General features: G+C 38.1%; 3 protein-coding genes and 2 long non-coding RNA genes across 8 annotated transcripts; all 5 read right to left on the bottom strand.

Moving 5' to 3' along the window:
- Positions 1-52,491: 52,491 nt before the first annotated feature.
- Positions 52,492-61,350, bottom strand: LOC107788507 (diacylglycerol kinase 1). 2 transcript variants are annotated; one of them, XM_075219879.1, is made up of 13 exons: positions 60,968-61,350; positions 59,207-59,423; positions 58,238-58,360; positions 58,032-58,160; positions 57,561-57,646; positions 56,415-56,538; positions 55,981-56,029; positions 55,572-55,654; positions 55,224-55,291; positions 54,564-54,638; positions 54,307-54,394; positions 54,075-54,191; positions 52,492-53,273 (listed from the first exon to the last, which is right to left on the bottom strand). In XM_075219879.1, exons 1-13 carry the CDS (start codon positions 61,015-61,017, stop codon positions 52,950-52,952), a joined length of 1,533 nt encoding a protein of 510 aa, XP_075075980.1. In that variant the 5' UTR covers positions 61,018-61,350; the 3' UTR covers positions 52,492-52,949. The 2 variants fall into 2 exon arrangements, with proteins under 2 accessions (XP_075075980.1, XP_016465668.1); XM_016610182.2 differs by lacking the exon at positions 54,564-54,638.
- A 7,032-nt stretch (positions 61,351-68,382) lies between these two features.
- LOC107812079 (ubiquitin carboxyl-terminal hydrolase 14) lies at positions 68,383-89,054 on the bottom strand. Of its 2 annotated transcripts, XM_075219877.1 has the most exons (21): positions 88,837-89,054; positions 87,829-88,000; positions 87,628-87,740; positions 87,185-87,521; positions 86,498-86,579; positions 85,296-85,395; positions 84,716-84,849; positions 84,589-84,645; positions 84,378-84,455; positions 81,379-81,433; positions 81,274-81,306; positions 80,604-80,684; positions 79,790-79,988; positions 79,658-79,715; positions 79,465-79,587; positions 72,341-72,429; positions 72,148-72,237; positions 70,149-70,319; positions 69,952-70,070; positions 69,717-69,843; positions 68,383-68,829 (listed from the first exon to the last, which is right to left on the bottom strand). In XM_075219877.1, the coding sequence occupies exons 1-21, from the start codon at positions 88,930-88,932 to the stop codon at positions 68,651-68,653; spliced, it is 2,493 nt and encodes an 830-aa protein (XP_075075978.1). In that variant the 5' UTR covers positions 88,933-89,054; the 3' UTR covers positions 68,383-68,650. The 2 variants fall into 2 exon arrangements, with proteins under 2 accessions (XP_075075978.1, XP_075075979.1); XM_075219878.1 differs by lacking the exon at positions 86,498-86,579 and having other exon boundaries at positions 85,296-85,390.
- Positions 89,055-92,191: 3,137 nt separating this feature from the next.
- Positions 92,192-102,487, bottom strand: LOC107812078 (uncharacterized). 2 transcript variants are annotated; one of them, XR_012694342.1, is made up of 2 exons: positions 101,564-102,487; positions 92,192-92,480 (listed from the first exon to the last, which is right to left on the bottom strand). It is a non-coding gene; the product is annotated as an uncharacterized LOC107812078 (long non-coding RNA). The 2 variants fall into 2 exon arrangements; XR_001654061.2 differs by lacking the exon at positions 92,192-92,480 and adding an exon at positions 99,818-100,102.
- A 5,760-nt stretch (positions 102,488-108,247) lies between these two features.
- Positions 108,248-111,414, bottom strand: LOC142163401 (uncharacterized). Its single transcript, XM_075220684.1, has 3 exons — positions 110,732-111,414; positions 109,040-110,431; positions 108,248-108,443 (listed from the first exon to the last, which is right to left on the bottom strand). Exons 1-3 carry the CDS (start codon positions 111,412-111,414, stop codon positions 108,248-108,250), a joined length of 2,271 nt encoding a protein of 756 aa, XP_075076785.1.
- A 1,023-nt stretch (positions 111,415-112,437) lies between these two features.
- LOC107812077 (uncharacterized) lies at positions 112,438-117,805 on the bottom strand. The gene is made up of 2 exons (XR_012694341.1): positions 117,125-117,805; positions 112,438-114,140 (listed from the first exon to the last, which is right to left on the bottom strand). It is a non-coding gene; the product is annotated as an uncharacterized LOC107812077 (long non-coding RNA).
- Between the last annotated feature and the right edge of the window lie 26,374 nt (positions 117,806-144,179).

Here is a 144,179-nt window from a genome sequence, read left to right as displayed (position 1 = left end):
GTATAGTAGCTTGATGATGAATGCAAGCCAATTAATTTGCTTTCCACTTTAAAGGCACTCCATCAGAACTAAGTCCATATAATTTGCAATATGCCTTCTCTCCTGCCTGGGCAGTAGGCACTTGTTGACAAACTCAAAAATGACTTTATGGTGTGGCTTCATTTCACTCTTGTGCACAAACTTGGCCTCATTCACCTCTGCAACATCACAAAATCTCCTAGTGATTGTAAGGGAAGATGGAAGGGAATCCAGACTTGGCCATCTCTGCCTGGTGTAATCATCATATCCCTCAGCAGGGATGTCTAGAATCTCTCCTAGTTTCTCCACATCGAATGTCACTTGAACTCCTTTGACTTTGCTTGTAACTCTGCCATCTTTGACTTCGGCATTTGCCATGAATTTAATGATTTCATTTCACGCCAATCTCCCATCCATCTGAAGGACCATGTCCTTCCAGCCCTTAGCAGCTAGTGTGTCAACCAAACGAACCATCCCTGGTTCCACCAAATCTTTCAGCAATCTTGCCTTCAAAATTTTTCTTTTGCCAAACATGGCCAGCTTATCTTGTTCACCATCAGACTCACTTTCTTCATCACCACTCCATTCCTCATCTTCAGAAACTCTAACTTGTTTGCTTTTTACTGCAGACTTGGTCCTCTTGGCCAATGAAAGTTCAGGAGCCTCAGACACAGAGGAAAACTTCTTGGAAGAAGTCTTTGGCCTTTTGGGCTTGGGGGTCTAAACCTCCACTGTTGTAACTTTCTCCTGATGGACCTGTTCCATCTCCTCAACATCAACAGCTTCTGAGGACTCTGCAACCTTACCTTTTCCTTTATCCATCTTTTTCTTTTTTACTTTCAGCTAAAGCCTTTTGTATATCACTCTCACTCTGTTTCACCCTGCTTCTAGTGGCTCTTCCCTTTGGCAAGGAAGTTTCAGTAGGTGTTGGGGAGGAAGCCTTTTGTTTCTTGGAAGGTTTAGGAGCACTAGGGGCTTTTGGTGTGGGAGTTCTCCTTTTCTTTGGATCGTAACTTGCACCTACCTTTTTCAAAAGGTCTGTTAGGGTCTCTTGAACTGATGAACCAGGTTCATCTCCCTGTGAACTTAGATTAACTAACCCTTCAGCAGCTTCACCAGAAATACTTCCCCCTGACTTCTTGCCACTTTTTTCAACAATTTCCTGTGTAACCCCACAAATAGCATGTACAGCAGTGGGTGAGTAATTAGCCACTCCTTTCCCTTTTCCACTCACATCACCATATTCACCCTCTCTCTCCTTTTATTTTTCAAATTTCTTTTTACCCCCACTCTTTCTTAACTCAGGTAATTCCACATCCCTGATGGGCCCAACCAAAACAAACCTATTTTCTAAATTCTCAGTCAAAGAAAAACTTACCTTAGAAGGGATTCTTGAGCCGTCTCAGAGTCAGAAGACCCAGGTCTTTCCTCCTCACTAGAAGATTTGTACAACTCAGAATCAGAATCTTGAGCCTGACTTTCCTTTAATTGCTCATTCAATTTCTTTGAGAGAGCACTAGATGCCACCATTTTGCAATCAAGCATTTTTACTCTTCTTAGCCTGGGGTTGGGAGTCATGCTAGGTGGAGGAAGGGTAGATGAATCAGAGGGAGTGGGTTGTGGAGGAGTTCCAGGGTTGTCTTATGGGTTAGTCATTATAGCTGATTTCTTGAGAGAATTGGTGAGTTAAAACTTTGGAGAAGAAAGCAATTGAGAGTGAAGAAGGTTTTTGATGGTTTTGAATTATGAGGGTAGCAGGAAGTAATAATGAGTATTTAAAGGGAAAGACTCATTTAATGGATAACGGTAGCTTTAGCGGTCAATTAAATGTCTAATCAACCTAAAATTACAGGTTGAACAAACGGTTAGGCTTCCCTAGATTTTAGGCAATTTTTGTGGTTAGAATTCTATGAGGGCGGAACTGGTTCAAAAACAAACGGATAGGATTTTCTAGGAAGTTGAACAATTGTAGGACTCTACTCATGATTTAAATATTTATATTTCTAAATGTGTAGAGTATAAAACACTTACCTTGGCATTCAGATGAAACAATACTGATGAATCAGGTTCTTCATTTAGAATTCTCTTGACCATGCCTCAATTTACCAAAATAGAGAAAATTTTGTAAGAGATCAGTGAATTATATTAACACATGTCACAGGAGTATACTATTTACAATATGAAGTTGAGTAAAAATTAATCTGGATATTTACACAAGTTCAGATTTCCTAGCCAAATTTTTTTATTTTTTTTCCAATTTTGTTTTCAATTTTTTTTTATTGTGCATTCTGAGTTGGTCCCATTAGGTAATCTTAATAATTCCTAATTCCAACCTGTTCCTTTCAAAGTTTTCTCTACTTAGTGTTTTAGTAAAGATGTCAGCAATTTGTTTATCAGTAGTACAAAATTTTATAGTAATCAATCCTTTCTCATAGTTATCTCTTAAGAAGTGATGTCTAACATATATGTGCTTAGTCCTCTTATGATGAACATGGTTCTTTGTCATACTTATAGCACTAGTGTTATCACAGAAGATAGGAATGCAACCAACTTCAATTCCAAAATCTATTAGATGCTATTTGATCCATAACAATTGAGCACAACAAGAGGCAGCAACAACATATTCAGCCTCAGCAGTGGATAAGGCCAATGAATTCTACTTTTTAGTGGCTTATGATACAAGACATGAACCAAGAAAATGAGCCATACCTGAGGTGCTCTTCCTATCCACAAGAAAACCTGCATAGTCAATATCAACATACCCTACTAGATTGAAATTACTGCCTTTAGGGTATCAAAGACACAGATCAGTAGTGCCTTTTAAATATCTCAATATCCTTTTGACAACAGTCAAGTGAGATTCCTTAGGATTTGCCTGAAAATGAGCACAAAGCCCTACACTAAAAACTATGTTAGGTTTTCTAGTAGTAAGATACAAAAGTGAACCAATCATACCCCTATACAACTTCTGATCAACAAATGAACCAGGTTGATCTATGTCTAATTTAGTAGTTGTTGCAACCGTCTATTTCTTTTGATTCATCCATTTTAAACTTTTTAATCAACTCTTTTGCATATTTTTGCTGATGGATCATAGTTCCATTTGGGTTTTGTTTGATCTGTAAGCCTAAGAAAAAGCTAAGCTCACCCATCATACTCATTTCAAGCTCACTCCCCATTAATTTGGCAAAATCATTACTTAGTGGTTGCCCCAAAAGTTATGTCATCAACATATATTTGTACCACAAGAAGATCCTTACCTTTTTCCCTCAGGAATAGAGTACTGTCAATTTTACCTCTTTTGTAGCCATGTTCAAGCAGGAATTTGGATAGTCGTTCATACCATGCTCTAGGAGCCTGCTTGAGTCCATAGAGAGCCTTGTCTAATTTGTACACATGTTCCGGACACTCCTTGCTCTCAAACCCTGGAGGTTGTCTGACAAACACTTCTTCTTTTAGGTAGCCATTCAGGAAGGTAGTTTTGACATCCATCTAATGAAGAGTGAATTCCATGTATGCTACAAAGGCTATGAGGAGTCTTATTTCCTCCAGTTTTGCAACTGGAGAAAAGGTCTCATCATAATCTATACCCTCCTTTTGGCTATAACCTTGGTCCACCAGTCTTGCCTTGTTCCTTGTAACTGTTCCATCTTTATCAAGCTTTTTTCTGAAGACCCATTTAGTGCTAATTACTGATCTGTCCTTGGGTCCTGGAACTAGATGCCTAACTTGACTTTTCTCAAACTGATTGAGTTCATCTTGCATTGCATTTACCTACTCTGCATCCTGCAAAGCCTCAACAACATTTTTAGATTCAATAAGAAATAGGAAAGCATCAAAAACACACAGATTCTTTAATTGTGATCTAGTTTTAACTCCAGAGGTTGGATCAGTGATTATGTTCTCAATGGGATAAGAACTTAGATACTTGTGAGGTTTCACAACCAACTGATTTCTCTTTGATGTTTCTCCCATATTTAGTTGCTGAGGAATAGGGTCATGAACAGGTTCCTTTAGGGAATTGGTTTCAGTTCCTCTTTGTTCAGTTCCCCCTGTCAGGTTGCCTTGGATGGAAGAACATGTTCCATCACCTGTTCCTTCTTTTGGTGCAACTTTAGCTTGAGCTGAGACTTCACTCAATTCTTTTACCAGCCCAATAGCTTTATCTTCATGTTCTTGTCTCTCAGAAAGAATGTTAGTTTCATAAAAAAACTACATGTACACTTTCTTCTACACACAAAGTTCTTTTATTTAACACTTTATAAGATTTGCTATGTGAAGAATATCCCAAGAATACTCCCTCATCACTTCTGGGATCAAACTTACCTAGGGAGTCCTTTCCATTATTGTACACAAAACACTTGCATCCAAATACGCTAAGATGGGATATATTTGGTTTTCTCCCTTTAAGTAACTCATAGGGAGTCTTCTCTACAAGAGGTCTAGTCATGCACTATTAATGATGTAACATGCAGTATTTATAGCCTTTGCCCAAAAGCTATGATGCAGTTTACTAGAAAAAAGCATAGTCTTAGCCATATCTTCAAGAGTCCTATTCTTTCTTTCAACTACTCCATTTTGTTGAGGATTCCTAGGGGCAGAAAAATGATGATCTATACCATACTCAACACAAAATTCAGCAAACTTAGCATTTTCAAATTCAGTTCCATGATCAGACCTGATTGATGCAAGTTGATTACCTAGTTGTTTCTGAGTTTTTCTAACAAAGGCAGTAAACATGTCAAATGCTTCATCATTAGATGTTAAAAACAGTACCCATGTAAACCTAGAATAATTATCAACAAGTACCATCACATATTTCTTACCACCTCTGCTCAATGTTCTCATTGGACCATAGAGATCCATATGAACCAGTTCCATCGTCCCGGTTGTGCTTACCATTTTCTTGCTTTTAAAGGATGATCTTACCTGCTTCCCCCTTGCACAGGCCTCACAAACTTTATCTTCCTTGAACTTGATGTTAGGTAACCCTATCACCAGGTCCTTGGAGACTAATTTGTTGAGTTGATTCAGACTTGCATGACCAAGTCTTTTGTGCCACAGGAGGGGATCATTGTCCAACACACTCAAGCAAGTGAGTTCATTTTCTGAAAGAGTGGACAAGTCTACAATATAAATATTGTTAACTTTTTTTCCCTGCAAAACAATCTTGTTAGTGGTAAGATTAATCACAAAGCATTTGGTAGAGGTTAATGCTACAAGGTTACCTCTGTCACACAATTGTGATACATTGATTAGGCTATATTTCAAGCCATCTATCAAGTAGACATTTTCAATGGAATGTGAGTCAGTCTTACCTACCTTTCCAACCCCAATAATCTCACATTTCTTCCCATTTCCAAATGAGACATTACCTCCTTTTAAGTCTTCAAGTGAAAGGAACTGGTTCTTGTTTCCAGTCATATGTTTTGAGCAGCCACTATCCATGTACCATATTTGGCTACTTCCTTCACTTGGACCTGCAAAAAGAAATCAGGGGTTAGTCTTAGGAACCCAAGCTAGTTTGGGTCCCTTTCTATAGGCAAAAGGGTAAATTAAATTCCTTTTGGCCCACCCAGGCAACCTATTTTTCTCTTGAACAAAGGTTTTGTCCTTTTGACTGGCCTTTTCTTTTGCATTACATTCATTTTTGTAATGACCAGTCTTGCCACAGTGTGTGCAAATTTTATTTTTAGCAAGAGTTATGTACTTGCTTTTGGGGTCCCACTTAGGTGCTTGGGTCCCATAGCCAAGTCCTCTCTTATTGCTACTGTGGTGTTCTTGTAGCCAGGAAAGTGCATCAGAAGCCTTATTCCATTTGCAAGTTCTATCTCGTTCATGTTTTACCTTCCCTAGGTCATCATTTAAGACTCTTATCTACTCATATTTCTTGTACAGCTCATCTTTCATCTTTCCTAGATTTTCTTCTAAGGTGAGATGTGTGTGATTCACTTTCTTCTTACCTGTTCCTAATTTCAGTTTTAAATTTTCAGACCTAAGTTCTAAGACACTGGTGTCAAGTTCAAGAACCTGGTTCTTCAACTCAACATTTTTAATATCACTTTCATTAGCCCTAGATTCTAGATTTTTGCACTTAGCTTTTAAGATCACACACTCCCTAGACAGCTGTTCCTTCTCATTGTTTATTATCTCAGACTCATCGATGAAGTCTAGCAATAGTTCAGATAACCTTTCTTTAGACAAAAATTTAATCTTGTCTTTGAGATGAATCACACTTACCTCTTATTCATCATCTAATTCTCTAATGGCCATAAGTTCTTGTTCATCTCCGGCTTCATCTTCTGAATCCTCATCTGATATTTCTCCCCAAGTAGCAACCATAGCCTTTGTTGATCCTTTGTTCCTTTTTGGGTTGAACCTGTTCTTTCTTCTTGTTCCTTCGTTCATCTGTTTCCTTCTTCCATTCAATTTCCCACCGAGGACAATTCTTGATCATATGGTCAGTCTTGCCACATTTGTAGTAGCCCTCATTGGTCTGTTTCTCAGGAGCCCTTGGTTTGTTGAAGGTTGTACCTCTTGAAGAACCCTTTCCTCTCATCAGGTACTTTTTGAAATCCCTTGTGATCATGGCCATTTCATTATCCTCAGATCTGCACCTTCAGCTATTCTGAGAGCCAGACTCTTTTCCTTCTTAGGTGCATCCATTTTCCTGGTTTGCCTTCTCAGTTCATAGGCAGTGAGATTTTCAATCAGTTCATCTAACTTGAGAGTAGCAATGTTCTTTAATTCCTGAATAGCAGTGATTTTGCTTTCCCAACTTACTGGTAAGACCCTTGTCAAGATTTTCTCAACCTTGTCTTCTTCAAGGATAATTCTCTCAAGAGATTTAAGTTCATTTGTTAGTGTTGTGAACCTTGTGTAAATCTCTTGGATAGTTTCTCCTTCCTTCATGGTGAAATTCTCATATTGAGAATATAATAGTATTCCTCTTGATCTCTTTACTTGAGGAGTTCCTTCATGAGCCACTTGTAAAGTGTCCCATATCTCCTTAGCAGTGGTACAACTTTGAATCTTGCTATACTCATCTGTACCTAGTCCACACACAAGCCATCTTGGCCTTGGCATTCTTTTCCTATTTCTTCAAATCTTCAACAGTGCAGTCAACTCTTGTTTTGGCACGTCCACTCCTTCAGCATTCTTCTTTGTAGTAGCTAGGGGACGATCTGTGACTATGTCCCAGAGTTCATAGTCTTCTCCTATGATGTGGTCTCTCATCCTGTTCTTCCACCAAGAATACTATGACCATTAAAAAGTGGGGGCCTAGTAGTGGATTGCCCTTCCCAGTTTCCAGGTGGTGCACTCATCTTGATCTATTCCTAAGGTGTTAGCCTCTTCAAGGATAACCTGCTCTGATACCAATTGATGTTTTATACATCAATACCACACAAGAGGGGAGGGGGGTGATTTGTGTGGTACCCAATTTTTGCTTAACTAGATTATAGAAGGACCTGGTTCTTCTATGTGTTCCAACTACTACTGTTTGCGGAATAATAAGTAAAGAAAATAACGAACACAGAGATGTTTACGTAGAAAATACCTAGCTCAAAAGGTGAAAAACCACGACCTACTACTCAGTAGGATTTTCCCAAACTTTCACTAAAATTACTGAGCCAAAAATTGAATTTATAAAAACTCTTTTGTAAACCTAGGATTAACTTTAATCCCGTTGAGGCACACAACCTCAACTGTTGCGACAACTTCAAGTTAACTCTAACTTGAACACTCTAGGTACCTAATACAATTGCTTCTATAAAAGATGAAAGGTACAATATAAAATCACCTACTACAATTGAACTAGAATAAAATATAGACACTTGGAACTGGTTCTTATATCTTGTTCAAGTAGCTTCAGGATTGCATGCTTGAATCATACATAAATTGCCTGCAAAATTGCCTTGCTCTTTTGCTCTCAATTTACGTTTAACTTCTGCTTATGTGTGTCGCACCTCCTATTTGCCGCGCCCGCAGGGCGCGTGGGGAGTTTTCTCCAATTAAAGGACAGTCGAAACGAGATTTATTTAGTTATTTCAGAGTCGCCACCTGGGAATTTTAAGGCGTCCCAAGTCACCAATTTCAATCCCTGAATCGAGGAGAATATGACTCTGTTTATTATTCTGCGAACTAGAAATCCTGAGTAAGGAATTCTGTTAATCCGGAAGAAGGTGTTAGGCATTTCCGAATTCCGTGGTTCTAGCACGGTCGCTTAACTGTTTTTATTATTGGCTTAATTATCTTGATTTTTATTAAATATATTGATGTTACATGATTTTTGCTACCGCTTATACTTATTGTGTTTGAGGACCCTTCTTTGAATCGAATTACGCGTACGTATATTCGTGTTTTAAAAATTGCGGACTTGTGTCACGCGTACGTGTACACAATAACTTTTGATAATATATTTATTAAGCAATCCCTTTTCAAAATTGTGTCGAATCAAGAATATCTGTTTTTCTTGAATAGTGAACCGTGCATCTCGGGTTTTTATGAAATTGATTTAACGCCTTTGGAAAAATCCTTTTATTAAATATTCGTTCGAAATTGCGCGTACGCATAATCCGAATTTTTATTTTTTTAAAAAATATAATCAGGGTACGCGAACGTATCCCTAATTGCGCAAAATATTTGTAATGGTTTAGGGATTTTCCACAAATTGTTTATTATATTCATGTATTTCTTTTATGTGAAAATCATGAGAAACTCCTATTTAGAGGCCTATAAGTTCTTTGAAAAGAGTTCGCAATCTATTAACGGTTGTTCGTCGATTATGATTTCCGAATATAAATTATATTCATTCCAACTATTCAAATTCAAAGAACAGAATAAAAATATGATTTTTTTTAAACAAATATGTCATATATATATATGCCCAAGAATAAATTGCATATGAAACTGAAAATAAATGATTCACAAAGGAAGGAAATATTTTCCGAGAATTTATATTATTTACTTAATGCAAATTCTATTTCTAATTATCATTGATGTAAAGTGTGGCAATTTATGCTTGTACATCTCTTTTCATTCTCATATACTCGCTTTTAATCTAATAGGCCTAATTATTTGGTCACTTTGTTTTATGAAGGCAAATAGGCATCGAGTTTATAGGAAAGGAGTTATTATACAAGTTACTTCAATAAAATTACCTTACATACAACCTAACTGTATTTCGTAAACATTCATAATGTTTTAATATCGTAACAAGCTATATCATATCACCTTTCACCAACGCTTATACACACATCTATTATCTTTATAAATATATACCATCAAGACCATCTAAACCTTATTTAACAATAAGAATTAGTAGTGTAGTTTTCTTGATATTTCTACATTACTCTTTACTTAACTAACAACACCATAAAATTTAAATAATGGCCCACTTTATGCCATTGTTTCCTATCTTGACAATCTTAATCACAACCATACTTTAATGAAAATTTAGAAAATTAACCTTGTTACAACACTTATGCAGTCTTCAATAAAAGATATTTAATTTACAGTCATTCTATCAACATATACTACTTATTTGATCCAGAAAATAAAACTGAGTTTTTAATTAAAGAACTCATATGAATAAAGATAGTATTACAATTCAATCTTCATTTTATCCGTCATACTGAATCTCTTTCCAACATAGAATTTAAAAGGATATGTACCTGGAAATGGAGGTAGAAGAAGTAAGTTTCAGCAGTTGCAGCAGTAACTAAATCAGCAAAATACCAGTATTCCCACAGATTTAAACAATAATAAGACCCAAAGAACCCAGATGCACAGTGACAGCACTCTTTAAGAATTTTCAGAATTTTTAACTGAACAATATTATTGAACAAATCCGAACAGACTTACTGAAAAGAAATAATATCAGATTTCAGTTTTCTTTCAGTTTCCTAAAATCTGCCTTAAGCTCTATCTCTCTGTCTGAAAACTGATCCTAAAAATCTGTTTGCTTCCCCAATTTCATACTCTCTTTTTCTCTTAAAACTCCTTTAAAGTCTAAAAAAACTGACTGCCCTCTATTATGAAAAGCTGATTTCTCTCTCTCTGGAAACTGATTTTTTCTCCCTTCCAAAATCTCTTCCAGTCTGCCTTAAGGTCTGTCCAGCCCCTGTATTTATACAGGGCTGGTTGCACCTTTTTCATGGTGGCTGGACCCTTTTTCCCTTTAAAAATTAAAAAGTTTCCATTAAAACTACTTTTTAATACTTTATGTGATCCTAACATGATTTTCAGCAGCCCCATTATCCCTTGTTCCCCTTTATTACTTAAATTATAGCCATTACATTCCACTTTCAGCCCACTACTATTATCACATTACCCTACTGTTTCTAACCCAGAAATACCTACTGTGATCACTATTATTACTGCCTTAAATGTAAAAATCATAACAGAATTTACAAAACAGATTTAAAAATCTGTTCAAACTTAATTATCAACCTGATTTAACACAGCTAATACCAATTCTCTTAGGTTCTGGACTGAATCCTAAGAATGTAAACATTCTATCACAATTACATCTAATCATCATTTGTAAACTTGAACTCAAACTTGACAATATTACACTGGGTTCAGCATAATAATGCAAACTGAACTTATAATTGAACTAAGATCAAACATACACAGGAGCATTGTCAATATACTGACAATGCCCTGTTCAGAAAACAACATATACAGCATACATTTGAATTCACTGATTCACAAACAAACATGATTTAATTGACGAGTATTAATCAGTTGACTATTTACAACATCTGTCAATAATTAGTCTAAAACAATAGAAGCAGACTATTTTTTATTAGCATTATCATAAGTGAGAATTCATAATATAATTAATCGACGAACTTAATCGAGTCGATTACTTACATTATGAACAATCATAACCAATTGAAACAGTTTCATATTTGACCATATAGACGAGCATGAGACAAAAGTGACAGAATTAATCAAATAAAATCGTGAAAAATTAACAAGCTATTAAGACAAACAACAACACACTTAGAATACACAAAATAATAGAAAAAATACCTTTGAATCTTCAATTTTAATCCGACTCGAACTCAGCTTGGATTTGGATTTTTGTTTGAAATCAAACAAACCTTAGTCGAAGTATTTTCTACTGAAAATACTTTGACTAAGGTCAATTGAACCTCAATCTTTGCTTAATCTGAACAGAATCCGAAAGTTTGGTATTTTTAGGGTTCTTAAAAAATTCGATTTGGGATTTAACCATTTCTGGTCAGATTCGAGAAGAATCAAACATGACACAAGGGTGAAGGTAGCCTAGGGGTCATTTGGTGTCAGCTTAAAACAAATCTGAGCTTGTTCTTGTTTGGTCCGAATCTTCAAAAGAAGATTCGAGAAGCTCGGAACTGATTCGAGCCAAACAAACGACAGATCCATACTCAGGATGACTAGGGGAAGCTATGGTGTTAACTAGGTGCTGATTGGTTTAGATTAGGTTTTCAGGCCAACCTTCGATTTAAGATTCGAAGGGTTGGGGCCTGATTCGAAGGAAACTAAGGTCGGATTCGTGTAGGGGATGTTCAGGAGGTCCTAGGGTGTTAAGTTGGTGACCGGCGGCGTTGATGCCGCCGGGTTTCAGGCGGTGGAATCCTAGGGCGGCTAGGGTTAGGAGTGGGGTTTTGGGGGACGATGATGAACAGTGTAGGAGGGGGGGTGTTTAGTTAGGGGCCGGGTAAAGGCTTGGGATTTATATAGGGGTGGGGTGGATTGGTATCGTCCGTTGGATCAAGTAGAATGGATGGCCAGGATTAATTCATTAAACCAAACGACGTCGTTTGGTTTAAAGTTGGGGTCGGACTGAATCGGGTCATTGGGTCGGGTTATGGGTTGCGGGTAAGGGCAGGGGATCTTGACCGTTGGTTGGATTTAATCCAACGGCCCTTGATGAGAGGTGACCATACGACGTCGTTTGGTCTTAGCTTGGGACTGGACCGGATAGGCTGTTTGGATTGGGCTGAGGAAGTGTAATTTGATTTGGGCCTGGATTTTAAATCCAGGTCCGATTTTTTTTTATTTCCTTTTCAATTATTTTCTAATTTTATTATTAATAAAAAAAAATCCTAATAAAATTATAAAACAATTTTTAACCTTACACAAAATATTAATTACTTCATAACAACTATTTAACTCATAGACAAAACATTAATCACACAGTAACACATTTAAAAATAGGACGAATGCATATATTTTGTGATTTTATTTTTTAATTAATTCTTAAAATGCATAATTAAATCCTATATGCATGCAATATGTATTTTATTTTATTTTTCATTTCATTATGACAAAGTAAACATTTACGGACATAACACAAGTATTTAACACCATGCAAAAATTCAAAAATTACACAGTACGAGAAATTTATTTTATTTTTTTGATTTATTTTTGGAGTAGTTTTCGTTAAGGCAAAAATCACGTGCTCACAATGTGCATTACTTGTAAAAGAGAACAACACTAATATTTAATGGGTTAGTAATTAGAGATTGACTGGGATACAAATCCTGCTCTTATATCGTAGAAGAGTTCTAGTTGATCTCATACTCTAACACTATCCTCTTCCCAAACTGTGTTCTCTTTGTGTAAGGAGTCTTTCTTTCCTTATCCAATATGCAACCTTTTCGATCAGATCAGGAGATATTACTTCTGATAAGTTAGATTCATCTCCTTCACGTGCATCTCACATATTTAGGTTGATCATGATTGTGCTTCACAAGATGGATCTGGTCCATGTCTGAGTTCTTTTTTCAGCCTTCAAAACTTCACCTTTACTTGGGCCAACACTTGTGTAACATTGTACTGATATAAATCACGTAATGATATCCACTCCCAAATATTTGGTGTCAAGAGTACATGAGCAACTAGAAGTTTACAAGCAAAGTCTGAAATAAATATAACTTGTTCAAAAGAAATGAAAAGTAAAAGTAGGGAAAGAAAGGGGACTTCAAGGTATGCGGACGCCAGCAAATCTATGTTGAGTCTCCGTATGTAATAATATGAGTTGACGCACCTCAGGTATGTAATAATATGACTGGACCAATACCAATATTTGTACAAGAATTGCAGAAGTGTAGTATAAGCACAACTGACCCAATGTACTCCGTAAGTGTCAAGCCTAACCTCGATGAGGCTATAACAAGACACCTACATAAATAAACATGTACAAGTGTATATAAAGCATCAATAATAATAAAAAATGATAATGTACAAACTGGGAGGGGACATACAAAAATGGGCAAATATAACTGCTGTGACAGGTATGAAATCACGAAATAGACAAGAAACTCATCAACCGATAAAATCAGATAAACCAATGATATGAAAATGGCCGACATCACCCTTCGTGCTTTTACTCTCGTCCTCACCATATTATAATGACATACTAAATGAAATGGCATAGAATCACCCTTCGTGCTTTTACTCTCTTCCTAACCATGTAATAAAGAATAAATGAGATGAGTGACACGACATCTCCCTTTGTGCTTTTACTCTCTTCCTCGCCATAAATAATGAATAAATGATATTAATGGCAAGGCATCACCCTTCGTGCTTTTATCTATTCCTCATCATATAATAATGAATAAATGGAAGATGAATGACACGACATCACCCTTTGTGCTTTTACTCTCGTCCTTATCATATAATAATAATAATAATAATAATAATAATAATAATAATGTAAAATGCAATGACATGGCATTACTCTTTGTGCTTTTACTCTCTTCATCACAATGTAACAATGACAATATGAATCCGACTAATAAATACTGCGAAGAATATATTTAATGTCAAATATGATGTCAAGATACCAATCTTCAACTTCCAGAAATATTTACTAATTATAAAAGAGGAAATAATTACGAAACAAATAATCAAGGAAATAATAATCCAACCTAAACATGGATATCATAATTACCAAAGCAATAAAATACAAGGAAACAAGTTCCACCCGTATGCTTTAACCTAATAACATTGCATAAGTACTCGTCACCTCATGTATATGTTGTTCCCACACATAAAACACGTAGCAAATAGACTAACAAGTCCTAATCCCTCAAGACAAAGTTAACCACGACATTTACCTTGCTCCGCAATCAAATCAAAGCTCAACTGAGGATTTGCCTCTAGAATTAGCCTCAAACCAATCAAATCTAACCGAATATAGTTCTAACAATTCAAAATAAGCTTTAGAAACTACCTCCTAGTGAAAAAGATTCAATATTTAATATTTTTTGAAAAATTCAACAAAAGCCGACTTCAGGATCGCTTGGTCAAAACTCAAGATTTGGACCAAAACTCGATTATTCATTCAACCGCGAGCTCGGTTATGTGATTAGTTTCGAAATCCAACCTCAATTTAAGGTCTAAATTTCAATTTATCAAAATCTCTAATTTCTACCTAAATTCCTAATTTCTACCATGAAAAGGTTTATATTAAAGGTTAAAATCAACAGTGTTTATAGAAATGGAAGGAAACAAGTTAAAATATACTAACCTATGAAGTTGGGATGAAAAACCTCATTAAAATAGCCTCTAGGCCGAGCTCAAACTTGGAAATGGTGAAAAATAGGCTAAATCCCGATTTTAGGATATTTAAGTCACTATGTGCCGACCTTCTTCACGTTCGCGAAGGGTCTGACGTGATCGTGAAGCAGCAGCAGCCAAAGGCCTTTGCTTTCGCGAGCCATTCTTTGCATTCACGAAGTCTTTATAACGCCTCGATCGGTCGTTTTGTATAATTTCGACCTCTTAACCTATTTTATGCTTCACACTTGTGTGTATATGATTTTATAACTTGCGGGGTTGGTTAGTTACATACTGGGAAGCTTACCAATTGATTCCCCTTGATTCTTAACTTAGAAGTTTAAATTTGAAATATTGACCAAACTTTGACTTTTGTGAAAATAACCCTGAAACTATATTTTAAAGGCTCTGATAGCTCGTACTGTAATTTCGGACTTGGGCGTACACCCAAAATTGATTTTGGAAGTTAGTAGGTTGATTTATATTGGTTTGCCGAAATTTGGCAATTTGAGGTTCAAAAATTTGACTATAGGATGACTTTTAGCTATCGAGCTCGGAATTTAATTTTGGAAATTAGAATAGGTCTGTTATGGTATTTGAAACTTGTATGCAAAATTTGGTGTTATTTGGAGTTGGTTTGATAAGATTCGGACGTTTAGTTATAATTCTAGAAATTTTGAACTTTACTTTGAAATTCATGCGTATTAGAGTTCAATTCGTAGTTTAGATGTTATTTTTGTGTTTTGATCATGAGAGCAAGCTCGTATGATATTTTTAGACTTGTGTGGGTGTTTGATTTGGATCCCTGAGCGCTCATATGAGTTTCGCGTTTTGACATGTATCAGAATGGTTTTGAACTGAAAGTGAATTGCTGGTGTGCTGGTGCTCAGTTATCGCAATTGCGAGCAGCAGCCTTGCAATTGTGAAGGAGACAGTAGGTGTAGATGTCGCAAGTGCAACTTCCCTTTCGCATTTGAGAAGTCTGCAGGATTTTGCTTGGTACACAATTGCGAACAAATGTTCGCTTTTGCGATGATGGCCAGTTCGCAATAGCGAAGCCTTTTCTCGCAATTGCGATGATGCATGAGGCTATAAGGGTTTGCAAATGCAAGCGCTAGTCAGCAATTGCGAGGGTTCACAAATGGGAACCCTATGTCGCAAATGCAACATCTGTAGCTGGTACGAGGGACTGGGAGATGAGATTTTGAAAATATTCTCTCATTTTTGAATCCTAGACTCGGTTGGAGACGATTTGGAGAGGGGATTTTCAGCTACAAACTTTGGGTAAGTGATTCTAATCTATTTTTAATCATATTCCATCAATATACCTTAGATCTTAACATCAAAATCATGTGAATGAAAGTGACAATTTGTGAAACTTTGTCAAGTTATTGAAAAATAAGAATTTGAGTTTTGAGGGTCGATTTGGACTCGAATTTTGAAACTAATCACATATATGAACTCGTGGGGTTATGAATTTTTATAATCTACCATCGAACCCGGGTTTTGACCTGGCGATCCTCGAGTTGACTTTTGTTGACTTTTTGAAAAATGTGTAAAAATCTTAGCATTATCTATTGTAAGTGATTTTTCTAGCATTGTTTGATGATATTGAGTCGATTTTGGTTAGATTTGAGCCGTGTGGATGAAAATTTTAAGGGAAAAGCTATTTTTGAGTGTTGAATTGGCCTAGTTGAGGTATGTATCTTGCCTAACTTTGTGGGGGGGGAACTACCCCTTAGGATTGGTGTTTGTTTGATTTGTTTGTGCTCTGTGAAAGTTGTGTACGCAAGGTGACAAGTGGGTACACGAGTTGTATGTAGTATTTAACTGGTTTAAGCTACTTAGACTATTTTCATGCTTTAACAAAAAGGCCATATCATGTTCTAAATTCTCATAGTCAATCTATTCTTGTTTGTGTTAGTCTATCCTCGCATGCCCTAATTGATTTGTTTAACACTTACATCCTACTTGATAAATTGCTCTCATTCTTTAGTTGAACTTGTTGACCATTTATTTGATACGTGTTATCTCCTTCATTGTTGATTATCATTACTTGAAGTCATTCAATGTGTTATCTCATTCATTGTTAATTATCCTTATTTGAAGTCATTGTTACTAGTTATCTCTTTCGTTGCTACTATTCTCATTTGAAGTCATGTTATTCCTTTCATTGTGAGTTAATTGTATTTGGTTCGTAGTTACACGTTATCTTTCTTATTGTTGAGTTATTGGTGTTGAAATTGTGGAAGCCGTATCATTTTGAAGCGTAGTTGATAATTGTTAAGATATTTTTTTTGTTTAGAATTTTACATTCATTGTTATTGTTATACACGTTGTGGTAGAGCCATGGGTTATTATTTCGGAAATATTGATATTGTTGATTATTGGTAAGTTGTGATATATGTGCACTTCTGGTGCGAGTTGTTATTGTGATGTGATATTGACACGCATGCGGCGGTATAAGTCTTGGGGTTAATATGCATGCGACGGTATAAGGTGAGACTTATGTACGTGTTGCTTGTTGAGGAACTACGTGAAGCCACGCGATATTATAAGGTGGGCTAAAGTGCGTGTAGCTTTTTCAAAAAAACTATTTTCAAAACCTATTTTAAATTTAAACCTCACGGGGCGACATAAGGAAGGATTGTAATTGAGATTGTGAATTATGAATACAAGGCGGTACTTTGGTTGTGATTCTTGATATATACATACACGAGGTTGTACCTCGGTGGAGATTCTTATTGTACGCGAGGCGGTACCTCCTTGTTGTTGATACTCAATTTTTTCTCATATATTGTTAATACATATATATACTTTCAAAATAGCACATATGCATTTATAAGCATGCATAAGCATTCCTATAATTTTCTATAATTTTTAAAAGTTCTAAACTGATTTATTCCTTCCCCTTTTTATTTATAAAATTCCAATAATTATCCTTCAAATTATTTTTTTTGTGGTGATTTAGTCATCTAAATTCTTTATTTATGCCAAAATATTGTTTAAATATTTTTAGTGTATTTTTTATAATTGTATTTACATTTTTAGGCTAAATTGCATATCTTTGCAAAAATAGCTCTACTAATGCATAACTACATTATTGATGCATAAAATGATCTTTTCTATTTTTAAAATGTCAAACAACTATTTTAAATCATTTTAGTACACGAAAATATTTTTTGGAAATCATTTATTATTTTTATAAATTATATAACTATTAAAAGTGGCTATTTAAAATCTAGCCTATTTTATTTTCAATTTCAGCCCCAACCTAAACCAATTACCAGCCCAATTTCAATTAAATTACCCATCCCAAACCCCAGCTATCCGATCTGCCCCCCAAAATCTCTTAATCTCGACCGTTGGTCATAAAGATCAACGGCCACAAACGACCATTCCTAAAATAAACCCAAAAGACCCCCCAAACCATATCATTCTATACTACCCGCCACCTTGAAACCCCTCTTTGCCCTCAAACGCTCTCAAAACCTAACCCTAATAACCTCACTGACCCTCGTCCATGGCCATCTCCGATGACTTCTCACCACCTCTCAGGCCTCCAATGGCCTCCCTCACATTAATCTTGCCATCTCTAGGGCCCTCAAGGGACCAGGGCTAGTTGGCTCACATCTATGGTTCCTCTCTCACCTATTTCAGGCCATTCCAGTGTGATTCTGAGTAAGATCGTCCTATATTGACTACGACCTATGATTTTCTAAGCAGGTTTCTTCACCTTTGTATGGTTCTCTTCGAAACCCTAATTTCTTTCCTAAACCTCTTAGATCTGTACAGATCTAAGATGATTCGGGTTTGTTTCATGTAAGTTTTACAATAACTTTAAGATTCTTTACGATAATCGTATGATTTTCAAGTGATTTTCATTTTTTTTCTAAACTAGGATTTTCGGAATTTCTTTTTACAAATTGTTTGATGACTTTTTGTGTTTAATCTTCTGCTTCTCATATATTTTGACTGATTTTGTAAGTGTGCTACAACCTTAGCCTGTTTGTACTGAAAGCCCTAATTGTTTTTTATATTCTTCATCTACTTTCTGAGTACTAGTATATCGACTGGTTCTTGCTTTGGGTTCTTGTGATTTCTCGTGACTTTCTTGCCCTAATATGCTTCTACTGAATTTCTTAGTTTGACCTTTCACTGATTGTATGTGCTTGTGTTCGTCCTGACCATTCATGTTAAGACCTGTAACATTCTCCTTGAATCAGTTCCGTTCTAACTATTTATTTTGTTAAAGTTATGTGGAATCCTGACTATTCATGTTCTACCTTATTTTATATGCTAAACATGCTGACTCTTTCATGACTTTCTCTTTAATTATTCTGAATTCCTTATTTCTTGGTTTGATTTGAACACTTTCCCTTAAACTTTCGATTCTTACCTCTATACTCGATTTGATTGAATTGCTTGCCTTAATTAATTTTCCTTTGCCTTGTTTGTATTTTGCTGATTCGTTTCCTTAATTAAAACTTCTGTTCATTTACCTCTAATTACCTACTCTATACTAAACATTACTTGATTCTTTTCCTTAAATACTTAGCATACTTTTACCGTTGATTTAAATTGTCCCTTGATTAAGGGAAAGACTTGTTGATTTACATGTGACTTCCCTGATTTGCTACTTAATTGATCTCTTACCTTATTTGTTAACCTTTTGATTACTATATAAACCCCCTATTATTTCAATTTCTGGACAACGAATACTAGTTCATCTATACTATTATACTCTCAAAAGCTCTCTACTATCTTCTGTTCCTTGCAATTCTTATCAGTCCAACCGGCTGTAAGCCAAGGCTGGCTACTTGCATCATCTCTACTCTGTACTCTGTATTCTCTCCTTAACTGGTATGTTCTGATTCAATTCACTTTCCAAACTATGTGTCTCCTTTGTTACTGTAGTTCATCAATTTGTGATTTCTAGTTCTATGTGCTATTCTACTTAATATGCAGTCAGCATACCTAGATTACTGCATCACAAAGCATTTTTAAGCTTATTCTATTAAAAGTTATAGCTATAATACTGTTTGGCAAGCCAACCCTGCTCTAAATAATTGGTTCACTAGCATGTCCGAAGCTGCATTGTGTGTTTATGACTTCACCCAGCATGACCAAATCCTGCATGTTCTGTATATGATTAATATTTCCAAAACCTTGATATTTCATGAAGTGTTTGTCTAGTTTGTTCATCTAAGTCCAGCTTGTTCCATTTCACTAATGAGATCATATTTGTGTCTAAAATTTGTGTGATCTCAACTTAAACTCTGCAACTACAATTTGTGTATTTGAGTGTCATCAGTAAGATGCATTCTAGGTGTCCCCCTACCCCTTTCCCATGTGTGAGATCTGTTCTAAAACTATGTATTCTTTGACTTGCTTTCTGATTGTTTTAAAAAAATGTTCTTCATGTTTTCTCAAACTATTCCTACTCTAACTATGTTCTGATTTTCATAAAATTCTTTCTATTACTAAGACCTTCTTTCTACTGTTTACCAAAATCTTTTAAAGTCATTATGCACTCTCACATTACTCTTAGAATACTAGGTTCTACCCCTCTGATATGTGTACTGCCTTGAGACCCTTTGAGGTCTCTCTAAACTCTAGCATGTCAGAGCTGGCCTTTCCACACTGCACCTAAATCAGTTATTGTTTGAGATAAGGTCTAGGTGTGAGTACTTCCCGGGATCCTTGAGGTCCTTAGGGAAATCTAACACACCTAGACATGATATTGTCTATGGAACTTTGGCATTTGATACTATTGGATGCTTGGAAGTCATTTGGGCCTACTGCAGGCTCCCTATATATTAACTTTTGTTCATTTATGTATTTTAATTCATTCTTCTGTAATAATTATTGTAAATAACATTGGGGTGATTAGTGAAAAAGGGGTGGGTAGTTATATATATGTTAGGTAAATCAGGTAGATACCTATAGTGTTGTGTTAATTCAAATGTACTTGCTATGTTTGCTTTACTTCCACAATATTAGAAACCATGCATATAGGATCTAAATGATTTTAATAATAGAAATCATGTCTATAGGGTTAAAATCAGCCTTATAATTAGATATCATGCATATAGAGTGTAAAGTAATTGAAGTTCGATTTTTGTTACAGCATGTATTCACTTTCGTCTTCTTAGATATCATGCCTACAAGTTCAAGAGTCAACTTTAATAACTAGATACCATGCTTATATGGATTAAAATCAGCTCTAATAGAAATTATGCCTGTAGAACTTAAAATCACTTTAGTTAAACAAATCAGTTTAGTTAAACAAATCAGTTTAATTCATGTTTAAATTGGTTTAATTAACTGTTTGTTTCTTTAAATATGTTTTCAAACACTGCCTTAAATTAATGCCGCTAGAAAGCATATCTATAGGATCTCAAGTTGTCCGCTTTAAAAATTGTTCACTGTTTTACTGTATTCCTAATCAATATAGATACCATGCTTTTAGGATGTCCCTGTTATGCGTTTAGGCAAGCCTCTAGGGCAATTCAAATTCTGCAACTATAAAAATATGTTTTGCTATTTGAGACTGCAGATTTAACAGGTCTAAAATCAGTAGGCAAGCTAATAGGTCTTTGACACTTGGTCCTAATTCATGTTGTATACTTCCTGATCACCTAGATATCATGTTCTAAGTTTTGTTAAATACCTGAAACAATTGTCTGATATGTGCATTTATTTGTTCTGCTCGTGGAGGTAAAAAAATGTGAGCCATTACTTGTTCCTTCTTTATATGCAATCCTAACTGTTTTGATTGGCGCTTAGACTTTTCTCCTTTAAATAACTTGGGAGGGTCTAGAACTATCCAAATGTAGAGGTCCTAAAATACCTCCAGGGCCACAAGGAAGGGACAGGTAATGCACGCATAGGACATTTTCAAGGTTGCTAGAGCGCTTTAGGCTATGACCAAGGGGAGGGAATTGGGTAGTAAGGATATGATTACTACGCGCTAATGTCACGTGTAGCCTCTCATTGAGGTGTATTTACCGAGTATTGTGTGGGGTGATCTTGTAGGCTAACCAACCTAGGACCCCTCTTTCCCAATTCCCGATGTTTAAACTTTACTTTTTCTCTATATATGTGCAACTTGTTCAAAGTCTTTTCTTTTTGTCTCATTACTTGAGTCATACGATGTCCAGAACATGCCTCTATTTTCAAGTATATGTTTAAATTATTTATTTAAAAGGACTAATTCATAAGTATAAGTTCGGCCGAGACCCATCGTTGTGGACCGCGAGGGGTGCCTAACACCTTTCCCTCAAGGTTATTTCGAGCCCTTATCCTAAATCTCTGGTAATGCAAACTAGTCTAAAAGTTAATCACTCTAGGTGCCCTAACACACCATAATCTGTTAGGTGGCGACTCTTCAAATACCCAAATTCCCAAAAGGAAATGAGTTATCACCCCCCATGAATGTCGGAACCCAAACTTCTCTCCCCGCGAAGGGAAAAAAGGGGGCTCGACACTTGTGATTCTTGTTATTTTGTTCTTCCTTGTTATTGTTAGTTATTGTCCGTATATGATCATTGTGGTTCTAATTAACTGATTTCTTTATGTTATTTTTGTGCTTATAATTTCCGTATTAGTTCATGTTGTTAACTGTTTCACATCAATTATTTCTCCGCTTTCCATTATTTATCCTTATTATGTTTTCATACTGTTTATTTATATCCTAGTAGGTGTCTTGACATGGCCTCGTGACTACTCTACCGAGGTTAGGCTTGATCCTTACTGGGTACCATTGTGGTGTACTCATACTACGCTTCTGCATATTTTTGTATAGATCCAGTTACGTTTGCTCATGTTGGTCGTTACAGATCATCTGTTAGCTGAATTACAAAAACTTCAAGGTATGCATGTTCGGCGTCTATAGACCTCGGAGTCACCTTCCCTTATTCTTATTTACTGTTTATTTCTTTCAGACAGAGATGTAGTGGTTATTCTAGTTTTACTCTGTAGAGCTTATGATTCAGTTCCACCAGTCTTGGGGGAGTGTATTTTTTAATTCTGTTTTCAGAAGTTTATATTAGTTATTCAACCTTGTTTTAGTATTCTGTTAATCATTTCTATCAAGTCTTTATTAACTGTTAGGCTTACTTTGTCGTAGAGACTAGGTGCCATCACGACATCCTATGGAGAGAAACTGGGGTCGTGACAAGTTAGTATCAGAGCTCTAGGTTCATAGGTGTTACGAGTCATAAGAAGTTTTAGTAAAGTCTTGCGGATTAGTATGGAGACGTCTATACTTATCTTCAAGAGAATATGAAACTGTTAGGAAACTTCACCTCCTTAATTCCTTATCGTGCAAATTGTTGACTTCGAAACTCTGAATCTTTGTCTTTCTATTCTCTCACAAATGATGAGGACACACACTGCTGGATTTGATGATCAGACACTCAAGTCCCTTGTTAGAGCTGTGAGAGGTCGGGGTGGGGCAGAGGCCAAGAAGGGCACATGGTGCATACAGAGCACCTGCCCGAGCTACGACAAAGAGCCACCAATTGCTCTAGTTGGGGGGACAGGCACCCGAGGTGCCTGTTGCCACCCCCAACACTTCTAGAGAGCGCATAGTTCTTGAGCATGTTTGGTACCTTAGCTTAGGCGGGATTGATTCCACTTGCACCAGCCATATGGGGAGGAGCTTAAACTTCCATGGCCCATATTCCAAAGCAGCGGATCCAGTTGATCAGGTTCTAGAGGTTATACTGGTATAGCCTATTGCTCCGGTTCAGCCCGTGGTTAGGGCAGAAGCATCTGAGGAGGAGCAACTTAGACTTGAGAGGTTCAAGAAGTATCACCCTCCAACTTTCAGTGGTTTGGATTCAGAGGATGCACATGGTTTTCTAAAGGAGTGCCATCGTATTCTCTGTACCATGGATATTGTGGATATGAGTGGGGTTGCTTCTACTACATTCTAGTTGTGAGGAGCATCGTATCAGTGGTGTAGTGTGTACGAGGAGGGTAGCCCAGCTGATGCAGCTTCAGTTATATGGACTCGGTTTTCAGAGTTGTTCTTGAGAGAGTTTGTTCCTCAGACCCTTCGGGATGCATGGCGCGCAGAGTTTGAGCAGCTACGCTAGGGTACTATGACTGTGTCAGAGTATGCTATCCAATTCAGTGATTTGTTTAGACATGCACCTGCCTTGGTTTCTACAGTCAAATAGCGAGTCCGTTGATTTATTGTAGGGCTCAACTATGGTATTAGATTCAGCATGGCTCAAGATTTAGAGATAGATACCACATATCAATAGGTGGTAGAGATTGCACGAATATTGGAGGGTATACGGAGCCGTGAGAGAGATGACAAGGAGGCCAAGAGGATTTAGTGGTGGATACACTGCAGCTACAACCCGTCATGGTAGAGGCTATATGAGTCATCTAGTTCACTCAGCACTTCCAGCTTCTAGTGGTGCTCTGATTGTTCCGAGGTCTCAGATTGCACATTTTTCTCAGCCATTTTCTAGTGCACCTCCTGCACAAGGTACCTTCAGCGGTCAATCCAGCCGACCAGGCCCAAGTCAGTCCCAGTAGCCACACCCAGCGAGAGCTTGCTTTGAGTGTGGTGATACCCACCATATGGTTAGAGAATACCCTAGACTCATGAGGATTGCACCTCCACAAACTACTCAGGCTCTACGGATTCAGTCAGGTCCGCAGTCTTCTTAGACCATAGTTGTTGGCCCATTTGCTGCTCCACCCGCACAATCAGCTAGGGGAGGGGGATGGGCGGGTAGAGGCCACCCTAGAGAGGGAGGTTGGGCCAGATTCTATGCTTTTTCGGTTAGAACGGAGGTAGTTATTTCAGACTCAGTCATTACATGTATGGTTCCGGTTTGCCATAGAGATGCATCAGCCTTATTTGATCCGGGATCCACTTATTCATAAGTGTCATATTCCTTTGCTCTGTATTTGGATATATCACGTGATTCTTTGAATTCTTCTATTTATGTGTCCACGCCTGTAGGATATTCCGTTGTTGTGGGCCGTGTGTATCGGTCAAGTTTAGTTGTTATTGGTGGTTTTGAGACTATAGTTAATCTATTATTACTTTTTGTGGTAGACATTGATGTAATTTTGGGCAAGGACTGGTTTTCGCCCTATCATTGCTATTCTAGATTGACATGCCAAGATTGTGACGTTGGTTATGCTAGGTTTACCATGGTTAGAGCGGAGGGGTGAATTGGATTATGTTCCTAGTAGGCTTGTATCATTTCTAAAGGCTCAATGGATGGTTGAGAAGGGGTGGGATGTTTATCTAGCCTTTGTGAGAGATGTTAGTGCTGGTACTCCTACCGTTGAGTCAGATTCTATAGTGAGAGACTTTCCATATATATTTCCATCCAATCTTCCGAACATGCCGCCCGATAGGAATATCGATTTTGGTATTGACTTATTGCCGAGCACTTAGCCCATTTCTATTCCATCATATTATGTGTCCTTAGTGGATCTAACGGATTTAAAGGAGCATTTACAAGCGTTGCTTGATAAAGGTTTCATTCTTCCTAGTGTATCACCGTGGGTTGCTCCGGTCTAGTTTGTGAAGAAGAAGGATGATTCTATGCACATGTGTATTGATTATGCAGTTGAGCAAAGTTACGGTGAAGAACATGTATCTATTGCCACGCATTGTTGACTTATTTGATCAGCTACAGAGTGCTAGAGTGTTCTCAAACATTGATTTTTGTTCAGGTTATCATCAACTGAAGATTCGGGATTCGGATATTCTGAAAACTACCTTCAAGACTTCGTATCGTCACTACGAGTTCCTTATGATGTCATTTGGGCTGACCAATGCCCCAGTAGCATTTATGCACCTGATGAACAATGTATTCTAGCCTTATCTTGATTCGTTCATCATTGTGTTTATTGACAACATCTTGGTGTACTTCCGCAGTCTGGAAGATCATGAGCAGCACCTGAGGATCGTGCTCCAAACCTTGAGAGAGAAGAAGTTGTATGCAGAATTTTCAAAGTGTGAATTCTGGTTGGTTTCGATGGCATTTTTGTGTCATGTGGTGTCAAGTGAGGGGATCAAGGTAGATCTGAAGAAGATTGAGGCAGTGCATAATTGGCCCAGACCGTCATCAGCAACTGAGATCTAGAGTTTCCTTAGTTTGGTCGGGTATTATCATCGTTTCGTAGAGGGTTTCTCGTCTATTATTGCACCTATGACCAGATTGACCCAGAAGGGTTCTCCTTTTAGATGGTCCGAGGAGTGTGAGGTGATCTTTCAAAAGCTCAAGATTACTTTGAGTACAGCCCCAATGTGGATGTTGCGTACAGGATCGGAGTCTTATACTGTGTATTATAGTGAGTCACGTGTTGTCCTTGACTCGGTGTTGATGCAAGATGGTAGGGTGATTGCCTACGTGTCTCGGTAGTTCAAGACTCGTGAGAAGAATTATCTAGTCCACAACTTAGAATTAGAAGCTATTGTTCATGCATTGAAGATATGGCAGCATTATTTGTACAGTGTCCTTTGTGAGGTCTTTACTGACCACTGAAGTCTACAATATCTATTCAAATAGAAAGATCATAACTTGTGGCAGCGTAGGTGTTTAGAGTTGCTTAAGGACTATGATATCACCATTCTATATTATCCCTAGAAGGCCAATGTGGCAGTTGATGCCTTGAGACGAAAGGCGGAGAGTTTGGATAGTTTAGCATATCCATCGGCAGCAAAGAGGCGGCCTGGGAGACCGAGAACGACATGCAGAATCGTTATCCTCATCTATTTGCTACTTTAGGTATGTCCTTATGCATGTTCGAGGATGAACGTTTATTTTAAGAGGGGGAGAATGTAACGAACCAATTGGTCATTTTGTGTAATCTCGCCCTATTACCCTTTTTATGTTTCACACTTGTGTGTTTATGATTTTATGACTTGCGGAGTTGGTTAGTTCTGTTCCAGAAAGCTTTCGGGTTGATTCAGACCCCTTGATTCTTGACTTAGAAATTTAAATTTGAAATGTTAACAAAACTTCAACTATTATGAAAATGACCCCATAACTATGTTTTGATGGCTCTGATAGCTTCAATTGTGTATTCGAACTTGGGCTTATGCCTGGATTGATTTTGGAAGCCTATAGGTTAATTTATGTTGATTTGCCGAAATTTGACAATTTGAGGTTAAAAAGTTTGACCGTAGGTTGACTTTTAGCTATCGAACTCAAAATTTGATTTTGGGAATTGGAATAGGTCTGTTATGGTATTTGAATCTTATTTGCAAAATTTGGTGTCATTTGGAGTTGGTTTGATAAGATTCAGACATTTAGTAGTAATTCTAGAATATTTGATCTTTATTTTGAAATTCATGCGTTTTAGAGTTTAACTCATAGATTTAGACGTTATTTTTTTGTTTTGATCGTGCGAGTGAGTTCAAATGATATTTTTAGACGTGTGTGAGTGTTTGGTTTGGAGTCTCGAGGTCTCGGATGAGTTTCGGACATGTATCAGAATGGTTTTGAAATAAAAGTGAATTGTTGGTGTGTTGGTGCTCAGTTATCGCAACTGCGAGCACCAGTCTTGCAATTGCAAAGGTGAAAGTAAGGGGAATATGTCGCAATTACGACTACCCCTTCACATTTGCGAATTCAGCAAAAAATTTCTTGGTTCGCAATCGCAAACAAATGTTCGCTTTTGCGATGATGGTCAGTTTGCAATTACGAAGCCTTTTCTCGTAATTGCGATGAAGCATGAGGCTATTAGGATTTGCAAATACGAGTGCTGGTTCGCAATTGTGAGGCTTTGCAAGTGGGAACCCTGTGTCGCAAATGCGTCATCTGTAGTTGGTACAAGGGGCTGGGAGATTGGATTTTTGAAAATATTCTCTCATTTTTTAACCAAAGACTCGGTAGGAGACGATTTGGAGAGGTACTTTTCAACTACAAACTTTGGGTAAGTGATTATAATCTATTTCTAATCATATTTCATCAATATATTTTAGATTTTAACATAAACATCATGTGAATCAAAGTGATATTTGTGAAACTTTATAAAGTTTTTGAAAAATAAGAATTTGTGTTTTGAGAGTTGATTTGGACTCGGGTTTTGAAACTAATCACATATATGAACTCGTGGGGTCATGGGTAGTAGGAGTCTACCATTGAACCCGGGTTTTGACCGGGCGAGCCCTAGGTTGACTTTTTGAAAAAAGTGTAAAGATTTTAGCTTTATCTATTGTAATTGATTTCTCTAGCATTGTTTGATAATATTAAGTCGATTTGGTTAGATTTGAGCCGTGTGAAGGCATATTTTAAGGGAAAAGCTATTTTTGAGTGTTGAATTGGCCTAGTTGAGGTATGTATCTTGCCTAACTTTGCGTGGGGGAACTACTTCTTAGGATTGGTATTGATTGATTCATTTGTGCTCTGTGAAAGTCGTGTACGCAAGGTGACGAGTGGGTACACAGGTTGTACATAGTTTTTGATCGGATTAGGCTACTTAGACTATTTCCATGCTTTAACTAAAAGGCCACATCATATTCTAAATTCTCATAGTCAATATAACGACTCGGCCGGTTGTTTCATGAGTTACTGCTCCATTTACCCCATTTCTGCTTCTTATTGCCTTGTTCAGTTGTATTTTGTGTTACCGAGTTGGTTGGTTCGAGTTCGGAGAGGTTTTGGTAAGGTTTGAGACACTTAGTCTCTTTTGAGGAAGCTTAAGTTGGAAAAATCAACCGGATGTTGACTTATGTGTTAAAGGGCTCGAATGTGAGTTCCTATGGTTCGGATAGCTTCGGGAGGTGATTTGGGACTTAGGAGCATGATCGGAATGTGTTTTGGAGGTCTGGAGTGGATTTAGGCTTAAATTGGCAAAATTGGAATTTTGACATTTTCCGGTTGATAGGTGAGATTTTGATATAGGTGTCGGAATAGAATCCCGGAAGTTGCAGTAGGTCCGTTGGGTCATTTGGGATGTGTGTGCAAAATTTCAGGTCATTCGGACGTGGTTTGATAGACTTTTTGATCGAAAGCAAAATTTAGAAGATTTTGAAATTCTTAGGCTTGAATCCGATGTGAATTTGGTGTTTTGGTGTTGTTTTGAGCGTTGCGAAGGTGGGAACAAGTTTGAATGAGGTTATAGGATATGTCGGCATGTTTGGTCGAGATCCCGGGGGCCTCGGATGAGTTTCGGGTGGTCAAACGGACTATTTCATGTTGTAGGAAGTAGTAGAAAAATCTGCTGAAGTGTTGCAGGCCGCAGTACTTCGTGTTCGCGAGTGGACTCTTGCATTCGCGAAGAGGCTGAAGATTTAGCCTTCGCGTTTGCGAAAGAGGTCTCGCGTTTGCGAAGGGCTGGGGTCTTTAAGCATTGCGTTTGCGAGGTATCAGACGTGCTCGTGATGGTTTGAGCTGTGGATCATTGCGTTCGCGAGGGAGTGGTCGCGTTCACGTAAGAGGAAAATGTGGTCAACGTCAGGTTGTGCTTCGCGAACGCGAGGCTTTGACCGCGTTCGTGAAGAAGGTTTTGAATGCTTGGGCAGAATGTTTAAATAGCAATTGTCCGCGATTTTGGGGCTAACTTTCACCATTTTTGGGTGATTTTGAAGCTTTTTTAAGAGGATTGAAGAGGGATTCAAGGGGGAACACTTGGAGGTAAGATTTATGGACTTAATACTCAATCTTAATGTGAATTCTACCTAATTAATCATGGAAATTAAGCCTAATATTGCAAAACTAGAGCTTGAAATTGGAGACCTAAAATTAGGGATTTGAGGTTGGATTTTGATGATTTTGATATGAATGAACTCGGGGAGTGATAAGGAATCTATTGATGTAATTTTTATCAAAATCTGAGACGTGGGCCCGAGGGTCGATTTGGCAAATTTTGGGATTTGTGTTATAATTTAATTTCTTTCGAGTGGGCTTTGTTCTCTTAGCATACTTTGATGGTTTTGCACTGATTTTGGTTAGATTTGGAGCATCCAGAGGCCGATTCGAGAGGCAAAGGCATCGCGGGCTAGATATTTGGAGCGGATAAAGGTGAGTAATGATTGTAAATGTTGTCCTGAGGGTATAAAACCTCGGATTTCACATCGTTGTGTTATATTGAGGTGACACACATGCTAGATGACAAGCGTGAGGTCATGCACCATTGGGGATTGTGACTTAGTCCATCCCGAATGACTGTTTTATCGCGTATTTGACTGAAAACTGTTTGTTATCATCATATTTTGGTTTGAATGCTATATTTGGGCCTCGTGCCAACTATTTGGACCCTTAGGGGATTTTTATTGTTAATTCCTCATTGTTTTGATTTTAATATCTGTACTCAGTCATGCTATATTATACCGTTTTCAAAACTCAGCCATGTTTACTCTGTTTTAACACATTAATTGTTATTTTGGGCTGAGCATCATGTTTTACTATTTCCCGAGTGGCTTATGAGATTCTGACTGAGTAAGTTCGAGGGCTTGTGTTGTGAGGAAACTTTTGGTCGGGTTGCATGGCACAACAGTGATACATTGATTATGATTATGGGGCCGGGGGCCTAAGATTGTACACCACGAGGTGGCTTGTTGATATGAGGTGGAGAGCCTATTGACTATGCCACGAGATGGCTTGATATTGTGCTTGAGACGTAAGGCGCCCCTCCCAAAGTTTGTACACCACCAGTGAGTGCTGGTACCTATTGTGATATGAGATATAGCCCGAGGGGCTGGTGTTGTTCGATGTTGTTTCTCGAGGGGCCGATTCTGTTAGTATTGTACCTGAGGGGCAGTTTTTATGTGTTTATCTTTTTCTAGCTGCCTGTCATTTACTTGTTTAACTGTTAAAAAGGTATTTTAAAGAAGCTTAAGCTGAGCTAAGATGTTTTTAAGAGATTTCAATGTTTTACTGCACTTACTAGTTTTACTTTGCCTCTGTATGACATGTTGTTGTGTTTTTACGTGATTTCTTATCGCTCAGTCTTCATTTACTATTATTACTCACCGAGTTGGAGTACTCACTTTACTCCCTGCACCCTGTGTGCATATTCAGGCGCTTCAGGTCCCGCTAGCGAGTGTTGATTCCTTCCAGCTCACGCGGTTCGGAGAATTACTAGGTAGCTGCTCGGCGTTCGCAACCCAATGCTTCTCCCCCTATCTTATTTTCTCTTGTTTTAGTTCTGTAATAGACTATGTAGACTCTTTCTGTTTTAATCGGTTAGTAGATGCTCATGACTGGTGACACCTCGATGTCGAGCTATGTCTATTCCACAAATTGTATTATTCACCTTTATTTTGGGATTATTATTATCGTGTTAAAGACTTAAATTGTGTATTTTAATTGATTAAAAATGAATTGGGTGTGTATCCGCTGGCCTTGTTTTCAAGAGAGGCGCCATCACAACCGGGTCTGGGTTTAGGGTCCTAACAAATTGGTATTAGAGCCTAGGTTACATAGGTGTCACGAGTCATGAACAGGTTTAGTAGGGTCTCGCGGATCGGTACGGAGACGTCTGTATTTATCCTCGAGAGGCTACAGAAACTTTAGGAAAAACTTCATATTCTTGAAATTCTCGTCGTACAAATCTGTTGATCCGAGTACTAACCTTCTGTTATTCTATTCTCGTACAGATGGTGAGGATACGAACTACCGGTCAGGATGGACAACCATCAATACCACCAGCTGTGGCCACTAGAGGTCGAGGATGCAGTCGTGGTCGTGGTCGCGGTAGGGGCAGGGGTGTGGCCCGCACGATAGCTAGGGCAGCACCTTCAGATCCACCAGCCGCCCCAGTCCAGGATCAGGTCCCAGATGTGGATGCTCAAGAAGCACCATCTCAAGCACCAGCTGTGCCCATTGTGATTCCGGGGTCTTCAGGAGGCTTGGCTCAGATTCTATCAGTATGCACTGTCCTAGCTCAGGCACTGTAGATCTCCGGGGGAGACACTCAGACTCCCGCTGCTCGCACACCTGAGTAGGTCGTGTAGGGACTTCAGACACCGGGGGCACATCCAGCTCAGCCGGTTGCAGCTGCTCAGGACTATGTAGCTCCTGCCATGCCAGAGGACGAGCAGCGTAGGTTAGAGAAGTTTCGTAGACTTCAAACTCCGACTTTCAGTGGTGCAGAGGGCGAGGATGCCCAGGGTTTCTTGGACAAGTGCCAGCGGATTCTTCACACAGCGGGTATTCTGGAGACCAACGAGGTCGCTTTCACTACTTTTCAGTTTTCTGAAGCTTCCTTCACTTGGTGGGAGGCTTATGAAAGGCGTAGGCCTGTTGGTATAGCACCCCTTACCTAGCAGCAGTTTTCTGTTCTCTTTCTAGAGAAGTATATGTCGCAGTCTCGCAGAGAGGAGCTGCGTAGGCAGTTTGAGTGGTTGCATCAGGGAGAGATGTCTGTGACGTAGTATGAGATGAGGTTCTCTGAGTTAGCTCATCATACTATTTGGTTGGTTCCGACAGATAGAGAGAGGATTAGGAGGTTTGTGGATGTCCTCACTTATCAGCTTCGTATTCTCATGACCAAGGAGAGGGTGTCTGGTGCTACTTTTGAGGAGGTTGTAGACATTGCTCGTGAGATTGAGTCAGTTCGTCACCAGGAGCGAGATGAGAGGGAGGCCAAGAGGCCTTGGGGATCTGGTAGTTATGGTGGCGCTCCTTTGAGAGGTCAGTTTTAGCATAGCAGAGGCCATCCATTCAGGCATGCTCAGCCATCTCTCCTAGGTTATCGTAGGGCATCATCGGGTCATGGTTCTCATAGTTCTCATCAAGGCCAATCATCACTTAGTGCCCTTCCAGCTTAGAGTTCGTTCCATGCTCCATCAGTTCAGGGCTCTTCTATGCCAGGTGTATCTGCTAGTCATTTCGGTGCTAGGGGTTCCCTTTAGTCCCCGTCTCCAGCACATGGGAGTTGCTATGAGTGTGGACAGATAGGTTATATGTGGAGGCAGTGTCCTCATCGTCTTGCGGGTTCATCTCAGCAGAAGAGTCAGCCATTGGCTTCACCACCACCCACCTAGTCAACTAGGGGTGGAGGACAGTCAGCTAGAGGTCATCCCAAAAGGGGAGGTCGATCAGGCGGCGATCAGGCCCGTTTCTACGCACTTCCATCTAGACCCGATGTTATTGCTTTCGATGTTGTTATTATAGGTATTGTCTCAGTCTGCCAAAGAGATGCTTTTGTATTATTTGATCCAGTTTCCACTTATTCTTATGTGTCATCATACTTTGCTCGTTATTTGGATACGCCCTGTGAGTTTCTTGTTTCGCTTGTTCATGTATCTACTCCGGTGGGTGATACTATTGTTGTAGACCATGTGTACCGGTCATGTGTGGTGACTATTGGGGGTCTGGAGATGCGAGTGGATCTATTGTTGTTATGTGTGGTAGACTTTGATGTTATATTGGGCATGGATTGGCTATCTCTGTGTCGTGCTATTTTAGACTGTCATGCTAAGACAGTGACATTGGCTATGCCGGGTGTGCCACGGATTGAGTGGAGAGGTTTGACTGATTATGTTCCCAGTAGGGTAATTTCATTCTTGAAGGCCTAGTGTATGGTTGGGAAGGGTTGTCTTTCATATTTAGCCTTTGTGAGGGATGTCGGTGCAGAGACTCCTAGTATTTATTCTGTTCCAGTTGTGAGGGATTTTCCCGATGTGTTTCCTGTAAACCTTCCAGGCATGCCACCGGACAGAGATATTGATTTTGGTATTGACCTAGTGCCGGGCACTCAGCCCATGTCTATTCCATCATATCGTATGGCACCAGCGGATTTGAAAGAGTTAAAGGAACAACTTCAGGAACTCCTTGATAAGGGGTTCATTCGGCCTAGTGTGTCACCCTAGGGTGCGCCGATTCTATTTGTGAAGAAGAAGGATGGCACGATGAGGATGTGCATTGATTATAGGCAGTTGAACAAAGTAACAGTTAAAAATAAGTATCCTTTGCCTCATATTGATGATTTGTTTGACCAGCTTCAAGAAGCGAGAGTGTTCTCCAAGATTGATCTCTGTTTGGGTTATCACCAGTTGAAGATCATGGATTCAGATATTTTTAAGACGGCTTTCAGGACCCGATATGGTCATAACGAGTTCTTGGTGATATCTTTTGGGATGACCAATTCCCCAGCAACGTTCATGCTTTTGATGAACAGTGTGTTTCGGCCTTATCTTGACTCGTTTGTCATAGTTTTCATTGATGATATTCTGGTGTATTCGCATAGTCAGGAGGAGCACATGGATCATTTTAGGGTTGTGTTGCAAAGATTGAGGGAGGAGAAGCTTTACGCAAAATTCTCCAAGTGTGAGTTTTGGCCCAGTTCAGTGGCTTTCTTGGGGCACGTGGTGTCCAGTGAGGGTATTCAGGTTGATCCGAAGAAGATAGAGGCGGTTCAGAGTTGGCTCAGACTGTCCTCAGCCATAAAGATTCGCAACTTTTTTGGTTTGGCGGGTTATTACCGCCGGTTTGTTAAGTAATTCTCATCCATCGCATCTCCCTTGACCAAGTTGACTCAGAAGGGTGCTTCATTTGTATGGTTGGATGAGTGTGAGGAGAGCTTTCAAAAGCTCAAGACTGCCTTGACCACATCTCCAGTGTTAGTTTTGTCATCAGCTTCAGGTTCATATACTGTGTATTGCGATGCTTCAAGAGTTGGTATTGGGTGTGTATTGATGCAGGAGGGTAGAGTTATTGCTTATGCTTCCCGTCAGTTGAAGCCCCACAAGAAGAACTACCCCGTTCATGATTTGGAGTTGGCTGCCATAGTTCACGCGTTGAAGATTTGGAGGCATTACTTGTATGGTGTGTCTTGTGAGGTGTTTACTGATCATCATAGCCTCCAACACTTGTTCAAGCAGAAGGATCTCAATTTGAGGCAGTGGAGGTGGCTGGAGTTGCTAAAGGATTATGATATTACTATATTGTACCATCCGGGGAAGGCCAATATGGTGGCCGATGCTTTGAGCCGAAAGGTAGTGAGTATGGGGAGTTTGGCATATATTCCAGTTGGGGATAGAACTTTTGCAGTTGATGTTCAGGCCTTGGACAATCAGTTCGTGAGGTTAGATATTTCAGAGCCCAGTCGGGTTCTGGCTTGTGTGATTTCTCGGTCTTCCTTATATGATCGCATCAGAGAGTGCCAATATGATGATCCTCATTTGCTTGTCCTTAAGGACAGAGTTCATATGATGATGCCAAAGATGTGACTATTGGTGATGATGGGGTGTTGAGGATGTAGGGCCGGATATGTGTGCCCAATGTAGATGGGCTTCGGGCGTTGATTCTGTAGGAGGCCCATAGCTCGTGATATTCCATTCATCCGGGTGTTGTGAAGATGTATCAGGATTTGAGACAGCATTATTGGTGGAGGATAATGAAGAAGGACATTGTGGAATTTGTGGCTCGGTGTCTCAATTGTCAGCATGTGAAATACGAGCATCAGAGACCGGGTGGCTTGCTTCAGCAGATGGATATTCCAGAGTGGAAGTGGGAGCGGATCACCATGGACTTTGTAGTTGGTCTCCCACGGACATTGAAGAAGTTCGATGCTATTTGGGTGATTGTGGATCGACTGACCAAGTCCGCGCACTTTATTCCTATGTGTAGTACCTATTCTTCAGAGCGGTTGGTAGAGATCTATTTTGGGACATTGTTCGTTTGCATGGTGTCCCAGTTTCCATCATTTCAGATAGGGGCACTTAATTGCTTCGCAGTTTTGGAGGTCTGTCCAGCGAGAGTTGGGTACTCAAGTTGAGTTGAGCACAACTTTTCACCCTCAGACGAACGGACAGTCCGAGCACACTATTCAGATATTGGAGGACATATTGTGTGCTTGTGTCATTGATTTCGGAGGGTTATGGGATCAGTTTCTACCGCTTGCAAAGTTTGCTTATAACAACATCTATCGGTCGATTATTCAGATGGCTCCATATGAGGCTTTGTATGGGAGGCGGTGTAGATCTCCAGTTGGTTGGTTTGAGCCGGGGGAGTCTAGGCTATTGGAGATAGTCTTGGTGCAGGATGCTTTAGAAAAAGTGAAGGTAATTCAGGAGAGGCTTCATACAGCGCAGTCGAGACAAAAGAGTTATGCTGACAGGAAGGTTCGGTATGTGTCCTACATGGTTTGTGAGAAGGTTCTGTTGAAGGTTTCGCCCATGAAGGGTGTTATGAGATTTGGGAAGAAGGGTAAATTGAGTCCTCGGTTCATTGGGCCTTTTGAGGTGCTTCGGAGGATTGGGGATGTGGTTTATGAACTTGCCTTGCCACCCAGCTTGTCGAATATGCATCTGTTATTTCATGTTGCTATGCTTCGGAAGTATATTGGGGATCCGTCTCATGTTCTGGATTTCAGCACGGTTCAGTTAGATGGTGATTTGACTTATGATGTGGAGCCATCAGCTATTTTGGAGTGTCAGGTTCGAAAGTTGAGATCAAAGGATATAGCTTCAGTAAAAGTGCAGTGGAGAGGTCGGCCCGTGGAGGAGGCTACCTAGGAGACCGAGCAGGAGATGCAGAGTAGATAGCCTCACCCGTTTGAGGCTTCAGGTATGTTTCTTAACTCGTTCGAGGACGAACGTTTGTTTAAGAGGGGGAGGATGCAACGACTCGACCGGTCATTTCATGAGTTACCGCTTTGTTTCCCCCATTTATGCTTATTATTGCCTTGTTCAACTATATTTTATGTTACCGAGTTGGTTCGGGTTCGGGTTCGGGTTCGGAGAGGTTTTGGTAAGGTTTGAGACACTTAGTCCCTTTTGAGGAAGCATAAGTTGGAAAAGTCAATCGGATATTGACTTATGTGTTAAAGGGCTCGGATGTCAGTTCTGATGGTTCGGATAGCTTTGGGAGGTGATTTGGGACTTAGAAGCGTGACCGGAATGTGTTTTGGAGGTCCGGAGTGCATTTAGACTTGAATTGGCGAAATTGGAATTTTGGCGTTTTCCGGATGATAGGTGAGATTTTGATATAGGGGTCGGATGGAATTATGAAAATTGTAGTAGGTCCGTTGGGTCATTTGGGATATGTGTGCAAAATTTCAGGTCATTTGGACGTGGTTTGATAGACTTTTTTTATCGAAAGCGGAATTTAGAAGATTTTGGAATTCTTAGGCTTGAATCCAATGCGAATTTGGTGTTTTGGTGTTGTTTTGAGCGTTGCGAAGGTTGGAAAAAGTTTGAATGAGGTTATGGGATATGTCGGCATGTTTGGTTGAGGTCCCAGAGGCCTCGGGTGAGTTTCGGGTGGTCAAACAGACTATTTCATGTTGTAGGAAGTAGTAGAAAAATCTACTAAAGCATTGCAGACAGCAGTACTTCGCGTTTTCAAGTGGACCCTCGCGTTCACGAAAGGTTAGCAGATGAGGGTGAAGATTTTGCCTTCGCGTTCGCGAAGGGCTGGGGTCTTTGAGCATCGCGTTCGCGAGGTATCAGACGTGTTCGCGATGGTTTGAGCTATAGAGTCATCGCATTCGCGAGGGAGTGGTCGCGTTCGCGTAAGAGGTAAATGTGGTCAACGTCAGGTTGTGTTTTGCGAACGCGAGGCTTTGACCGTGATCACGAAGAAGGTTTTGAATGCATGGGCAGAATGTTTAAATAGCCATTGTCCGCGATTTTGGGGCTAGCTTTCATCATTTTTAGGCGATTTTGAAGCTTTTTAAAGAGGATTGAAGAGGGATTCAAGGGGGGACACTTGGAGGTAAGATTTATGGAATTAATACTCAATACTAATATGAATTCTACCTAATTAATCATGGAAATTAAGCCTAATATTGAAGAACTAGGGCTTGTAATTGGAGACCTAAAATTAGGGATTTGAGGAATCATTTGAGGTTGGATTTTGGTGATTTTGATGTGAATGAACTCGGGGAGTGATAAGGAGTCCATTGATGTAATTTTTATCGGAATCCGAGACGTGGGCATGGGGGTCGGGTTTGGTAAATTTCGGGATTTGTATTTTAATTTGATTTCTTTCGAGTGGCTTTGTTCCCTTAGCATACTTTGATGGTTTTGCACTGATTTTGGTTAGATTTGGAGCATCCGGAGGTCGATTCGAGAGGCAAAGGCATCGCGGGCTAGAGATTTGGACCGGATAAAGGTGAGTAATGATTGTAAATGTTGTCCTGAGGGTATGAAACCCCAGATTTCACATCGTTGTGCTATATTGAGATGACACACACGCTAGATGACGCGTGTGGGGTCGTGCACCATTGGGGATTGTGACTTAGTCCATCCCAAATGACTGTTTTACTGCGTATTTGACTGAAAACTATTTGATATCATCATGTTTTGGGCTGAATGCCATATTTGGGCCTCGTGCCAACTATTTGGACCCTTAGGGGATTTTTACTGCTAATTCCTCACTGTTTTGATTTTAATATCAGTACTCAGTCATGCTATATTATACCGGTTTCAAAACTCAGCCATGTTTACTCTGTTTTAACACATTAAATGATATTTTGGGCTGAGCATCATGTTTTACTATTGCCCGAGTGGCTTATGAGATTCTGACTGAGTAAGTTCGAGGGCCTGTGTTGTGAGGAAACCTTTGGTCGGGTTGCATGGCACAACAGTGATACACTGATTATGATTATGGGGCCGGGGGCCTGAGATTATACACCACGAGGTGGCTTGTTGATATGAGGCGGAGAGCCTATTGACTATGCCACGAGATGGCTTGATATTGTGCTTGCGCCGTAACGGGCCCCTCCCGGAGTCTGTACACCCCCAGTGAGCGCGGGTACCCATTGTGATATGAGATATAGCTCGAAGGGCTGGTGTTGTTCCATGTTGTTGCCCGAGGGGCTGATTCTGTTGGTATTGTGCCTGAGGGGCGGTTTTTTATGTGTTTATCTTTTTCCAGCTACTTGTCATTTACTTGTTTAACTGTTAAAAAGGTATTTTAAAGAAGCTTAAACTGAGCTAAGATGTTTTTAAGAGATTTCACTGTTTTACTGCACTTACTAGTTTTACTCTGCCTCTATATGGCATGTTGTTGTATTTTTACGTGATTTCTTATCGCTCAGTCTTCATTTACGATTATTACTCACTGGGTTGAAGTACTCACTTTACTCCCTGCACCCTGTGTGCAGATTCAGGCGCTTCAGGTCCCGCTAGCGAGTGTTGATTCCTTCCAGCTCAAGCGGTTCAGAGATTTACTAGGTAGCTACTCGGCGTTCGCAGCCCAGTGCTTCTCCCCTATCTTATTTTCTCTTGTTTTAGTTCTGTAATAGACTATATAGACTCTTCCTGTTTTAATTGGTTAGTAGATGCTCATGACTGGTGACACCCCGATGTCGGGCTATGTCTATTCTGCAAACTATATTATTCACCTTTATTTTGGGATTATTAAAATCGTGTTAAAGACTTAAATTGTGTATTTTAATTGCTTAAAAATGAATTGGGTATGTGTCGGTTAGCCTTGTCTTCACGAGAGACGCCATCACGACCGGGTCTGGGTTTAGGGTCGTGACAGTCAATCTATTCGTGTCTGTGCTAATCTATCCTCACATGCCCCTAATTAATTTGTTTAACACTTGTTCTACATCCTACTTGATAAATTGCTCTCATGCTTTAGTTGAACTTGTTGCCCCTTTAGTTGATACGTGTTATATCCTTCATTGTTGATTCTCATTACTTGAAGTCATTGTATGTGGTATCTCTTTCATTGTTAATTATCATTATTTGAAGTCATTGTTACTAGTTATACCTTTCGTTGCTATTATTCTCATTTGAAAGTCATGTTATTCCTTCCATTATGAGTTAATTGTATTTGGTTCGTAGTTACACGTTATCTTTCTTATTGTTGAGTTATTGGTGTTGAAGTTATGGAAACCATATCATTTTGAAGCAAAGTTGATAATTGTTAAGATATCTTTTTGGTTGAGAATTTTACATTAATTACTATTATTGATGTTCTTGTACAAGTTGTGGTGGAGCTGTGGGATATTGTTGCGAAAATATTGATATTGTTGATTATTTGCAAGTTGTGATATATGGGCACTTGTGGAGCGATTTGTTATTGTGATGTGATATTGACGCGCATGCGGTGGTATAAGGCTTGGGGTTAATATGCATGTGGCGATATAAGGTGGGACTTATGTGCGTGTTGCTTATAGGGGAACTACGTGAAGCCACGCGACGTCATAAGGTGGGTTAAAGTGCGTGTAGTTATTTCGAAAAAACTATTTTCAAAACCTATTCAAAGGTAAGGCTCACGCGGCGGCATAAGGAATGATTGTGATTGAGATTGTGAATTGTGAATATGAGGCGGTACCTCATTATGATTCTTGTTGTTTTGTTCTTCCTTATTTTTGTCAGTTATTGTCTGTATATGATCATTGTGGTTCTCCTTAACTGATTTCTTTATATTATTTTCGTGTTTATAATTTCGGTATTAATTTATGTTATTAACTGTTTCACATAAGTTCTTTCTCCGCTTTTTATTATTTATTATTATTATGTTTTTATACTGTTTATTTATATCCTAGTAGGTGTCTTGACCTGGTCTCATCACTAATCTACCAAAGCTAGGCTTGATACTTACTGGGTACTGTGTTGGTGCATTCATACTATGTTTATGACAATTTTTGTGCAGATCCAAGTACATCTAATCGTGTTGGTTGTTAGAGATCATCTGTTAGCTGCTTTATGGAGACTTCAAGGTATGCTTGTTCAACGTTCGCATGCCTCGAAGTTACCTTCCCTTATTCTTATTTACTGTTGTATTTTCTTTCAGATAATGATGTAGTAGTTATTTTATTTTTGCTCTGTAGAGCTTATAACTCAGTTCCACATGTCTTGGGGGAGTATATTGTTGTTGATTCTATTTTTGGAAATTTATATCAATTATTCAACCTTATTTAAGTATTTTGTTAATCATTTCCGTCAAGTTATTATTAATTGTTAGGCTTACCTAGTCGTAGAGACTAGATGCCATTACGACATCCTACATAGGGAAATTGGGGTCGTGACATGCTTACTCTCACCTGCCTTCGCGTTCGTGGTCCAAATGTCGCGTTCACGAAGAGTAACAGCCAAGCTTCTTTCCCAGGCCCCATAACCTTACGCGTTCGCGAGAGGCTAGTCACGTTCGCGAAGGGTAAACCCCCTAGTGCTATGCATTTGCGACCGAGCCATTGCGTTTGCGATGAAGAAGTTCCACCCCTATCTCAGTTTCCCCTTCGCGATTGTGAAGCACATAATGACAGACACCAGAAACCGCAAAACCAGCAGATATCTAGGTCCAAAAATCGATCTGTAGACTATCTAAAACTCATCCGAGCCCTTCGGGCTCCAAAGCAAACATACACACATGTGTAATAATATCGTACGAACTTGTTCGCATGATCAAAATACCAAAATAACACCTGGAACTTCGAATCAAACATCAAAAAGCATGAAATTTTCAAAGAAACTTAAGAAATTTCAAATTCACAACCGAACGTCCGAATCATGTCAAATCAACTATGTTTTCACCAAATTTTTCAGATAAGTTATAAATAGTAAAATGAACCTATTCCAAGTCCCGGAACCGAAATCTGAACCCGGTAGATATCAAGTCAAAATACGGTCACACTTCAGAATTCTTTAAACCTTTAAATTACTAGTTTTCAACAAATCATGTTACATCAAGTTAGGGACTTCCGAATTCAATTTTGGGCATACGCCCAAGTCTCAAATCACGATACGCATCCACGGGGACTGTCAAAATAACGGTCCGGGTCCGTTTATACAAAAATTGATCGTAATCAATTCAAATTATTTTTAAGGCAAAAATTCACATTTACTTCAATTTTTCACATAAAGAACTTCCGGGATGAGACATTGACTGCACACACAAATCAAGAAATGCTAAACAGAGCAAATCGAGGTCTCGAAGCACAAAAATAAAGGCTAAAACTCAAAATGATCTATCGGGTCATCACATCGATCCAAACATAAATATTTTATCAATCGTTGAAGTTCTCAAATTACCGTAATCTCCATAGATATGAAATGCATTAAACTAAATGAAAATATAACATAATTAATCTAAGACGAAGCTAAAGAAGAGAGAATATATGAGAGAAGTTGAAAAAAAAGAGGCCAACGGACTCGCTGCCTGAGGTATTACAACTTACAAGAGTGAATACGTATAGCTCAGATAAGCATATGTTATAACCAATCAAACTTGACCAGACATAAATTAGCATGAAACATTCGGTCAAGAGGGTATAAAATCATGCTTGGCATAATTGTTCTATCCTTTTTTACGTTTTAATACCCTAAAACTCCCTGTAACGATCCGGCCAGTCGTTTAGAGCTCTAGCGCGTCGTTTGGCAGTTTGAGTCCATGAGCAGCTTCACTTCAAGTATTATGACTTGTACGCGTGGTCGGAATCGAATTTCGGGAAGCTCGGAGTTGATTTGGAAAGGAAATTCGCATTTCGGAAGCTTTAAGTTGAAAAAATTGGCTAAGATTGGATTTTTGAGTAAACGACCCCAGAATCGAGATTTGAAGGTTCCAACAGGTTCGTATGATGATTTTGGACTTGGGTGTATGTCTGAATCTTGTTTTAGATGACCCGGGAGCGTTTCGGCGCCTATTGTGGAAGTTAGCCTTTTTGGAAGAAATTTCATAAGTTTGGGTTGAAGTGCATTTCAATGTTATCAATGTCCATATGGGATTCCGAGTCTGGGAATAGCTCTGTATGGTGATTCTGGTATTGGGAGAGCAATCGAAAGTAAATTCGGAGGTCCGTAGGTCATTTTGGAGTCATTTGGCTAAAGTTAGAAATTTGAAAGTTTTGAGAAGTTTGACCGGAAGTGGACTTTTTGGTATCGGGGTCGGATTCCGATTCCAGAAGTTATAGTAGGTCTGTAATGTCGAATGTGACTTATGTGCACAATTTGATGTCAATTGGACGTGATCTGATAGGTTTCGGCATTGAATGAAGAAGTTTGAAGTTCAAAAGTTCATAAAGCTCGAATTGGAGTGCGATTCATGGTTTTGGCGTCATTTGATGTGATTTGAAGGCTCGACTAGGCTCGTAATATGTTTTGGAATTGATTGGTGTGATTAGATGGGGTCCCGGGGGCCTCGGGTGGATTACGGGTGGTTAACGGATCGGATTGGAGTTGGGGGATAGAGTTAAAGCCTAGTGTCATCTGGTGTAATGACACCTGCTAGGTCTTGGCCGCAAGTGTGGAGCCGCATAAGCGGCCAAATGAGCGCATATGCGGTTGAGAAGGGAAATGCTAGGACCGTAGATGCGGTAATCTTGCCGCAGAAGCGGGACCGCACCTGCGGAAGGGGAAGCGCAGAAGCGGAGTGAGGGGCTTGGTGAAAGACTGCAGAAGCGGTAGTGGGGCCGCACCTGCGGAACCACAGAAGTGGTCAAGTGACCGCAAGTGCGGAAAGGCTGGAGGCAGTGTGTTCTTTTAAAAACGAGGGGTCGGCTCATTTTCACCTCATTTCCTCCATGAGAGACGGTCTTGGAGCGATTTTGAAGCTCATTCTTCGTCATCAATGTCAAGGTAAGTTGTTCCCACTCATTACAAGTTAAATACATGATTTAGATACAGATTAAAGTATGGAAATTTGTAGAAATTTAGGATTTTGAGGAAAACCTAGGAATATGGTATTCTTGGATTTTGACCACGATTTTGGGCATGAAATTTAGAGTAAATTATATATTTGAGTTCGTGAGGTTGTGGGTAAACTTTATCTTCGAGAAATTTCGGAATCCGAGCATGTGGGCCCGAGGGAGATTTGGTCAACTTTTCGAGCGGAGTTGGGGAATTGATATAAATTGAATTGTTATGAGTATTTGAGCATATACTAATGAGTTTGCATAATTGTTGGTTAGTTTTGGAGTGTTGGGCATCGGTTTGAGTCGTCGGAAGGGCTTAGAAGCCGGTTATGGAACTTCGGAGCGAGGTAAGTCTCCTTTCTAACTTGTAAGAGGGAATTGTCCCCATAGGTGAAATAATTGGATATGTGCTTCTATTTGTGGGGGCTACGTATGCACGAGGTGATGAAAGTCCGTGCGTAGCTACTAAAATGCTTAAGTCCGGGTAGTCTAGGATCCAAAAGCATGCTTACTTGTCATACTTGTAACTTTATGGTCAATTTAATATGCTTAAATCATATCGAACATGGCAAATGAATTTCTAAAAAGTTAAACACCATTTTCTTCACCGTTAAAAGAGAAATTGTCATTTCCTTGGGTAGTTGCTTTCTGATGAAGTCTGGATTGACTGTTTGAATGTCTTTATCTATGGGTACCTGTGTCGCATGTATGATTCACGAGCGGGGTAACTCTATTATTTATATTTGACCGCGTGGCACGTATGATTTGCGAGCGGGGTAATAGATGCATCTATGATTCGCGCCATTCGACCCTCTAGTAGTGCACATTTTATTATTATGTTGGATCGAGTCGTACGATCTCGACATGATTTGCGCATGCTTGTATTACTTGCCTTGGCATTTATAAATACTGATATTTCCTCTCTGGCCTGAGATAAATTGATAAATGATGATATATAAATCTTTGGAAATCTCTTATTATACCAAGAATTGTTTATCTACTTCATGCTTATTGAGTTTGAAATTACTTTATAAAATCCATGCTTTTGCACATTTTGGTATTTATTTATTGGACCACCAGTGAGTGTCGAAGTCGACCTCTCGTCACTACTTCTTCGAGATTAGACGGGATACTTACTGGGTACGCGTTGTTTTCGTACTCATACTACATTTGCTATGCGTTTTTGTTGCACAGGCACATGTATGTCTAGTGGCCTCGTTGGGCGTAGCGGCATGGCTAACACAGAGACTTAAGTGAGCTGCATCTCTCGAGACGACCCGCAGCCAAAAGAATCTCTTTCAGGGTATTGTAATTCTTTTCTGTCCAATTGTATTCCGGACAGTTATCGTATTGTACTTTATTTCCTAGAAATCGCTCATGCACTTTTGACACCGGGCTCTGGGATGACTATGGAATTATTCAATATTTAAGTTCGTTAAAAACATCGTTATTTATTCAGTGGATTTCATTATTTATTGTGAAAATGTAAGAAAAAAAATAATTTAAAAAAATACTAAAATGAGAACTTAATTAACTTCTTGGTGTTGGCTGGCCTAATAGTAGTGTCCGGCGCCATCACGACCCTTAATGGATTTTGGGTCATGACACTCCCTTAGACTATTACGTCTTTGTCAGTTTTCTACTTAAATTATTCGGTGTCCACAAAATTCCCTGAACTATATTATCCTTTATATTTAAACTCCTTCATTGCTTACCTGACATAACGTGTGTACACATTCGCTTGAGAGCGAGTGATAGCTGAAAAAGCCTTCAAAATGGCCCACCTGACAGAATGTAATGGCTAATTAGCCTAACCCTCTTTCAATTTTATTTTTTTAAAATAAATATTCTCTTTATTTCCTTTACATCCACCTTTCTTCCTTATATTTCACCTTTCTTTTTTTATTTTTCACTTTCTTCTTCATTTATTTCACCTATTTTCTTCAATGGGTTCCCACTGAAAACATTTCTCCTTTTGTTTCCTCTAAAATAATTTATTTTCTTTCTATTTTTAGTCTCCATTCATGTCTTACACATATTGTTGAAAAAACACCTATTTGAATCTTCTTATTATATCTATCACCTCGTCGTAGAGAATAAAGTTGAATCTCTTAAATCTTATTTGTGTAATTTAGAATTAGAGAATGTAGTTGTTGGCTGATTAGTTTCTTATTTGCGAGATTTTAATTCTGTGTAATTTTATTTATGTAATATAAGATGATTTTTCATAAATGCAACACTACATGCCTTATTTAATTTTTTATTCTGATGCAAAGTGAATATAAATAAGGACTTATTCAATTGGAGTCTAATATAAAGTACAATCACAGTTAAACCTAAAATTTTACCCATTACATTAGATACTGTTTTAGCCAAAACTCCTAGAATTAATCAGTCACCTGAGAGTATTACATCATGAGTAAATTACATATAAAAGAAATTAGTACAAACTATAAGTTAATATAGTTAGACAGACGTGCCTCTAAGAATTCAATATGGGGTTTTAATATATAAGTAAATATAGTTTAGAGGGTTTTAGGGGCACTAAATAACCTGACAAAAAAGTTACCGTTTATGGGGATTTTAGGTTGAGGTAAATAGCCACATGTAGTGCCACATGACATATTTTTAGATAATTAGGAGCGTGTACTAGACGCTCATGTAAAAACACAACGACGAATTTTTAATATGAACGGCAATATAATTTAGAGAGACACCAAATAGTTTAAATAGGAAACGGACAAAAAGGTAATAATTTAAGAAAATTTTAGGGTATTAATTCTATTTTTTCGCCTATTTTGGTTCTTCGAGTTAACTTTGAATTACTTTAATTCCTGACTAACCAAATAAGTACTAACTAAAAATGATTTTGATTTATAATAAATATGGTGTATACCTTTGCTATGGGAAATAAAATTTCTATCAAATAATTAGTAAACCTTAGAGTTAATACCCTGAATAAATAATGAAATCCACTTAATACAGTAAAAAAATACACTGAATACAAATAGAAATGCAGTGAATACAACCAATGAAATATACTGAAGACAAGAGTAACAACATGTATTAAGAATAATTAAAATAATATTAATACAAATATATATTTGAATACACTGAATATAAAATAGCGAATATAATAAATACAAACGTTAAATCTAATAAATGCAACAGTGAAAAAAATATATTGAAACACACTAAATACAAAAGTTATATACAACTGAAAAATTATTCTAACTAATTGGGTTGATAATGAACCATGTTAAAATTAATTTTGTTGAGTTATATTAGGAATGTATATGTATCGCGCTAAATTTATATTATCTCCGTTATTAAACAGCTGAACATACTTATTTTAAGATGATTGTCGTTACTGTATTCATGAATACGTGACGCGAATAAATATTTGTACAACTAAAATGAATACAGCAGCGCGAATACAGCAAACGCATTATCATAACAATTGAATAGTAACTATAAAAAGTAATTATTTATATGATAGCTATAGAAAATTAATAACCACCAAACAAACTAAACAAGAGTACAACAACAATAACAAAGCCAAGTATAATCCTAACAGATGGGTCCGGAGAGGATAGTCTTTGCGTCATACCTTACCCCTACCTAACTAATGCAGGTAGAAAGGCCGATTCCAATAGACCCTCGGGCTCCCGGCTCTGAAAATTACTCCTATTTGATTGTTGGCCGATCTCTTTACACATGCTATCCGGAAATACGAGGAGTCGATAATTATTCTTTGCTAAGTGAGTGTCGTAACATGTAACATGGGCAGCCAATTTTTATCTCAACACTCTGCCTTTTGGTCTAGTTCTGAGTATTCCACATTGTACCCAAGCTCTAAAGTTAGCTGATTGGTTGTGAGTGGAAGTTTGTATTTTCCATCTTTCCATTTTTAGTATCTCAATAGAGATAATGAGAGATTAATTAGGATAAAATTAATCAAGGAGAAACTAAAAGGCAACAACATTTAAGACAACATTCAAGTGATTTATCGTGATCATCAATATTTACAGATAATCAGATTGACAGTATCAATTAGGTCCCCAACAGCTCAAGTACATGACATTTCTCAAAGACTCTTCAGATTGTTTCAATTTCTGCTCCCTTAGCATTTTATTTGACACAAGTTTCGAAGATTGTCCACCAGAGACTCTCTTAGCTTGATGAGAATAAGGCCTCATGAGATTAGCCTTGGCATGTTGATGTAATAACCTCATTGTATAATTCCATCTAGCAAAACCTTGATCTTTTAATGCCTCCACTGCTCCAATGCTTGTTGCCACTATCCAAGCTCTTCTTGATGAACTCATTTTGCTGCTGCTTCTCCTTGAATCTTGAAAAAATGGGTGTTTAATTTGATTTTTAATTTGCTTGTGATATTGGATGAAAATGAAGTGTTAGTGGCACTTTCTTATATAGGAGGATGAAAATGAAAGCCATAGGAAATTGTTATCTAGGAAACTGGGAAAAAAAGCGGTGAGAGGCACTTGTCCCCTGGTTTTCAATGACAAGTGGGGGTATGTACATTGAACGTGCAAAGAGAAAATGTTTAAGATTAAGGAATGGGCGGTAGCAAATTGTTTAGGATACTGGTCCTCAACTCTCTTTCTTTGTTAAGGACAGGACTATGGGAGCGAGCAGGGGCGCACATGGTTTTCTCTTTGTCAATAGGCCTGGAGACCGATCCTTATCCTAAGAATATTAAAGAAAAAGAAAAAAAAAGAATAATCATATTCCAATATCCATACTAATTTGTTCAGGATTTTTTCCTTCTTATCTTGTTTCAAAATGTTTAAGTATTTTTATATGTAAAAATAATTAAATTTTAATTCTCGTTTTTTCACTGGCATGACTTGTTATAGATCTTAGTGAATACAAAATAGAGTATATTTAGTAAGTATTTAATCTAAATTTCGTGTCTTTTATTCCCTCAAATTCGGTATCAGGGTTATAGACAGTTAAAATATTTTTGTAACACTAAATCTGCCATGAGAGAATTTAGCATAAAGCGGCATTAAGGAAAAGGTGCGGTCGAGGCCGACCAAGAAACATTGGGATTCGTGGTCGGGCTGTCAACAATGGTCGAGGTCGAGCACCAAGGACAGAATAATAACGGCTAGTTCTTGTAATATGATATTAAAGAGAATATTTTATTAATATTCTCTCCACTTATGCTATTAGGATTTGTCAGGGACATGTCTCATATAAATAGAAAAAGAGACAATAGTGTAAGGGAGGCAATATTCACTTGGTAATGTTATTAGTGGCTTGAATTATTTCCTTGTATTTTTAGGAAACCCATAGTCCGTATAGGTTTAGGAAAACTCATTGTCCTAATAGATTTGGGAAAGGAAAACCTATAGTCCTTGTCAAATTGGGAAGCCTTTCTCATATATATTTGGGACTTATAGTTGGGGATTCTATAGATTGTATTGTGTTTTTCTTCTCATTCATAGTGGAAAACTCTCTCTGCTTTTGCCCCGAGGATTAGGCTTAGCCGAACCTCGTTAAATCCTTGTGTTGATTTTTCTTTTCTATTTGCTTTGTGTGTGATTGTGTGCTAGTTAACTCACGATATTCCGCAATAATTGGTATCAGAGCAAGGTTCGAGTGTTTACATATAATCTAGGGTTAAGATGTCTTCATCATCTTCAACAAAGTACAAAGTAGAGAAATTTGACGGAGGTTTTAGTTTCAGTCTATGGAAGATTAGGATGAAATCATCCCTGGTGTTACAAGGATTATGGAAAGCGATTGATGAGGATTTTCCTGAAGATATGAAAGAGACAAAGAAGGAAGACCTGAAGGAGAGGGCTTTGAGTGCGATCTTCATAAGCGTTACAGATAGAGTTCTTCGGAAAAATGCTGAAGAAACTTCTGCAGCAACGGCATGGAAGAAGCTGGAAGATATGTATTCTAAGAAATCGCTGACAAACCGCCTCTACCTGAAAAAGAGGTTATACAATCTTTGTATGAACGAAGGTACACCTGTTAAAACTCACCTTGATGAGTTTAATTCAATTATAATGGACCTGAAGAATGTGGATATCAAAATTGAGAGTGAGGATCAGGCCTTGATTGTGTTATGTTCTTTACCTCAGTCTTATGATACTTTTGTCGATACACTGCTATATGGGAAAGACAACATTTCACTAGAAGATGTTAGTAATGCACTAAAATCTAAAGAGTTGAAAAAGAACTTTCCAGACAGCAAAATTGAGGGCGAGGGTCTTGTGATTAGAGGAAGAACACAACAAAAGGACTTTAACAGGAAAAAGTCAACCGCAAGATCAAAGTCTAGAGCAAGAAAGCAACACTGTTATGAGTGCGGGGAGCAAGGTCACTACAAGAGAGATTATCCTAAGCTAAAAAAGAAAAGAGGGAAGCAGAAAATAGATAATTCGGCAAATATTGTTGACACTGGAAATAATTCTGATGATAGTGACTATGTAGGGGAAGTTTGTGCTGTGAGTTCTAGTCATGGGCATAATTCTTGGGTTCTTTATTCTGGTGCTACTTTCCACATGTGTCCACACAAGAATTGGTTTGCAACTTACAAACAAATGAGTGGGATTGTCTATATGGGAGATGATAATCCATTACCAGTAGAGGGGGTTGGTAATATCAAATTGAGAATGTTCGACAGAATTATCAGAAACATTGAGTGTTGGCATGTTCCTTGGATAAAGAGAAATTTGATTCTCTTTCGACTTTGGATGATCAAGGGTATAAATATCACTCAGAGAATGGAATACTTAAAGTGTGTAAAGGCTCCATGGTACTCATGAAGGGTAATCTACATTCTAAATTGTATCATCTTCAGGCCAGTGTAGTTGAAGGGGAAGCTGCTGTAGCTTCTGGGAAAAGTGATCTGAATCAGTCTCAGTTGTGGCACTTGCGACTTGGCCATATGAGTGATAATGGATTGTCTTTGTTGAGTAAGCAGAATTTGCTGAATGGGTACAAAAATCAAGTTTTGGATTTTTGTGAGCATTGTGTGTTTGGTAAACAGACAAGGGTAAAGTTCATCAAGAAGGCAGAGCGCAAGACCAAAGACAAGTTAGATTATATACACTCTGACTTGTGGGGTCCAAACAGAGTTCCCTCCAAGAGTGGTGCCAGGTATTTTATGACTTTGATTGATGATTACTCAAGAATGGTGTGGGTGTATTTTCTGAAAACAAAAGATGAGGCATTTTCGACATTTGTTAAATGGAAGACGATAGTTGAGAGGCAGACAGAAAGAAAAGTTAAGCGTCTTCAAACTGACAATGGGTTGGAATTTTGCAATTCTGAGTTCAATAATTTCTGCAGCAGAGAGGGCATAGTGAGACATCGCACTTGTATCGGAACACCACAACAAAATGGTATTGGAGATCGTATGAATAGAACGCTTTGTGATAGGGCACGAAGCATGCGTTCACACTCATGTGTTAGCAAAGATTTTTGGGCTGAAGCAATCAATACAGCTTGTTATTTGGTCAATAGATCTCCATCCATAACTATTGAGTTCAAAACTCCTTTTGAGGTATGGTCCGGTTCGCCTGCTGATTATTCAAATTTAAGGATATTTGGTTGACCAGCTTATGCTCATGTGAGGGATGGAAAACTTGAGTCGAGGGCAAAGAAGTGCATATTTCTAGGGTATACAACTGGAGTGAAAGGTTATAGGTTGTGATGCACATATCAAAAGACTCCAGGCTAATTATCAGTAGGGATGTAATATTCAATGAATCTGCCTCACTGGACAGTCAGAGGGAGAAGGCAATAGCAGAAATAGATCGTGGTGTCAGTGACCGCATAGAACTAGAAATTAAATCTCCACTAGCTCAGCCCAGTAGTTCTATAGTAGAGGGAGTGGAGGAGGTGCAAAATATTAATCAAGACGATAATGTTGATGCACATGTGTAACAACAACCATATAGCATTGCAACATGCAGAGAGAAGAGAGTGATCAACCGACCGCAAAGGTTTGCAAACGTAGTTGATGGGAATCTTCTTGGATATACGAATCCTGTGGGATATGCTTTGGTTATTGCAGAAACCGCTGATGCGTTTGAGTGTTATAGCTATCCAAAAGCTATTTCGGGTACAGAACCAAATCGACGGATTAGTGCTATGCCTGAAGAGATTAAGTCTCTTAACAAGTTTAGGCGTTGCCTAGACTTGGTTGATGCGTGCGGCAATCAATAGAGCCCTTGCGAGGGCTGAGGGCAAGGTAGAGAGACGTTGTTCCTGTTGATGAAGAGAATTCAAGCCAAGGGGAAGATTTGTTATTTGTGGCTTGAATTATTTCCTTGTATTTTTAGGAAACTCACAGTCCCTATAGGTTTAGGAAAACTCATTGTCCTAATAGATTTGGGAAAGGAAAATCTATAGTCCTTGTCAAATTGGGAAACCTTTCTCATATATGTTTGGGGCCTTTTGGGATCTATATATAGGGGTTGTAGTTGGGGATTCTATAGATTGTATTGTGCTTTTCTTCTCATTCATAGTGGAAAACTCTCTCTGCTTTTGCCCCGGAGATTAGGCTTAGCCGAACCTTGTTAAATCCATGTGTTGATTTTTCTTCTCTATTTGTTTTGTGTGTGATTGTGTGCTAGTTAACTCACGATATTCCGCAACAGGTAAGAACACTTTTCAGAAGAAGATTCTCTCTCTAGCAAAGATACAAACTTTACCTTTTACAATATTCTTGCACACCTCATTCCATATCTTTCTATCAGATCTGCAAATAATTCGAACATTCGAGGATTTGTATGTTGTTCATCATTATCAGAAGGAACAATCATCCATTTCATTAATTATTGGGTGAATCATTCTCCCTATTTACATAAATGTCATTTATTGCTAGTTATTCCCCATTATTATCCATACTTTTTGGAATATTAAATGTGTGTTATTTTCAATCTCCCACCGACTTTATCCTACGTTATCCATGTTGTAATGTTCTATATCTAGAGATATTATTATTAACTAAGTTTAACCCCTTATTACATAAAATTTAATAGTTTAACCGAAAGCTTATATTTTTTGGTCAAACAAATATAACACACAAGCTTCTTTAGAACGTTTTTTTTTATGTTACAGCTTTCCAATTTATTAATTATAGGAGATATCACTTCAATAAGATTTGTAAGTTCTAACAAGAAACTTGAAATATCAAAAACTCCTGTAAACTTGGAAAGAAGAAATTAAAAGATGAAGTTGGGGACGTTTTGGTATTGTGCCATTTTTTTAACACTTTTCAACTTACAGACATTCCTTGGGTCTATTCTGCCATTTTTCATTATCATTGCTATACGAGGTCTAAACGTCAAGCACTGACTGTGACATCAACATTTTGCTTCAAGCAAGTACAGCAAATCACCATTGCACAAGATATTATTATGAAAATTCAGGGCATTAAAGGTTGTTATACATTACATAGATCATATTAGCCAAAATAGCGAGGACTAGTAACAAAACCTATCTAGAATTGAAATACTCAGTTGAAGTTAAAGAGTGATAATTGCTAAGTTGGTAGAGCACCTCCACATTAGAAGAAATCGGAGAGCTATTTATGTGGGTTAAAAAAGAAAGAAAAAATAAGTGAGACTAGAAGCAAACTGGTAATATGCCAGTAATGCAAACTATTAATACTAATATACAATTTTATAATTGGTGTCATGATCAAATGATGTAGCTGCTTCCGAAGGCCTAAACTGTTTTTTATATGGTGGTGTCCCGGCGAGCGTGTTCATACCTCGACTATTTTATCTGGTACATCCTACCTCCTATCAGCGGAAGTATCGGATAACTTTATCCACCAAGACCTTCAAAACACCTAACTAGAGACGTGTTATGTCAAAACCATCTGGTATCCGGAAAGTGTCAGCTGCACCCAACTTTCTCCTCTCTTCTGAGTCGTCTTCAAAATCTTTTTCATGATTGTTGTCTTTCTCTTCCTCCTGAAAGTGATCTGAGGTAGGCGCATTGATACTTCTGGATCGGCAAGGTGGACTGGCGAGCATGTTCACTTGACCAAAATGGGATATTTCTATGACCTCCGTGTCATCATCCGTGGGAAGGCGTTGCTTCCATGGTTCCCCGTCCATCCTCATAAATGTATGCTCAGTTGCACCCTTCTGAAACTCAAATTGAATTCTGTTCGCCTGCAGAATATAAAATACATAACAACATTATAAATCCATGATAAAAACAAAGAGCATGTAGCTTCTCTGTATTATGAGCACTTATTAAGCAAAGAACTTATGAAGCCCGAGTTCAGGGTGGGTCGAATTCGAGCCCGATGGACCAAGCTCGAGCCCGATGATAGAGTACAAGGCTCGAAGATCGAAGTACGCGATGGGTACCGAAGCCGAGTATGCCCAACCCCGAGATGATGCCGTTATGGGTTTGTAACAGAAAAAGCAAGATTCCCGCCACGTCCCCAAGATCATGGCGTGAATTCTGGAATAGATTTGTACGAGTTGGTACGAATCCGTACTAGGCGGTTAGACAGCTGTCACAATAAGATTCCTAACTGTAAATAGAAATTTACCTTTTTAAGGGGTTCCCTATTATATAAAAAGGACCTCAATCATTTGTAAACATCATCAAATCATTGGCAAAGAATATACTCTCTTACTTTTCTCGCTCATTGTTCATCAGAATTGTCATTTAGACTTCATTGTCTTTATTTTACTGTTCTTATTGACCAACCTCAAGGCCATCACAGCTCAAGGTCAAGACTTGCTTAAACACTGGTTTTATTCAATTTATTTCTTTCATTTATACGTCAGATTTCTTGGTTATTAATTAGTATTGAACTAAATCACATATCTTTAAAACCACAAACAAGTTTAATTGTTACTCGTATTTTCGAGGTAAACAACTTAACAAAATGCACTAGAGAAACACATTGAATTGATCAAATATATACCGATCCCAAGAATTTTTTCTAATATAAAAACCTGTGCAAGACGCGTCCCATGTCCTCCTGGAGTAAACAGAATAAGTCCATGCCAAGCATCTCGGAAACCAACAACCTCAAGCATACCATCATCAACATATGGAGGAGTAAGGTCCCTCTGTTAAAGTAAAAAACATAAAGCAATACAGAAAATGTTTTACTAGACGAATACAGCCAACTAATCTTATTAACACAGTATTCATCATAGATATAAGGAAAATATAGAAACTGACTTCATGCAGCTTCTTCTTGTTAGGTTTTCCCCAAGGATTAAGTCCTCCAGAAAAGCTGGGCAAATTAAGGCAGACGATAGACCTAATGCTGCACATACAACCACAAGCAACAACAATATCATAGGTCTTTACCAGCTCATGAACATCTATTTGTGAAGGTTTCCAAAACTTTTGTCATCTATTCACCTACTGGAGATCTAAAAGTAAAAAAAAGGAAACAAGCAAATGGTGCAGGTTATAGAGCATCATACTACTACCTTTTAGGTATGTGAAGGTCTATCCATTCTCCTGGCCTTTTCATTATTTTGACATTTGCTAGCTGTGCAATGTTTCTGCAGGAAAAAAAACGGATTCATTCAGTGTTTAGTTTGAAATGACCTGTCGTTATCAGAGAGGACTGTTGCCTCACCATCCTCACATACTAATGGAACACAAAACATAGATCAATAGACATATGAATAAATTCTCTGCAGTTGGTGACAAAGTGTAAAGATGCCAAGATCATAAATGTCATGTTACACAACTATCTGATATCAAATAAAGGCAAATATAAAGCATGAGAATGGTACTGAGGATTCATAATGAGATAAATATGCTGATGCTATACCACATATTCCTAATAACATAGACTATGATATTACGGAAGGTCCATTTCCTGGCATTATGGCCATATAGTTCATTAAATATCTAAAATGTTTTGTCGCTAGGTCATAAATAATAGTTTTATCTTCCTTCTTCTAGCACATGCAAAAAGAAACCTCTTGGAACTAACTATCACTAAAAATATTTCCTAAACCATAGTGATGTTCATACTGGCAGTGGCAGGGGAGAAAGGTAATGGACTGTGTTAAAACAAATAAAGAAACACATGATATGACCATCGATATATACAGGTTAACCTTGACTAGAAGACTAACCTTGAAGATTGATGCCCGAAAGAAGTGCAAAACCATCCTTGTTTACATACAAGCTTTCCATAAGTTCTCTAAACAAATCGTAAAAAAAGAGAAAGGACTATCAGAGATGATTTCAAATAAAAGTAATTGAACAAATAGAAAACAAAAGGACCACCATTAAGAAGCATAGGAAAAAAGATGAAATTGAACAAACATCCACAATGGGAGACCATTCGTTGCAGAGGTATCTAGAATTATGTAGCCGTATTTGACATGTCAAGAGACTTGTAAGCTACTTCAGAACATAAAAACAAACCACAAGTAGTGAAATTTAAATGACACCATGTTCCAAATGACAGTAAGGAGAACCTGATTAACTAACTGGTGCCTGAACTTTTCTGGATGTAGCTTCCTCTCGCTGTGAAATGCATATGAAACTTGAGCATCCATTCCTGCAAGTTACGGAAAAATGAAAGTGAAAAGCTTCTACTCGGGAATGAAAAGAATACAACACTAGATAATGCAAGAATTAAGTTCTTGATAAAATCATGACACTGATTAAAAAATGCAGTGCTTCTAGGGAATGTAGACCTCTTGTATAGCTTTGCATTAGATAGAGAAGGGTGTCATAAACCAATTTGTCTGGAATGTTCAATAAATAGGCCAAATGTATACCATCCCATAGAATTCATTTAAGCTTCAAGTGCTGAAGTGGAGTATTTGAATACTACAATAACCAATAAAAGATATATTTCAGAGGAGGGATTAAAACACTTGCCTATGCTGAAGTAGTTCCAAAATCCTCCTCGAAATATATGATGGTGTTCCTGGAAATAGGCACAGTGCACCTTAAGGTAAAGCAATGCATGATAAGAGGGAGATAAATTTAAGCAGGTGAAATCAAATTAACTTATTCATTTCCTTAGCGAGAGTATCAGACTTCTCAAGCAAAAATTAGCAAGGTATAAGATCAACAAGTTATTTTTTAACCCAATCAATCAGATATCAGATGTATTCTAGCATCTAGAAAGGATGTTTAAGGTGGAACATTGTTCTAGTTGTAAGATTTCATTTACTTAAGCACAAGAAGTTAATAAGCAGCACATTTCCAGTAGACGACGGAAAGGGAAAATCTAGATACTCTCTGCTGGAATATATTTTTAGCTGACTTATACACTAAACAAAAGAAAAATGGACTGAACAATTTGATACCTTGTTCAAAGTATCAACTCGAGACACATGGTGAAAAGCATGCAATGAATGTGGTAGCTCAAGAGGTGCAATAGGAACACAAGAACCTTCTTTTGGAGCCTTCATTCTCATAAGAATATGCCAGCTGAAACGTAATAACCATCATGTCAGCCAAGTGAAGATTTCAGGTTTACTTAATGAAAAGGTAGTCTATGGTAAATGGATCATCTTTATGCCGAAAAACTTGTCCGTGCATTGTAGGGAGCTAGAAATCCAGCCAGCCAATGGAGGTAGCAAAAGTTGCAGATTCATGTTATACACACTAATATATCTCAAAAGGTATATTCTTGACTCAAAGTATAGAATACTAAGATAAATCTTCTTTGTTCACATAAAATTCAGTAGAGTCATGATTTTAACAGCAACCACACTTCAGTTTAACAAAAGAAATTAAGTAATTAGAATCAGGAGTTACTGAAACTAGATGTTTGCAAGGATGGGATGTAGCAGGTATCTGATAGAATAGTTGAGGTGTGTGCAAGCTGGCCCAGACACCACTATTAAAACTTTTAAATAAATAAAAACATCCTGCCAGCTATAATGTTTAGATTAGGAATACCTAGAGATGGTGTAAAAATCTCTGCTAAGAGTTCTATTCATGATCCGATATTTTAAAGTCAGAAATCTAGAAAAGCTATCATCATGATGTTCTTAGGTTTTCTTCACTCTTAAAGCTTCCAGTAGACAGAGACGGAGCTAGCCTACAGTGTGCGGGTTCGGCCAAACCCAGTCACTTTTGCTTAAACGTTTTATTTATTCAAGGAAATTCATTAAATATGTATAAATATTTAATTATGAACCCAGTAACTAAGACGAACTATGTGTTCTGTGGAAAATTCAGAGCCCATAAACTTCAAATTCTGGCTTCGCCTCTGCCAGTAAAAACCCCTAGCATTATTCAAATTAATGCAGGATAGTTGAGGAAGTATTGGACACTGTATGTAGTGAAGATTAGTTGATGGAATGGTGTATTACAAGCCAAGACAAAGCAGATATTTACAGCAATAACTAAGGCATGATAACATCAGGGGAAACACTTATGTATTTGTTGACAAGCAGGTATGCAGAGAACCTTCAAATTCACCACTCAATTAAAACCAACTTTACCTGTCAACTTTCATTTCTTTTCCATTTTTCACTTGACTCAGGAATGACTTCACTGACTGGCAACTAGTACCGGGATTCTTTTTCCCCTGCAATCATTAGACATATTCTCAAGCAGATGTAAAGTTAATTGATAGAATACCTACAAGAGTACTCTATAAAAGGAATGTGACTAACATAGGCATAAACAAATCAAGAATTTAAAGGCAGCGTTGAAACTTTTATGCAGATATACATTGTTTGAGCACGAGCAGTGGGTGCACGTGCACTCAGTGTCTATATACTAGATCGGCGTCTAAACACAAAGGGCATTATTCTGCATATAGACCAACACCTTTTTTATTTTATACTTGTAAAGAGTATTAGAAACAGCGGAATTACATCTATTGAGTCGGGGGATAATTATGGCAATGTGTTCAAGTGCCATATATAGAATAAGTTGCTCCATCAGATAATGTGATCTCAGTGTCTTACCCAGCCAAAGGCAAAAGGTAGATTGTTTCCAGTTCCTAATGGCACAGTTGCAATTGGAGGTGGATGAACCAATTTAAGATCTGAAACAACACCAAGAATCCACCCTGCTGTTCCATCCCCACCTGCTACCTATGTGACTAAATATACTTCAGATATATCAATCAAATAACAAATAAGTAATACTTCAATTTATAACCAAAACTCACAATGATTCTCAATCTCCTTTCAATTTCATGTGACAAGCTATCTCCATTTTGCTTATGCTTTTCTAAATTGGAGTAAAATTGATGTAGAACCTTGTCAGGTGCCTTTTCTCCCAAATCAAACACCTGAAAACAGTCATTGAATAACTTAACCTTTGCATTTATACAACTTTCACAATTTTCCAACAAGAAGCCCTAGTTAGAAGGTGCGAGCGGTTAGCCTCGATGGGTAGCAGAAGGGGTAGAGGTAGGCCTAAGAAGTCTTGGGAAGAGGTTATTAAGCGGGACATGGCGCAGCTGGAGCTGACTGGGGACATGGTCCTAGACAGGAAGGTATGGAGGTCAAAGATTAGGATATAAGGTTCATAGGTAGTCGAGCGTTTGTCTTTGTCTTACTCAGTTTGCTAGCATTAGTGTTAGTATGATATCTTTTATCCATAGATGACTATTACTACCTACAGTTTGATTGTATTCTTGGATTCAATCTTATTTTATCTTGCTGTTATTCCTATTTGTTGCAATTACCTTTTCTTTTTCAGTCGTTCTTTAGCCGAGGATCTCTCGGAAACAGCTTCTCTGCCCTTCCAAGAGTAGGGGTAAGGTTGCGTACATCTTATCGTCCCCAGACCAGACCCCACTTGTGGGAAACTAGTGAGTTTGTTGTTATTGTTGTTGGTGTCACAATTTTCCAACAATATATACAAGTTGAGTTAACATTTTACTCCCTTAGTTTCAATCTAGATGAGTTAATTTGACTGGCACATAGTTTAAGAAGAAAAAAGAAGACTTGAAATTTGTGGTCTTAAAAGCAAGCTTAAGGGGTAAAAGTTTTGTGGTCACGCCATTTGTGTGGTCTCATTAAGACTAAAATGGGTAAAAATGAAAGAGTAATTATTTTCTAATTTAGAAATGTATCATTTATTTTGGAACAGAGTAAAAAAGGTATTTTGTAAAAGTATAACAGAGGTTTACCTGATTTTGGTTAAGAAGAGTACGGTATGTCAAAAGAAGTTGGCCCCCTAGTTGACCACCACTTTTGGAGTTGATGAATACAAGTACAGGACAAGAAGCTATGTCGTCATAGTCAATCTGTATATTTATTTCAGGTAGAGGTAGTAGTATGTAATCTGGAATGTAATAATCCTTCAAAAAGCTTTCAGCTTCACAATCTACAACTGGTGCTTTATTACTGCAAACAAGGGCCATATATATGGTTTAAGAATTCAACTGTAAATTGTCATAATGACCATGAAACAATAACAATTTCTACAAACTACATAAAGACAGTGCAGAATAGTGGAAATGGTTACATTTCTATAGCCGCGTTTAGGAGCAATCAAATTTAGGTTCTTGCTATTCCATTAAGGAGTTCATCCTTTTTTCCTAAATTTTCTGCTTTATATTTATCTAATTTAATTAAATTCTAGGAAATTAAGTATCTGCTTCTTGAGTTTTTTGCATAAAATTTTGTGATAATTAAGCTACGGATTACCATAGGAAAAAAATTGTTCTAACATATTTGATCTTCTTATTTTGTTTGGAATATTATATTGTCTTAGAAGTCCAATTCTTGGGCTAAAGTCATACTCAACCAATCCTAAATTATATTAGGAATTTTTACGTTACTATGACATATAGGAAACTATATTCTTATGCCATTATATTATGGAATGTCATGATTTACACAAATAGCCACTTTTCTGGCTTTTAATTAGAAATTGATCACTTTTTGGAATTAGACCAGTGGTCTGAAGTTCAACTGGGATCACCGGGTCTAAAGTTTAAAATTCAAAACTGATAAGTAAGGTACGAGTCTAAATTTGAAAAGGTGGTCAACTTCTAAATACAAGGCTGGACACAAAAGTGGTCATTTGGTGTAAATAACACAATAATGTCTCATGCACACGTACTAATATTAAAATTTAATAAATAATATACAAGTCAATTAACATCTTAAACTTCATCTAATTAAATTGTGTCCGGAAAAAGGATGGAATATGTATCTATGATTACTTTTCGAAAGTCATTTGTCCATATAGACTCATTAATGCCCATGTATTATATTTGGAGTTGCTTTATAAGCATCAAGAAGCCATCCTTTTTCTTAACAACAACAACGGTCTTTGTCCAAATATACGACTTAATGAACAGGTTTGTTTTGTTCTTGTGTCAAACCTTTCATTTTTTTATTATGTCCTATATTCCTTTTGAAATCCTAATTAATATAGCTGAAGAATTTCAATAATGTCTCAATTCCTATTGTAATTTTATCAGTTTTATGTGGGAAAAGAAATTGTGTGTATATATGATCACCAAAATTAAAATTGATGCTGACCAAGAACAACCAATGTCAGTTACATCCCCTCTTCTGGTCACTATATATCTTCGACAAATTGAAGGAAATTAAAGCAAATAGTAGGAAACTAAAGGAAGAATATATTTTACTCTTCCTCCCAAATGCTTTTTGTTCTCAGAGTTAATTTACTTTGACTAATAATACTATGAAGTATTTTCTTATTTGCTAATTTTAATATGAAAAAGTTTAAACTTCTAAATTTGCTTTTGAATATTGGAAAAAAATAAATTATTCTATTACACTTAACTCTGAAGATTGATCAAACTAACACCCAATAACGAAAAATTGAAAAGATGTAGACAGATCATACTAAACGTACACATGCAATGGCAGTTCAGAAAATTAATTAATTAATTAGAGAGCATATATATATGCACCTTTTGTGGAAGAAATTGTGAAGTGATGACTTTGCAATATTGTTGACCATAGTTGCGATCCTGTGGACTAACTGCTAATTTAGCAATATAAATTTTTGTTCCAGAAACTCCACAAGAAGTTCTCAGAGGAAGCAACAAAGGAAGACGTAGAATCAGAGATAGAAGATGCTTTACTTGGCCAGAAAAATAAATTTTGAAAAGTAAAAGTTACTGAAAACTTGCAAAGCTCATACAGTTAAGAATGAAGAAGAAATCTCCTAATTAAGAAAGACTTGAATGATCGAAATTCGTGTGATGATAAAATTATATATATAAAGAGAAGAAGGTTGAACAAAAATATAAAGTGGATTATTAGTTGAAGGGGGGTTGATCAGCACATGCTGCACTTATATTGACCGTGGTAAAGCTTAAATAGAGAGGGACGGAAGTGAAAAAATGCATCCTATTTCAGAGGCCGAGTCATAATTTGAAATTTATGAATTTTGTATTTTTTTAAGTTACTGGATTCTAAATTGATAATTTGTGCATAATTCAATAATTTTTTAAGACAAATACAGAGTTTAGACAAAAATTACTGGTTCAGCCGAAACCCGTATCCAAAGGGCTAGCTCTGCCCATGTCCTATTTACGTCATTTAAACCTGTTAAAACATTTACTATTTAAAAAATAAGTGGATATTTCTCGTAACCCCTTAAACTTCTGGATGAAGTAAGATATAGAATTAATTTAACATGATATTAGGAAAATCAGAACTTCTAAATTCAAATCTCATAACCATCAATTATCAAAAAGAAGTATTTGGTGTCGACAAAAATATTAATCACCTTTTTAAGAGACGTGTTAAAACATAGTAATAAAATAAAAGAATGATGTATATATCCTTTAGCACAACTGTTATGTACGTTCACCACAGTGAGAATTTCAATGTCTTTAAATTGGTCGAAGAACTGATCGAGCTTATGAAGTTGCTACCTTTCTTAATTAACTACATACTACTAAGTGGAGTTTTTGAATATTATAACAATTTAATTAGTGATGATCCAGTAGGAGATTCCTGAATCAAGTGGGTTCAGACTATAAAGTTAATGGGAAAGATCTCAAGTTATTAATTGAGTTCACAATCAAATATTTATAGATTTTTTAATAAAATTTTTAACATATATATAAAGACTATGCAAAAGCTGTTAGGTACCCGAGACCCGTGCGTTACCCTCTGGATCTACCACTCTAAATAAGTTAGTTCAATGGAAGCGCTTATACAATTCAAAGAAATTAAATGAGTTATGTTTCCTTTTCTTTTCTTTTTTTAATTCTTTTTTGGGAATGGATGGACTTTCAGTTTTGATATTGATGTGTCTGCCGAATTGAGGCTTAACTTCTTTAACGGACAACGGCGTGAAATTGCGTGGAAGGTCTCCTCTCGACATCCAATGAGCCAAAGACAAATTGACAAACGACGAAGATTCCTGTTACGTCAGCAGACGCTGTAGTCCCCTATTTTTTTCTTTTTCTCCGAGGTTAAGTTTATCCAAAGATGAGATATTTTTTGGCCAAAGATTACTTTTAGCCCGAAACTATTTACGTTTGGTAGTTGTAAAAGTGTATAATTAATTATTTTTTTATATATAACATACAGAAATATGCTTACCCGTATTTGTTACGTGATTTATAGACAAGCGAACTGATTTGATCCGAAAATGATAGAGAGATAAGACTGAAAGTGACATTTAGCAATTGAAATTGAAGAAGATGACAAGCCTGATAATCACCCCAACTATGCCTTATAAAAAGGATTAAGCGATCAATGCAAATATAATCCGATTTACAAGTCCGCCGTCGAATCTCACAAAGAACTAAGGCTTAGCTACAGTTGTTCATTATCACCAAGAATACAAGCTTGAACAATTCCTAACTTATAGATATTAAGATTCTTGTGTTTAACTAACTAACTAACAAATTAAAATAATAAATTAACACTAAAGATACTACAGGTTGGAAAAAAGATTAAGGAGGTCTAAAGTTATGATTTTCCCAATTGTCGGAATCCTCTCCACTATGTCTTCTATCATTTCGCCTAAGTATTCTCTACCGATCATGAACGTTCTGCGTGTTGTAATTCTCTCCCGAGTAATTACGACAATTTGCTAGACATACTCTCCCGAGTTACACTAGCTGGCTTTAATTACAGCTCACTTAGATCGCACACAAGTTTTCGTTATCCCTAATCCCACCTTTAAACCCTTGTTTATTGATTCTTCACATACGTCGGGAGTGATGTTGTTCAACAACTACCTAAATATGTACTCTCTCTCGAGTAATACATACTAAATAGGCACAGCTAATTGAGGGCCCTTCAATCAACCACAAGAATAATATAGTTGAACAAATAGAGAAAATACTACGGCTCAATTATATAAAAACATAACAAGAATTTATCCTACAAAAGGTTCCATCAAAACCATTGATAACAAATTAGCTATTCATAATAGTATGTAAAACTACAATACTAAAAGTCATAACCAAAAATGAAAAATAGGAAGAGGAAGGAAAAACTCGTAGAAGAATTCTCCGCCTTGTTCCTATTGTGTCTCTGCCTCCTTAGGTCGAATCTGTGTCAAAAATTAGTCTCTTCCCCGCAAAATACCGTTTTCCATGTATATATACCAAGTAGGGTCGGGCCCAAACAATTATACCTTCTCCTACGCGAAAAAGGACAAGTTTCTAGGCCTGGACGTCTGCGGCCGCAGTCCGGGCGCGGTACTTTCCTAGTGTACTACCTCAGTCCGCGTCAGGTCCGCGGTCGCGTTTTCGACCGCATTTTTCACCCTGTTTAGTTTGTAATTTTTAAAAACGTAAAACATGAAAGTTGTAGCTCTTTGAGTTAGCTTTCCAACCATATATTGTGGAGCCAAAATGGAGTCCTGAGCGAAAATTTATGTGCATTTTAATATACAGTACGCAATATGCCTACTCGATTCTTCGTTTTGTTGCTCTATCATCCGTTGATACCCGAATGCGATCCCGGCTTAATTCCTTGGGCTTTTACTCAGACTTCAAAGCTTCAAATCACTTGAATTCATTCCATAACATCTGCATAGCTCAAAATCACTCCTACAAGGCATAAAACATATAATTAGTGCAAGACACTAGCGATTAAAGCTCAAATTCAATTAAAGTGCAGTAAATTTGAGTGTAATAAGCGACTAAAATGCGTAATTATAGTCTATCATCACCTGACTCTAAGTGCAATGCCTCTGAGGGCAAAAGTGAAGGCAATGATAAAGTGCAAATAAAATGAGAGCAAAAGTAAATTATAACTTATGTCCGCAGAAAATTGCGTCCCTTACTATGGTTGTTGAGCCTGCTATTTATAGTTTTACCTAGGAAACAAGATCTTAGGATCAAGCTGCTCTTAAATGATAATTAAAAAGTCATTGATGAATATATTACGGCAGACTATGAATGCAAATATTCTCTACAACAGTTGCTCATTTAATGTTAGAGAATATTCCCTCATTGGATGCTATCCGATGGCAAACCCTTGATCTCCTCCCGTTAACTATGCTCCCTTCGGGATTTACCTTATGTCGATTACATTCGTTGTGTTCGGTATTGGTTGTTGCTTGTCTTGCCTCTTACTTACTTTCGATTTCACGTGTCATGCTACCATTCGACCATCTGTTATAAATCAATTTTACCCCAAATACACGGTATATATTACACCCAAATTCAACTACACAGTAACTTTTCAAACAAGCCCCTAGTGTTGTAGGTTGGCGGTAATCTATTTGCACATAATTTTAACAAGACTTTCTTCTGGTCAAAAGTATCTTCGCATTTTATTAATTAGATTGAATTTTTAGGGGGAATCACTAATTATTTGTACGAGTATAATATTAACTATCCATTTTGCAGCAGCCCCAACCCACCATTTTCTTAAAGTGTATTTCCACCAATTTCAGTTCTCCACTGGATAAAGGGTTGAAATTCTGTGAAAGCATAATAAGTTTTTGTTGAAGTTTCATCATGGTTTAGAAGTGTGGGCCCCTAAGCTGGTACTCTTCAATTTGAATCCGTCAAACCAGTGAAACTTCTTTGACAACTTTATTAGTTCAAAGACCAAACCCCAACAAAGAAAAAAACTAAATTAAAATACAGAAAAACAAAGAAAAGTTATACTATAATTTTTGTTTTTCACCAATCTCTTGGATCTATTTCCTTTCTACAATCCAGCGCTCCCATTTCATATATATATATATATATATATAAACAAAGGGAAAAGCTAGGAAAATATGGAGAAAAAAGGAAACAAGAAACAAAGAAGAAAAAACAAATTAATTAAGAATTACAAGGGAGGACAAGAGTTTGACAAAGTTGAAAACGTAGATCGACGTGCATACGTGAGAAAACTAAGTTACTATGATACATCAGCCAAATAAGTGGAGTTGGTAAATTGTATAATCATACATAAGTATGTGATAGGAAGATACCTCATGAATCAATGGTAGGCTTTAGTGATCCTGGTATTATAAGAATTCATTTAGGAATGTCAGGCGGGGCGGGGCGGGTGCGGGCGGGTTCTGTCTAAACCCGCGCAATTTTAACCCGCCCCACCCCGCATAGGATTTAAACCCGCATTCACCTGCCCCGCACTTCATCCACGTTTACCCGCCCCGCAATTTTTTTTAATAAAATTCTTTCTTTTTCAAAAAATTAAACTTAAATCTGATTTTTTTAACAAAATAATTAATTATATCCAAATTGTTCTCTCTTTCTTTGATATACTTAGCTTTTTTGAAGTAGCCTTGTCATTGTTTTTCAATACACATAAGGACCAAATTGAATCTTATGCAGGCACATTTTTGTACGATTGCGGCAAACTTTTCCTTCTGCTAATTAACACCTATAATCACCTTAATTTACCACTAATCCTATTAAATTACTATGGTTTAGTGAGAATATCCATTACACACAAAAATTTAACGCATGCACTACAACCAATGTGGTGTGACTAGGGTTTTAATATTTAGCTTTTATGTCTATTAGTTCAAAAAAATTAAATCTCCACCCGTGATCCTCCCCGCCCCACATTATTTTTTTTATTTAAAAATTGAACCTGCCCCGCCCGCAACCGCAAACCACCCCGCCAACCCATTGTCATCCCTAAATTCATCACGAATTGGTTAGTTTTATGTTGATCGTCAATCTATCACAATCTTCTCTCTTTATCCGAATTTCGGATTTGCAAAATGAACAAGCTTTTACACACAGAGTTAGGATTAGTGGACTTTGTACTAACTGTAAATATAACTATCAACGTGTGAATATTACATGTTATAGGACTTAGCTACAATAAATATAATCTAGTCTATAAGTATATTATATGAATGCAATTGTGCTCCTAAGTCCTAGCTACTAGAATTATTTTTCTAAAGATAAGTCTGGGTTTTCTTTTCTTCAACAAAATTGTTAAACCACCTTTGAGCAGCTTAACGAGTCGCCAACTTTTCCATATAGATTAAGCGAAATGGAAGAATAATCTGTTGATCCTGTTTTGTTGCCAAGTCAAATTCTCAATTTACCTAGTGCATTCAGTTACATAGTAAGGTGCCAGTAACTCAATATTTCCCATATATATTATACAGAGGAGGAGCACTGATGCACCGGCGAGGAGGTGTGAGCGACTGGCTGTGGTGGGCACGAGGAGAGGTAGAGGGCGACCTAAAAAGTATTGGGGAGAGGTGATCAGACAGGACATGATGCGACTTAGGATTACAGAGGATATGACCCTTGACAGGGAATTGTGGAGGTCGAGCATTAAGGTTGTAGGTTAGGGGAAAGTTGTGAATATTTTTATGGTGCACCAGAGTGAGACTAGCCAGTTAGTATTTAGTTCTAGGATTTTAGTGGTTATCTACTGATGTAGGGCTTTATCTGATGGTTATTATTGTACTTTGAATTTATTTCGTATTTCTTATATTGATGTTATTTTATTATGATTCTATTGATGGTACTAATATATCGTCTCTTGTTGCCTTCTTGAGCCGAGGGTCTCCTGGAAACAGCCTCTCTGCCCCTCGGGGTAGGGGTAAGGCCTGCGTACATATTACCCTCCCCAGACCCCACTTGTGGGATTACTCTGAGCCGTTGTTATTGTTGTTGTATACAACATGAAGTCATGAAGTGATTTGTGCGTTTGGTTGTTTTCAGTTAAAGACGTTAGCAACGAATTTTTCTCTTTAATTAATCTGGAACATATGAAGAATTCGTAAGTCTACCAATTTGTCTAAATTTTACCATCTTAGTTGCTTGCAGTCAAATTCTTCCTCTTTTGATGACCTATCTATCAACATATTCTTTCACGTGCAGCCCTATTTTTATTATGTCAAATAATTCATTCTTTAACGGAATAGTGCAATAACTAAGCATAATTTAAATTGTAATATCAGGAGTTTAAATTCTGGTTATTTCTCAAACTTTGCCAAATTAGAGAAATAAAAGATTAATAACAGGAAATGAAGAACTATACCCCCTATATATAATATATCACCTAGTCATCTTCCTTGAGTAGTGGGGGTGGGTGGGTGGGGGGTGGTATAACAGAAGACGGCATAGCTTATGAGATATTTCCTTATTGGAGGAAACAAATAAAAAAGTGCATTATTCCCTCAATACAGTAAGTTGGAGTTGATTTACGCCTAGTATTCGGCCTTGACAAATTACCTGTTATTTTCTTTTTAAATTTTTTTTTAGCGAAGATCACTTTTAGCCCGCAGTCAAAATTATTTATATTCGGTTGCCTCAAAAGTATATATATTTTTCCAATCTCTTTCCACTTTACCCTTGTGCTTCATTTCTTATGTTGCGAGAAGTACGATTCAATTTGGCCACTCTCCAATTGAAGGATTATTTGCACATAAATATCAAACTGTAATGACAAAATTGCTAGAAACTAGAAAAATATGTTGTAACTGAAATGGTCAAATAATTCACCAGATCAATCTATTGCTTGAACATTCTTGATATATTCACGTTTCCTATTCGAATCATAAGCTGGAGAATTGGCCGTGCATAACATGAACCTTCTTTAACTTGCTCGGCCATTTGACCCATACTTTTCTTTTCAATTAACAGATTGTTTCACAAGATTGCCCATTGAGACCTTCTCAATGCTTATTGTTGTCTTTTCCTTTTTAAACAAATAAGAAAGTGACTAGATAGACACCTATAGTCGGGGGAAAAAATGTAAATCGTGAATACCTGATGCTGACATGACAAAGGAACTTCTCCACAAGTTAATTTCTAATGACCAGCTAATTATCAATTAGAGACTCGGTAAAATCTACCTAAAACCCGACAATTAACTCTTCATTCTCCTGGAAAAATCAAACCTTAGATCAAGGGAGAGGAAAAGATAAAGTAAAAAAAGCATAGAACAGAATTATATGAACCAGAAGAAAATCAAAATTCAAAATTTTCCACAAATATGTAAGGCTAATACTTTAAAATCCAGCGAATGATCAAAGTTCAGCTAATGGGATGTAATCTCGCTAAAATGATGCATGATCAGCATATGTGCGAAAACTGTTGTATGTATTCAACCTGCTGGCAACAATTCCACCAAGTTACCGGGTCCTCCGCCCTGTTTTTTAACATTCATCTAACCTGCCCTGAACTCCATCTTTAACTCTCCAGTCTTTCAAAGAAGTACAAGTATCCCATGTCGAGGGGCGGATTTTTCGAAATCCCGACCTTTTCATCATTAAAAATCACCCACCTACCATCCTTGAGAATATGAGCTACATAATGGCCACAATGGGTAGAGGTACCAATGTGGCTCACCAATCCAAGGAGCCTGTATCCTGTTTATTCAAAGCAAACTTTGTCAAATAATCAAGTAGCAAGAACTTACCTGAGATAGAAGCAAATATTTCACCAGTATGGATGGGTGATATGCATCAGTTGGACCAAGAACATGATTAGAATTTCCCAGTATTCAATTTTTCTATTTTATTTTTAACAACCGAAATCTGGTTGTGGAACTCGGTAAACAATTGGCATGCCCCTCTACCCTTCTCCACTTAAATACCAGACTTGGTTCCTAGAAATATTCGAGCGTGACGTGCGTCTACCACACATCAATCGTCATACTACATTTAGTATTGAACCAAAGTCCTGGGGGCTCCCAGTATTAAGTATGATCCAACACTCAAACAGCTTATGCAAGAAGAACTAGGTGTTTTGCCTCAAATCTACAGCCTTAACTTGCTAAAGTCTTCTTGGACCATGCTCAGGAACATTCTCTGGTATTTGCAATTGGTCCAAACAAAAAGTCGTGGGGTCAAAGAAAGAGGACAGTCTTGATCGCTCAGTCGAAAAAATTCCCATAAATGTGAACTCTTCTAAATCCAATGCTGAAAAGTTATATCATGAAAAGCCAAGCACTTCCCCCTCCAAAATACTAGAAGCAGCAAAATTTGTAAACAAAGGGCAACCACATGTGAGTTGAGTTTAGATGAAAAGGAAAATTTTCACGGTAGAAAAAACATTCTGTATACGTAATCCAAGACCAGGTGATTGACTATTATTACCAAATAAATTCCTAGGCTCCGCAGTTAAACTATGAAAACATAAACAGGAATAGAAAACAGAAGGGCGCTCCTAGGCTCACTTGTGTATTTTTTTGCAAACAGGTAAGATTTAGGTAAAATTATAAGGCGACTAATAGAAGCAGGGATGGGGAACTAACTTCCTCCTCCATCAGGCAGCAAGGTATCGACCGCAGCTCCACTACTAGTTGTAACATCCATATCTGATGCAGCAGAAGCACTAGGATTGCTAAATATCCATTCAGCTGCTTGCTCAACATTACCACCCTGGAAACACAAACAATAACCGGGAAAAAAGATAAGCCATAGTAATTGCAACACTTAATAAAAGAGCCTAGCATATAGCTTCTGAAAACCTTTGGAATTGAGACTTACTGATGCCTTCAGCGCCCTACAAGCAAGTTCCTCTTCAAAACCAAAGGAAACCAGTGTATCAATTTTTGATCGATCAATATGTGGAGTTTGTACATCTTGGGATATTGGAGAATCAATATCTGGAAAGAACATAAAAAGCAATATTCTCATCATCTAGAAACTTCAAAAGCTTGAGCAACTAAAGACTCTAACAGCACCTGGATCATTCATGTGAGCAAGCAACCAGTTCATTGCTTCCTCAACTCCACAGTTGGAAGTATTGATTGCAGCCTTCTGACAATGCAGATAATTAAATCCCATTGAAACAAGTTGTGCTACAATAACCTCATCAGCCAAAAGCTTCGGAGATTCCTCACCATCTCCAGCAGCTGTCCACATGGATCACGAATGATATTTATTGAATTACCCAGAAATTTTTAACACAAGAGTCGGAACATTCAGAACATATATAGACTTGGCATACAAGTAGGGAATACATCCAGCGTGATGTACAATTGTCATTCACAAAAATAGAAACGCTAACAAGCTGAAGACAAAATGTCTTACTAGAACGGGTATAAATATGTCTTGGGGCATGAGAATCAAAAATTATAAAAGCTTCAGAAAAGTGACCAATTATCAGGGAATAGATTAAATGGTGATCAGAATGTTTCAATTTCGAAAGGCAATAGATTAAATGGTGATCAGAATGTTTCAATTTCGAAAGGCAAATCATTGAGGTATTTAGAGTCTGTTTCTATCCCTATGTATATGCAATAATATTTTATCACAACTCCCAACAATGAAACAACAAGAACACATAGGATATGACTTTAAAACCAACTATAAAATATTTGAACTAGAATTTACTGACTGGAAAAACAATTCAGTGTAAAAATAACAAATCCAGAGATAACCACAGTAGAATATACAACAACAAACCTAGTGAAATCCCATAGATGGGGTCTGGATCCACAGTAGAATAAGCCTTTCAAAATAAAGGACATGAAATTTTGTTTTTCTTGTTAGAATTTTTAGAGTTAAAAAATATTTCTTTTTGAATTTTCCAACCTTTTTCAAGTTACTGAAGTACTTGAATTTAGTATTTACACTGGGTATCTACACTTTGGGTCAAGAACTCATAAGGTGAAATCTGCTATTTATTTACTCAACAGACATGTTGATTTAGAGAACAATCCACCAAGTTGGTTAAGAGCAACCACACTGCAATGCTAATAAAAGCAAAAAATAGTCTAATGTTTTTCTACAAGGTGTAAAGGGAGAACTTATTTGTACTTTTTAAATTTATTTGTACATATTATTTTAATTTGTACTTCATATTTTTATTTGTAATTTATATTTTTATTGTTATCGTTACTGTACGTTTTATTTTTATTTTTAGTTTGTATAATATTGACCTGAGATGAATTTAAACGGAGAAACATGGTCAGCGAGGATTGATATAGCTGGGCCCAACTCATTTAGAACTGAGGCATAGTTGTTTGTTGTTGGTTCGCAAAGGGAGAAGAACTTAGTAATGAGAGATTGAAACAATCGCGCTTAACTGCAGTCAAAGAACAGGAATACAAACTTTGAACACTAATGAATCAATAAAACATGTGGGCGAGGAAGTCTTCCACTTAGTAACCTATCAGCCAGGGTACTTTGCAAGGGGACCAATGTTTTTTACCAGAAAGAACTCATCCAATCACTTTGCTTCAAGTTGATTCAATCAGAAGTCAGTATAGCCACTTTAACACACTTCTTCTCTCTCACAAGAGGCAATGACCTCAACATCGAAATAGAGGCATGACATAAAAGATGTGAAGCAAAGCAAGGCTCCTAACAAAACTGAAAAAGTCAAAGCAATCTGCTCAGCAAAGCAGTAGACCAATCGCCCCCATAGAATGGATAAATGAAACTATGAGTAAATTCTTTTGATATCATCACCAACCTAGCTATTTCACCTACAGTTCTGATCCTATAACTTCCCATCTTCTTCAGTCACATGCATTATTTTCTGAAGGGACTTGGGGTTTTGAAGGAGTATGAATATAAATTCTTGCAAAGCATGACTGGCATAAAAAGGTAGGCAAGACAAAGTATATGGTCAACTCACATTAGCCAAGCACACATTTATACATAGTCACATGACATTATTTGACATATATGAAAGAGAAAATTATCAAAATTATATCAATGACAAGGTAATCATACCAGTCTCAGGTAATAGCTCTTCCCTGGGTTGAAGACCATTACTGCGCATATTACGTATGTCAATGATGTCAGGGACATCTACATAGACATCTGCATATCAACCACCCCAAAAAATAAGAGTAACAATTAAGAGGAGAATTTAAAGCAATAGACTCCATCAGAAATATACAAAGCTATAGAAAAAGCAACATACCAAGTTTCTTTGGCACCCAGCCTTCCTCCATGACGAATTTTCGCATGTGCAAGACCAGATATTCAGGAAAGGAAGTCAAACCTGCAGTTCTTTTAGGAAAGAAAAAAGCAGATGTCAGGTAGAAGGATGAGCAAATAAAGAAAGGTGCTTATTACAGGACATCATGTTTTTGCTAGGCATCGATCATTTCCTCACTAAATGTAACTGATAGTAGGCTATATAGACGTTATTTACACTCTAAATATACCATACTTTATTGTTGTTTTAAAGGCTAAATGATAACAAAATACTCTAATCAGTGTTCTGTTGCTTTGCAGGGACTAATCCAAGTTAGGAAAAGACTATGGAGTGTTTTGGAGTCAATAATGTGGATATAAGGCCAATCAAGAAGAACCCAAACGAAAATAAGCAAGAAAGAGGCAAAGGAGGACTGGACAAGAGGCCACCGCGACTGGAACGCGGTAGGCCAAAAGATTGAGGCAGAATAGTTGCGATTTACCGCGGTCGCGCCGCGTTCTGCCGCGGCCGCGGACGACTGTGTAATTGCCCAGAAATTTTGGGACTAAAGTGTAAATCGGGGGAAACTTATTCTAACCCTTGATAAACTCAACAAACTCGCCCAAGCAAAGGTTAAGCTTGTTTTTAGACTAAATTGGAGGCAAGAACAAGTGTGAGAAGAGCAATCAACCATTAGAGTTTTTCAATCTTATCTTGGTTATTTTTAATTGCACATTATGAATACTTTTGTAGTTTTATCTTGCTTTGCTATGAGTAGCTAAATATTTAGTCTAGGGTTTTGATGGAACCTGTTGAAGGATGAACTTCGTGTTATGTAAATATAGTTTGCCCGGTTTAATCTCTATTTGTTCAACTACGTTTTTGTTGTAGTTAATTGATAGGATCCTCAATTAGTTGTGCCTATTTAGTATATATTACTCGGGAGAGAGTGCATATTTAGGTAATTGTTGAACAACACCACTCCCAAAGTATATGAGGGATCAATAACCGAGGGCTTAAAGGCGGGATTAGGAATAACGAAGCCTTGGGTGCGATCTAAAGTGAGCTGTAGTAAAAGCCAGCTAGCGTAACTCGGGAGAGTGCGTCTAGTAAATTGTCATGATTACTCGGGAGAGATTTACGGTAATATGAGTGCTCATGATCAATAGAGACGATTAGGCAAATCTATGCGAAACATAACAGGAAGGGATTCCATCAATAGGGGAAATCATAACCTTAGATCCTTCTCTTACTTGCATACAAACCAGTCATAGTTAGCTGTTAGTTACTTGCTTTCATTCAGTTATAGTTAGTAAAAACATCTCCAATTGTTATTCAAAATATCTGAAAAGTTGATTACGAAGAATTTAGTGAGTCTAACAAGAGTAATTGGTAGGTTAATTCCCTGTGGATTCGACTCTGGGCTAAATACTCAGATTATATTTGCAGTGACCGCTTAATCCTTTTAATAAGGCATAGTTGGGCGTGATCACGGCGTTGCCGGGGAATTAACGGTGTTATCAATTACAGTTGAAAGAAATACAAAAATTCTTAGTGTAGTCAGATTTCTTTATTTTCAATCGATACATTGAAATTTTAACGTTTGTTGACTTGGTTGTACAGGTGCATGCCTAGAAACTCATCGAGAACTGGTGAAGTATTTGAAGCATTATCAGATCCCGAGAAAGTTTTCAAGGCCTTGAATTGGGCCAACTGGAAAAACTAACAACAACAAACAACTGAACAATTCGAACCAAACATGGGAGATCACGAAGTAGACCCAGTTGCGTCGTTAGCGGCAGTGGCACCTCTTGTGCCAGAGGATGCTCTATATGACTGGGCACAACTCACAGCTGAGAACTTGGCCACAACAATATTAGTCCCGTAGATTCAGGCCGAGTCGTTTCAAATCACGAACAACATGCTGCACTTGTTGCAAAACAAGGGACTATTTTCGGAGTCGTACATTGAGGATCCGCAACAACACTTGAAGAATTTCCTGTCAATCTGCAAAACTCAGAGGCAGCCAAACGTAACCCAGAAAGCAATAAAGCTGTTGTTGTTTCCATTCTCAGTGACAGGAGCTGCCCAGACCTGGTTAAACTCACTCCCCATTAATTCCATCACGACTTGGGAGGAGTTAGTCAAGCAATTCGTGAATAAATTTCATCCACCCAACAAGACTGCTCAGCAAATTGATGAAATTTTGAGCTTCAAACAGAAATCAATGGAGACACTGCAAGAAACGTGGGAACGATTCAAAGGGATGTTGGTTATATGTCCGCACCACAGTATTCCAGATCAGATGTTGGGGCAGCGGTTTTACATGGGTTTGACAGATAGCGTGAAGGCTAATGTTGATGCTTCAGCTGGTGGAGCATTCTTGAGCAAAACATGGAGAGAAAACCAGAGCCTGCTTGACAAGATGGCACAGAATTCGGGGTGGACAACCAGGAATGCACCTATCACTCCAGTAGTTCACTCAGTGCCCTTAGATCCATCCAACACTCTTGCTGAAAATATGGCCACATTAATGACACAGATGAGTATACTCACCAAAAAGGTGGAAGAGTCAGGGCAGAAGCAGCGGGTACACATTGTTGATACTACCAATGGGGGTTTATGCACATCTTGCATTAGTCAGCCAATTGGTAACCAGTGGAATGCAGAAAGTGAGCATCATCATTACCCCGAGGACATAAATCATGTGTCTAATTATGGGGACCAGAGACAGGGTGGTCAGAATTGGGGCCAACAAAATCAGCCATACAGGCCAGTCCAGCCACAGCTCAACAATGAAAATATGGGAGATATGCGACCTCATAATAATATGGTGCCTTACCAAAGGCCATAGGGATATAACAATCAAAATCAGCAGCAGGGTTATCATCCTCCTCAGCAGCAGCATGGTGGAAGACAGGAAGATGGGTTTGCCAGACTCGAGGCAATGATGCAGCAGGTTATTGGGTCAAATGTAAAAATGAGTGAAAGGGTAGATGCACATGAGTCAGCTATAAAGAATATTGAAATGCAGATGGACCAGATTTCGATATCTTTGAATAATCGTCCTCATGGGACATTGCCTGCAGACACACAAATAAATCAAAAGATCAAGGCCTGAAGCAGTTGATGGCAGTGAGTCTACGAAATGGCAGAGACTTAGACTTGGAGCAAGACAGAGCTCGAGAAAGCAGACAAGTTGAGACACTTGTACCAGTGCCCATTGAGCTAGATGATGCAACAAAACTGACAGAGGTGACAGTACAGCCTGTCCAGGAAGAAACCAACACACAGATTGAGGCCAGAAAGCAGCTGAGACAGCCCAGGAACCGGTAGTTGAGGTGGTGCCTGACAAAGAAAATACCCAAATCATTGGGAAGAAGAGACCTCCAGCACCATTCCCACAGAGGCTGGCCAAGTACCAGAAAGAGGAACAATACAAGAAATTCTTGGAGATGCTGAAACAAATCCAGGTAAATATTCCATTGATCGATGCGTTGAAGGAGATGCCTGGTAAATTTAGATGAGGTGAATGGGGAAGAATTGGCAGAATGGGTGCTAGCTTTAGAGGCAGAGGGTTTTGGGATAGAACTCTTGAATTCGAGCCCCTACGCTTAGAAAACAGAGAAACTCCTCCAGCCAAGCCATCCATAGAAGAACCACCAAAGCTGGAATTGAAGTCACTGCCCGCCCATCTGAGGTATGAGTTCCTAGGACCTAACTCCACATTACCTGTTATTATCTCATCTAGTTTGTTAGATGTGCAGACACAACAACTTTTGTAGGTACTCAAGAAGTGCAAAACTGCCATTGGGTAGACCATGGCAGACATTAAGGGGATCAGCCTGGCATATTGTATGCATAAAATTCTGCTGGAAGAGGGACACAAACCTTCCAGGGAGCACCAAAGAAGGCTGAACCCCAACATGAAGGAAGTGGTGAAAAAAGAGGTGATTAAGTGGTTGGATGCGGGAATCATTTTCCTAATCTCTGACAGCAACTGGGTTAGCCCGGTGCAATGTGTTCCTAAGAAGGGTGGCATGACGGCGGTCAAAAATGATAACAATGAGCTGATCTCTACAAGAACCGTCACAGGCTGGAGAATTTGCATGGACTACAGAAAATTAAATCTGGCCACCCGGAAAGACCACTTCTCACTTCCCTTCATTGATCAGATGCTCGACAAATTGGCAAGGAGGTCCCACTTCTATTTTCTGGATGGGTACTCAGGATACAATTAAATCTCCATTGCACCAGAGGACAGAGAGAAGACCTCCTTCACATGCCCATATGGCATTTATGCTTTTCGGAGGATGCCCTATGGCCTATGCAATGCACCCACCACATTCCAAAGGTGTATGATGGTCATATTCACTGACATGGTCGAAGACATAACGGAGGAGTTCATGGATGATTTCTCAGTGGTGGGAAACTCGTTCGACGAGTGCCTTATAAATCTAACCCGAGTGTTGAAAAGATGTATTGAGACTAACCTGTTACTTAATTGGGAAAAGTGTAATTTCATGGTACAAGAGAGCATGGACTTGGGGCACCGGGTATCAAGCAAGGGAATCGAGGTGGATCGTGCTAAAGTTGATATGATAGCAAAGCTGCCACCCCCACCTCAGTCAAGGCAATCAGGAGCTTCCTCGGGCATGCCAGTTTCTACCGGAGATTCATAAAAGACTTCACAAAAATTGTCAACCCTCTCTGTAAGTTATTAGAAAAAGATCACCCTTTCTTGTTTTCTGATGATTGCAGGGTAGCATTCGAGGAGTTGAAAAAAAAGGCTAGTCACGACACCCATCATTGTTGCCCCCGACCGGGAGCAATCATTCGAACTCATGTGTGACGCCAGTGACTATGCAGTGGGGGCAGTGCTGGGACAGCGGAAAGACAAGCTAATGCATCCAATTTACTATGCCAGTAGAACGTTGAGTGGAGACCAGCTGAACTACACTGTGACTCAAAGTGTAACGGATATGGAAAAATATAAGTGTGGGGTGGTTGGTTGGGCTGTTAAGTGGAATTAAGGGGACAAGAAGGAAAAAAAAAGCCTCAAAGTGGTGGCAGCTATTAAAAGAAAAAGTGTGCTTAAAGAAAAAAAATAAGGGGCTAACACAATAATGTAATGGTGGAAGGAAGGTGTGACAAAGTTAAGAGCTTAAAAGTACACAATGTAGTGGGGTGCTTGGGGAGGTGTAGTCACTATACCCAGATATATCATACACGTACCGCAGCCAACATTATAACCAAATAAAGTCCTATTTGATTCTAGACTGAATGAGCTCGATTAGTCGAGTATTACACTTCGGGCAAGCCTATGGTGTGTTGTTTGTGGCATAAGAATTTGTTCTGAGGGTGAGTGAAATATTGTATTCGAATTCCTCAGTGTGTGGTTTGTAAACGATATAAGTCACTTTTGTAGTGAGTAGGCACATGATTCATGAAGGGAAGGGAAGGTAAGTTTGGACCTTTGACTGAGAGTAGGAGAGCTGTTTAGGGGTATTGCGTGGCTAGAAAGGAGTCCACTCTTGAGGCGAGGAGGTTGCGCTGAAGTAGTCTATCCATGTGAACTATTCTTGGTATAGGGAGTAGGGAAGTGACCCAATGACGATTAGGCCTATAGAGTGTGGTTTGTTGCTAGAGGACTAGCAACGGTTTAAGTATGGGGTGGTGATAGTATGCTATATAGACGCAAATTTACACTCTAAATGTACCATACTTTATTGTTGTTTTAAAGGTTAAATGATAACAAAATACTCTAATTGGTGTTCTTTTGCTTTGCAGGGACTAATCCAAGTTAGGAAGAGACTATGAAGTGTTTTGGAGTCAATAATGTGGATATAAGGCTAATCAAGAAGAACCCAAACGAAAATAAGCAAGAAAGAGGCAAAGGAGGACTAGACAAGAGGCCACCGCGACCGCGGTCGACCGCGGCTGGAACACGGTAGGCCAAAAGATTGAGGCAGAATAGTTGCGATTCACCGCGGTCGCGCCGCGTTCTGTCGCGGCCGAGAAATTTTGGGACTAAAGTGTAAATCGGGGGAAACTTATCCTAACCCTTGATAAACTCAACAAACTCGCCCAAGCAAAGGTTAAGCTTGTTTTTAGACTAAATTGGAGGCAAGAACAAGTGTGAGAAGAGCAATCAACCATTAGAGTTTTTCAATCTTCTCTTGGTTATTTTTAATTGCACATTATGAATACTTTTGTAGTTTTATCTTGCTTTGCAATGAGTAGCTAAATATTTAGTCTAGGATTTTGATTGAACCTGTTGAAGGATGAACTTAGTGTTATGTTAATATAGTTTGCCCGGTTTAATCTCTATTTGTTCAACTACGTTCTTGTTGCAGTTAATTGATAGGATCCTCAATTAGCTGTGCCTATTTAGTATGTAACACTCGGAAGAGAGTGCATATTTAGGTAATTGTTGAACCCCAAAGTATATGAGGGATCAATAACCGAGGGTTTAAAGGCGGGATTAAGGATAACGAGCCTTGGGTGCGATCTAAAGTGAGCTGTAGTAAAAGCCAACTAGCGTAACTCGGGAGAGTGCGTATAGTAAATTGTCATGATTACTCGGGAGAGATTTACGGTAATATGAGTGCTCATGATCAATAGAGACGATTAGGCAAATCTATGCGAAACATAACAGGAAGGGATTCCACCAATAGGGAAATCATAACCTTAGATCCTTCTCTTACTTGCATACAAACCAGTCATAGTTAGCTCTTAGTTACTTGCTTTCATTCAGTTATAGTTAGTAAAAACATCTCCAATTGTTATTCAAAATATCTGGAAAGTTGATTACGAAGAATTTAGTGAGTCTAACAAGAGTAATTGGTAGGTTAATTCCCTATGAATTCGACTCTGGGCTAAATACTCGGATTATATTTGTAGCGACTGTTTTGTCCTTTTTATAAGGCATAGTTGGGCGTGATCAGTAACCAATTATTCAAGTTGTGAGAAACTGAAGAAGACAACATACTAGGCAATAGAAATAGTATTTTTATAGCCTACTGCAAACTAAAAAGAAATTGCGAGGCGAATTAAATAGTAGCAGCCTGCAAGTGAAGTAGACAAAATAGAATAGAGGACTTTAAGGGACACGTCAGAAAACTTACTTGATTGCAGTTGTCCTAGCCTTTAAAGCCGTGCTGTAAAAATCATGCACCTCCTCAGGAGCTGAAAAACAATCCAGGCAATCCTTTAATGGAACCCTTGGGCGGACAATTTCATCTGTAGACCTGCAAAAGCTATACATTTACCAAGAAAGTAGAAGAAATGGAAGTATGTAGCAGACCAGCTGAAACTCACACGTCCTTTCCTTCTGCAGCTCTCTCAGCCTTTAACTTTTGAAAGTCTGCTAGCTCTCCTAGAATACCATACCAAATGAATAATAAGATAGAAGCGCAGGCAGGGGAAATATAAAGTACGACAAAAACTCACTTTTATTTACCACCCTTTCTAAAGGAATATTAAGAGAAAGAATATAATCTTTCCTCCCGTTGTAGGCCACTTTTCCTGAGGGACATTGGAGGCGTTCTTCAATTCCAAACTTGAAGCTCCTCGAAGGATCAATATTAGGGTTCCCGATATTCATCCGATCAACTTGATCAATGAAATGTAGGAAAAACTCTAGTGCATCCTAGACATAAGCTAACATCAATAAAATGTACTGATAACAATAGCCATGATAATGACAACAAACCAGAACGAACATAGATGCAAAAGTACAGAAAGACAAAAGCTAGTGAGCTTCAAGGGCAATGAAAAAAAAAAAAGACGACACGTGAGCATGAAATCAGTTATAAAACATCAGTGGGAGGTGAAGCAGTTATGGAATAAAACAAAGTTGTTATAAGAACCAGCCCAGACACACACTTCATCACCTCAACGGGAAAGAGCTATATTGGATGTTCCGTGGCTTGAGATGTAAAAAATACTCCCTCCGTTTTAATTTATGTGAACCCATTTGACTGGGCACGGAGTTTAAGAAAAGAGATAAGACTTTTGATCTTGTGGTGTAAAATGAGGCACATATATTTTGTGTGGCTATAAATTATTGTGTAAAGGTAAATTGTTTCCAAGTAAGGAAAGGGGTCATTCTTTTTGCCACGGACTAAAAAGGAAATAGGTTCACATAAATTGAAACGGATGGAGTAATAGATTTCAGGATTTTGTTAGTTGTGAACAGCATTATAATGTTTTAATTGGTTATCTCAAATGGAAACATCTAATGATTGAAGTAGATTCCAGATACCTGTTGTCTCATAGTAGAAAATTCAGGGTGGCTAGCAGCAATAACTGACTTGAACATGCGGGGACGGATTCCCTCCTGTTTCTGAAAGTTAAGAAAAACAAAGGATTTATAAAAAGTTGGGAGAGAAAGAGGGGTAAAAAATACAATGTCAAGCACACAACCTGATTTAATAGGTAAATCATTCGGCCCAAAGTAAGTCTTGAAATGCCTCACACCATGAGAGGAAGGTAAAAGCCCTCTATCTAAATCTTTAGAAGATCATTGTGAAAGCTAGATTAAAAGCATCTAGTTTCAACTTTTAAGGCTCGTATTATATAACAAATCACAGTTACTCATGTTATAGAAAGAGCACTCCCCCAACCCCAAATTATAAGCATTCGCAAATCGCAATACATGCCCGATAAAGAATTGGAAACTTAGAAAACAATTTTGGCTAACACCAGTGAAAGCTTTCCATGAACCAGATGCAACCATTTTTTTACCACAATCCTATTTTATTTGCGAGCTTCGTCATCATGTTAACTTCAGAGCAGCATAAATCCTACCACATGCCAGTAAATTTCCATCAAATATTTGATTAGCCTAATAAAAGCTATGGAGTGAGCTAAGATTATGTATAATATATGCAAACCAAAAGAAAACATGAACTTCTTCATATATGAAAGTTTACCAGTGAACTTGGAGCACTTGACTTGTCATCATCCTGGATCACAAAAAATAATTGTTATCCACCAAGAAGGCAATGCACAAAGAAATAATTTTTCCAGACACATACCTCCAGAACAGGAACAGAATATTTTCCAGAAAGCAAGCCATGAGCTAACTTTGTTCTGCCAAAATCAGTGTAACGTGTCAACAAGTTAAGGGCACACACAAAGAAATCATAAAAAGCAAAGCAATATTCATCATATCTGCAAATTGGAGAATGAAAAGCGCTCCGCTACAGGCGCTCAGTATTTATTATCGTAGAAAATTCAGAAAATTAAAAAATTCTAACACAACAGAAGTAATTGTCCTGGTAGAGCATAGATTGGACTCACAGGATACAAACTCAGGATATTCCCCGAATTCCCCCCTGCCCACAAAAGAAAGGTAAATATAACAAAAAAGAATAACTAAGAACGAACCATCTATCAAGTAAGAAATAAACCTTGTATCAAGCAAAAGCATCTAGCAATGGTAATGCAAGTCAGGCTATAACAACTTTTTATAAATGTGGTATTTCGGTCAGCTTGCATGCACCTCCACTAATTCTATGGAAGAAGGCCAAACACAAGCATGCATCAACAGCTCAGTGTTCAATGCTTATTAGACATTCAAAACCCCCGTAACTCCCTATAATTAGGTGAACAGACAAAGGTCACTCATAATATCTTGTTCTTTCTCTTTTGTTCCTTTTTTTTTTGGGGGGGGGGGGAGGGGGGAGGGAAGACAAGGAAAACACACTCATGGTACGCACAGACTTAAACTTGGGCAATTACAAGCCACGCCAGCGTCCCTCCCCCAAAGGTAAACACAGAAAGATGTCAGATACTCCAGGCCCATCTGGGCTTGACATATAACAGCATCCCAGTAAAATCTCACAAGTAGGGTCTGGGAAGGGTAGAGTGTACACAAACCTTACCCCTACCCCGGAGGGGTAGAGAGGCTGTTTCCGAAAGACCCTCGGCTCAAGAAGACGAAAATAAACAATAGATGTGTGACAGCAACAAAAGCCAAAAAAAATAATATCAACATCGTAAGAGACAGAAAATAGATGGAAAAGCAATAACAATTAACAATAACCAGTAATAATGCCATAGAACTATGAAGAAAAAAACAGAAATAGTGTGGAAACTACATAAACCACTAACATCCCAAGGCGAAACACCCTCAGCCTAGCCCCGCCCCTGGTACAAAGTAGAAAAACGCTCGACTTCCTCCTAACTTACAACTCTAATGCTGAACCTTCAATTTATGAACTTTAAACGAAATATTGAAATACTGGTATAAAGGAGTGTTTCATGTGAATACTGGTTCTCAGTCACAAATCTCAACTTTCAAAAATTGTTGTTCCAAGTGAAGTTCACGTCCAAACATAATGTCGCCTTCCATAAACATTTGCTCAACTTCAACTTTATATACTCTTGTTTCAACATCAACTTAAATGATTTGGGACGACTAAGATGGATGGTCCCCTGGGAAGTCCTTAGCTTGCATCTTTTGCCGACACAACCAATCAGGGATTGATTGATTGATATAATTTTACCTTTTTACGTATTTCTATTTCAATGATTCGAATGCATCACGAAATTAAAATAAAAGGAATCCACCATAGAAATTCTTCATTTTTTCCTTTTTGTTTTTTTATAACTGTGGTGTTTGGGCCAGCTTGCATGCACCTCCACTAATTCTATGGGGTACCTGCTACCTCCCAGCACAGATACCAAGTAGCTCTGTCTACCAAGTTTTGGACAGATAGGAAAAAATCATCGAGTGGTTCTGCCTCCACTGGAATTTCCTGAGACCTCATGGTTCTCAACCCACTTCATTGACCATTATGCCAAACCCTTGGGTGCAAATTCTTTTAAAATATTTACTAAAAGTTATAGGATATAATGGACATTTTTGCATTCCACGTTTTATTTGTTTTACCTCTTCCATCAAGCTTTACTTATTAAAAAATGGACATTATTTCATTCCACTGATGGTTATACACGATTAATAGTGCATTGCTTAATATGACTTTGCCTCCACTAAGTTAGGTTTCTAAATTCTCCGTAGTTGATATGTACATTTGTCTTTGATAGGTAACATATATGTTCACATTATCTACATTGTTAAAGGTTTCCTAACCTAAACATTCGAGGACAAGCTTTAGAACTATTCATGTCATACCTTATTCTTCATGCCTGTGTTGTTAAACCTTAGCATGTTTTGAGGTTCCTTTTTTTTTTTTTTGATAATCGTGGTATTCGGGCCAGCTCGCGCGCACCTCGACTAATTCCATGGAATACCTGCCACCTCTCACCAGCGGCAGGTACCAGGTAACTTTATCCACCAAGGCTTGGACAAATGGGAAGAAATCACCTAGTGATTTTGCCTGTGTTGGGATTTGAACCTAGGACCTCATGGTTCTCACTCACTTCATTAGCCACTACGTCGTATCCTTGGGTACAACATGTTGAGGTTCTTGTAAGGAAAAGGGAGAACGACGTGGAGTGATAAAGTTGGTGATGTGGGAGTGAGAAATAAAATCAGTAAATTGAGGCTAAAGGAGTTCAGACTTCAGCCTTGGAAACTATAGCTTAAAATGTATAATTGGCAAGGACAAGATTGAAGAAGCTCCCTTTAGAACCTAATATTTTGGTAACCCTAATAAGAATTACGGCTCACTACAAAAATGAGCACGAAAAGAAGCTTCGTGTATATTACAAAGATCAGTCAGAAATTCATTTCACAGATTTACATCTTGTTCATTCACTTGCCCATAACAAGGTGGGTGGTTATCATTCATTTAAAGGAAGATTCTTGGCTGAGAATAAGCATGTATTCCACAGGTTTCCTAGATTGTTAACTACATGAGTCTGAGAAAGGACATGATTCAGTTTGAACATACACAGTCTACATAATGGTTACTGGTTAGCTTCCAAATATAATACGAAATATAAGCATAACTTAGTAAAAGCGTAACGAAGATGATGTCATTTGTTAAGCAGTGCAGACCACCTAAGAAATCTCGTTGGTTGAGAACTAATGGTGAACCAGAAAAATGAACAAATGCAAGTTACTCACAGCTGCATGTTAAGGTCTACAGTAGGATCAGCAGGAGCCACACTGAAAGCTGCTTTGAGACTTTGCTCCACATAGTACCTGTGGGGTATTGCACATCAGATGATAAGACCCAAATAAGAAGGGAAATGCTAAAACTACAAAGTAGAATTACGTGGAAACGAACTTCAATGCCATTTTACATCAAAGACATTTATCACAACAATAATCTCACCGAGAACAGAAGGGACGCATTGAGAATACAACCTGCATTGTCGCGGCCAAGTAGCAACTGAAAAAGAATAAAATGAGACAAGACATATGAAAATAAACATAAACAACGGCTACATTGGCCAACTCACCTATTACCCAAATTGACTAGTCCAGTATAACCAGGTCCAAAAAGTGGTTCAACATCTTGACCAGTTTCTTGAATACGATTCCAATCATAATTAATATTTTGGTCAAGTTCTCTTTCAGCAGTAGTCATTTCCGTCTGAAAATATAATTAATCAAAAGAACAATGTTGAATCACACTATCTATAAGAAGAAGAATTGGAGCAATCGTAACTTTGCATCAGTAACAGCACAATATGCTAGTGCCAGGAACCATTATGCACACAACAACTATAGCTCCAGAGGAGAATTCTAAGTAAACTTGAAACAACAAAGAGAACAAACTTTATTACAGGGGAAAAGAATCAAAGAAATTTACAGGCAGGAAAAATAATCATTAGTAAGCAAAAGATTATCACTGTCTTAGTTGGAAACTTGCTAGATTAGGTCTGCGTATGAGTTAAGCCACCTCAGACACTACTGGAGTTGAGTTCAGTCGAAGGCCCAATTAAGATGGCTATTCCACACGGAAGCTTGATACGTAGCGAAACTAGTTAATACAAGTTATACACACTTTTTCTACGAGTGAATACAGTAGCTGCTAACCTTTTGCAATGATGAGAAGTCGATACCAAAATGTGCCAGATGCTGTCCTAAAAGTGGGTCAAGAATACTTTCATCCTCTGGGTAGGAGAAAACATCTGAGCTGCCAAACTTTGCAACTGGTTAGTATTAACTCAAGCCAAATGACATTTAAGCATGGTAAAATGAGGGGACATCATTGATGTAGTAAAGAATCCAGCATAGTTGAGTTACAGGGCCATATTCACAACCATGATATTTATCATACTAATGAAGGACATGTCCATCCAAAGCGTATATATGACAATTAATAATTGTTCCAAGGTTGAGAACTTAAGGTCTCAGGTTCGAATCCCAACAGAGACAAAAACATTAGGTGTTTTCTTTTCATCTATCCAGTCTTCATGGATAGAGTTACCTGGTACCTGTTGTTGGTTGGAGGTAACAAGTATCTCGTGGAATTAGTCGAGATGTGCACAAACTGGCCCGGACGCCACGGTTATAAAAAAATTGTTCCAAGGTAAACAATCAGGAGATCTACTTGATTCTAGAGTGGAGAAACCGAAGAACTTGTAAAGATACAGAACCACAACACAATCGTGTCATTCTAACATTAATGTGTTTCTATTTCCATAAATAGCCTCTCTATCTTCTCAAAGCGGGAGTAAGGTCAACGTACACACTACTCTCCTCAGACCCCACTTGTGGGATTACGCTAGATTTGTTGTTGTATTCCCATAAACCATGGCATATTGAAAGATGCAGGAATTAGCCACTCTACATGAACTTTGTGCCCACTCTATTTTTGGTTCAACAAGTAAGATATAGGACGATATTCTGATACTCTTCAATTCTACTTCTCTGAATTGACATTGCTCATTGTAAAGGTAGACATGTCCAAGAAAATGACCAAAACAAAGAAAAGACAACTTTTTGACAAGGAACAAGAAAGAGACAGTTTTAGACTACAAAACCACTGGACCCCACTTCCAATATCTAGGGAACTCAAATGACTACCATGCCACTGAGTGAACAAATTCTTTAAAATCCAGAGCCTGTTAGTTTTTGGTTACTAAGTGAACGAATTTTAGAAGCCTCTCACGAAACCAAACTGAAATTTCATAAAACAAAAATAAAAAAATGACCAAAATCAAACAGTTCAGGCAGCCTTTCCTTACTATCCAAAACGATTGACATATTTGAAGAGTAAGTTACATCTCCCTCACCCTGAATTAAGACTTGAAAGATACAAAGAGTAAGTTGACTGAACATAAAGAAAATAGTTGTTCAGTAATCCATAAGGCAGATCTGCATTACAAATGATTGTTGTGCTTAGAAATAAACCAGTAATACTCGACTATGAAAAAATCAAAACTTCCTATCTACACAAGAAAATTCAAAAACGGAAAGGAGTTGAGCCACAAGTTCTGATAACCAACTTCTGATCATTTATATATAAGATGGCATTACTTGTTTCTCCATTACAGAGTTACCAGTACTCTGTGGCAGCTCTTGATGAGGACTCAGATGGACAATGCCTAGGAAAACTGCTGAGTTGTTACTTGTTAGCACGTTGGAATGATCCAGGTAACATTGAGAGACATAAGAGATGATGGAGAATTATCCCTAAAAGTATCTGGTGGACAATATGGAGGGAGAGAAATTCAAGTTGTTTTGAAGATGTAGCTAACTCTGAACAGAAGATGAACTTCCGGGTAAAGAGGCCCTAGTAGAAGATGTATAATCAGTAGTTGACATCATTGGGTCCTTGTAAATATTGCAGGACTGGGTTTTTGCTTTTGGGGGGCTCCTGTAACTATGTTTCTCTTAGCACAGTCTTTGTGTTAAGGGTTACTCTTTTGATTATTTATAAAAAATCTGTTACCTTCTTCAAAACAAAAAGATGGCATTACCTGCCCCCTCCAAATCAGCAGTTATGGTCCCTAGCTTTACGGCAAGGGGGTAACCAGCTTCTTTGTAGTGGTCAATGGCATGGTCATTACCACCAGTTCCATCCCAATTTCTCCTACCACAAAGGATAGATCCATCGGTTAGATTCAGCCAGAGATTTTCGGTCTTGTCACACTTGGCACATTTCCAACCCATTGGAGGAACAACAACACCATTGTCGAGCTGCTGCAGATCCATGGCATATTTACTGACAAGCTTCTTGTCAGCAGTCCATGAAGCAACTTGCTCTTTCCTTTCAGCAGCTTCAGCCATTAAAGTAGCATCAACAGCCAACCTTACCTGCAAGTTGGAATGATATGGAAGTAAAAATGTTAAACCATATTTAGTGTATAGCATACTCTATAAAAATGCATCGCTTCTGAAAGAATTTAATTGCAAAGGTTACCTTCTCAGGCAACTCCACAGAAGGGAAAGGAAGGGCTATGTAATCCGGCAATATAACAATTTCATAGCTTTCTTCATACTGGGGATCACTATTATCAAACCCTCCATCAATACCTGGAAACGGGAAGACATAACCAAATTATACATCAAAATTTGTGTGGTAAGGTGCATTCAACTCATATGACTTGTAAATTTTTACTACCTATAGCCAAAAGCGTGGGTCTTTTTGATGGTCTATCTTCAGCAATTGTCTTCTTCGTTTGCTTTATGTGCAAATAAACTGGGTTCCCAGTCTTCTCGTAGTTCCAACCTACATAATCCCTTCCAAATGCAAGAAAGGTGTTCATATCAACAAACAGCCCGCCCTCAGATTTCTGACAAAACGTCAAGTAAATGTTGCATCAGAAAAATCACAATCGTATTTAAATCAATACTAATAGCTTAACAGAGTTTCAATAGCGGATTATATATTTCCAACTGAAAACAGTAACGAATTCAAATACTAAAGATAAAGGTAATGAATCCAATGTTGGCATTGTACCTATTTAGCTGCCTTAGTAGCTTAACCAAGCAAAATATATCAAGAGTACTCCCTCTGTCCAAAATGTTTGGCATTTTAGGTTCCCAATATTCAAATCAAGTTTATCTTGACCAACATGTTAAAGAGTATAGTTTCTATGCACTGAAGGTGTAAAAGATCCTTACACAATCATGTCATTTATTAGGTAATTACACGTAAATCTCTTGATAAGCATTAATTGATAATCTGTTAAAAATGGTAACTAATTTGCTATCACAAGTTAAAATTCACCGGTAGTGTAAAAGAACTACACTATCAGCATACATAACTTTAATCCAATTTTAAGATATATCTTTTACCATTTTCTATACGAAGAGAACGGCAACTTATAGTACACTTCCTACAGTTTCAGAATAACTGAAGTTCAATTTTTTACCGCAAAAATGAATTAATATAGTCCAATTTAACTCCAAAGATTAGTCATAAACCCTAGCAGACAAATGATAAACCCAACAAGGTAAAACAATCAAATAGCAGAAGCCAATAACAATCATCAAAACTTAGGCAGACGATTCAAACTAACTCTAAAAACAAAAGAAATCATCTCCAGATAAGAAACAAATGAAATGAACTAAAATGAGAGAGAAAACAAATGCTCGAAGAGTAAAAACAAGTAATTAGAAAGATTACGGGAGTATCAAAAGAAATGCAGCATTCGTGCTTGAAGATACGATTTGTTGGTTCAGGAATTCGAACACGAGGGAGGTTCGATCGAAGGAGCTCCATTTGAATCAAACGCGAACTCAATGCGTATGAGATTACTTCGATAAAAGGTTTAGCGACAGAGTGTAGTTATGTAGCACGCTTTCTATGCTTCTGCAAGACCCCAAGTCTTCTCACTTCTTATATTCAGTCAGATGGAGGTTCTTATATACGATGGAAAACATCCATATCAAATTATACAAAACTAAGGGTGTGTTTGGTACAAGGAAGAAAATATTTTTTTAAAAATAAATAATAATAGTATGCAAATTAAGTAAAATGACTTCTCGTATTCATAAATAATTTAATTATGAAGCTAATACTCGACTCATATAACATGACATTTTGCGTTAAAACTGATTGAAAATAAAGATTTCTAGAAAACTACTCCCTCGTAAAACTAAAACTTTTCAAACTTAAAATATTTTTATATAAGAAATTATAATATATATTTTTTAAACAGACTAATCAATGTATGACACCAGAAAACTAATATTTTGGTGCAAATATTTAAACCTTATCTATTAATAAATATCCATACGCAAAATTTATATGTTAGCATATTATTTTCATCAATATTACTGCATGTGTTATAAATTGTGAATAATATTATGTATATCAATGATTATCTAAAGAGGCAATCACTATATATAATCCTTATATTTTTACTCGCATAATAATTCGTATATTATTATTCGTAGTTATCCTTGATATAAATGAACAAATTAGAGGAAAAGATCAAAATTGGTTTTTAAGTGATTACCTTTACTAAAATGGTCCGCAAGGTTCTAATAATCCTCCAAGATTTCAAAAATCATGTGTATTTAATCCAATATAACAAAATATATGTTATAAATAGAATTATATTTAAGGTAAATGTTTATATTTTAGAGAGATTTTAGGTATTATTATTTGGTGGCTAAGTCACTTTTCTCTATAAATAGAGGAGTTATATTCCACTGTAATTGATCCTAAATCAATAAAATTCTCTATATATACTTTTCTCTGCAATACACTTTTCTCATTTTTATTGTTTTATAACACGTTATCAGTACGAGACTCTAACCAATCGAGCAGAGGGCAGTTATTTTAATTTGGGATATGCACATGGTGCTCAACTTGTATATAATATTGAGCATGATGATTGTCAATTGTTTCATAAACTTTATTCAGGAATAAATTCTCTATTCTGGATTTAAGGTAAGTATTTTATCTTATTTTTCTCTTTTAAATTCTATAATTTGATTTTAAATACAAGTAAAGATAATAAATTTTTATTATAACTCTAATAGAGTTTGTGATAAATTATAACTACCCGAAGTGATAAAATTTCTATGTCTTGCCAAGATCAAATACATGTATAGCTATGGGCACAAGAAGTGAAAACTCGTCCCATTGAATTTGCTTCATTTTCATTCCCGTAAGAGGATGTGATAGCAATTTGATAAATCTGAAAGAAGACAAAATTATTACCGTGAAGATAATAATAGATGAGATGTGGCAATAGACGAAATTATAATTATCATCATTGTGGTAATGAGAACAATAAGGATTCTCAGAATAATCTTTCACTATGTGAAAGTAATATTTATCATCAATTTGACATGAGATTTTGTAAAGCACAAATAGATAATTATGGTCCATTCGTGATGTGAATGTGACAACATGTGATTTATGAATACATGTTCATTCTTGGAATAATATGAACATACTAGTGGTAGTGAATATACAACACTCACATCTAGAAGGAGGTTTGAGATGATATAAGAAAATAATGTTATTATTATGGCATGAATGGTCAATGGTCACGTACCTACGCCAAAATATTTTAGTAATGTGATTATTAAAGGATAACAGTAATGCAAGAAACAGATCTTGCATCTAATTTTGACCATGACCATAATGATATAACTTTCTCTTTAAAAGAGATATTTACTATATGGATGTTGATGAATATGTGGTAATACCAAATTAATTGAGAGCTCTGAAGAGCCAGTTATTATTATTTTGAGGAATAAAATTAATTATCAATAAGGTACTCTGTTGTAGTAAGTCTTAGAAAAATTTATTGAGTTTCTAAAGTCGCGGAAGTGGTTGGTTATATTAAAACTATAAATAATCAAAAGATTTAATATCTTTATATTATTACAACTGTAGCGGGGTAATATGTATATAAAAACTACCCGCTTTATTGCCTGATTTGTACTACACAAATAAAGAATATGGTAAAATTACATGATGTAGTAAATTGGATGTTTATTAATATAGAAACTCACATCATAATAAACTTAGAGTTTATTGATAATTGCACATGTCATGGTGTAAACGTGAACTTTATCAATATTGATAATTTATCCAGTTGGCATAACTCGTTTAGCCATATTAATTTAAGTATGATGTGCAAAAAAATAACATTATTTATACAACACTCATTATTGTTTGTTCTCATTAATTAATAAACCAACTAAAATTGGGATTTGAATCCCATGAACACTGGAAATATCAAAGGTGAACATGTGCCCATTCACATGCCATGTATACCACATAAGATGCATCTATGAGATGGTTACATGTACGATTATTATTAACCCGCAACCTGGTGTTTGCAAGGTAACTTGCTCAATAATTTAATTTAGAGCATAATTTCTAGATTTTCTATTCAAGATAGTATATCTTGATAAGTTGATTTACATCACAACTGGTTTAGCAAAATAATTTATTGAGTGTCTCCACTTAATAGCTAAATTGTTGCTTATAAGAACAAAGTTATCTATATCAGTTTGATATAAGTTATATACGAAAGTATATTACATTCTCCCCTTTCAAAAGGTTCATGGTCAAGAATCAAATAATTTCATCTTATTACTATTGATGTGCGGTGTATATTTTGATTAACACCTAACGCACAATGGTGAGGCCAAAGTTGAGGAAGCAAGTTAGTTTTTCTAATATGAGGGGGAGACATGATAAACAGTTGAAAAAAGTTATGTAGAATGAATTATCATTTGTACCTCTAGACCCTCGAAGATAATATGAACTTGAAATTCATAAAAATATAATTCATATGCAATATATTGCAAAGCATGCCGGAAGCATCTGCTAACCCAAAGAAAGTAACTATATTCTCACTGTATGTCACGACTCGAATTTTCCACCCTCGGGAGTGGTGATGGCGCCTACTAATGAGAGCTAGGTAAGTCAATCCTTAACTACTTACTTCATTATCAAATTACTTCTTTTTAACAAATACAAGGTGATAACATGAAAACAACGAAACTTTAAATAATTAAGCGGAAGATAACAATTAAATATCTGAAATCTGCGTCTATTACAATTAATTAAGTCTCAACCACCCAAAATCTGGTGTCACAGTGTCCCAGACGATCTAAGATTTACTACATACAAAGTCTGAAGAAATAATAATACACTGTTCCGGAATATAAGGAAAATGAAATAGGAAAAATAGGGATAGAGGGAGACGCCAGGGCCTGCGGACGCCTGCAGGTCTACCTTAGATCTCCGCGTGGACTGAAGGTAGCCTCCACACTATGGTCCAAAAGATGCTCCGGGATCTGCACATAGTGCAGAGTGTAGTATCAGCACAACCGACCCCATGTGCTGGTAAGTGTCTAACCTAATCTCAGCGAAGTAGTGACGAAGCTAGGACCAGACTACCAAATAACTTGTGCAATTCAAATACATATACAGCGGAAAGAAATACAAAAATAACCAGTCAATATGGGAGGGGAAACATGTTGTGGGGGAGATAACAATTCCGAATAGAAAGACATCAAGTAATTAAAGAACAACATAACTCGGATATCAACAAAGAATCAGAAATCAACAATTGCACGGCATCACCCTTCGTGCTTTTACTCTCGTCCTCACCCAAGCAATTATATAATAAAAGTGTGCACGGCATCACCCTTCGTGCTTTTACTGTCTTTCCTCACTATATAATCAATAAAATCGGCACGGAATGGTACATCGTGCGGCATGGCATCACCCTTCGTGCTTTACACTCTTTCCTCACAATAATACACGGCATCACCCTTGGTGCTTTATACTCTTTCCTCACAAAACAAACAATACACGGCATCACCTTTCGTGCTTTAACACTCTTCCTTACCCAAACAACAATCACAAACAATAGGGCAAGGAAATAAATAAGATTATAATAGAAATCCCGACAAGGGAACAACAATTCAACAATTAAGTCCCGGCAAGGGAGCAACATCAATAATATCAACATCCCGGCAAGGGATATAACCAATAAAGCAACAATATCTCGGCAAGGGAACAATTTAGGCAAGGGAACAATTTAATAACTTCTTTCTCTTATTCACTTTTACTTCACAACTCACTTTACCATTTGAGCCAATGCTCCAAAGGGTTCAATCAACTCATATACTTTCACAATTCGTAATATAACTTGAGCCAATGCTCCTCGATGTTCAAAAGTCACAATTCCTTCCACAAACTTTTCACAACAATTAGAAATCAACTCTAAAGCATGGATAATACAACGAAGTCATGAAAATCATAAATAAGACTCACGGGCATGCTTGACACCAACGTATAGATACTCGTCACTATGCCTATACGTCGTACTTAACATTTATCACATAGCAAATAGGACTCAATTCCTAATTCCTCAAGCTAAGGTTAGACCAAACACTTACCTCGATGCCACGAACACAATTCACGATTCAATTATAGCTTTACCCCTTGATTTCACCACCAATTCGCTCGTATCTAGTCACAAGTTACTTAATTACATCAATAAACGCTAAATGAATCAATTTGAATGCATAAAAATGAGTTTTCTAAAGTTTTACCCAAAAAGTCAAAAAATCGCCCCCGGGACCACATGGTCAAAACCCGAGGTTCGAACCAAAACCCGATTACCCATTCCCCCACGAACCCAAATATATAATTTTTTTTGAAATCGAACCTCAAATTGAGGTCCAAATCCCTAATTTTTGAAAACGTAGGTTCTACCCAAAACACCCAATTTTTCCATGAAAATTATTGATTTGCAGTTGAAATCATGTTAAAAGATGTTAAGGAGTGAAGAAAATGAGTTAGAAATCACTTAACAACGTTTTGGAGAAGAAAGTTTGTTTGAAAAAAAAATCGTCTGTTATGTTTTTGGGGTTTTAAAAAATGAAAATAACTGAAAATCCCGTCTATTTATACCCTTCTCAGACCCCCTGTGCGGACCGAACAAAATGGATTGTGGCCGCACAGTCCTTCTTGAGGATACTGCAGTCCAATGCCCCTGTGCGAAATGCACAAAGTCGATTGCGGCCGCACAACCCTCCACCGCGCACAACACAAGGTCGACCGCGGACCGCACTGGCCCCTTCCGCGGTCGCACACGTTTTCTTGCGGACCACATTGGCGGGTTCAGAGACCTGCAACTTCTGGTTTTAAGCATAAGACATCCCGGAACCTACCCGAAATTCACCTGAGCCCTCAGAACTCCAAACCAAGTGTGCATACAAACTCAAAAACATCATATGGACCTACTCGTGCGATCACATCATCAAAATAACATGGAAAATCATGAATTAAACCTCAAAACTCAACATTTTCATCAAGAACTCTCAAAGTTCACAACTCTTTAACCGGAAGTTCAACTCACATCAAATAAACTCTGTTTTTCACCAAATTTTACAGTCGACACATATAAATCATATTGAACCCGTACCGGGCTCCGAAACCATAATATGGGCCCGATACTACGGGTTTCACATAACATTTCACTTTCAAGAACCTTTATATTTTTCAGAAAATAATTTCTTTCAAAAATTCATTTCTCGGGCTTGGGACCTCGGAATTCGATTCCGGGCATATGCCCAAGTCCCATATTTTCCTACGGACCCTCCGGGACCGTCAAATCACGAGTCCATATCCATTTACCCAAAACTTTGACCGAAGTCAAATTAATTCATTTTATAGTCAAAATTTATCATTTTTCACAGATTTTCACATATAAGCTTTCCGGCTACGCGCCCGGACTAAGTATGCAAATCGAGGTGATGCTAAAAGAGGTCTTTAAGGCCTCAGAATGTAGAATTCATTTTAAAAAAATAAGTGATGACCTTTTGGATCATCACACTATAAATCCTCCTATTAGAATAAGTCCTAGAAGTACAAAGTCTATGGTTCGCTTATAGCGTATTGACAAATCGATTTCAAATAAAATTCTTGATAAAGAAGATGAACAAATGATCAAAATGATCATAATAAGTAGGTAAGTGATCTAAAAGATCACATGACATAACACTTCATAAATTTTCAATAGAGGTTCAAGTACCTGAAATGAATGAAAAGATCTCATTTATGTTATGTCTTTATGAAAAAATATTAGAACCGATATAAAATATTCGTCGATTACATTTATGATAGCGCTAAGTATAGATGAAGATCTTAAGTCTGTCGAATACAGACACAAAAATATTAGCCAAATGGAAGAGAAACAACTCAAATAGAATTGGTTTCATGTGAAAGACATGTAGTTTTGGGCCTGCAGTTCAAACACTTTAAAGTATAAAGCCAATGATATGTGCAATCAGTTTTCGATATCTTATTTGTCTAGCATGATATGAAAACTTGATATGAATCTAATTAAGGTCTATTATATGACTTATATGACTCGACTTATATGACATCCTTGAAGGATTTAAATCGCTTAAAGCATATACAATTCTTGGTCTTAAAGTACCATATCCTAAGTGTTATTTGTGCACATATGTATCTTGATATAACTATAAGAATGATGATGTGATAGCGAGAATACCTATATGGAGATATTGAAAAAGCTATTCCACAATATTATATTGAAGATATTACATATATACAAGAATGATGATTTCAAGGTGCAGCATATTCATTCAAGTGATAATATCGCTGATTTGTTTACCAAATCTCTATCGATGTCAACCTTCAAGAAGCTAGTGTACAAGATTGGGATCCGGAGGCTCAAGGATGTGAATGGGTGCTCTCATAGGGGGAGTTAATACGGGTTGTACTCTTTTTTCCTTACAAGGTTTTGTCCCACTAGTTTTTTCTTGCAAAGGTTTTAACGAGGCAACTAAAAGGCGTAATTCTAAACATGTGTACTCTTTTTCCTTCTCTAAAATTTTTGTCCCATTGATTTTTATTTTAGTTAATGTTTTAACGAGGCACATTATTTGTTGAATAGACATTCAAGGGGGAATGTTATGAATAGAATTATATTTAAGGTGAATGTCTATATTTTAGAGAGATTTTAGGGACTATTACTTGGTGGCTATGGTAATTCTTCTTTCTATCTCGCTCTCTCCCTAACGTCCCTCTCTATCTTCTAACTTCTAACGTCTCTTTGACCCAACTCCCCACCACTGCCTACCACCGTCAGCCGCCAGCGTACAACTGACGACCACCGGACCCAGGTAAGCCCCCCACCCCCTATCTTCTTTTCCTCTCTCTTCACCTCTTTCTTCCCTTGCTCTTTTCTTCTGCTTCTTTTTCCCTCTCCTCATCTCTCCTATGATTTCTCCCAATCTGCCTCCACCTCTACCTTTCTAGCTTTCTAGCTTTCCCGTTTCTGCTTCTTCTTCCTTCCCCTATGTTCTCTTTAACTTTCTCGTTTCTTCTTCTTCTTTCTTCCCCTGTTCTATTTATCTTGCCCTTTTCCTCTTCTTCTTTCTTTCTTCCGGTCACTGCCCTAGACTAGTGGCGACAGCAGCTTTAGCGGCACCTTACTTTCTGCACCTCCTCTTTAGTGCTGTTGATCGGATTCCTATACCTAGCAACGACAGTAGGGGTTTGTGCATGGCGATGATTTCCCAGCAGCCCTTGGACGACATGTGCGGGAACTTCCAGAACATAGCTGTTGTGGACATCACCTCTCTCGACACCCGCTGGGACTCCAGGTTCTATCGTTCTTGCTTAGAATTTGCTATTTGTTATTATTCTGTTAGCTGCCTTTTATCCTTGATTATTGTATTTCCTTCAGCTTGCTTGCATTTATCTGCCATTAGGTGTATCACTCCTGTTTCATTCATGCCTTTTGCGTGACCTAGTTACATTACATTTCAGCTTGTATTTAGGCTTTACTTATTTTACGCCTCGTCTTCTCATCTATATTTGTAGTAGTCTAGGCTTAGTCCATATCCCTGTATTTTTGCTGGTGTAGTGGATATTCTAAGTGATGGTAGTGTAAGGTCATGTCCTCAGGTGGATTAGTGGGCGAGGAGCAAGGGTGGTAAGAGGGGTAAGGATTTCATAAGGTTGAGAATTGGATCCTGGAACATAAGGACACTAACGGGGAAGTCGATAGAGTTGGGGAAGATTCTCCAGAAGAGGAAGGTCCAGGAGACTAGATTAGATGGGGGGTACGAAGGCTCGGGATGTTAATGGGTATAAGCTCTGGTATTTGAGGGGTGTTGGAGGCAAGAACGGAGTAGGCATTTTAGTTGATAGGGACCTCAGAGAGTTAGTGGTAGATGTCAAGAGGGTGAATGATAGGTTGTTGATTATTAAGCTAGTGGTTAATGGGTTCACTTTACAGAATAGTTATTTTACACTCCTTTTTACTTGAGTTTTGATTAAAAAATGTATACAGAATAGTCCCAAAGGCTTACATGTTGTACTTGTTTACAAGGTTTGGTCAAAAAAGTGACAAGTAGTCAAAACCAGCTCAAAAAGGAGTGAAACATGCACAAGTACCAAGAACAAGTCAATGCACTGCTGCAGCATAAAATCAACTGTAGCCGCAAAGGACCCACCGCGACCGCAGACTATTTAGTGCGGTCTGCGGTGGAAAAGTTCAGAGAGGTGCACTTTTGGGTGTTCAAGTTGTGCGGTCCGCGGAGGATTTCTTCCGATCGCAGTAGCCTCTCCGCGGCTGCAATCCATTTTATGCGGTCCACGGAGAGGGGGTTTCAAAGAGCTTGGAGTTTGAAGATGGAAGCCAATGCGGTCCGCGGTCTTTTTTTGTTCGGACCGTAATTGAAGTCACCGTGGCCGCGATGCATTTTATGCGACCCGCGGTGGCCAGATTCAGAGAGTGAATAGTCAAGCCAAGAAACCTCATCGCGGTCCACGGTACATTTTATGCGGACCACAGTACCTCCGTTAGGGGTAATTATTTCCAGAAAATTCGGCCTAGTATAAATACTTTCTTTTCACATTTTTAGGGTTTCTTTTGTAATCTGTTAGACTCCAGGGCACGTGAACGGTGTTTTAATTCCATTTTGAGTAATTTGTAGCTAGATTAACACTGAATCTTCATTATCTTAGTTTATAATTAAATCTTATGGGTTATTCTTCATCTATTTTCCTGATTTCTTCCATTATTATGAGTAGTTAGACCCGTTAGCTAGGGTTGTTGCTCAACCCTAGTGTGGATTTTTGATGTGTCTTTTGATTTAAGGCTTAGATGTTTATGGGTAGTTGATATTTGGACTGATTTGTATTTTCCATGTTAAATTAGTGGTTGCAAACACTAATTTGTGCCTATTTGACTTGGGCTCTTCCTGAGAAAGAAAGCTTGAGTCTAGGAAAATCAATCCAACAAGGAATTGGGGTGTAATCAAGAGATTGATAGCCCTAATTAAAGGGTTAAACCTAGAGATAGTAATACCCGACTTGAGCCTATATTGCTTGCACAATTTTGACATCCAATTAGTCTTGAGAAAGTCAATTAGGGCAAAGTCACTCAACTTACCGAGAGGTATAGAGTGAGTAATTCTGTGCATTGGCTATATCGCAATCCCCAACATAACTTCTTTGCCTTAGGCTTTAGATCCCGTCAAGTATTCACCTAGGAGAAAGTCACTTCCCTAGTGCCTCTTTAACTATTTAGAATACCTTACAAGCAATCATTCTTAGTTTAATTTAGTAACTTTTTAGTATAAAAGTAGAAGTAACAAATAACAATTATGATTGGAAGTGTAATTAAGAGCACTACGCATTTCTAGTTTAGATAGGAATCCAATTCCTAATTCTAGCTCCCTGTGGATTCGATCTCGACCATCTCGGATAAAAGCTGCTTCGACTGCTCTCGCCACTTTATAGTGGTGTAGGGTTGACATCGATCACTTTTGGCGTCGTTGCTGGGGAGCTAACGATTTTGGCTATCTATCTAAATAGTTTTGTGTATTGTTTTTCTTTCCTTCTGTGTTACTAATTTGTGTGTGCCGCTAATTTAGGTACAAAATGGCAGCAAACAACGCACCTCTTGGAGATCTTCCACCGAGAGAGGAGGTAGATGACAATATTGATGATGATGTTGTTATACCCCACTTAAACCAGGTCAAATTAGAGTATAACATATTAGCGATTTTGAGTTTGAATTAATTTTTAAAAGAGTCGCCACCTAATTAATTCTAAGGTGAATTAGGACACCTATTTTTTAAAGCTTAAGTCAAACTCTGTCTTATGTTCTTAACCTAAAGATTCTAAATAAGGGTTTTAAATATTTTAAAAGGAAGGTTTTAAAACACCTTTTAAAATCCATTAATAACGGTTAGCCGGCCGAACTTAGGTTAATAAGTGTCAAATAACTTATCGAAAACATTTAAGGTATTACAAGACAATAACTTATAATTGAGTAGTTTAAACTTGAAAATATTATTAAGTGAAAAAAGAAGAAGTTAAAATCTAATTAATATGTGCATATATAAATTTGTTTGAAGCAAACGACCATTTTTTTTAAAAAAAACTGTCACTAACCGCAATAAAAGAAAATTATTTTTTGTTTGTCATCAAACTTTACTAAGGTCAAGAAGTTGTTGAAATTATTTATTTAAAGAAAAAAAGAAATTTGCAAAACTCAATTCAAAAGCCACGTTGTCAAGCATAAGAAAGTTTCATTGCCTTTTTTAAGTCTCAAAAGAGAACGTACCAATATTCCAAGTGATAGAATTCTTAGAAGTTTTTTGATTAGTAAGATATTTGGCCAAAATCACAGTTGTAAATTTACATGATAAAATTAATTATCAATAATAAAATAAACTCCACACAAAACTAAATCACATAAACTAATGAAATTTAGACAAAGAAAGTAAAGAATAATGAAAACCGCCATAGACCACCCCAAGCAAATTTGCTTGTTTTCTTCTTGTCCAATGCGATTAAAAAAGATAGTTTGTGATAACTCTATGCGGGTAGGAAGAGTCTTGCATTAAGACTCCAGGTTGCTCTGAAGTGTACATGCAAATAAAAAATAGAGAATAAAGAATAGTAAAAATAGTCTTAAACTTATAGTGTTCGAAATGAGTAGAATAATCACAGAAAATCTTTTGTAAAACCCAAAGCTTTCATATTATCAAAACCTTTTTAGGCTTGCAAGCTTCTTTTATATCAGACATTAGAATTCCATATAAAACTTTTAGCATCAAACCTTAGAGAAAAGGTTTTCAACAGTAAGTTCCTACATAAACCTATAAATATTTACATCCAGGTGATTAAACTGACACAGATTAGAGATTTAGAATATACTTCTGGTAAACAATAAACTATTAGACAAGTTATACAACAAAATAGCTGAAGGTTTTCTTTCTAACTTAAACTAACACTACCTCAAATAAGACAAATGCTTAACAAGACTTAATGCTATTCTACCACATAAACCAGTCATTTGACAAGATCATAAACCAAATGTAGTCATAACATAATATCAAATGAAGCTACAGTTTGTCTATTAGCATGGATTCTAACAGAGACTTTAATAGTCTATATGAATATCTTATACGTGTACACATATATTTCAAATTGATACTACCCTTTTCTTGAAAATATGATTTCTCAAAATGTACGCAAAATCAATCTATGGTTAAAATAAGGTTTTTATTATTAGAAATAGTTCTTAATCACAAACTAAAATGAGATATTTTTTATATACACACAGTGGACGAACATGGCTTCCATCTAAAGGTTCAAACTTGTAATGAATCCTAACAGCTAGAGAACATGTTGCCTTTCCACATATCTATGCAAGGCAATAGGTTACTATAGTCATAATTCTGGCAGAATTTAAGGCATGAATCTCTGCTGCATAAGAAATAAAAAATAGAAAAAAAAAACACAAGATAAAATTTCTACAACAATTATAAATGATAAAACACATGGTAACTTTTAACAAAAAAAACAGCTAGCATTTTTATGGAACTTTATCGGCCATAATGGAAATGCCTCATGCCCAAAAACTAATTTCCTTAAAGACATAATTTCTACATACAAATGAACTCTAAATCATGATTTCTAATATATTACTTAAAGTAATAAATACAGAATAGCAGGTTTAGATCTAACTTTTATTGGAACAGTGAACCCAGTGCTCTTAAGGCTTTGGATCTACTCCTCTTTTAATGAAATTGAATAGGACAGAGATTGATACGGATTAAACTAGTTTTTGAGATCAAGTTTTATATGAAACCTTTTAATTTCTAATTAATATGAAAATATCGGCATCTTATGAGTATGCTTCATGGGTGAACCAAACAAATTTCTATATATATGATTTACACAAAGAAAACAACTGAACCATGAACTTCTATAACAGAACAAAAGGGGACTAACACATGATTCTACTGGATAAGAAAACAACAAATTTATACTTAATAAAAATAAAGAGCGACTAAAACTTAGAAGGAAAACTGACCTTTTGCGGTGCAGGAACTGGGGTCGCGTCAATGTCTACTATCTCCGGCCTCTACTCCGCAACCTCGAACGATCGTCAAATTCCAAAACGATTATGCCGCCACCTCTAGTTCGGTTAAACGAGACCAGTAGGGGCTGACCAAAACGAGCCCTTAAAGCGTGGCTCCAATGAGTAAGAAATCAGAGAAGGAGGCTCGGAGAAGAATGTTAAAAAGGTTGTGGGTTCAAAAATTGCTGAAAATCTCCACCAAGTTTGGTATTTATAGGAGATGAATTAGGGCTCTCTAGGGTTAGTTGGGCGGCATTCTTGATTTTTGATTTTTCATTCAAAATGAACTTTTTAAATTTGATCGTTGATCTTTCTTGGACGGACTTTGCATACATCACATGATTTGGTCAAAAAGGCGTGATTTGTTCCAGTCCTTACCCAAATTGGCGAAGCTGTGGTCTGCTTCAATTTGATTTCGAAGTTGTCAAGCACAAACAAGAAAGAGGAAAAGGAATATACTTTGAAATATTTAGATACATAATGAGATTAGAGAGATCTTTTTGCACAAAAATGGTGCGTCATTCCTCTGCTTGAAAGATATAAGAGCTTGGAAGTTTTCTGAAAATGGAGAAGGGAGTGGGGCGTCTGTTTTGAGGGAGATAGAGAGAGGTTAGGAGATTTAAGTTATGGAAAACCTGAGCTGTTGGATCTGTTATTGGGCTATTGAGAAGTGATGGGCTGCTGAAAGGTGGTGATGTAAAGGCTTTGTTTGGGCCGAAAACCATGACATTTTCCTTCTTCCAATTAATTTAATTTTGCTCTCATATCTTTATAACTTGCACTCAATAAAAATTTCATAAATAAACAATAATAAGTAAATATAATATATTTGTAGCAGTAAAACTATTATATCATATCTTTTAAAATAAAATTACGTTGAGTAATAAACTTATCCAAATATGAAATTCTTTCTCCCCACAAAATGGAACTTTTCTCTCCCTTTGGCCAAATATCACTCCTAATTAATTGTTGAATCTCTCCCAAAATTCATAATTATTTTCAATAAATTTCTTCCTTTAAGGGAATTCGAAGACTTAGAGAAGTGGTAGAGGTGTATGGATTAAAATTAAAATCACATATTTGCAAACAACTTGAAAATAGTCCATCGTGCTAATTACACAAACTGATTGGCACGATTTGATTGCAATTTATATCCACTATAAATTATTCTTGATACTTCAAAATCTTTTAACTATGATCATTTTAAAATATCAACCATAAAAAAAATAAACATGTCTTTCAAAAACTCTACGAAACTCCAAAAAATATGTGTATAATATAGTACTATATATGTTGTGTTATATTTCTACACACACACACACACACACATATATATATATATATATATATATATATATATGTGTGTGTGTGTGTGTGTGTGTGTGTGTAAAACTCACCTTCGACAAAGTTCATCTTCATAATAATAGTAGTAGTAGTAGTAGACTAATCACTTCAATAACTATAACAATAATAATAATAAAAGGTAACAAATAATTAAGATAGGGCATGAAATTATTAATGACTAGGGAGCACTAAAAAATTAATCAGAAGAAAGGTAGGACAAAATTGGGTATCAACAGCTGCCCCTCTTTGACCGAAAATGATGAAAGAGTTTTCGTGCAAAGAAATTGAATGTAGTAGCCAATTTTGTCCTGACCATTAAGGTTGAAATGGGGCAAAAGGGAGATAAAAAAAATAATTGCAGTCGAACTCTGGTTTCGAGTTGCCTACATATCTCAGGTTTCACGAGAATCAAGCCATATGTAATTCCAGACTGATGGTGCTATGGAGTAGGACTTAATGATTGATGTGGATCCTAAAATGCTGCCCCAGTGTCGAATTATGGAGACACAAGGTGTCAGATACTGGGAATCATGATTGAAAGAAAATGTGTCGAAATAAAGATTTTGGCTAAGATTTTGGTAGTCAAGCCGAACGGAATCCGAAAATAGACCTTTGACTTTTGTTGGCGAGTCTGGTTTCCTCCCCAGCAAACTGCCCCGGTTTGCTACTTAGATAAAGTTCCACTTTGTGCTAAATTTCCTGCTAAACTCAACAGGCTAGGTAAAATTGTTAGTAAATGAGATATAAAAATGAGATAAGTCATAACAATAATTTCATTAAAATGAGACCTCTAAGTCGTTAATTTATCATAGAATAAGCCAGGTATGTTAAAAATAATTCTTTGATCATGACTAATGAAATGAGGCTTTGAGCTAATGATTCATGTAAATGGTGCCTTTCAGCGATGACTTATGTATGATTGATAAAAATGAGGAATTTAAGCCAATGATTGATGAAAATGAGGCATTTAAGCCAAATGATGCAGTAATTGAGGCGTTTAAGCCAAATGACTGATGAGGCTTTCCAAGCCAAATGGTTTAAGGTAATAAAAATATTTATGGTGCATTTGCAAGGCAATTGTGTGGTGCATTTAAAAGTAATGGTGCAGTGTAGTTGAAAGCATTTGCATCGTGCATTTGCAAGCAATGATATGGTACTTTTTAAAGCATTTGTGCAGTGCATTTGCAGTGCCTTTGAAAGCAAAAGTGCAGTGCATTTGAAAGCATTTATATTATGCATTTTGCAGGCAATGGTGCAAAGTATTTGAAAGCAATAGTGCAGTGCATTTAAAAGTCAATGTGCTATGTAGTTTGCACTTACAAATAATTAGTAGCTGAAAAGTAATGACAATCAATATATTAAAAAAATATTGTAAGATTCCAAAATCATCATTAGAAAAATCTCAAACTTGGATTTTAAAGATCATCATCATCCAAAAGGTGTAATTTTCTATAAAATACTATAAAAAATTCAAACCGCTTGACAAAGGGTCTTGGTATTTATATTCGTTATTGATTCTTCTGCTTCCTCTATCCTGAAAATCTGCACACAAAGAAAAAATTGTGAGTTTTTTTTTGGGGGAGGGGGGGAAGGTTGATTCGTGTTGACTGTGATGCTCTGGCCTTTGATAATCTTGCGCTTCCCACTTTGTTTGGACTTGTAACCTCCACCAAACACTGAATCTTGGCGAATGAATAGTTAAGAAATTTTGATGAAAAATCCAATTTTAATAAATAAAATATGCATAAATATATACAAAATAAAGTTGTTGCCGAATTCTGCATTGTGACATGCTTGTGAAACAAAGTGAACGTCCTCATCTGGAATCCCATCATTCGTCTTGCTTGACCATCCTTTGTCGATGACTGATGCCTCCTCATGACGACGCCTTCAAAAGCTGCCCTAATTTCCAATTTGAGGAAAATATTGAATTTTTATTATGATGAGATCGAACCCACAGGACTGCCTACGTATCCCCTCTTAAACGGGAATCAGGTCAAACGTAGTTCATTTACATTAAGAAGCATTACATAGAAAAGAAAGAGGTTGCTAGATATGCCTCTAGATGTAGTATCTCTTGACTACATCTGTGTTGATGGGCTTGGGCCACACTTCTCCATCCATTTCTGCTAGAATCAGTGCTCCTCCAGTCAATACTCAATGCACCATGTATGGACCTTGCCAATTTGGTGCAAATTTTCCTTTAGCTTCATTTTGGTGCGGGAATATGTGCTTCAAAACCAGTTGCCCCAATTTAACTGACGTGGTTTCACTTTCTTGTTGAAGGCTCTGACCATCCTGTTTTGATAGAGTTGACCATGGCCAACAACATTCATTCTCTTCTCGTCAATAAGCATTAGTTGTTCGTACTGATTCTTTACCCATTCTGCATTGCTCAGCTCGGCTTCCTGGATGACCATCAAAGATGGTATTTCAACTTCCGCTGGTAATATGGCTTCAGTTCCATAGACCAGAAGATAAGGTGTTGCCTCAGTTGATGTTCTGACTGTAGTGCGATATTCAAGGAGAGCAAATGGTAGCTTCTCATGCCAGTGCCTGTAGTTATCAATCATCTTCCGTAATATCTTCTGTATGTTCTTATTGGCTGTTTCAACGGCTCCATTCATATGAGGTCGATAGGGAGTGGGATTTTGGTGAGTAATCTTGAACTTATCACATATTTCTTGCATCAGGTCACTATTGAGATTGGCTCCATTATCTGTAATGATTGACTCACGAATTCCAAATCGGCAAACGGTATCTGCTACCACCTTCTTTGTAACTGACTTGTAAGAAGAGGCTTCTACCCACTTTGTAAAGTAATCAATAGCTACCAAGATAAATCTATTCCCTTTCGAGGCGGCCGACTCAATAAGGCAATGACATTCATGCCCCAAGCTGCAAACGGCCAAGGAGAACTCGTCACATTGAGTTCATTTGGTGGGACTCGAATCAAATCACCGTGGATCTGACACTAATGACATTTCTGTACAAAACAAATCCAATTTGTTTTCATGGTCATCCAAAAGTAACCTGCTCGTAGAATTTTCTTTGCCAAAGTAAACCCATTCATGTGAGGCCCACATGTTCCTGCGTGTATTTCTTCAATCGGCTTGGTTGCTTACCTGGCATCTACATACCTCAACAGTCCTAAATCTGGGGTCCTCCTATATAGGATTTTGACGTTTAGGAAAAAGTGATTTGCCAATCTCTTAAGCGTTCTCTTCTGGGTACTGGTTGCTCCTTCAGGGTAATCCCTTGTCTTGAGATACCTCTTAATGTCATAATACCATGGTTCTCCGTCTGGCTTGTCATCCATATGGAAACAATAAGCTGGCTGATCTTGCACATTCACCTTGATGGGGTCTATGTAATTTTTATCTGGATGTTGAATCATGTAAGACAAAGTTGCCAAAGCATCTGCAAACTCATTTTGAACTCTTGGAACATGCTTGAAGTCCACTTTGATAAACTTCTTACACAACTCCTTTACACAATGTAAGTACGGTAGGATTTTTATGTTCTTTGTATTCCATTCGCCTTGTACTTGATGAATTAGCAAGTCTGAATTACCTATAACCAACAACTCTTGGACGTTTATATCAACGACCATTCTAAGCCCAAGTTTATAAGCCTCATATTCTGCCATGTTGTTGGTGCATGGAAACTGAAGTTTCGCTGAGATTGGATAATGTTGTCCAGATTTTGAAACTAATACTGCTCCAACTCCAACTCCTTTGAAGTTTGCGGCTCCGTCAAAGAACATTCTCCAACCAGAATATGCCTCTAAAATGTCTTCTCCAGCAAACAATACTTCTTCATCTGGGAAGTATGTCCTAAGTGGCTTGTATTCTTCATCCACAGGATTTTCTGCAAGGTGGTCAGCTAAAGCTTGTCCTTTGATGGCCTTCTGAGTAACATACACGATGTCAAACTCACTTAGAAAAATATGCCACTTCGCCAGCTTTCCTGCATGCATAGGTTTCTGAAAGATGTACTTGAGTGGGTCTATCCTGGAAGTGAGATAAGTGGTGTATGCTGACAAGTAATGCCTCAACTTTTGTGCAACCCAAGTTAAGGCACAAAAGGTGCGTTCCAACAAAGTATATCTTGCTTCATATGCTGTGGACTTCTTGCTCAAGTAGTATATGGCTTGTTCCTTCCTCCCAGTTTCATCATGTTGCCCCAAAACACATCCAAATGCATTATCTGATACGGATATGTATAACAACAACGGCCTTCCAGGTTCTAGAGGTACCAACACTGGTGGGTTAGATAAATATTCCTTGATCCTATCAAAAGCTTGTTGACATTCCTCTGTCCATTTGGTAGTGGCATCTTTCCTCAGCATCTTGAATATCGGCTCACAAATCACTATTGATTGGGCTATGAAACAACTGATGTAGTTAAGGCGACCAAGGAAGCTCATCACGTCCTTCCGATTCTTTGGAGGTGGCAGGTCTTGGATAGCCTTTATCTTTGAAGGATCCAACTCTATGCCTCTTCTACTGACAATGAAACCTAATAATTTTCCAGCTAGAACTCCGAATGCACACTTTGTGGGATTCAGCTTCAAATTGTATCGCCGCAACCTATAAAAGAAATTCTTCAGGTCTACCAAGTGATCTGAACTCTTCCGTGACTTGATGATGACATCGTCCACATAGACCTCAATCTCTTTATGGATCATGTCATGAAAAATAGTTGTCATAGCTCTCATGTATGTAGTACCTGCATTCTTGAGTCCAAAAGGCATTACCCGATAACAATACACCCCCAAGGTATGATAAACGATTTCTTCTCAGCATCATCTTCATTCATCAAAATCTTGTGGTAACCGGTAAAGCAATCAACGAATGACTGCAACTCATGCTTTGCACAATTATCAATGAGTATGTGAATATTCGGAAGTGGGAAATCATCCTTTAGACTAGCCTTGTTGAGATCCCGATAATACACATATATTCTGTTCTTCCCATCCTTCTTTGGTAGTGGTACTATATTGGCCAACCAGGTGGGGTACTTCGTGACTCGGATGACATTTGCTTTAAATTGCTTGGAGACTTCTTCTTTGATCTTCAAACTTAAGTCCGTATTGATTTTTCTTGTTTTTTGCTTTACCGGGGGACAAGATGGATCCGTTGGAAACTTATGGGAAACAATATTAGTGCTTAAACCAAGCATGTCATCATACGACCAAGCGAACACATCGATGTATTGTCTCAGAAGATCCACATATTTCTCCTTTTCTGATGGTGTCAAATGGACACTAATTCTTGTTTCTTTTATAGACTATGAATCTCCCAAATTTATAAGCTCAGTTTCATCCAAATTTGGTTTTGACTTGTTCTCAAACTGCTCAAGTTCTTTAGTTAATTCTGCAGGCGGCACATCTTCTTCATATTCTTCAAGATCTTTCTTGTTATTTTGTTCACTTGTTTCATTGCATGTCACATTCACGATGTCGGCATTTTTATCAATTTGTTTGCTGAAAAATAAATAAAAAAGAAAGAAAATTAATAAAGACAAAAATTTAAATGTAAAGCGAAAAAGTATATTCAGATTTTGCATTTAAGCTTCCAAAAGATCAAGGCAAACAACATAAAAATCATAGACACGATTCAGGCCTCAATTTTAAATCGTGTTTTTTTAAAGTACTAATACAATCCATCTACAAAGACTCCCGGCAAACCGGGGACGGGGTACAAGTCTAATTGTTCAAAACATCTCCAGGTGCGGCATCCCAAATAGTTGGCGCCTCAGTGCAATCCTTCAAAATCACATTGCAGTCGGCAATGAATAGGCTCATGATTCCTTTAACGAGGTCGTCTTCAGCATCTTCATCTAGCTCATGAATAGTAACTGTCTTGAGGAATGGCTGGCTTAGCAGCGGGATAGGCTGTGGCAAGATAATGTCACTTTTCTTCTTGAGCGAGCCTCCGAGACTTCTTTTGGAGTGGGTTCGTAGCCTAGGCCAAAGGTATTGTTCTGCCCCGGTAACTGAATTGGCTCCACTATTCCATGCAACCTTGCTCCAAGTCCTCGACCAAGCTCGAAACCATTCTTCAACATTTCTGATGCCACCATCCGAACACACTTGGCAACTTTATCTCTTTACCTCGAGTAGCAGTCACAATTTCTTCAATGTGGAAAGTAGCTCCATCCAGCCTCTCCACACTTTCAATGACAGGGATTGAATTCCCGGGGCAAATGGGATTGCTTGCTTCTCCATGAATCACAACTTCCTGGTGACTCCACACAAACTTCACGCTCTGGTGCAAAGTGGAAGGGACTGCACCAGCCATGTGAATCCACGGCCTTCCCAACAACAAATTATAAGTAGCAGATATGTCTAACACTTGAAATTCAATGATAAACTCCACAGGCCCAATTTGTAATGCTAAGTCAATTTCACCAATAGCGCTCCTTTGCGCTCCGTCAAAAGCTTTAACATTCACATGACTTTCATGAACTTTTCCAATGTCAATTCCCAAAGCTTTGAGGGTAGTGAAAGGACATATATTGAGGGCAGAACCATTATCGATCAAAACCCTAGAAACAAACTTGTCCTTGCACTTGACAGTGAGATGCAAAGCTTTGTTATGAATTAGACCTTCATGTGGCAATTCATCCTCATGAAAAGAAATCTTGTGGGCTTCTAGAATTTGGGCTACCATAGATTCCAAATGGTCACTAGTTGTGTCGGCTAGCACATATGCTTCATTGAGTACTTTTACCAAAGCATTCCTGTGACTGTCGGAACTCATCAATAATGACATGAGGGAAATTTGAGCCGGCGTCTTCTTCAGTTGGTCTACAATAGTGTATCCGCTACATTGCATTTTTCTCCAAAACTCTTCTGCTTCAGCTTCTGTCACAGACTTCTTCTGGTTGTTGTCCTTACTTGAAGTTCCTCGTGATGCTTCTTCAGGAACATAACACCAACTGGATCTCATCATACCTGCAGCAACAACTTCTACAACTAATTTTGCCTTTCCTTTGTTCCTTACATCAAACGGATAGTCCCAAGGAACTACTTTGGTTTTAAATGAGGGTGTCTGTGCAACTAGAGCCATGATCCTGGCTTTCGGAGGGAGTATTTCCACCTCAATTGGTGCTCGCACTTGCACTGTGCTGACATGAGAAATGAAGGCAGATGACACAACCTTTTTCTCGTCTTCAATTGTTACAATTGTTCCTTCCAAATTTCGATCTTCATCAGTAGATATCATGTTAATACTGGTATTATCGTGATTTGGAAGACGGTTGTTGTTCACATTCGGGGGAGCTCCCTTAAGCTGAATGGTTCCTGCTTTGATCAACTCTTCAATCTTATCTTTGAGAGTAAGGCAATTTTGTGTGTCATGTCCAGTCATACCAGAGTGATACGCATAATGCTTGGTCCCATCATACCGTCCTAGGAGGGGGTCGGGAACTCTTCCTGGGACTGGTTGGAGTACTCCTGCAGCTTTCAACCTTTCATACAACTTTGCTAAAGGTTTAGCTAGGGGTGTATAGGTTTTGGTTGGTTTTTTTTCAAAGCTCGGGCGAGGTCTAGGTGCATTTGGGCAGTTTTGTGATTAGTAGCAGGGTTGAGATGGATATGTAGGTTGGTAATGTGATGGATTCGGGTATGTGGGTGCTCGGGGTGGATAATAGGTTGGTTGGGCATTATAAACAGGATAGGGAATGGGCGAAGGCAGGTAATAAGGTTGAGGAGTTTGGGTGTATGGGCTATAGTATGAAGGTTGAGGTAACGGGTTTTGGTAGGTTAACATTTGGTTAGGCCTGCGGTCTTGGATGGTCATAGCAGCGGATACTTCTTTCTCCTTCTTCTTACTTGCTCCTCCAATAGTTTCTGACTGGATTTCCTTACTCGTTGCTTGTAGTGCTGCCAAGTTTGTAATCTTTCCAGATTTGAGACCTTCCTCTATAACGTCTCCCATCCTAACAACTTCCGAGAATTTCTGCCCCAGCATGCTTATCAATCTCTTATAGTATGTTGCATCCGTTTGAGATCGAATAAAAGTAGTTGTCATCTCATCTTCTCCCATCAGGGGTTGGACTCTTGCTGCTTCTGCCCTCCATCTCCTGGCATACTCTTTAAAGGATTCTGTTGTTTTCTTCTCCAACATCATCAAATAGAATCTATCTGGGTTGGTCTCGGTGTTAAATTTGAATCTGTCCATGAATTCTTGCGCCATGACACTCCAGCTACGCCATTTCTGTGGATCTTGACTTGTGTACCAATCAAGGGCTTCCCCTGTAAGACTCCTTATAAAAAGTTTCATCCTGATAGTTTCATCCTTTCCCATGCCAACTAACTTATCACAATACGACCTCAAATGAGCTCGTGGGTTTCCTTTTCCATCAAACATGTCAAATTTTGGTACTTTATATCCTGCGGGTAAATCGACATCGGGATGAACACATATATCCTCATACTCCAAACCTTCCATACTCCCAATGGTTTCAGACTTTTTAATGCTTTCTTTAACTCATGGATCTCCTTCGCCATATACTCGTCGGCTTTATCCCTTACTTCTTTTTTTTGCTTCTTGATACTGATACACTTCGGAGTGAAGTTGGTGAGGCATAGGGGTAGTAAAAGGTTGTGCTTCCGCTACATATATCGACGGCACATGTTGCATGTTAAGAATAGCGACGTGTGACATCGGTATGTGTTGGGTTACATATATGGTGGTTTTGGGTGAGCGGGGTGCTTTGGGCTAGTGGTGGTTGGGAAACATATGATGTGTTGAAAGTCAATAGGTTGGCTTGTTACGGGTTAGCATGTGCGTTAGTGGATGCTGACTTGTTGTTGTGAAGTGGAGGGTTTGGTGGAAGGTGTTCTGGGATAGGTGAGTCAAAAGATGGGAAAGGTGGTGGGATAAGTGCATTTGTCCTTTCTTCGGGAAGTGGTGTGTTGAGGCTGATAGAAAGATTGGTAAGGTTCCGAAGCCGTTCAATTTCACCTTGCAGGTTAGCCACTTGTTGCAACAACTAGGCAATATGCTCATCACAAAGGGTAACCTCCCTTCCTTCTGAAGCCTCGGGTTTGTCTCGTTGAACGGTGACAAGTCCCAAGCCTGTCATATCAGATGTGTTTGAACCAGTCATGTTGGTAGCTGCTCGTGCCTTGGATCTCGTGAAGTATGGGTGTTTAGCCAGTTAGCAGTCAACACAAATCAACCTTAGGGAGTAATAAAATAGAAAACCTTTAAAAAGGAAATAAAAGACAATGTTAGTAAGGGGTTATTAAATTTAAAAGCAAGTACATCACATAACAAACAAATCACGTAATAATACAAACAAGTCAAGCAATGATAAGCGTGTCCTAGTATGCACAGGACCTCTTTGTGCCAGAGGTAGGCCTAGCGAAAATTTGAGAGATAAACACACCATTATATATCATTTCATTGCTCCTTAATTAGATACCCCAAAATAAACTTTCATTGATGATTTGAGTCTCAGTACATAAATGAAAAGAGAAATACCAACATTGCCTTAGTCTAAAACGATTACAATGGCATAGCCTTAATTGAAATAAAGATTACAACATAGTTCTAATCTAATTGACTGAGGATGGTTCTTCATTGCCCCTTAGCCTCTTCGCTGCTCTTATTGCCTCGTCGATTTTCTGGCGATTCTTCACAAGGTAAACCATGGCTAACTTTCCTCCTTCGTCGAGTCCTTGGCAATAGCATTCTATGAATTGTTTCTCGAGGTCTCCATCCAAATCTTTGAGTCCTTGCTCCATTTCCACAGCTTGTTGTTTCCACATTTCTATTTGTTGCTTCTGTATTTCCTCTCGTTGTCTCAACATTTCAATCTCTTTGTTATCCTTCTCATGCTGCTCCTTCTGCTTTGCTTCAGACTCGGACACCCTTCTTTTCAATCAACGGTACTTGATTTCAGCTTCGACTGCCTTATCTTTGATTAGGCCTCCCATATTAATCCCTCTTGTGACAGAACCTTCAAGGTTGGCACGTAACCATTCTAAGTAAAAAGTGTCATATCTAGCTTGGTACCTATCTGGTGCAATTGTATCCTTTACCATATCTCTCTTGTTTCTCCACATCCTGAGAATTTTCTTCGCAAAAGGAATCTTATCATTATCATAGTCAATTCGATAATGATCCATGTTATCAACTTGCAGTATGACTTGCATTCTTCCGGCTTGTCTCATAACTCCTAATGGAGCATATGGTTGAAGTCTTCGAATCCCTATGAGAACCAAGTAAGGTAGCATTTTTCCACGAATTACAAAATTCTCAGAAGGATACCAAGAAAACATCCATTGAATCGTGGTGTCGTTCAGCTTGCTAAGTAACTTGCCCCATCCTTTAACACTATTTGGGAGCTTGAATGCAACCACTGGGATCGTGTACGATGTGATATGATTAGCACTGTTTTGCTTGTAAAGCTCTTGGCTTCCACTGATCTTTTGGAGATGCCCCATAAATCACAACTGCAGCAACAAACATCCCTCAAAATGTTTAAATAAGGCCCAAAACTCGTATATATCTGCAACAACCATCGGCACTATGGTGTATGGCTTTCCATTAATGCCATTAAATAATGCATCAGCAGCCATGACAAGTGGGGTGTGAATCTCCTATTTTGCTCTTCGAGGAAATACTAGGAGCCCGAGGAAACAAACCGAAAAAGCGAATACCCTCTTTTCACTCCAAGAAGCATGTGAGGAGAACACCTCTCGATGTTGTAGAAAAGCATCTGAACATCCAAAGATGTCGAACAGATAGCCCAGGGGTATCTTGGATTCTTTCAAATGCTCTAGACCAATTTCTTTCTCAAAACCAAACTTTTCAAAGAACTCTTTTATCGAGGGATTTTTTGGAATAATCATGCCAGCGCTTTGCCAAGAATGTATGCCTTTCCCTAACAAACTCACATTCTCTATGAAGCCTCCAATTTCTTCTAACAATGGTGTCATCTCATTTTCCCTAAATCTGAATACAACTCTTTCTTCATCCCAAAAGGTGACTGATGCTTCAATTATTTCCCTACATGCTGTGACTTCCATAAGTAACAGTAGGTTACCCAGCTTCTTTCGTACTTTGGACTGTGCATTCTCTCCTAAGCTTCTCCACCATGCCTTTAGTTTGGGAGGGATGTCCAACACCATGCCAATCTTTGGGTAAACAACTTGATTCATGATTTCCTGCATTATAGAAAAGGTTAATCCTACCCGTTTTCCCCTTTTATGAGTAAATAGTCCACATAATCAGTGTGTTTATCTTTCACATAATGCACATAAAGGATGAATAGGCGTCACTCGGGGTTATAAACCCGCTTGGACATTTGGATAAGGCTAACTAATGGACTTAATACACCTAGGGTATTAAGCCTCCTAAGGTTGCGTGATGCATGCCCCTAAGAAGGGATTTGGTTTAGCTCTATCCTAGGTCAGCTAAGAGTGGGTTTTCTAGACTGGTCTTTTCTCAGGTGGACAACTTGAGAGTGGAAATTTGTGACTGTTGATTGCAACGCTGATCGACTTACTCACAAACTTTCCCCTAGAAGATATTTTTTGAAAAAGTGCAGGCCCGCAAACTGCGTGACCGCTAGGTGTGTGCTCAGTGTGAATTTTCCAAAAGTGGAGGAAGTGAAAACGGAATGACAGTTTATAAAAGATAGTAATCACATTTTATAAGGAGTAGCAGATTTTCAAATAAGGCAACAAACAAAAACATTCACAAAATACAAAAGTCATTTTTATTAACCTAAGTTTGTTATGGTTTAAAACCTAAAATCCCCAAAAGAGTCGCCAAGTTGTTATACCCCATTTAAACCAGGTCAAATTAGAGTATAACATATTAGCGATTCTGAGGTTGAATTAATTTTTAAAAGAGTCGCTACCTAATTAATTTTAAGGTAAATTAGGACACCTATTTTTTAAAGCTTAAGTCAAACCCTGTCTTATGGTCTTAACCTAAAGATTCTAAATAAGGGTTTTAAATATTTTAAAAGGAAGGTTTTAAAAGACCTTTTAAAATCCGTTAATAACGGTTAACCAACCGAACTTAGGTTAATAAGTGTTAAATAACTTATCGAAAACATTTAAGGTATTACAAGACAATAACTTATAATTGAGTAGTTTAAACTTGAAAATACTATTAAGTGAAAAAAAGAAGAAGTTAAAAGCTAATTAATATGTGCATATATAAATTTGGAAGCAATCGACCATTTTTAAAAAAAAAACAGTCACTAATCCCAATAAAAGAAAATTATTTTTTGTTTGTCATCAAACTTTATTAAGGTCAAGAAGTTGTTGAAATTATTTATTTAAAGAAAAAAAAAGAAATCTGCAAAACTCAATTCAAAAGCCACGTTGTCAAGCATAAGAAAGTTTCATTGCCTTTTTTAAGTCTCAAAAGAGAACGTACCAATATTCCAAGTGATTGAATTCTTAGAAGTTTTTTGATTAGTAAGATATTTGGCCAAAATCACGGTTATAAATTTACACGATAAAATTAATCATCAATAATAAAACAAACTCCACACAAAACCAAATCACATAAACTAACGAAATTTAGACAAAGTAAGTAAAGAATAATGAAAGCCGCCATAGGCGACCCCAAGCAAATTTGCTTGTTTTCTTCTTGACCAATGCGATTAAAGAAGATAGTTTGTGATAACTCTATGCGGGTAGGAAGAGTCTTGCATTAAGACTCCAGGTCGCTCCGAAGTGTACATGCAAATAAAAAATAGAGAATAAAGATTAGTAAAAATAGTCTTAAACTTATAGTGATCGAAATGAGTAGAATAATCACAGAAAATCTTTTGTAAACCCAAATTAGCTTTCATATTGTCAAAACCCTTTTAGGCTTGTAGGCTTCTTTTATATCAGACAATAGAATTCCAAACAAAACTTTTAGCATCAAGCCTTAGAGAAAAAGTTTTCAACAGTAAGTTCCTACATAAACCTATATAAATATTTACATCCAGGTGATTAAACTGACACAGGTTAGAGTTTTAGAATATACTTCTGGTAAACAATAAACTATTAGACAAGTTATACAACAAAACAGCTGAAGGTTTTCTTTCTAACTTAAACTAACACTACCTCAAATAAGACAAATGCTTAACAAGACTTAATGCTATTCTACCACATAAACCAGTCATTTGGCAAGATCATAAACCACATGTAATCATAACATAATACCAAATGAAGCTACAGTTTATCTATTAGCATGAATTCTAACAGATACTTTAATAGTCTATATGAATATCTTATACATGTACACATATATTTCAAATTGATACTACCCTTTTCTTGAAAATATGATTTCTCAAAATGTACGCAAAATCAATCTATGGTTAAAATAAGATTTTTTATTAGAAATAGTTCTTAATCACGAACTAAAATGAGATATTTTTTATATACACACAGTGGATGAACATGGCTTCCATCTAAAGGTTCAAACTTGTAATGAATCCTAACAGCTAGAGAACATGTTGCCTTTCCACATATCTATGCAAGGCAATAGGTTACTATAATCATGATTCTGGTAGAATTTAAGGCATGAATCTCTGCTTCATAAGAACTAACAAATAGAAAAAAAAACACAAGATAAAACTTCTACAACATTTATAAATGATAAAACACATGGTATCTTTTAACAAAAAAATCAGCTAGCATTTTTATGGAACTTTATCAGTCATAATGCAAATACCTTACACCCATAAACTAATTTCCTTAAAGACATAATTTCTACACACAAATGAACTCTAAATCATGATTTCTAATATGTTACTTAAAGTAATAAATACAGAATAGCAGGTTTAGATCTAACTTTTATTGGAACAGTGAACTTGGTGCTCTTAAGGCTTCAGATCTACTCCTTTTTTATGAAATTGAATCGGACAGAGATTTATAGGGATTAAACTAGTTTTTGAGATCAAGTTTTAACTGAAACTTTCTAATTCCTAATTAGTATGAAAATAGCGGCATCTTATGAATATGCTTCATGGGTGAACCAAACAAATTTCTGTATACATAATTTACATAAAGAAAGCAAGTGAACCATGAACTTCTATAACAGAACAAAAGGGGACTAACACATGATTCTACTGGATAAGAAAACAACAACTTTATACTTAATAAAAGTAAAGAGCGACTAAAACTTAGAAGGAAAAACTGACCTTTTGCGGTGCAGGAACTGGGGTCGCGTCAAGGTCTACTATCTCCGGCCTCTACTCCGCAACCTCGAACGATCGTCAAATTCCAAAACGATTACTCCGCCGCCTCTAGTTTAGTTAAACGAGACCAGTAGGCGCTGACCAAAACGAGCCCTTAAAGCATGGCTCCAATGAGTAAGAAATCAGAGAAGGAGGCTCGGAGAAGAATGTTAAAAAGTTTATGGGTTCAAAAGTTGCTGAAAATCTCCACCAAGTTTGGTATTTATAGGAGATGAATTAGGGCTCTCTAGGGTTAGTTGGGCGGAATTCTTGATTTTTTATTTTTCATTCAAAATGAACTTTTTAAATTTGATCATTGATCTTTCTTAGACTGACTTTGCAGACATCACGTGATTTGGTCAAAAAGGCGTGATTTGTTCCAGTCATTACCCGAATTGGCGAGGCTGTGGTCTGCTTCAATTTGATTTCAAAGTTGTCAAGCACAAACAAGAAAGAGGAAAAGGAATATCCTTTGGAATATTTAGATACGTAAAGAGAGTAGAGAGACCTTTTTGCACAAAAATGGTGCGTCATTCCTCTGCTTGAAAGATATAAGAGCTTGGAAGTTTTCTGAAAATGGAGAAGGGAGTGGGGCATCTGTTTTGAGGCAGATAGAGAGAGGTTAGGAGATTTAGGTTATGGAAAACCTGGGCTGTTGGATATGCTATTGGGCTATTGAGAAGTGATGGGCTGCTGAAAGGTGGTGATGTAAAGGCTTTGTTTGGGCCGAAAACCATGACATTTTCCTTCTTCCAATTAATTTAATTTTGCTCTCATATCTTAATAACTTGGACGCAATAAAAATTTCATAAATAAACAATAATAAGTAAATATAACATATTTGTAGCAGTAAAACTAATATATCATATCTTTTAAAAATAAAATTACATTGAGTAATAAACTTATCCAAATATGGAATTCTTTCTCCCCACAAAATGGACATTTTCCCTCCCTTTGGCCAAATATCACTCCTAATTAATTGTTGAATCTCTCCCAAAATTCATGATTATTTTCAATAACTTTCTTCCTTTAAGGGAATTCGAAGACTTAGAGAAGTAGTATAGGTGTATGGATTAAAATTAAAATCACGTATTTGCAAATAACTTGAAAATAGTCCATCGTGCTAATTGCACAAACCGATTGACACGATTTGATTGCAATATCTATCCACTATAAATTATTCTTGATAATTCAAAATCTTTTAACTATGACCATTTTAAAATAGCAACCATAAAAAAATAAACATGTCTTTCAAAAACTCTACGAAACTCCAAAAAATATGTGTATAATATAGTACTATATATGTTGTGTTATATATATATATATATATATATATATATATATATATATATATATATATATATATATATATATATATATATATATATATATATATATATATATATATATATATATATATATATATATATATATATATATATATATATATATATATATATATATATATATATATATATATATATATATATAGTGTATAAAACTAAGGTATATGCATCCAATGTGTATAATAATAATAATAATAATAATAATAATAGACTAATCACTTCAATAACTATAACAATAATAGTAATAAAAGGTAACAAATAATTAAGATAGGGCATGAAACTATTAATGACTAGGGAGCACTAGAAAATTAATCAGAAGAAAGGTAGGATAAAATTGGGTATCAACACTAACATTCCTATAGTGCCTCAAGGAAAAAGGAGAGGCTGACAGGCCAATGATAATGTTCCAGACCCTCCCCCGCCACCTCCAAGAGTAGCTCCTCGAGTGCTTCCCAACCAAGGATATGCTAGTGCAATTGTCCCACCCCGGATCCGGGCGAGGCAATTTTCAAATTACAAATGTGATGCTGACGTTGTTGGAGCAACGAGGGTATTTCATGGGTGCTCCCCATCAAAATGCTTACAAACATCTCAAAGGTTTAGTGGATACCTGTTGGGGGAGCAAGCAAACCAATGTGTCCGAGGATGCACTTTGGTTGAGATTATTCCCAATCTCACTTAGAGGGAAGGCTTTGGACTGGTTTGAAAGGCTTCCCAACCATTCCATCACTACTTGGGATGAGTTGGCAGATAAATTCATTGCTAAGTTTTTCTCGCCGGGACATATGGCAGCATTGAGGGATGAGATCTTAGGTTTCAAGCGGGACCCCAATGAACCATTGTATGAGATATTGGAGAGATACCGAACCATAGTAAAGGAATGTCCCAACAATGATATGACTGAGGCAATGATACAACAGACATTCTACCGGGGCATTAACACAACAAATCAGTGCTTAGTGAACCAACTTGCCGGGGGTAATTTCATGAAGCTGTCTTATGATGAGGCTTGTGACATTCTTGATGAGATGGCTGGCATGTCCTCCGCTTGGCAAAGTAGAGCCAATGTGCTACAGGGTGAGCCCAAGGTCATCCATTTGCACCAAGAGCTCTATGATCATGGGCAGGCAATAGCAGAGCTGACAACAATAATGAACCAGCTAGCAAAGGCATATTTACAGCAGGTTCAAAATCCAAGACAGGTAAATTCTATGGAGGGTGTCAACATGTTAGTGAAAAAAAGAAGACAAAGAGGTCAACAAAACCAAGAGAGTTCGGATCAATATGACAATGATAGTGGTGGATTCCAAGATGATGGTTATGATGGGCAGAATGAAGAAGTACAATATATGAATAATTATCAGGGCCAAAGGGGCAATTCTTCCAACCGACAACAATGGAGACCCCAAGGTAATTGGGGAAATCAACAACACGGGAATAGTAATTGGGGGAACAACAACCAAAACGCAAACTGGGGCAACTAGAACAATAATCAGAACAATCAGGGTAATTGGAGCAACAACAACAACAACTCGGGTGGAAACAACAATCAGGGTGGTTGGAACAATGGCAACCAAGGAAATCGGGGGCAAGACTTTCAAAGGCCCCAATGTATCAACAATCAAACAATCCACCCCCATTTCCATTCCAATGTCCTAGTTCTTCCAACAATGACATGGGGAGAATTGAAATGATGTTTGAATAGATGATGAAAAAGAATGCGGACTCTGATGCCCAGTTGGCTTCCCACAATACTTCAATTAGAAACTTGGAGGTCCAATTAGGCCAAATCTCACAATCCTTGAATACTCGCCCTAAGGGGGATCTACCAAGTGATACGGTAGTAAACCCGAAGGGTGGGAATAATTTCGAGCATGTAATAGCGGTAACTACAAGAAGTGGACTAGGCGGTGATGTGAATGCCTCCAAGCAAAAAGAATTTTTGAGTGATGAAGTTGAGTTGCAAGAGGATGAGATCCCTTTGGTGGTTGAAAATGTGATTGATGAGAATGTGAATGAGGAAGTGAGGATTGATATCCAAGGTGCCAAGGTGGAAACTCAAAATGACGTGAACCCGTCTAGGGAAGATATAATAGACATGCCGGAAACGGCTGTGCCTAAAGCTAAGGCTCCTTTCCAAGGCCACATCCACCTTATCCTCAAAGGCTAGCGAAGCAGAAAAATGAGAACCAGTTTAAGAAGTTTATTGATATGATGAAGAGCTTATCTATTAATGTTACTTTGGTAGAAGCTCTAGAGCAAATGCCGAGTTATGCTAAATTCATGAAAGATTTGGTGACAAAGAAAAGATCCATAGATTGTGAAACTATCAAGATGACCCATCAAGTTAGTGCAATAGTGCACTCAATGGCTCCGAAGCTAGAAGATCCAAGCGCTTTCACCATTCCTTGCACCATTGGAAGTGCAGACTTTGCTAAGGCTCTATGTGATTTGGGGGAAAGTATCAACTTGATGCCCTACTCAGTTTTCAAGACTTTGGGTATTGGGTAACCGAGGCCGACTTCCATGAGATTGCAAATGACAGATAGAACAATGAAGAGACTTTTGGGAATAATCGATGATGTTCTTATCCGGGTGGACAAATTTATCTTGCCGGCTGATTTTGTGATCTTAGATTGTAAGGTAGATTATGAGGTTCCGATCATATTGGGGAGACCTTTCCTTGCTACTGGAAAGGCCTTAGTTGATGTGGAAGCAGGGGAACTCACCTTCCGAGTGGGTGATGATAAAGTGGTCTTTCATGTGTGCTTGTCAATGAAGCAGCCCAACAGTTCTGAAGTGTGCTTTTTTGTGGATCTTGTCACAGTAGTTATAGTCGATGATACTAGTGCAATGATCAATGTGGAAGACCCTCTCGAGGCGGTATTGTTGAATCTTGATTTAAATGAGGATGAAGGCCGAGTGGAGTGTGTGAATGCTTTACATGGAATGAGCTCTTACTCTTATGAGCCTCGGAAACTCTCTTTAGATCTTGAGAATAGGAAGACCCCACCAACAAAGCCTTCAATCGAGGAACCTCCGGTGTTGGAGTTGAAGTCGTTGCCTCCACACCTTAGGTATGAATTCTTAGGCGCTAGTTCAACTTTTCCAGTTATTCTTTCCTCTTGTCTTACTAACATGCAGGTTGATGTCACATTGGCGGTGCTCCAAAAGAGAAAGAAGGCAATTGGATGGACCTTAGCTGATATTTGGGGGATAAGCCTCGCATTCTGTATGCACAAGATTATTCTGGAAGATGATGCAAAGCCCTTCTTGGAACATCAAATGAGGTTGAACGAGGCAATGTAAGAAGTTGTGAAAAAGGAGGTGATCAAGTGGTTGGATGCCGGGGTTGTGTACCCCATCTCTAATAGCTCTTGGACTTCGCCGGTGCAATGTGTGCCGAAGAAGGGTGGTATGACCGTGGATAACAATGCACAAAATGAGTTGATTCCTACTAGGACCGTCACCGGGTGGAGGGTGTGCATGGATTACCGCAAGTTGAATAAAGTGACCCGCAAGGATCACTTTCCATTGCCTTTTCTTGATCAGATGTTAGATCGACTTGCTGGGCATGCCTTCTACTGTTTCTTGGATGGGTATTCTGGGTACAACCAAATCTTGATTGCTCCGGAAGATCAGGAGAAGACCACATTCACTTGTCCATATGGCACTTTTGCCTTTTCTAGGATGTCTTTTGGGTAGTGTAATGCACCGACTACATTTTAGCAGTGTATGATGGCCATATTCACCGACATGGTGGAAGATATTTTGGAGGTGTTCATGGACGACTTCAGTGTTGTGGGTGACTCGTTTGATGAATGTTTGAAAAATCTTGATAGAGTGTTGGCCCGTTATGAAGAAACTAATCTTGTTCTTAATTGGGAGAAATGCCACTTCATGGTTGAGGAGGGCATAGTTCTTGGGCATAAAATTTCAAAGCATGGTATAGAGGTAGACAAAGCAAAAATTGATGTGATTTCAAGAGTCCCTCCCCCAACTTCTATCAAGGGAGTTAGAAGTTTTCTTGGGCATGCGGGGTTCTACCGAAGATTTATCAAAGACTTTTCGAAGGTAGTGAATCCCTTGTGCAAGTTATTGGAAAAAGATGTCAAGTTCATGTTCAATGAGGGATTTATGCAAGCTTTTGAACTTCTCAAGCACAAGTTGACCACCACTCATATTATTACCACACCCAATTGGAGCTTGCCTTTCGAGCTTATGTGTGACGCGAGTGATGTTGTAGTTGGGGCGGTCTTGGGTCAAAGAGTGAACAAAATGTTTCATACGGTGTACTATGCGAGCAAGCAATGAATGATGCTCAAGTGAACTACACGGTGACTAATAAAGAGCTTTTGGTTATTGTGTTCGCAATGGAGAAATTTCGGCCGTATCTCATGGGTGCCAAGGTCATATTTCATACCGATCATGCCGCACTCCGGTACTTGATGATGAAGAAGGATTCCAAAGCTTGGCTGATGTGATGGGTCTTGTTACTTCAAGAGTTTGATTTGGAGATTGTGGACCCGAAGGGTAGTGAAAACCAAGTGGCGAACCACTTGTCCCGCTTGGAGAAGGAGGGGTGTCCTCGTGATGGCCTAGAGATCAATGATTCATTTTTCGATGAGCAATTCCTTTGTGTCGGTGAATGGTATGCCATGGTTTGCGGACGTTGCTAATTTCCTTGTGACTGGTATAATCCCGTGTGGGCTCTCTTCTAACTAAAGGAAGAAGCTCAAAGATGATAGTTTTGACTTCTATTGGAATGAGCCATAATTGTTCAAGATCTGCACGGATGGTGTAATCTGAAGGTGTGTTCCGGAGGAGGAGCAATTGAGTATCTTAGAGGCTTGTCATTCCTCCCCCTATGGTGGCCATCACGGCGGGGCGACGACAACTTCAAAAGTTTTTAGTTGTGGGTTTTTCTGGCCAATTTTGTACAAAGATGCAAGTGAACTTGGGAAGAGATGCGACGAATGTCAAAGAGCAGGTGGAATTTTGAAGAAATATGAGATGCCTCTCAATACCATTCTTGAAGTTGATATTTTTGATGTATAGGGAATTGATTCATGGGCCCATTTGTTAGTTCGTATGGGAACACATACATTATAGTAGTAGTTGACTATGTTTCAATGTGGGTTGAAGTCGTGGCTTTGCCCAACAATGAGGCCCAGAGTGTTGTTGTATTTCTCAAGAAGAGCATTTTTACTAGTTTTAGCACTCCTCGAGCAATCATAAGTGATGGGGGGTCTCATTTTTGTAATCGATCTTTTGACACTTTGCTTGCAAAGTATGGTGTCAATCACAAAGTTTCTACTCCTTATCATCCTCAGGCGAGTGGCCAGGTTGAAGTCTCAAATAGGAAAATCAAGAGTATATTGTCAAAGACGGTCAATGCAAATAGGAATGATTGGTCAAAGAAATTGGATGATGCTCTATGGGCTTATAGGACTGCTTACAAGACTCTGATTAGTATGTCTCCGTGCCGGTTGGTGTTTGGGAAAGCTTGCCATCTACCGATTGAGTTAGAAAACAAGGCCATGTGGGCTTTGAGGAAGCTGAATCTTGAATGGGATGTGGCAGACAATCTTCGTGTGGAGCAGCTTAATGAACTTGATGAATTCCGATTCCATGCCTACTCTAGTTTGTCCTTGTATAAGGACAAGATAAATTACCTTTATGATAAGTATGCTCGTGGCAAAGAGTTCAAAGTGGGTAATTTGGTTCTCTTGTTCAATTCTCGGTTACGTCTGTTTTCGGGAAAGCTTAAGTTGAAATGGAGTGGACCTTTTGAAGTGGTGTTTGTGACTTCGTTTTGTGCACTTGACTTGAAGAACAAAAATGGGGAGGTTTTCAGAGTTAATGGGCACAGGGTCAAGCACTACCTGGGCAAAATTGATTACAGCAATGAGGTGGCACAGCTTTATCTAAAGTGATTTGATGGTAACCTGCGTCGTGTCGTGACATTAAATCAGGCGTTTCTTGGGAGGCAACCCATGTATCTTTGTTTTTGTTTTTCTTTGATATTCTTTTTAGTACAGGATTTGCTTTTGGTCTAACTGGTTGTGAGATGTGTGTAGGATTGATTTGACGCAGTGCAATACTAAAACTAGAAAAATGATGCACTCTCTGAAGTTTGAACTACTGCCGCAAAGTATTTTCACAGCCGCAATGGCCTTGTTGCGGGGGCAAAATTTCATTGCGGTCCGCAGTGTTGATTGGTAAAAAATGAAAGTTCTCTGAAGATTGTCACCGTGGCAGCAAAGCATTTCTTGTGGTCCGCGGTGCCATCATTGTTAGTGCTTCATGTGTTCGAGGACCGGGACCGTGGTGCATTTCTTGCAGTCCACGGTGGGTAGGTGAAGTGGGCCCCACGTGTTTTTTCTATAAATAGGACCTTAGGCCTTCATTTAAAACTTTTCGCTCATTTGCTCACTAAATATAAGAAGTATTGTTCATCCCTAGCCCTGACTGCACGAATTCAATCACTGACTCTCATTCATTTGTGTTGCATCCTGTTACTAGTACTTTTAATCTTTCCTTAGTCTTTAATTGTGTTTTATTTTCTTTTAATTGATCAGTTCTACGTCTTCTTCTTCCCTATTTCTTTAAATTTTTAGCTTAGGGTTGCATAATGTGTGTAGATTAGGATTAATTAGTTAAATACAATGATTAGCAACCTAGTGGGTTCATAATATGTGCATTTAGGCTTAAAATGAGAAAAATCTGAAACCCTAGGTTGGTGTTGCTGAATGAGGTTCACTGCGGTCCGCGGTGGATTTTTTGCGGTCCGCGGTGCCTCTCTTCGGTCCGCGATGGCATTTTATGCAGATCGCGATGGTAAAACTTCAGAGAGTGAAGGTTTGAGGACCGCGACCGTGGTGCCTTACCGTGGCCGTACTACAATTCTTGTGGTCTGTGGTGGCCTTTATCAGAGAGTGGGTAGTCTGACTCCCACCTTAATGTGGACCGCGGTGCCATTTTGTGCGGTCCGCGGTGGTCTCTTTGCGACCGCATTTCATTTTTTTGTGGACCGGTGTCTGCAGTTCTGCTTTACATTGTCAACTGTCTGCAATCATAATCTTCACTGCTTCATCTAGTACTATGATACTAACAATAACTGAATGAATTCTCATTGCAAATAATGGTGAAATCACAAGGCGGAGGTGATAAACAGAAAGACAAAGGAGAGTCCTCCCAGGGGTAGGGGACGAGGTATGATCAGATTGACCCCCCAAGTTCGGCAGGCAATCAAGGACACCGGGAAATCAATAAAGGTTGTGGATAGAGCTACTTCCCATTTGGGAAATGAGTATTTGCCCTCCCGGTAGGCATACGACTCAGTGCTAGAGTATGTTCCTGACTAGCCGGAGAGGCGCAAATTGAGAGATACACCTCCGGGCACTCCTACTTCTCAAGCTTCAGTTCCACATTCTTTTGAGTCGTATGAGGGATAAGTTGAGAGCGATGATGATGTTTCTTCTACCTCACCTACAGCTTCAACACCCGGTGAGGATCCCATAGAAGAAGAAGAAGGAAGGGGTGTGCCTCAAGTAGGGGGGGTAGAGAGAACTAGAAAGCCAGAGGCTTGGCAGGATAGATTTGTCAGTGAGCTTGCTTACCATAAATTTCGAGAGTGGTGGCCCGGGAGGAAGTTGATACTTGAATAGAGATTCATTGACAAGGATCTTTTGCCTCACAATCTAAATGTGCAGATGCAATTCAGAGAGAGGCTGGCTGGGACTATTTCACAAGCAACATTGAGGATGCAAATGAGCACTTAGTCAAGGAGTTATACACTTATGTTTCCCACATCAAAAAGGGAACTAAAGTGACTAAGGTGAGAAACTTGACAGTGAAGTTTGATGGCCAGACAATCAATGAATACCTGGACTTTCCGGAGGAGGATGAAACTTTATACTTAGAAAAGGTAGCATTGGGGGAGGATGCTCGTCTGTGGTTAGCAGAGTAATTGGCAATCCCAGGTACCACCCTAACATGGTTGACAACGGGAGTCCAAATTTTGAGGAGAACCCTGAACTTCGAGGCAAAAGGGTGGGAGACATTTGTTTGCAGCAGGCTAGACCCCACCACTCATGAGAACTCTCTTCCTATTTCCCGGGCAATTTTGGTAGCTTCTATCATGGCGGGGTACCCGATCAACATCAGGAATGTTATGTCTAGGGTAATCACTAGGGTGGTAAATGAAGGCGGTAGATCATACCCCTTCCCACATTTCCTAACAATGTACTTTGAGGATCAGGATGTAGAGAAAAGGAAATTCGATGTGAAGGTGAAACCGAAGACGCCCTTTTCCTGGTACAGCCTCAAGGGTGATGACAACCCCAAAGACCCTAAAGGCAAAAACACTGCCTCTACTGGCCAGTCTGAAGAGACAGTAGTGGTAGTCCCTCCTTCTCATCCATCCACAGCCATAACAGATATAGCCCTAGGACCCTCTACTTCCACAGTTCCAGATATCCCCTCATGTTTAGCCTACCCATTGACTTCCCACCGTTTGAGCCAGACCCTTGCCAGTATCAATAACTGGATGCAGGCAGCCACTTCTAAGCTGTCTGTGTTTTCTACCTCAGTGGCAGCCCAGTCTGTACCCCTTCAGCCACAGGTTCCACAGTCAGTGGAGGATACTCTCAATGAGCTTCTAGACAACCAGAAGAAGCTCCTGGAAAACCAGCAATTAATATTGGAGGCTGTAGGTTCTTATGGCAAAGCATTGAAGGAGCTGACGAAGGAAACAAAGAAGTTGAGAAAGACTCGGGCATCAAAGGAGTCAGTAAAGGAGTTGAGGATGGAAGTAGAGAAAATGAAGGCTGATCAATTGCCGTTGGATCTATTAGTGCATGACCCGATTCTAGCAGCCCAGCCTGAGCCGGGGCAGGAGTTAGAGAGGTCACCAAAAAGGAGAAGGATGATCCCCCGTACTGATGATGCAGTGATTGATTTAGCTGACTGCCAAGATGGTTCTCCAGCCAGACCCAGGTCCCAATGCAGGCCCAGGACCTAGTGTAGGCTCAGGACCCAATGCAGCTCAAGTCCCAGTGCAGACACAGGTTATAGGGATCCAGTCACAGGTTCCTAAGCAGTCCGAGGATCCATGGACCCAGGCTCATGATCCTATGTAGACGAAGGGCCAATAGGGAGTTTTCTTACTTTCTATCTTATTTTGAGCTATTTTTGGTTAGTTAGCATTGAGTACAATGCTAGCTTTCATTTGAGGGGGTAGCCCTATTTGGATGATATGGTGTGTAAATATGATACTATTTTCTTTTTATGATGCTTTGATTTTCACTTTTGGTATGTACATAATTTTACCATTTTATTGCACTTTTCATACTTTGCAACTTTAGTCTGTATATAAAGTTACTTTCTGATGTATATATTCATTCCCCCTTATGTATATTTATCTAAATCCCTCTTGTACATATTCATTCTACTTTCCGCATATTTCTTTCATAGCTTCTTATTTTGAGTTTTGCTTTCAATAAGCCTTTGGTTTTCTTAATGTCACGGTTCTTTTCAAAGGTGGAATATGTGTGAACCGGGTGGCTCTTCCCGATGATGGATGACATGACAACCTTCTTAAGGGTTTGAGTCTGATTTCTTTTTGCTTTTTGTGTAAGTAGTAGCTAGTGAGTAATGGTGCCTCAAGCAAAGCTTCACTTGGGCCTAACACATTTGACTTTGATCCTATGGACAAAAACAAATTGTTGTGTATAAGATGGTGAAAGTTGTGACCTTGAGACTCTTGTGTTGGCTGATAATCATCAAGTGGTTTTTCGGGACCATTGTGTTGCTCAAATCTTAGCTAAGGTTGTTGTGGTGCCCCAACTCTATCTCTTTAGCAATCCTATAGCTTGTGTGGTGAGAATTTGAATTGCAAGTCCAAGTCCCATGCCATTAGTCTAGAACTTGCCCTGAATATTTGTCCAGGCAAAATCATAAGTGTAGTTTGACTTGAGGAGTGATTATAAGCTCTCCTTGATCCGAATGTTATCTTGAAAACATTCATAGCCTACCAATGATAATATCCCTAGTCAACCCTTTTGAGCCATAGACCTTTTTCTTTCAAAGACCATGATACAAGCCTTTATCCGTTCTAAAAAGACCCTCTCTTGACACCTGATCATTCCTTAGCACAAGGCAAAATCATAAGTTTGGGGGGAGAGACGATGAATGCACCAAAGTGATAAAATGTACAAAATGAAGAAAAGAAAAGGCAATGAAAAAGAAAAAAATCAAAAAGTCAAAAAAAAATTAGAAGAAATGAAGGGATGCAATAAAAATAAAGAGATGAAAGGTGTGTAAAGTTGAGAAAGGAGAAAAAGGTTTGAAATGAACAAGAAAGATTGATAGTGTGTCTCTCTAACCCCTAAGAAAGAAGTAAGTGACTCAAAGAGTCAAGAGAATGTGTGCCAAAATGAAGCAAATGAAGTGCTTAAGGGAAGATAGAACCTATTCAGACCAAATATTTCCTACCCTGAATCAAAAGCCTTCACTATATATCCACAAAAGCCCTATATGATCTTGAGTTGAATGAAGCTTACATTAGTGGTGACTCACATAAGGGGCAAGCTTATAGTACTTTGAGCCGGACTTGTGACCTTTCTTTGAGAGAGATGAGTGTGTTTTCCACAATCCTTGTTCTGAGTGCTACAACCTAAAAGTGAGATTTGCTTAGGGAGAGTTGAGGAGTATGACTTTGGGTTCCACAATGACCAAAGTAGTAGAAAGAGTTTCCTTGATGGATTGAGTCAACTTTTGATGCTCTTGTGTCGCACTAAATTCATGGTGCTTCAAAGGTTGAATGTTGTTAATAATTCATTTGAATTGAGGGCAATTGTTAATCCCAATTGATGATAGATGAGGTTACTTTAGGTCAGCTGAATTTTCTTGAATTTACTCTTAAGGAGGTGGGTCTTATTTTGTTTGCTTGAGGACAAGCAAGAGCTTAAGTTTGGGGGAGTTAATAACTAGGGATTCTAGTTCATTTTACACTCCTTTTTACTTGAGTTTTGATTAAAAATGTATACAAAATAGTCCCAAAGGCTTACATGTTGTACTTGTTTGCAGGGTTTGGTCAAAAAAGTGACAAGTAGTCAAAACCAGCTCAAAAAGGAGTGAAACATTCACAAGTCCAAGAACAAGTCAATGCACTGCTGCAGCATAAAATCAACTGCAGTCACAAAGGACCCACCACGGCCGCAGACCATTTAGTGCGGTCCGCAGTGAAAAAGTTCAGAGAGGTGAACTTTTGGGGGTTCAAGCTATGCGGTCCGTAGAGGATTTCTTGCGATCGTAGTAGCCTCTAAGCGACCGCAATCCATTTTATGCGGTCCGTGGAGAGGGGGTTTCAGAGAGCTTGAAGTTTGAATATGGAAGACAATGCAGTCCGCGGTCTTATTTTGTTCGGACCGCAGTTGAAGCCACCGCAGCAACGGTACATTTTATGCGGCCCACGATGGCCAGATTCATAGAGTGAATAGTCAAGCCAAGAAACCTCATCACGGTCCGCAGTGCATTTTATGCGGACCGCAGAACCTCCATCAGGGGTATTTTTGTCCAAAATATTTGGCCTAGTATAATACTTTCTTTTCACATTTTAGGGTATCTTTTGTAATCTGTTAGACTCTAGAGAATGTGAACGGCATTTTAGTTCCATTTTGAGTAATTTGTAGCTAGATTAACACTGAATCTTCATTATCTTAGTTTGTAATTAAATCTTATGGGTTATTCTTCATCTATTTTCTTGATTTCTTCCATTATTATGAATAGCTAGACCCATTAGCTAGGGTTGTGGCTCAACCCTAGTGTGGGTATTTGATGGGTCTTTTGATTTAAGGCTTAGATGTTTATGGGTAGTTGATATTTGGACTGATTTGTGTTTTTCATGTTGAATTAGTGGTTGCAAACACTAAATTGTGCCTATTTGACTTGGGTTCTTCTTGAGAAAGAGAGCTTGAGTCTAGAAAAATCAGTCCAACAAGGAATTGGGGTGTAATCAAGAGATTGATAGCCCCAATTAAAGGGTTAAACCTAGAGATAGTAATACCCGACTTGAGCCTATATTGCTTGCACAATTTTGACACCCAGTTGGTCTTGAGAAAGTCAATTAGGGCAAAGTCACTCAAGCTACCGAGAGGTATAGAGTGAGTAATTCTGTGCACTGGCTATATCACAATCCCCAACATTACTTCATTGTCTTAGGCTTTAGATCCCCTCAAGTATTCACCTAGGAGAAAGTCACTTCCCTAGTGCTTCTTTAACTATTTAGAAAACCTTACAAGCAATCATTCTTAGTTTAATTTAGTAGCTCTTTAGTATAAAATTAGAAGTAACAAACAACAATTATGATTTGAAGTGTAATTAAGAGCACTACACATTTCTAGTTTAGATAGGAATCCAATTCCCAATTCTAGTTCCCTATGGATTTGATCCTGACCATCTCGGATAAAAGTTGCTTCGACCGCTCTCGCCACTTTGTAGTAGTGTAGGGTTGACATCGATCAACGTCTAGGGGTTATGATGAGGTACATGGAGGATTTGGTTTTGGGTCTAGGAACAAGGGAAGTACTTCATTGTTGGAGTTTGCTAGAGCTTTTGACTTGGTGCTAGCTAACACAGGTTTTCAGAAGAGGGTGGATCACCTGGTCACTTTCCGGAGTAGGGTTGCCAAGACTCAAATTGATTATCTTCTCCTTAGGAGAGGTGATAAGGGAAAGTGTATGGATTGCAAGGTTATCCCGAGTGAGTGTCTGTTGATGCAACATAGGCTCCTAATAATGGATTTGGAGGTCATGAGAGTACAAAAGAAGAGAGTGGTGTACGGACAACCTAAGATCAAGTGGGAAGCCTTGTCTAAGGGAAAGGCTCAAGAGTTGGGGGAGAAGATGTTGGCTATGTGGGCCTGGAGGAGCAGTGGAGACGCGAGTAGTATGTGGACTATGACAACAAACTACATTAGGGAAGCTGCTAGGGAGGTGTTAGGGATCTCGAAGGGTTACTTGGGTGGCCACAAGGTGAGATTGGTGGTGGAATGAGGAGGTCCAAGGAAAAGTGGAAGCTAAGAAAGCAACATATCTGAAGCTAGTGGGGAACACAGACGAGGAAGAGCGAAGGTCATATAGGGAGTGCTATATGAAGGAAAGGAGGGAGGCGAAGCTCGCAGTTACGGCAGCCAAGACTGCAGCTTTTGAAAGATTGTATGAGGATCTTGGGGGCAAAGGAGGGGATATGAAGCTATACAAGTTAGCCAAAATTAGGGAGAGGAAGGCTCGAGACTTGGATAGAGTGAGGTGCATCAAATATGAAGACGGTAAGGTATTGGTGGAAGAGGCGTGTATCAGGCGTAGATGGCAGGAGTACTTTCATAGACTCTTAAACGAAGAAGGGGATAGGAACATCGTGCTGGGTGAGTTGGAGAACTCAAAGAGTCGAAGAGATTTTGGGTTTTGTAGGTGTATTAGGTGTGAGGAGGTTGATGTGGCTATATGGAAGATGAGTAGGGGTAAGGCGACTGGGCCTGGCGAGATCCCGGTAGAATTTTGGAAAGAAGCGAGTAGGGTAGGCTTCGAGTGGCTTATTAGCTTGTTTAACATCATTTTCAAGACAAAGAAGATGCCCGAAGATTGGAGGTGGAGTTTGATGATTCCATTGTACAAAAACAAAGGTGATATCCAGAACTGCAATAACTATAGCGGCATCAAGCTGCTGAGCCACACTATGAAGGTCTGGGAGAGGGTGGTGGAGAAGAGAGTGAGGATATTCATATCTATATTTAAGAACCAGTTCAGATTTATGCCAGGATGGTCAACCACAGAAGCCATTCACCTTGTGAGATGATTGGTAGAGCAGTATAGGGAGGGGAAAAAGGACTGGCACATGGTGTTCATTGACCTTGAGAAGGCTTATGACAAAGTCCCGATGGAGGTGCTATGGAGGTGTTTGAAGGTTAGAGGAGTCTCGGTAACGTACATTAGGGTGATTAATAATATGTACAAAGGCACTAAATGTCATGCCCCAACCTTGGGAGGCGTAGCTGGCACCCGGTGCCGCACTGGTCCGAACAAACCACTCTGTAACTCATTCATTCATTTTGTAATTATCATGGGCCCACATGGCCACAACTTGTAATGTACAATTGTTAGTGGGAAAATGTTATATCAATGAACCATTGTTCATAAAACATGAATACATATGGGCCGTCAAGGCCTCTAACATACTGTACATAATAAACCTGTGTCTACAAAGCCTCTAAGATTATTTGATATCAAATGGGACAAGGTATTAAAGACCCATAAGTATGTAGCAAAATTCTGACACGATAACTTATAGACTTGGTTGCACTCCGAATAAGGTGGAGTCTTGTCGATCCTTCATTGAATGTTGGCCTCGTCTACTATGAGGGATTGTCAAACTGATTATCTATACATGCAGGCATGAATGCAGCATCCCCAATAAAAGGACTTCAATACGAATAATGTACCGAGTATGTAAGGTGGAACTGTAACATAACAATACGTCAACATTAATTAAGGACACGGAAGAAACATGAAGCAAAGGACTCAACTTGTAAGTCTGAACAACTTTATAAATCATGAAATACTTATAATGTCATGCATATGCATATAAATGCCATATAATGCATAGGTCTATGCGTACATAACATCATAAGACCTCTGAGGGCATCCCATCATATCATCTCAACTACTGTGGGCAAAATCATTATTGTATACCAGCTGATCAGATGGTGATGCGTATATAACGCCGTAACCTTTTCCCGTATCCCATATACATATATATATACATGTATATAACACCGTCTGAGTTATGGGTAAATGCACATGTATAAATGAATGAAATGCATGAAAATATATAATAGTCTCAATATTCCTTTCGGATAAACTTTATCAACTGCATATTATTCTGAGACCCATGAACAGAAGGTATAATAATATGACACATGGAAATTCAAGAACATATGCACCTCTAACACTTCTACGAATATAGTCATTTATGGAAGTTGTACATTTTCTCGTTCGTTTGTGTCGTATAGAGCATGCCCAAAGAAAGAAGGGATAGTCTTAACATACCCGAGCCAATTCTCTTAACAATTCCTCTAACACCCATCTTTTGTGATAAATACGTAACCCTCGATCAAAGTAGGAAAAAAATCCTTAAGATATTCTTGATAAAGATTGCACCCAAAAAAAAAGAACTTTAAAAGCAACAAATATCCAATATGCACCCCTTTAAATATCCAACACCTTGAGTCACTTCAATAAACTAAGAACATCGTCGTTATCTTCAACCCCATCTCACAAATATTCAATCTTTGCCTTATTTTTCATTTCACCGCTGCTATGAACCAAAAGCCCAAATCTTTATAAATAGCCTAAATTTGTCTGCAAACTAAATTGTTCTAAGATTAATTGGAAAAATAAAATAAAGGGTAGTTTCCAAGATTTTGTAAATTCTTGCATAGGATTGACTTGGGTACGGACAAAGCTATGTGTAAATAATGGATAGTGAGGACCAACTGAGATGCAACTTTCTTATGTCCTAACAATGTGACACCATGCTTTATACTGCATGAGTCATTTAACAGACCATATGGGACCGCCACGTTTTTGGTATATATATATATATATATATATATATATATATATATATATATATATATATATATATATATATATATATATATATATATATATATATATATATATATATATATATATATATATATATATATATATATATATATATATATATATATATATATATATATATATATATATATATATATATATATATATATATATATATATATATATATATATATATATATATATATATATATATATATATATATATATATATATATATATATATATATATATATATATATATATATATATGATCTTCTTTTCTTGTGAAAAAAATAATTCATACCTTTACAATAAAGAAAATCTCATAACTTTTCTCATATTATGAGTATACGTTAAAACATATCAAAAGTAGTAATATTAATAACTATATAAAATCATATTTTTCAAACCAATTTTTCATAGGTGTTGATACCCAATTTTTCCCTATATATTTTCAAAATAACATATATATGCATATATAAGCATGCTCAAGATTTTTATTATTCCATAATTTTAAGGGTTTAAATTGATTTATTTTCTCCCTTTTATCCATAAAATCCCCAATAATTATTTTCAAAATTATTGTTTTGATAATTCATCTATTGAATTTCTATATTTATACCAAAATATGGCTAATAAAATTTTTATATATTTTTGCAATTACATTTTAATATTTTTAAAGCTAAATTGCATATAATTGCAACGTTAGCCATTTTAAGATATAATTATGTTTTATATGCATAAAATTGGATCTTGTATTTTTAAATCGTTAATTATGTATTTTAACTCATTTTGACACCTAAAATTATTTTCTAGAAATTATCTATTATTTTTATAAATTAAAATAGCGGAAAGCTGGCTATTTAAATCATAGCCAAATTGGCTTTCAATTATAACCAAATCGGACCCCAATTCCCAGCCCAATTTTACAATTAAAAAACCCGACACACACCCTATTAACCCTTACCCAAACCCGAGACCCACCTACCCGTTTTAATCCTGACCATTGATCTCCCAGATCAACGGTCCAAACAATTCCTTTCCTTTTTAATTTCCAAACAACCCTAGCCCTAAGTCATTTCTCCCAATCTGCCGCCTTCAGATGCGCTCTCATCTCCACTCTTCTCTCAAACTTAACCCTAGACTCCTCCACTCCCCTCCTTCTCCGGTCATCTCTGGCGACTATCCTTTTCAACCCAAGCCTCCAATGGGTCTCTCATCACCCTTCTCATCATCTCTAAGGCTTTCAAGGATCCTAGGCCATGTCGATTTGAACCTAGGGTTTCTGGTTCTGTTACTTATGGGTTCTCCGGTGTGATTTTGGGCAAAATCACACCTTATATGTCACGATCGGTGAAGTGTCAACAGGTTCTTTTGATTTTTACTTGGGATTCTTTTTAAAACCCTAACTCTCTCCTGAACCTCTAAGATCTATGTTATTTTTTATGCTTTAAGCTTATTTCCTTCTATGATTTGCTTATTCTCTAGCTTTCTTCTGAAAGATCTTCTACTCTAAACCGTTTTTACTCCCTTTGAAAAACTAGGGTTTTTCAGAGTTCTTTCTATACCTATTTCGACTGATTTCTTTGTGATTAAACCTTTTCCCTTGTTTATCTTGACCGATTCTATGCTCTTACTGCTTTTTAACTCAACTCTGTTAAAAAGCCCTAAATTTTTTTAAATATTTTCTTTACTTGTTTCTCTTAGTTGGCATGATTTCTTTATTTGTTTCTGTGTGTTGCCTTGGTCTTCTTTTCTTGTTTCTGTGTGATAGCTTGGTTTTCTTTACTCTACTTCTGTATGTTAGCATGATTTTTCTTTGGTCTTGTTAATCTCGTGGTCACCATGCTTCGAATATGTTCTGCTGAAACTCTAGCCTACTTACATCACCTCTACATGACTGTGTTTGCTCATCTCATGTTTCTTTCTACCTATATAATCGATCTTGTTTGTTTGCTACTTCTATTTATATGTTGAGGTATGCAGAATCATGACTCCCCATGATTGATTCTGATTTTCCTTAACTTTTGGTAATTGAAAGATTTTCCTTCAAAGTCCTAGAATTCTACTCGTCTGTTTGAATTAACTGATTTTATTGCCTTATTTACCATGGTACTTTGTTTTACTTAGCCTTTCCTTAACTGGGTCTTTCTGAATTTGGTCTTAATTGACCACTTTATACCTAATAAACTCTGGCTCCTTTCCTTGTTTAATTATGCACCGATTCTTCTTTCTCTCCTTATATGGTACTGAATTTTCCCATTTGGCCTTGACCCCCTTAACCCAAGGAAGTACTTCCTTGATTCTCTGAAGTGATTGATTCTGAGTTCTCAAATTAGTATACTGCTATAATTTTTTACCTTATTCCACTACCTACTTTCAACTATAAATACTCTAAGTCTTTCACAAACAAGACACACACTTGGCTTTCAAAAACCCCTATCTTACTTAAAATCTCTATTTTATTCTACTACTATTAGCTGGTTGCAAGCCAAGGCTAATCATCTGTACTCCTTGGTTCTTTCATTCTGCTTACTTTTATCTTCACTGATATGTCCTAATTTAATTTAAAGTCTCTACAACAATATGTTTCTCTTCTTGTTTCAGTTTATGTTATTCCTAGCCTGTTTTACTTATAGTTTTGTTGTGAAGTTTATAGGTAAGCATGCTAATATGACTCCCCTCCCTTTAAATCCATGCATTCTATTGTGTGATTCAAGCATGCCTGGACAATTGTATTCTTTTATCTACTATGTACTTACCACTTTGTGAATCCCAAATCCCTATTCTCCTCTATGTGTTCATGACTGGTTTGTGATTATGCCAGTGTCAAACTATCTCTGAGCATGTCCATACCGTCCTAATACTTCTACTGGGGTCATGTGTCTGTAGTTAATGTATATGTATCCCCAAACCCCCTTAACCCTTGTGTGATTACTGAATTCATTCACTTGCTGTGTAGTCCTGTCCTGAAGTGTTTGAACTCTGCCAACTTCTTTTCAACAATCTCTATTATTAATCGCTTTCAAAACAGACCTTTCAGTCCAGTCTTTAATAAACTTCTTTCAAACATGTGTCATGCACTTTTACTATACTCCTAGTTATAAGTTCTACCCTCTCTAGTATGTGTACTGCCTTGGGATCCTCTTTAGAACCCTTGGAACTCTGGCATACTGAGGCTGGCTTTCTGCACTGCACTAGTTCAATGCTTGGCTATTAAGTCTTGGTGTAAGCATTGCCCGGGGTCCTTGAGACCCTTAGGGACCTTTGATGCACCTAGACTCTGATTTATCTATGGAAATGAGGTTTGAAAGACCATTAGAGGCTTTGGGTAACTGTGGCCTGATTGCAGGCTCTCTATAGAATAGCTTCTTAATTTTCTATTTCACTTATGTAATTCATTTGTTGGCCTGTAATAATTTGTAAACAGATATTTGGGGCATTTAGTGAAAAAGGGCGGGTAGATGTATAATTTGTGGGGTGATGTGGGTAGAAAGCATGCTCTTAGGATTTTACTTTCAAATCTGCCAGCTTTATTCAATAGAAAACATGTTCATAGGGTGTGACTCTTGTTGAATCTGATCTCATTTTGCATAATAGACATCATGCCTATAGGTTTTCACTTTTAATATAATTTGCATCAGATATAAACCATGTTCATAAATCCTGCATTTGTCATGTTAGAAATCATGTTTCTAGGTTCCAAGCCATCATGTTTTTAATCAATTCAAGTATAGATATCATGCTTATAGAACATAATTCCGATTCAGTAAGTTTTTCACAGGTTACTACAAATTGCTTAAGACCAGTAATACACCTAGATATCATGTCTATAGGGATCTAACTCGCAATTCTGTCTGATAACTCTAATTAGCCTAATAGATCAATTGTATCTCGCCTAGTTTACTTCTCAAAACTGGCTTTGTTAAGCAACGACATTTCCTGAAAATGGTTGTTTCAACATTGCTCTAATCTCATTAGGTATCCTGCACATAGGTATTGAAAGGTTTATTATGAAAACTTGTTCGTTCCTGCATTAACATAAATACCAATTCTGCATATAGGCAAGACTTAGGGCATCTTCAAAACTTGCATTTGTCTGAAGTTGTTTTTGTCACTCAACGTCTCTGTATTCTTATGGACTTTTAAAAAGAGATCCTAGGCAACTAATAAGTTGTGACTTCTGTATCTGAAAGTGGTTTATTCGTGCATAATCACTTAAAAATCCTACTTTAGGACTTTTGATTACTAAAGACCTTACTTGTGGTTGAGTCCTGTTGCATGTATGCTTGTTTGCGGAGGAAACTATGAGCCTTTAATTGCTCCATTTATGTGAAAGTCCTAAATGTTTTTCTTTGACTGTCGCCTTAGATTTTTGCCTTTAAAACCTTAGGGGTCCGTCTAGAACTGCCTATAGGTAGAGGTCCTAACTCCCTCTAGGACTATTAAGAAGGGACGGGTAGCAGCACGCAATAGGAATCAATGACTAACACTCGCCTTGCATGACCAATAAGGGGATGGAAAGGGTAGACATGGGATATGATGACTACGTGTTATTGTCACGTGTAGCCTCTCGAGAAAGAGTGTTTATCGGACATTGCGTGGGGTGATCCTAGAGGATAAACAACCTAGGGCCCCTCTTTACCCCAAACCTTATCCTTGTTTGGCACTTTCCTTTATAATTTATTCAACCTTTATTTCACTACTTGTTCAAACATACTGTACTTATTTGTTTCAACTATTTGTATGGACTAATTCGTAAATATAAGTTCAGTCGGGACCCACAGTTGTGGACCAAAAGGGGTGCCTAACACCTTCATCTCGAGGTTATCTCGAGCCCTTACCCTAATCTCTGATAATGCAAACCAACTCAAGAGTTAATTACTCTAGGTGCCCTAACGCACCTTAATTCATTAGATGGAGACTCTTGAAATACCCAATTCCCAAAAGGAAATGAGTCATTGCACCCCATGGAATGTCAAAACCCGGACCTCTCTCCGCGAGGAGGGAAAAAAGGGGGCGCGACAGCATGTCGACTCTGCTGGGGACATTTTTAGGCTCTTACCATAACGAATTTGTCTTTACAAATTAGTCCAAGCATGCTTATCCCATACCTTTCTCCCTTATCTGGATTTAACTATTGATTCTTTTAAGCATTTATGATTTTGAAAATTGAATCATCTCTTTGTTTTCCTTTTCTTGTAACTGTCTTTTCAATTGTTTAAATGTTGTATTTATTTTCCTACGTGAAAATACTTGCCTACATGTTATAACTGCTGCATAAATCATGCTTTGCATCATATTCCACTCGTGCGTCTCAAATCCTATAGCAACGCTTTAATGAGTGGTTGCGCTCTTCCTATTTATTACCCTTAAATTTGGAAAGGCTTATTTGCAGTAAAACCAGTCGATCAGCGGTGAAGTCGACGGTTCCCCTCTCGAGTTGTCCGCTTGAGGGTACCAGTCTAAAACCCCATAGAAACCTTACTCTATTTAAATTGTGCATGCATCATGGTCAAACCTAGTTGGATCAGTTATGTTGTCCACATAATGATCCTTTAAGATAAGCCTTATCCAAAGTCCATCGTGTTTTCCATAATCCCAACGGACGCAATCACCTTCTGTGCATTAATTTGGAGGACTAAATGCTAATATGCTGATCATAAATATATAAATAGTTGAGTTCGGTGGGGGTAAGGCCTAACCCTTTTGTTTTGCAGAAAATGAGGCACGAAGTCCCCAGATTCGGCATGGTTAGCAATATCCCTCCATTGTTGCTTGATTGGTGGGAAGATCTTTCCTCAAGTGATAAGAAGCATGTGAAAAAGTACCTACGTAACCTGCCTTCCCTTCTAGATATTGAACCAAACAAGAAATTGATCGAGGCTGCCACCCTATTCTAGGACAGTGAAAGAGCCGTGTTCTGTTTTGGCGACATAGAAATGATGTCGCTCCTAGAGGAAATATGAGGACTTGTAGGGTTAACTTGGGATAGTCCTGGGCTTTTGGTACCGGAAAACCGTACAGGCAGAGGATTTTTGAAGATGATGGGACTGAAAAAGAATGTCGACCTAGTGTGCTTGAAGGACTCCAACATACCTTTCAAATATCTCTACGAGAGGTATGGCAACAACAAGTTTTTCAGCACTTATCATGATGAGATCACCCTCACTTTACTGGGTCACATCCACCGCAGAGTGTTCGTGTTCATCGTGTGCTTTCTGGGGATGGTAGTGTTTCCAATGAAAAAGGGAAGAATCCACACCAGGTTGGCCATGGTCGCCAAAACTCTGATGGAAAGGATTAATGAGCAAACATATACCATAGTCCCCATGATCATAGCTGATATCTATAGGGACCTGGAACGCTGTCAAAGAGGGGTCCAATATTTCGAGGGCTGCAACTTATTGCTGCAATTATGGTTGTTGGAGCATCTCCAAAAGGGCCGCTATCGCCAAGAATTTCCGCGAAGGACTTGGAACGACCACATTGCTTTCTACCACCCTAAGCAGATGACCTATATTCCAGACAAATTTGCTTAGCCGGAAAGTACTAGTGAATAGGTAGAGTTCTTCGACAATCTGACTGAAGAACAGGTTCAGTGGATGGTTGAATGGTTTCCAATGGACGAGTTCATTATCAGGTCCAGGGATGCTCCGTATTTGGTGTTGATGGGGGTTAAGAGAGATATATCCATATGTCCCTATACGAGTTATAAGGCAAGCGGGCAGAAAGCAGGTTGTACCGAGGGTTGTCAAGATAGGTCATTTTAGGGTAGATTTCCAAGAAGATGACATACCTTACAAATGCCAAGCTTAGCACATGTGGCACTGCAAAATCATTTTAGAGAAAAGCATGGTTAAGCCAGACAAATATCACGCAGGGTGAGAGCCTCTCTACCCTGCATGGCTGGAGGACAATCTGAAAGAAGTGGTGACACCGAGGACTGGTCGAGGGAATAGAATCATAGACGAGGAAGTTGAATCCCAAGTCAAATACAATAGGCTGCACAAGAGAGTCCACGACTCTAAGAATGAGCATCGGGAGATACATGAGAGGAATATGAGGTTGATCGAGGAATGGAAAGATATGGCAGTCATTTCCAACAGGAAGCTGGAATACCTGGAGCGAGGAATAGTGGAGCTAGAGGGCAAAGTCATAAAAAGGATTGAAAACTATCAGAATGCTAAAGGAGCTGAAGGAGGACATCTGGCCCGATCCTACTTACTGCTTGGACTGCGTGAGCTGGGAGATCTGTTTGATGAAGTCCGGAAGATTGAATATGGGGAAGGTCCTTCTGGGACCAAATAGATTATATTTACTTGCTTTCCCTAAAATGTAATAAGGCCAAGTGCCAGTAGCGACTTGTTTTATTATTATGTTAGTGTCATTTTTGGATTCGACTACTTTTTTATTATGAAATGAAGCATTTATTGGCATTTGAAGTTCTCCAAATTTATTTGTCGCTAGGCCTACCTCGGGCACAACGAGGCTCCCAAATTAGGATACGAGTTTATATTTCGCAATATGTGTTTAAATAATGCAAATATTTCATAATCCTCACTAACTTGTTACCTTTTTGTTTATTTATTATTATTATTATTATTATTATTCCCATCCCCATAGGTTGGTTCGTCCATACTGGCCTCATCAGCATATCATACCAGATCCAGGGGCCCCCCCCACCTCCTCCTCCTCCAAGCAACACAAGAAGTAGAGGGAAAGCAAAGATAGACGATTTAAGTGGAATTCGAAAGGAAAACATAGAGAACGCAGAGACCTCCGCTGGCAGTAGTACTTTGGCCCCGAATGACCTGGTTTTGAGACTTGAACAAAAGATACTAGAACTGCAAGGAGAACTGGAACAGGTCCTCAATTTGGCAAACTTGTCACTCACCCTCAATGTTCCTAATATCCACCAACAGAACACAAAGAACCTAATACCTCCTCAAAACCCAAAGAACCAATAGCCGCAAAATCCTACCATACCAAATCAATACGCAACTCCACCTCAAAATATCAATCCATTGCCGATACCAACTCCACCACAACAGCATCAACCAATCACGTACCCACCAACCACCACTTACCACACTCCCCAAAATACACCACCACTCATTCCCGATCCGCAAAACTCCACCAACGACCATCACTATACCCAAGTCCCTAGCACCCATCAGAGCAATCCCATATACGTGGAAACTATACCACATTCTACCCAGCCAATCTCCTATGCATCGGAACCCTCCAAAAAGGACCTGCTTATTAAGAACATGACCGAAGAACTTAAGAAGTTAACAAGACGAGTTCAAGGTGTTGAAGGTGATAGGGGGATAAAAGGTTTGAATTATGAAGATTTGTGCATACAACCCGATGTGAAATTGCCAGAGGGGTACAAACCTCCCAAGTTCGAAATGTTCGATGGTACGGGTGATCCCAGGGTTCACTTAAGGACTTATTGTGACAAGTTTGTGGGGGTTGGAAAAGATGAAAAGATTCGAATGAAGCTCTTTATGAGGAGTCTTACTGGATTTATTGTCTTGGTATATTAGCCAGAACCCTAAGAAATGGTCCAGTTGGGTGAGCATGGCATCAGATTTCATGGATCGATTCAGGTTCAACACAGAAAATGCACTTGATGTTTTCTATATTCAGAATCTCAAGAAGAAACCTACTAAGACCTTCTGCGAATATGCTACTCGTTGGAGGTCGAAAGCCGCCAAGGTCAGGCCCGCTTTGGACGAAGAACAGATGAATAAGTTCTTCGTTAGAGCACAAGATCCGCAATATTATAAAAGGTTGATGGTTATCAAAAATCACAATTTCTTTGATATCATCAAACTCGGGGAAAGGATCGAGGAAGGAATCAATAGCGGAGTGGTAACAAATTTTGAGGCACTACAAGCTATGAATAAGGCACTCCAATCAAGTGGCATATCGAAGAAGAGAGAGGTTGGGGCAGTAATGGTGGCCCAAGGCCCAAAAACTCCACTCACCTACCAAACACCCCTACCCTCATACCAAACACCTCCACCAACATACCAAGCACCTCCACCCACATACCAAGAATCACCACCTACATATCAACCCTCATATCCTAGATATTCTCAACCAGCCACTGTCCATCACACCTATAATTCCCAACCATCCCACTTCCAATCACCACCAGATCGCTAAAATTATCCAAGTCCAAGATCCAATTTCGACCATAAGCCACCCAGATAATACACCGCCATTGCTGAGCACATGGACCAATTGTATGAAATATTAAAGGTCATAGGTTATGTCACTCCTATTCCCACTGTGGTATTAGAAAATCCATCTCAATGGGTCAATCCGAACAAAACCTGTGCATACCACTCCGGTATGAAAGGGCACACCACTGTTGATTGTCAAACACTGAAGGATAAGATCCAGACACTTATTGATAACAAGGCCATCCAAGCGAAGGAAGCCGCACCTAATGTCCGCAACAATCCCCTCCCTGATCACAGAGGTGGCAGGTGTACATGTTATATAAACAAATGAGGAATAGGACCCTGAGGGGTCAATCAGGCTTATCCGAGAAGGCGATGACTTTAAGGTTGCAGTTACACTTACTCCTATTATGGTTTAGACTCCGACACCTATTGACGTTGAGGTAACTGCATCAGTTCCATTCGAGGTGGAAGTAGCTCCGCCCGCAGCCACCTCCGCTCCATTTGAAGTAGAAGTAGTCACACCTTTTACCGTGACAGTGTCAACCACACCCCCATTCAAATCAAAAGCAATACCTTGGTATTATGTCGCCGAGGCTCTGCGAAAAGGGAAGACTAAGGTGGGGGAATCTGATGCCGCACAATGGATGACTAGAATTGGAAGAGTCTACACATCTGAACACCTGGGAGGTTCAAGTAAAGATGCCACTGCTAAACAGCCTGTCATTAAGACTGGATGACTTATGGAGGAAAGTACAGGTGAAAGAGTATTCTGTTGTTGATCATCTGAACAAAGTCCCTACTCAGA

The sequence above is a fragment of the Nicotiana tabacum genome, chromosome 8 (assembly GCF_000715075.1).
Source record: "Nicotiana tabacum cultivar K326 chromosome 8, ASM71507v2, whole genome shotgun sequence".
Taxonomy (NCBI): domain Eukaryota; kingdom Viridiplantae; phylum Streptophyta; class Magnoliopsida; order Solanales; family Solanaceae; genus Nicotiana; species Nicotiana tabacum.
The sequence above is the reverse complement of the archived record's forward strand: the minus strand, read 5'-3'. Positions and strand labels throughout refer to the sequence as shown.

Coding starts and splice junctions, on each gene's coding strand:
- LOC107788507 (XM_075219879.1), bottom strand. CDS start 61,017: ATGGTCAACAATATTGCAAAGTCATCACTTCACAATTTCTTCCACAAA. Junction 56,030..56,414: donor GAGTTGATACTTTGAACAAG/GTATCAAATTGT, acceptor GCCTATTTCCAG/GAACACCATCATATATTTCG. Junction 54,639..55,223: donor TTCGGGCATCAATCTTCAAG/GTTAGTCTTCTA, acceptor TTTTTCCTGCAG/AAACATTGCACAGCTAGCAA.
- LOC107812079 (XM_075219877.1), bottom strand. CDS start 88,932: ATGGAGCTCCTTCGATCGAACCTCCCTCGTGTTCGAATTCCTGAACCA. Junction 84,456..84,588: donor ATGCGTCCCTTCTGTTCTCG/GTGAGATTATTG, acceptor AATACCCCACAG/GTACTATGTGGAGCAAAGTC. Junction 79,716..79,789: donor AGAAAGGGTGGTAAATAAAA/GTGAGTTTTTGT, acceptor ATGGTATTCTAG/GAGAGCTAGCAGACTTTCAA.
- LOC142163401 (XM_075220684.1), bottom strand. CDS start 111,414: ATGGAAGGTTTGGAGTATGAGGATATATGTGTTCATCCCGATGTCGAT. Junction 110,432..110,731: donor GACCGCAGGCCTAACCAAAT/GTTAACCTACCA, acceptor GTTGTATGAAAG/GTTGAAAGCTGCAGGAGTAC. Junction 108,444..109,039: donor TTGCCAAGTGTGTTCGGATG/GTGGCATCAGAA, acceptor TTTATTTTTCAG/CAAACAAATTGATAAAAATG.